Raw genomic sequence first — 134,494 nt, 5'->3', positions numbered from 1 at the left:
TCTCCGTTTTTGACGACAACTACGCAGTTGGCAGCACCAACAATCTGCAACAAGGGCATCAGGGTCAATATCCCGACACGGCCTACTACGGTCAAGCGGGTGTTGCCGGAGCATCTCATGCGCGGGGTGATATCCCGCTGCAAAACCGGGCTGGCAAGAATGACGATGTGAATGATCATATTTACGATGCGTCTGACGCTGCAACGTCGGGGGGAGGGCGAAAGAAGAAGAAGATTCGTGTTGGCGAACTGGGCATGTTTGGATCCGACAAGAACAGGATACCCTGGGTGTGCTACGTCTTCACGGTTGTGCAGGTGGCCGTGTTTATTGGCGAGATCATCAAGAATGGTACGACTGACACTACAGACTCCCCCGCCCTTCTGCCTCGTCGAGTGAAAACGCTGACGTTTCTAGGACTTCTGACTGGCTCTCCAATCATGATCAAGCCGCAATTCAACCCCATGATCGGCCCATCAACCCAAGTGCTCATCAACATGGGTGCACGATACGTCCCGTGCATGCACAACGTCAAGGAGATTCAGGGCTCCAACATTCCCGTCCTGTTCCTGTGCCCCAACGCAACCAAGAGCGACGAGTTCTGCCCCCTTTCCGAAGTCTGTGGCTTTGGCGGCGTGCCCAATCCAACCTTCAACAACGCCGACCAGAGTCCTCAACCGAACCAGTGGTTCCGCTTCATTGTGCCTATTTTCCTACACGCTGGTCTCATCCACATTGGCTTCAACATGCTGCTCCAGATGACGTTGGCCAAGGAGATGGAACAGGCGATTGGGTCCATCCGATTCGTCCTCGTCTACGTCAGTGCTGGCATATTTGGTTTTGTCATGGGTGGCAACTTTGCCGCGCCCGGGATAGCGTCCACGGGAGCTTCCGGCTCGCTGTTTGGAGTTATTGCTCTGACCCTGCTGGACCTCCTCTATTCATGGAGCGAGCGAAGAAACCCCGTCAAGGATTTGATGTTCATAATTCTGGACATTGTCATTTCCTTTGTGCTGGGACTGCTGCCCGGACTGGACAACTTTTCCCACATTGGCGGGTTCCTGATGGGCCTTGGACTCGGCGTCTGTCTGTTGCACTCGCCCAATTCGCTTCGAAGAAAGATTGGCGGCAGCGACAACACGTCCTACTCGGTCGTCAACGCGGACGGCGACGGAACCGGCCCGGGATTCCTGAAGAGCCCAATCGGCTTCTTCAAGGGCAGGAAGCCCCTGTGGTGGGCTTGGTGGCTTGTCCGAGCCGGCTTCCTCATTGCCGTCATCGTCGTATTCATTGTCTTGCTCAACAACTTCTACAACGGTAGTCACACTTGTTCTTGGTGCAAATATCTCAGCTGTCTGGTAAGTCTGCATCTGCATCCGTCTCCCCCTCGGCTCAACGACGTCTCGCTAAGTCTTGCCACTCAGCCCGTCAGCAACTGGTGTGACATTGGAACGATTCAAAAGACGACTCCGTAAAGGCCCGCGGTCTGCGTCTGCGACGAAAAGGACGCGAAATATACCGTACATCATGTTCCAACTGTCCCGCTTCTTCTTCTTCTTTCTCGTCGTTGACCGGTATCCAGGTTTTGAGTGGTAGCCCGAGTTTTTCTTTTGCTGTTCTCTTTTGGACAAGAGCTCTTCTCACAGGTGGTTTTTTTTTTTTTTTTTTTTTTCGTCTGGGCCCGATTGTCCGGGGAGACGGGGACGGGGACGACGTCATGCTGGGGTAGGGACAAATTTGGTATAGCACTAGGTACTGCATAGATAATGATATCTATTAACGACTGCCTGTGCGCCCTCTGCAGCACGACTTGACTGTTGCCTGCGTCCAACCTCGCCTGGCTGGCTTGCCAGGGAGCCAGGGAGCCAGGGAGCCAGGGAGCCAGGGAGCCAGAGAACCGGTCCCGTGTTCAAGAGGAAGTGCGTGATTTGAAATCCGGGACGATTGCCTATCGTCACCAGTTTCCGGCGGGAGACTTGGAGCATCTTGCTTGCTGCTCCTGCCGCCGGCGTGGACGGACGCCTGCTCCGGCGCGGGCGCTTGTCAGACGGCGCTTACTTGCTCGCGCTCGTTTACAAGTTGACGGTTCCTTGTCGGGCGAGGCCAGGACAGGCCAGGCAAGGCCAGGCAAGGCGAGGCATCGCACTTGCGTGGCACTGCGCGCGTCGTCGGGCCGGGATCACCGGGATTTGAAAATGGGGGCCGGGACTCAGAAGCACATACGTATACGTATCATGATCCATCCATGGGGGAGGTCTGTCTTGCAGATTCCGGTTCGGACGGGGCTGGTTTCTTGTCGGAAGCTCCCCAGGGCCGCTTGCGCGACGGGGACGGGGGTGGCTGCTTCGTTTGGAAGGCTGCTCCTTGCTCCGGAGCCCAGGGTGTGTGCTCGACCTGCGCCTCGGGTGCGTTGGGGTACGTTGCACCTTGGACACCTGGGGCACATGGGGCACCTTGGGCTGGTGCCTGAGTTGGTCTGGTCGTCTTGGGGGGCCGATTACGACTGCTCGTCGTGTGCTCGCGAGCTCGTTTACGTCGTTCGGGAGACCGGGTGTTTTGGATGCCGAGAAGGGGGAAGGGGGGGGACGATGGACAACGACGGCGCGAGGTTCGGCGAGAGGTTGAGCATTTCCTTGAGCGTGGGATAGGACTGGTGGTTCTGGATTGGGTTGGCGGATGCAGGGAGGGAGATGGCATACGACGTGCTGCAGCCATGGTTCCGGGGGTCGATGATTGTTGCTACGGCGCACAAACTTGTATGGAAAAATATTGAGTCCCGGCAGGCTGGTGGAGCATGCTCAGCCCGTGATGCTCTTGGTGAGGGAGGGTCTTACGGATCAAAGAGGCTGCGTGTTATTTCTATGGCGAGCAGAAGTAGCCCTGGAGGAGACTTTGGGCTGGGAGTCGTGGGCGCAGGCGGCAGACTTGATCACGTTTGAGTTGGTGTACTGTATCATCTGTATTCTACTCCTTTTTAGACTTGCTCCAGTCGAGAACCCGGGAAACATCCCGAAACCCAACAAGACTCCAGCAATGCATGCAGTCGTGTCTCGTAGCATCGTAATATGATGAGTTGCCAAGGCTTGGTCGACACCTACCACCCCAATCTCCTACTCATGGCAAGGTAGTCAAGCTCAATACCATGCAGCCAAAGGTGCATCGTCAATTCAGCTGTCCGAGTCAACTCGTCGGCAGACGGGTCTGGGTCGCCAAACATGTTGTTGGCATCGTGTTCGTAGACGATGCCGTGGGTGCCATCTTGTCTTTGCTGGGGGAAGAATCTTTGTCTGATGAACCGTTGTATGTCCAGCAAGGACGGCGACTTCTCCATTGAGGATCCAGCGTCTTGGTCCGTGTCCTGCCGCGGTGGCAATTTCGGGATGCGAACAGTGGTGCTGATGTGAGGACGCTTGGAGAGCGGGAGCAAATGTCTGAGTATGGTGGCTTCATCGACCAAAGTCCACGATGCTTCAGAATCATGGTCAAGATAGACGTCGAGTGAACGTAGGTGTTTGAGCCCAGCTATTGCTGGCCAGATGCCCTTCCACATGGTGGGGAGCAGCTGGTTGGGTGGATGAGTCGACACATTCGACTGCTTGTCTTGCAGCTCAATCATCTTGTAGACCTGCAGCGGAAGACGGAATGCGAGATGGAGGCTTCTCACGCCGGCGAATGAGCTCAAAAACATGCTGTCGGTGAACAGCCATGTGTTGTCGTGGTCTCGTTGTAGTAGCTGGTCAAGCGTAGAAAGTTCGGTGACGTGTAAGACGGACACCTCGGCTACCAAGTCTGCCATCTCCGTATATCTATGAAGCGGTTAGTGGATGACCAACAACAGCACGACCATCCTCTTGCAGCACGATTTACATTCTCTTGCATGACTGCATCAACGCCCTTGTTGAGTCGCGGCCAGTGGTAAGATTGATTCGGTCCACGTCCAAGCCAAGGGCGACTTCTTCGCATCTCCAGTGCGAGGCCCAGGACGATCCCAGTCGACGAGCCCAAACGTCACTGGGAGCATCTCCCGATGACTGACGGTCGAAGCAGAAGTAGTCATTGCTGGGCTGGGGAGTGACGCATGTCGAAATGCAGATGTGGCCATCACGGAGGTACACGTGAACGCCCTCGTCAACGATGAGGGCATACGTATGCCGACGTATTTCGACAGGTAAACCGAAAAGGCTGCTTTGCGTCTGGGAATCCATCTCCTTGTTGAGAGCTCCTCCAGAGGGCATGTCTCGGAGAGACCAGAATCATTTTATAGGTAGGATCCGGCAGCATTGGAGGGGAAACGCAATATGGCTATAACACGTTCACCAAGGGAGTTTGGCACTCGCGGGAGTCGGCAGCTTGGGGCGCGTTTTATCGGACTCTAGTTAATTATTGGTATGAGAATGGGGCATCGGGCTGAGTTTGTGACTCGCCGTTGGCCGGGACCACCATATGGGGAAGAGAGCTGATCATGGACGAGGGCGCATGAATGCGGACCGAGCTGGATTGCGAGTTGAAGAGCCGTGGGAGAGCGACAATTATCGGGACTGGGCAAGAGTTCGACAGACGCTTCCAAAACTCCGAGGGCACTCCGGCCAACGTGATTGGCGCACCCGAGGTCCGTGGTTGCTGTCTGCCGTCGAGCCATGCAAATGCTGCATACCCGTGACATGGACTCCAAGCAAAAGGCGGTGCGTGGCTGCATGGCCTCGGGCCTTGGAGGTTTTCATCAGCTTTCCATGGGCAGGAGTAGCCGCGGCAGATCTCTGCAGGGAAGGAGCAGGCAACTACCAGGTTGGCACCTCTTGCCGCCCAGGTCAACTCTTTACACGCAACTTTTTTATTCTTGAACTCACAACTGCACTAGCCGTACACCGCTTGCATCCGGGGGTCGCAGCAACCTGAGTGGAGACTGACGTCTTTGTTTCGGACTAGTGCAGTTGTGGTTCTAGGATTGACAGTGCGTGTTTAAGGGTTTCTTAGCGGGAGTAGCTACGCCATATCACGGAGAACCAGCGGCCATGTCGCGCCAAATCACGTGCCCGCCTATTAAACTCGACGTGGGTCCGTCACGTCACGGTCTTCAAGCGCGTCGCCCAGAATGTCGGGTTTGCCCTTCGTCCTCGAATATACATCTCATCCACAATTCAGCCAGATGCGACTGATCGTGTAGCCGCAGACCTTATCAGAGTATGACTCTGGACAGTCAACTCGATTCAAACCAGCTTCATACCATTTGAAGCATCCGTTGTATTCGTCATGACTTCAGTCCTCCCCCAGAAACGGGTGCTGGGCGAGGCAGGCACCCGCCAAAATATTCCGCCATCAACGCCAGGCTCGGCCAAGAAGCGTAGGACCGATATCTTTTCATCGTCGCCCGCTGCCAGATTCACAGGTTCCCAAAGAGACCCCAAGGCTACGCTCGGATCTAGTCAGCCAAAGAGTACCTTTGAGACCGAGGTCTTGGAGAAGCTCAGTCAAGAAATCTCCGATCTGAAGCGCAGCAATGCCGAGAAGGACCAGACATGGGACCGCCCGCCGGTTGTCGACTTCGAACCTCAGCAGAACAACCTATGTTTTCAGTCTATCGAGGCCGAGGAAGGAACCCTGGATGGCGGCAAGGCGACGGTCAAGTTATTCGGTGTTACAGAAGAAGGCTACTCGGTGATGCTACATGTCACAGACTTCAAGCATTACCTCTATCTCCGTGCACCCGTCTTGTTCCAACCGCAAGATGTCAGCGCTTACAAGACTTTCCTCGAGTCACAGGTCGCTCAATACCAGCCCGCTATTCATAAAGTCGACTTGGTTTTCAGGGAAGATATTTACGGCTTCTCGGGCAACGAGCAGCACGCCTATCTTAAAGTCACAGTCACAGACCCCAAATTTATAAACAAAGTGCGTTCTACGATAGAAGGCGGCAATGCGAACTGGAAAGGCATGTGGGGTGTCACAGAGGGCATTAGGACATATGACAATATTCAGTATGTCCTCAGATTCATGGTGGACTGCAAGGTGAGAGTTGATGCGATTCTTCACCAGCTTGCCCACAACTGACCGAGTGACATAAGGTTCAAGGCATGTCATGGGTCGAAGCGCCAGCGAACAAATACAGGATGGTTCCTGAAAGTCTCAGGCAGTCCAACTGCCAGATCGAAGCCCAGGTCCCATATCTCGACTTGATTGCTCATAAGCCAGAAGGTAAATGGGCCAAGATGGCTCCACTCCGCATCTTGTCTTTCGATATTGAGTGCGCCGGCAGGAAGGGTATCTTCCCTGAAGCCAATCAAGATCCGGTCATTCAAATCGCCAACGTGGTCACAAAATACGGAGAGAAGAAGCCCTTTATTCGTAATGTCTTTTGCCTGGATACAACAAGTTCAATTGTGGCCACGCAGATCCTGGAGTACGAACAGGAGGACAGGATGTTGAGCGAATGGCAGCAGTTCTTGATCCGAGCCGATCCAGACATTATCATCGGATACAATATTGCCAACTTTGACTTTCCTTACTTGCTCGAGCGAGCAAAGCATTTGAAAGTCAATCGATTCGAATACTGGACGCGTCTCCCCAGCGTTCCGTCTAGGGTCAAGGAGACAAATTTTTCCAGCAAGCAAATTGGCAATCGTGACACCAAGGCCACCAATACCAATGGGAGACTGCAACTCGATTTACTTCAATTAGTTCAACGAGACCATCAACTTCGAAGCTATACGCTCAACTCTGTGTGCGCGCATTTTTTAGGCGAACAAAAGGAAGATGTGCACCACACCATGATTACAGAACTTTTCAACGGTACGCCAGAGTCGAGACGACGTTTAGCTCTCTATTGCTTAAAGGATGCATATCTTCCGCAGCGACTTATGGATAAGCTTTCGTGTCTGGAAAACTACACTGAAATGGCGAGAGTCACAGGTGTGCCGTTTAACTTTTTACTGTCCCGCGGCCAACAGATTAAATTCGTGAGCCAGTTGTTCCGTAAAGCTCTGGAACAAAAGCTGGTGATTCCAAATATCAAGTCCGATGCCTCGGATGAGCAGTACGAAGGAGCCACCGTCATCGAGCCTGTCCGAGGCTACTACGACGTGCCAATTGCCACACTGGATTTTGCGTCCCTATACCCCAGTATCATTCAAGCGCACAACCTGTGCTATACCACACTTATAAAAGACAAGAAGCTGATCGAAAAATTTGGCTTGGTCAAGGACGAAGATTACATCGTGACCCCCAACGGAGACGTTTTTGTAACTACCAAACAACGAAAGGGGCTACTGGCGCAGATCCTTGAAGAGTTGTTAACCGCCCGTAAACAGGCCAAGCGAGAGTTGGCCCGGGAAACGGATCCGTTCAAGAAGGCTGTCTTAAACGGTCGACAGCTGGCGTTGAAGATTAGTGCCAATTCTGTCTATGGATTAACAGGCGCCACGACGGGAAAACTTCCGTGCCTTGAGATTGCAAGCAGCACGACCAGCTTTGGCCGACAGATGATTGAGAAGACGAAGGATGAGGTGGAGAAGAAGTACAATATCGCCAACGGATACACGCACGATGCACAAGTCATTTACGGTGACACGGATTCCGTCATGGTCAAGTTTGGCACCAAGGACTTGGCCGAGGCCATGAGACTGGGTGAGGAAGCGTCGCAGTACGTGTCGGCCAAGTTTGTTAAACCAATCAAGCTTGAATTCGAAAAGGTGTACTTTCCCTATCTGCTGATCAACAAGAAGCGTTACGCCGGGCTGTACTGGACGAAGCCAGAGAAGCATGACAAGATGGACACGAAGGGCATTGAGACGGTTCGACGAGATAACTGCCTGCTGGTGCAAACTGTCATTGAAAAAGTTCTCCGAATGATTCTAATTGACCGGGATGTCGCTGGTGCGCAAGAGTGAGTAGTGCTCCAGCAGCTGTTCGAGCTACGCTGACAACTGAATAATCGAATAGATACGTCAAGGAGACAATCGCCAATTTGCTGCAGAACAAAGTCGACATGTCAAAGCTTGTCATCACCAAGGCTCTGACAAAAGACGACTACGCTGCCAAACAAGCACATGTGGAACTGGCTCACCGAATGAAGAAGCGTGACGCGGGTTCGGCTCCTGCTCTTGGAGATCGCGTTGCCTATGTCATGGTTCGTGGAGCTGCCGGTGCCAAGAACTTTGAGAAGTCCGAGGACCCCTTGTACGTCCTCGAGAACAACGTGCCCATTGACACCAAGTACTACCTGGATAATCAGCTGGCGAAACCATTGGGCCGAATTTTCGAGCCCATTCTGGGCGAAACCAAGGCGAGGACGCTGCTGACGGGAGATCACACGAGAACAATCTCTGTGGCGGCACCGACGGTGGGTGGGCTGATGAAGTTTGCAAAGAAGACACAGACGTGCATGGGCTGCAAGAAGCCGCTTACGGGCAAGCAAGAGAGCGACGGGGCAGTGTGTTCCGACTGCGCGCCAAGGGTGGGCGAATTGTACAAGCGGACTCTGGACAAGGTTTCGGATCTTGAGATTCGGTTCGGCCGGCTGTGGACGCAGTGCCAGCGATGTCAGGGCAGCATGCACTGCGAGGTCATCTGCAGCAGTAAGGATTGTCCAATATTCTACATGAGAATGAAGGCGAAGAAGGATCTGGAAGATGCGGGTAAAGAGCTGTTGCGGTTCGACATGGATCCGGCCGCCATGTGGTGAAGGCGAAAAAAGCGACTTTTTGGTCTGGCCTGGTCTGGCCGGTTGGACATGGCGGTGTTGGGGAGCAAGGAACATATGTCGGGGATAGGGGCATTCGACATGTCGTGACAGGTACATTATTGAAAGCTGTGGCAGGTCGGCAAACCGTAGCGGTGTTGCAGGAGGCGAGTAATGACAGTCAGATGTTCGGAGTAGTCTGCACGACAAGCTGGTGGTTGCTGGTGACGCAAGTGTGGTGAGGACACCCAACGATGATATGATTCACGATGGGCGGGGGAGGAGATGCTGGACGCGACCACGAGCGACGGGCAATTTATGCAATTCCAAGGAGCACGAAAGCAGGCTGTGATGACGACTGCCCGTCTTTGTCCGTGAATCCAATCCAATGCAATGGCCGGTGTAGGCCAAAGTCCGTCGTCTCGGGCATACGAGGCATGGTCCGGCACGCACACTCGGTGGTTTGGGCCTTGGCGCCAAGTCTTGGACCCTGGGTGGGGGCGCAGGCGCATGGGTGTCAGCATGTTGAGCGTGCCAGTCTGGAACGCACGTTAAATGCTGCATGTGCATGTAGACATGGTCGGTTGAATTGGGGGCAGGGAGGGGCCGAGGCCGTTGTCGGCGCAGCTGCCTCACTGCCTCAGGAAATGCTTCCACGGTGCGGTGGGGCTGGGACGACAACTTCCCATCGAGGGACAAATCTGTTGCGCACGCTCATTGGCCGCCACCCAGGACGGAGACTGGAGACGCAATCGAATCTGTCAACAGGAACCAGGAAGGCGACCAATGCGGCTTGCAGGAGACGCCAATCAGCCGATGCAGGGGTGCGTCCTACACCAAGACGGCCTCCATGGGCATCCATCGACACGATAACGACGAGACGGAGACGGCCTTGGCCCCTGGACGCGGCGACATGGCGACGCGGTTGCCGGCGGCGGCGGCGTCCGGCTGCGCTGCACGGCGCGTTGCCACCACCAACGAACGTCCGGCGAGGGCGACGCAGAGTGAAGGTTGTTCTGCACCATGGATGGGCATGGGCCATGGCGGCGGAACGTATGTTGTGCCCAAGGCGAGGCAAGGAAGGCGAGGCAGCCGTCCACTGGTTGTCGGGTTGTCGAGATTTGCGCGCCCGCCGCTGCCGGCCTGGCCACACACAGACTCCCGCGACCCGTCGTCCATCGAGTCGAGTGCCGAAGGAGGCGTATATACGTCACTGTCGCTGATAAGGGATGCGGAGCTACTGCCGCGGGGTATCTATCCATCCATCTACGGGGTCGTGCGCCACGCACGCAAGAAGAAGCTTGTTGCTTTCGGGAGACACGCCATCCCCCTTGCCACGGCTAAATCTCGCCTCGACCATGTTGGATTCTTTGGCCCGGGGGAAACGAAGGCAAAGGAAGGAAAGACGAGGAAGAGATAAGAAAAGCAGCGTCCGTTGTCGGCCACCAGCAACTCTTCGCCATTCCGGAAACCTTGGCGGGCCCTTCGCTGATCATGCCTTGACCATGTGGCCCGACAGTCGACACGCGCCAGACTCCAGGGACGCAACGGCGGCGGCTGCTTGCTCCGATTCACCGAGAAGGGGAGGCATGGCAAACATATAAGGTTTGGCTGTGTCCCCCTCGAGGATGTAACTCTTCGTCCTCCTTCTCTTTCCCTCCTCTGCCACCTTTGCATTCGTGACCTCCACCCAAGCATCACCTATAGGTTCTCTTGATCATCACCCAGTTCTGGAGAATAAGCATCTAGCTACACAGACACAATGCCCCATCTCGACAGCAATGGCAATGAAAGGAACAGCACTCATGTTCTCGTCGCCCCGGCGAGCCACCTGCCGTCCGAGCCTGAGTTTGAGCAGGCCTACAGAGGTATTTGCCTACGTGTCCTGGCCCCATTTGGGATGGCAGCTTGTGAGCTTGTAGGAACGAGTTGCTGACGTCTTGACTAGAGCTCGCCAGCACCCTCGAGGACAGCACCCTCTTCCGGGACCACCCCGAGTATCGCACTGCGTTGGCCGTCTCCGCCATCCCAGAGCGCGTGATCCAGTTCCGTGTCGTGTGGGAGGATGACAATGGCCAGTTGCAGGTGAACCGGGGTTTCAGAGTACAGTTCAACTCGGCCTTGGGTCCCTACAAGGGCGGTTTGCGATTCCACCCCTCCGTCAACCTGTCCATGTATGTCGGCGTCGGTGCAGAGCGAGTCGTGAGACGTGGGGGAGAGGCTGGCTGACTGACCGCTTGGCAGTCTCAAGTTCCTTGGCTTCGAGCAGATTTTCAAGAATGCCCTCACTGGATGTGTGTGATTTGCCGCAACACATGGACGTCCAAGCCGGGCCGGGATTTGCTGACGCGCTGTGCAGTGAACATGGGCGGCGGCAAGGGCGGTGCCGACTTTGACCCCAAGGGAAAGTCTGACGGCGAAATCCGTCGTTTCTGCCAGGCTTTCATGCGGGAGCTGTCCAAGCACATCGGCGCGGACACCGACGTGCCCGCTGGCGACATTGGTGTTTCCGGCCGGGAGATTGGCTACCTGTACGGCGCATATCGACAGGCCAGGAATCGCTGGGAGGGTGTCTTGACCGGCAAGGGATTGAGCTGGGGTGGCTCTCTTATCCGCCCTGGTAAAATACGGTTCTCCCCCGACACCGTTGCTGCCGCCCCCGGTCCAGTCGGTTGCTGACAATGTGAATAGAGGCCACCGGCTACGGCGTCATCTACTATGTGCAACACATGCTCGAGTACGCCGGCCGTGGCACGTTTGCCGGCAAGAAGGTAGCCATCTCGGGCTCCGGCAACGTCGCGCAGTATGCCGCCCTGAAGTGCATCCAACTCGGCGCCGCTGTCGTCTCGCTCTCCGACTCCAAGGGCTCGCTGGTCGCTACGGCTGACAAGCCCTTCACCGCCGAAGACGTCGACAAGATTGCCAGCATCAAGGCCCAGCGAGGCGCGCTGTCCGGCTTCGACCATGCCGATCGCTACAAGTACGTTGACGGTGCCCGACCCTGGATGCACGTGGGCGCCGTGGACGTTGCGCTGCCCTGCGCTACTCAGAACGAGGTCAGCAAGGAAGAGGCCGAGGCCCTGATTGCGAACGGCGTCGTCGCCGTTGCCGAGGGCTCCAACATGGGCTGCACGCAGGAGGCAATCGACCTATTTGAGGCTGAGCGACGCAAGAAGGGCGGCGCGGCCACTTGGTACGCGCCCGGCAAGGCCGCCAACTGCGGTGGCGTTGCCGTCTCTGGACTGGAAATGGCCCAGAACAGTCAGGTATGCTCACGTGTTGATGCCGAAAACTCTTGTTCTGGCGCCGCGACCGGGCAAAGAGGTTGCTGACGTGTTTGGCAGCGACTCAACTGGACCACGAAAGAAGTCGACGACAAGCTCAAGGCCATCATGAAGAGGGCCTTCATGAATGGAATCGAAATGGCAAACAAGCATGTCGAGGCCAAAGACGGCGAGCTGCCTTCTCTCGTGGCCGGCAGCAACATTGCTGGGTTTGTCAAGGTTGCGCAGGCGATGCATGACCAGGGCGACTGGTGGGCCTAAGTGCTCGGGGTGACCGACTTGTGCGACGACTTTTCATCATGAACCATGGCCCTTTGTTTTGGCATACTTCATCTGGATTGGGATATGTGGGAGTTGGTTTTTTTGTTTTGGTGGCGGCCGTCACGATAATCTACGGTTGGGGGGGTGGGATCCCCGACGGCATTGCACTGCTGGCTGGCCGTTTGATGGTTGCCATGGAACAGTACGACGCGTGTTTTCCGGTGCTGTGTGGTTGCTTGTGAGTTTGGCAAAGACAAGTGCGCAACGCTTGCGAAGAAGAGTGCTGCAGGGTCGTTTGCTGGTGAGCAGGGCACATTTCTGTCGGATGACGAGCTGGATGCCTCCCCTGCCGACACAATAAAGTTGAACTGGGACAACAAGGAGCATGGACCGTTGGGGGCCATGCGGCATTGGAAATGTATGCTCAATGAGTTGTGTTCGACTGTCCCTCCAATTCTGGTTGGGGGAGTGACATGGACTGAGGCAAGACTGACAACTGACTTGTTAGTTCAGTTGGTTCCTTGCCTGTCGTTCTCATCTCATCACTCAGCACTCTTATCAGCAATAAGTACGCCGTCTTTTTCATGCTGCACGTGACGAGTAGACGTACAGGGTGCCAAATCGTCGACATGCTGCAGCCACCGTCGATGCGGCTACTGCGATCGATCCCGCGCCGCCGCCGCCGCCATTCCGCATGATCCCCGCTGCCTCTGCCGGCTGTTTCCAGCGCATCCTCTGGCCTGCAGCGTCCCAGCTGAAGATTGCCTTGTTCTGTGTCCCGGCTGTTCCCGGAGGAGGCTCGTTCGTGATTTGCAGGTTCAACCTCGCCTCGGCGCAGATGTACCGGTCACGGCGGCCACTGTCGTGGCTGAAAGGGGAGTCGGTACGCTTTGCTACGAGTTGCGGGCTTTGAGTCTTTCCCTTTCCAAGGGGCAAGTGACTATCGAGCAGGTTCCTCGGGTCCTTGTTACCGACGAGCACATTTATGCGTTATGCGTGGCACGTGTCCGCGCAGGTCGACAGGTCCAGGTTGCGGACGCAGATCCGAGCCAGGGGCACAGTAGGGCTTGCAGCAGTGTGTTCTGTTGATGAAGAGGTCTCGTGTAAGATTTGCCCGAGGGCCCGGGTGGTCCGTCCAAGTCTCTACAACAGCACAGTAGGGCTTGCAGCAGTGTGTTCCGTTGATGAAGAGGTCTCTTGTAGGATTTGCCCGAGGGCCCGGATGGTCCGCCTAAGTCTCTATAATAGTTATCGACACTATGGGCTGGTCCTTGCATGTGACTACAACTGACCCTTAGTATATTGCCTTTCCTCCCCCTCGATGCTCATAGTCTCTGTCTCTATAACAGTCATCGACACTATGGGCTGGTCCCTCGATGCTCATAGTCTAAGTCTCTATAATAGTTATCAACACTATGGGCTGGTCCTCGCATGCGACTACGACTGACCCTCGGTACATTGCCTTTCCTCCCCCTCGATGCTCATAGTCTCTGGGAAAACACGGTCCCCGTCCTCCTTGGAGCCCGAAGCTGGGCAGTCGTCTTCTGGGGCTTGTCCGTTTGATTCCTCCCGCACTTGTCCATCTGCTTCAAAGTCCTCCGGAACCCGATAAGCCTCGACTGCCGGACAGTCCGGGTCGGATGCGGCGACGCATTCGGCAGTCACGGCCAGAGGCTCAGCTGGAACTTGGGGTTCCTCCGCTGCTGTGCTGCCGGACGTCTGTGCTGGGTGGGCGGCACCTGCGGCCAGCGATTCGACCGCGCTCTCCAAGAGTATCTCGGCGATGGACATGCTGCCGCCGACGCCGGGTCGGAAACCGACCTTTTCAAAGGCCGCTCTGTCTGTGAGCAACGCCCTCGATCGCTTCTTCAGAAAGCGGATGAACCATGTGTCGTTTATGCTCGGGTTCGGATACGCGTCCCTGGCTGCTCTGAAGATGGTAGGCACCGGCACCTGCTTTCCTAGCCTTTTCATCTCGTCTTGGGCTTGCTGGACGAGGGTGTGGAGTCCGTATTTCCGAGCGGCGACGTAGACTTTGATACTGGTCGTCAGCTCCTCGACACGCCTGTCGTGGGCAGACGGTCCGGTCGGCTTGAGACATTGATAGGTGCCTGTGAAGAGGTGGTGGACAAAGACGTGGCCGAGCTCGTGGGGGACGTCGGCGAGGTCGAGGCTGGAGGCGGAAATGCCCCATGCATCTCTGGCGGGCGACAGCTTTGAACGTTGGCCGAGTATAGCTTCGGGGACTGTGAACGCGTCGGCATTCTGGCCGAAATATACGCGGACGGATTTGCTCAGATAGGGGCTATGGATGCGTCAGCGAGAACGCGGCAGGGCGGGTTGGATACCTACTCACGAGGAGGATGGCCGAGAATCACTGTCGTCGACGCCTTCGTCGACTCCGTCTGCGGCCTCTGCCACCAGTTCTGGCAGCTTTACGGACTTCTTCTTCCTCTTCTTGGCCTTGGCCTTGGGCAACTCGAGTGCCCACGACCTTGTGTCATCGGCTTCGGCCACCTCCATGTCGTCGGTGTAACAGGGGCTTGGAGGGCACCGATGGCAGTCGACTGTGTGTTGTCAAAAAGGTCCTTGGCAGAGTCCAAGGCCCCTCGGTCCAAAGGCGTCCTATTTGTACGAGGAGGCGACAAGATGGGATGCCCAAGGCCGCTGCCCGACTCGGGGACTCGCGATGCCCTCTTTGCGTGACCGTCGTTGGCCCAACACGTTGTTGCGGCCCAACCTCATGACAGGCATCAGTGTCCACGGGCCGAGACCGTCTGCAGTCTAGACGTTCAACGGCGTTGGCTGGAGCCAGATACATGCGCCTGTTTGAAATTGCGTCGTCGGGCAGCAATGCACGGGTGCGGATGTACCGCTGCATGACCTCTGGCTGCAATCAGTCTTGCTGTGCGGATTGCTTGTGGTCCTTTCTTGGGCGTCGGCATTCTCGTGAACCAAATTCCTCCCCCGGCAACTGCATCAAGACTGCTCACAGCGCTCCCGCCAGAAGCGGCTGGAATCACCACTGCACCACGAGGAAGCCGAATGCTCCGGGCGCTGACAGGAAGCTAGTCGGTAACGAGCTGGAACTATTGAACACGGTATTGCTGGTGGCCCCAACCACTTGGGCGCCAGAAACTACACAAGACGCAAGTATCTCTGGCAAGATGGGCAGTGCAGAAAGAACAAGAAGCGAGCGACGGAAAAAAAAACGCCATTGGCACCGCCATCGTGGCACGTGTCGTCATAGGAACTCGCATCCATCATAGAAACGTCATGTCTTGGAAATGTGCGGGACGGCCGCGACACGTTTAAAAAGCTGGCCGTTGCATTTGCAGCGCCCGTCTCGGACAAACTCCAACGTCTTGCTGAAACATTCGCCCGCAAGCCAAGCACGATGGCGACATCACAGGCGGCGTATGCCGCAGAAAAGGCCGTCGGCCACGACGACAATGCCATCACGACCCAAGACGTGTCCTCGTACCCGGATGGAGGGCAGGACGACTTGATGAACGCCCTGGTGTGGATGGGCAAGAACAAGGTCGAAATCGGTATGCACAAGAAGACGGCCCGGCCGGGTCCGAGCAAAGGCGTGGCTTCAAAAACGTGTGATTGACGACGTGTGATGCCAGCGCGGGTGCCCAAGCCCAAGATCATCGAGGACGGGGACGTCATCATCAGAGTCACGGGCACGACGGTGTGCGGCTCCGACCTGCATCTCCTGCACGGCGCCGTCATGCAGCTCTCCAAGGGAGACATCCTGGGCCACGAATTCTGCGGCGTGGCCGAGATTGTCGGACGCCAGGTCCGCAAGGTCACGGTCGGCAAGCGGTACGTGGCCTCGTTCCAGATTGCCTGCGGCGACTGCTTCTACTGCGACAAGAAGCTGTCGTCGCAGTGCGAGAAGACGAACGCGAACGCGGCCATGAAGGCCATGTACGGCGGCAGGACGGCGGGCATCTTTGGATACTCGCACCTCACGGGCGGGTTCGCCGGCGGCCAGGCCGAGTATGTGCGCGTGCCGCTGGGAGACGTGAATCTGCTGGAACTCCCCGACGACGTCCCCGACGAGAAGGGTACGCCGGGCCTCCCCCTGCCGCCGCCGAGTCGGAGCTGACCGTGCAAGACAGGCCTCTATCTGTCCGACGTGCTCGCGACGTCGTACCACTGCGTCAAGGACACTGGCGTCGACGAGGGAGACAGCGTCGCCATCTTTGGCGCGGGCCCAGTCGGGCACATGGCCGGCGTCTTTGCCGCGGGCCAGGGCGCAGGCAAGATCATCTTCGTCGACACGGAGCCTCGCCTGTCGTACATCAAGAGGCGCTTCCCGCGGGAGCACATGGCCAAGGTGTCGCTGGTCGACTTCAAAGCCCTGCCGGGCGGCATCACCGGCTCCAAGACAGTCGTCAGCGAGCTCAAGGACGAGTGCAACGGCCGCGGCCCCGACGTGGCGCTCGAGTGCGCGGCCGGCGAGTACGCCAAGGGCTGGATGCACTGGTTGGAGATGGCGGCCGGCGCCGAGACGGACACGAGCGAGATTGTGAACGAGATGATTGAGAGCGTGCATTCGTTTGGGCGCTGCGGCATCACGGGCGTCTACGTCGGATACGTATGCCTCCTCCCCCCCTTGCGCTCTGCTTCAAGACCAGACGTCGGCGGCTGACTACGGCGCGACCACCAGACAAACCACTTCAACATCGGATCGCTGATGCAGCGAGGCGTGCGATTCATCGGCAACGGCCAGGCGCCCGTCCACATGTACTGGGAGCATCTGCTGGCCGCGATCCGCAACAAGAGCCTCGATCCGCTGCAGATGGTGTCTCACCGGGTCCGGCTCGAGCATCTCGACAAGGTCTACCACATGTTTGACAACAAGGAGGACAGCATGCAGAAGGTCTTTGTGGAGACCAGGTTTTCGGCTCCGCCAGCCCCGGGCTGTCCGCCGCTGTCGAACTTTTAAAGCGCGGTCATGTGTGATGCTGTGCGCGGTGTCGACGAGCGTCCCGAGCACACGCCTGGGAGGTTGCGGGGAGTGTGTGCGAGGTAGTAGTAGTTTGTTTGTTTGGCTGCGATTTGAGTCGCGCACCGCTTTCATTCCTTTCCTTTCTTCAACAAGTCCGACACTGGCGGGGTTGAATCGGGACACGGTGTTCACCGTCAGGGAGGTCTCTCACCACCTTTATTCCTTCTTTAATACATCAAAAAGTACCAGCAAGCTCGGGTCGTGACATGTGCCGGGGAGTCCTACACCAGGGCCCAGATTCGGCTCGTACCGTGTGTCCGAGGGTCCGCACCAGGCTGAGCGTAGAACGGAACAAGCCCGAGGTGGATGGTAGATGCCTGCCGGGTGTGGTGGTGTGGTGGTGGACCGTGCACACCAGACTCCGCAACAACCCTAACCCTGTGCGCCACGCGACCAGGGACGATTTGTCGGCTTCACGTCCCCGTTCCGATCCAAAAGCTGCCACTGCAGACTTTTCGCGATAGCTCGCCTCGCTCGCATCAATGGCGACGGCAGAGTCGGCTCTCGAGACCCTCTTCTACCTTTACCCGTTGCTGCTCACCCTCACCTTGATCGGGGCGCAATGTCTTTTGTTCCGCCGCAGTCGGCGTCGAGAGGCGGCGCGCGTCGCCTCTCCCGCCCCGTCCGAGCATGAGCCCGAGCCGCAGCTTGAGCGCGCTCGACGCACCTGCGCGTGGCTGATATGGACACTCCAGCTTTTCCACTCCGCCTTGTCGCTCGCCAGCATCACTTTGACGGTGAAGCAGGCGCTCGCTGACCCGGACCCGGGCGGCGACGCCCCCGGAACGACTGCGTTCCCCTTCAGTGCATACCTGGTGGGTGCTCCGGCTCCGGCTCGGGCTCGGGCTCCCATGTCCGATGTGACATTGACCCGAATCACAGGCCTCCTACGTTGCTGTTCTGCTTTACTTCCTGGCCGGAATGCTTCCCGACCCCGAAGGTCCCTGGAACCCAACCGCGGCGCATTGCTCGGCCTGGATCGCCGGCGCCCTGGTCGAAGCCGTCGTGGCTGCCGTCTTGTCCTCCGCAAAGGCGCATCTGGCTGTGCCGGCGGCCTTTGTTGATGCGCTGACCGCGCTGGGGGCATCCAGGGTCGCAATCCTGGTCCTCATGGCCGCCGTTCTCCTCGCCAGGGAGCGCAAGCTGACGCGGTCCGCGCCCAAATCTCTGCCAGAGGAACGCCGGCCCCTGCTGGGAAACGGCAACGCGCCGCCCGGCAGCTATGCCGCGGTTCAGAACGCCAGGCCCGGGGCAGACGCGGCCGAGAAGTCGCCGCCGCCGCCGGCGGGCATGAGCTGGCTCACCTACGTCGCCAGTTTCCGAGTCCTGTTTCCCTATCTCTGGTGCGCCCCCGTCCCGTCGCCGAGTCGTGCCGACACCTCGGGCTAACTCCAACTCTTCCCCCAGGCCCAAGGACTCCCCGCTCCACCAGGCCGTCGTCGTCGTGTGCGTGGCCTTGCTCATGTGCCAGCGCGTCGTCTACGTCCTGGCCCCGTTGCAGCTGGGGGCTCTCGTCGACGCCCTCGGCAGAGGCCGCATCCCGTACAAGGACATGGTCCTCTTCGTCGCCTACCGCTACCTGCAGGGCAACCAGGGGGCCATCGGCGCCCTGCGGTCCGTCCTCTGGATCCCCGTGTCCCAGTCCCTCTTCCGCAGGCTGTCGGCCGCCGCGTTCGAGCACGTCCTCGGGCTGTCCCTCGAGTTCCACCTCGGCAAGAAGGTCGGCGAGGTCACCAGCGCGCTCAGCCGTGGCGCCGCGACCAACACCTTCCTCGAGCTCTTCTGCTTCCAGGTGCTCCCCATGATCTTCGACATCTTCTTCGCAGGCGTCGTCTTCTTCGCCAAGTACGACGCCTTCTACACCGTCATCGTCTTCTTCATCATGTGGTCCTACATCTTTCTCACCCTCTACCTGGTCAAGTATCGCGGCAGGCAGAGGAGAGACATGACGGCCAAGACGCGCGACATGGAGGCCATCAGGACCGACGCCATCATCGCCTACGAGACGGTGCAGCACAACTGCGCCATCCCCCGCGAGACCCAGAGGTTCAAGGACCACGTGCTCGTCTTCCAACGCGCCGAGCGCCTGGTCCAGTGGTCGCTCAACGGCCTCAACATCGTCCAGAGCTCCATCTTCACCCTCGGCACCGCCCTGCTCGTCGCCGTGTCGGCGTACAAGATCTCCATCGGCGAGCAGACGGTCGGTGAGTTCGTCACCCTGATCAACTATTTCGTCCAGCTCCAGGGGCCGCTCAGCTTCTTCGGCACCTACTACACCATGCTCCAGAACAATCTCATCGAGGCCGAGCGCCTCCTGGACCTGGTGAGCTGGCCCTCTGCCCCCAAGTAACTGCCGCGCGGGCAACTCGACTCCCGGCTGCTGACGTGCCCTAGTTTAAAGAGACGTCGGGCATCGTGGAAAAGCCAGACGCCGTCTCTCTACCCTCCGCAAGAGGAGAGGTTTCCTTTAGAAATGTCACGTTTTCGTATCCGGTCAAGAACCGCGAGCCCGTGCTCGACGGCGTCAGCTTCACCGTTGCACCGGGCACCAAGACCGCCCTCGTTGGAGCGTCTGGTGGTGGCAAGTCAACCTGTCTGAAGCTCCTGTTCCGATTCTACGACGTCACCGGCGGCTCCATCACCGTCGACGGCCACGACCTCCGAGATGTAAAGATTGACTCTCTCCGCAGGAACATTGGTGTCGTGCCGCAGGATACCGTCTTGTTCAACGCGACAATCATGTACAACCTGTTGTACGCCTCTCCCAACGCCACCGAGGCCCATGTCTACGAGGCGTGCAAGGCGGCCAATATCCACGACAGCATCCTCAACTTCCCGGATGGATACGAGACCAAGGTTGGAGAGCGCGGTCTCAAACTGTCTGGCGGAGAGCGGCAGCGCGTGAGATGCCCCTTCCCTGCTCCCCATTTGCACCGCCCGCCTTGTTTCTCGTCGGCTGACGAAGAGAAAAAAATCAAAATCAAAATCACGGCCTTTAGATTGCCATTGCGCGCGCGATCCTCAAAGACGCGCCGATCCTGCTCCTAGACGAGGCCACTGCGTCGCTCGACTCCAATACCGAGAGAGAGATCCAGGATGCTCTCGAGCGCGTCACGTCCGGGCGGACCACAATCACCATTGCGTAAGTCACCTGCGACGCGACTCGTCTGAGACGGCGCTGACTCTTTGCCCTCGGCATCGCAGACATCGCCTTTCCACCATAACCACCTCTGATCAGGTTGTTGTCATCCATGAGGGCAAGGTCGTCGAGCGCGGCACCCACGAGGAGTTGCTGGCGCTCCGGGGAAAGTATCACGCCATGTGGGAGAAGCAGACGACTATAGAAAGGAGGGAGAGGGAGAAGATGGAGCGGCAAGGCGATGCGTCCGACGCAGCGTCCCGCGAATCAAGAAGCTAGTCATGGACCAGCCGTTCCTGTGGGCTGACACGGCTACATGCGACGCCTGTGAGCGCCGTCTCCGATCGACAGGAGGCGACAGTCGTGTACAAACGACTGTCACTGTGCGACGGAAGCCGCCTCGAGTCCAACCAGGGATGACAGCCTCTGTGCGTGTCGGTCGGTCGGTGTAGCGTAGGACCCAGACGCGACGAGGCTTTTGTCGTGAGCAGCAAGGCTGGCGCTCAACGACCCTCCCTCTGTCTTTGGTCATTTGTAGGGTCGCGAGACGGCGCAAAAAGTAAACAAAAAAAAAGAAAGAAATCTCGGCAGCCTTGCACTTTGAACGGCCGTCTTGATGTGCCTGCCGCCCGTCCGTCGTCCGAGTTGTGGTGACAGCTCTCGACGCCTCAGGCACAAAAAGCATCGCGTCACGTGGGGCCTGGCATTGCCGGCCGAAAGCTCCGCCCCCGCCCCCGCCCCCACCTCCGTCTCCGCGTCTCGGCTCCCGCTTCGATCGCAGCCTCGGCTCAACCCGCAGCCTGTGCTCCCGACGTCATTTGAAGTGCACGCAGGGCGTCACCAAGGCCGGCAAGTAGACCAAAATGCCTCGTGAAACCACCACGGCGACCTAGAACACCTACCGCTGGGTCTCTTTCTCTTCCTCCTCTCTTAAACTCCCCCTTTCCCCCGGCCCGCGTCCAATCGACAACATCTCACCATGGCAGAGATAGGACCTCCCCCCCTGGCAGGCATCACGGTCCTCGAGTTCGCCGGCCTGGCGCCCGGCCCCTTCGCGGGCATGCTCCTCGCCGACGCAGGCGCCTCCGTGATCCGCGTCGACCGCGCCTCCCCCGGCCGCTCGCTCCCCGCCCCCGACGCGCTCACCCGCCGCAAGGCCTCGGTCGCGGTCGACCTCAAGTCGCCCCGCGGCACGTCCTTCGTCAAGGAGCTGGTCTCGCGGGGCGCCGACGTCCTCATCGACCCCTTCCGCCCCGGGGTCCTCGAGAGGCTCGGCCTCGGGCCCTCCGTCCTCCTCGGCATCAACCCGCGCCTCGTGTACGCCCGGCTCACGGGGTTCCGCCGCGACGGCCGCTACGCCGCCATGGCCGGCCACGACATCAACTACCTCGCCGTCTCGGGCGCCCTCAGCCTCCTCGGCCGCGCGGCCGACACGCCCCTCCCGCCGACCAACATGCTCGCCGACTTCGCCGGCGGCGGCGCCACCCTCTTCCAGGGCATCCTGCTGGCCCTGCTCGCGCGCCACGCCTCGGGCAGGGGCCAGGTCGTCGAGGCCAACATGGTCGACGGGTCCGCCTACCTCGCCACGTTCCCGCGCCTCGGGCTCACGTCGGGCCTCGGCGCCCGCGGCCGCGGCAGGAACCTCCTCGACGGCGGGTGCCCGTTCTACGACACGTACGAGACCCGCGACGGGAGGCACTACGCCGTCGGCGCCCTCGAGCCGCACTTCTTCCGCCAGCTCCTCGACGGCATGGGGCTCCGCGGCCGGGGGCTCGAGGACAGGCAGCTCGACGTGGACGAGTGGCCGGCCATGCGGGCCCTCTTCGAGCGCACCTTTAGGCAGAAGACGCGCGCGGAGTGGGAGGCCGTCTTCGACGGGACCGACGCCTGCGCCGCCCCCGTCCTCGACTACCACGAGCTGGAGCGCGACCCGGCCAGGGAAGGGGACCAGCGCCCGGCCGTGACGTTGCGCGGCACGCCGTGCCTGGCCATCAAGCAGCGCCCCCCCGGGGGACACTCGGACCCCGTCGTGCACGGCCGCGGCGCCGGCGTCCCCGGGGACGGCTACCACGGCGAGCCGCTGGCCCCGGGCGACGGAGGCGAGCGTGCTCTGGAATCGTGGCTGGGGTGGAAGAAGGGCAGAGAGTACGATGTGCGCGACGGCGCATATGTCCTGACCGTGTCCACCAAAGAGTCGTCCAAGCTGTAGACCTTGGCCAACAGGCGCGCCAAACGCTCCGGCCTGATGAATCCACGTCGATACGGCCGCTTCACTTGATGCCCGCACCGCATCCGCCGGCGTGACGACGGAGCGATTGCGCCCTTGTGCTCAGGGTCCGGGTCGCGCCGCCATGTCCAACACGTGGAATTTGCTATTAATATAGTGGTGGAAATGCTTCGTCTAGTAAATACATCCCTTACACACAGATGCGACGCAAAGCGCCGCGCACAGCATGTACTGACCAAAAACAAACATCTACCTTGTGCGTCCCATCTGCAATGATCAAATTAAACCCCAACAACAACAACATCAAAGAATCATTTTCAGAGACAGAGGGTGGCGGGGACCATGTTCTGCTTCTAGCTCTCAACTGAGGATCCGCGCATCCGCTCCCTGATCTACTCTAAGCCTTGTAAAACCACCTGGTATCGAAAAAAGAGATGGTGACCGTCGAATCGAGGGTTGTCCCTGACATCGAGAAGTAGTCACAATGATTTCTGTTTCGTCACGGTTTCCATGGGCGCCAAGCAATTGCAGTCAACACCAGTATCTGGTCTTTCTGCGGCTGGTGGGCTTTACTGGACCTGGCTGACGATTTCACTGGCCTTGCCTAGAGATTCAACCATCTGCTGGCATTCTTTCCGTCGGCGGATAGTAAAGTCGCTTTCTTTCAGCAAATCATCGAGCGTATCGGTTCGGTACATGTTCTCGAGAAGTTCACGTTGCATTTCATCCTTGGTAAACCTGTGCATTGCTAGTTAGCACCCGTAGCAAGACGGCATGAAATCATCGTGTACATACTGCACTAGGTTGAGCATAATGGCCTTCGGGACCATGTCGATCATGGTGCGCTTGACAATGTTGTAATACGAGGAAATGAGCAGCTCTATTGAGTGACGTTAGTGCATGTCCGGCGTAAAAAAGTACCGAAAGAGCCTTACTGATGACTTCTACTTCGATGTTCTCTCGCTCGGAAAGATTGCCAGAAGCCTTCAATGTCGGCGGAGGCGCTTCCATGGCCGCAGCCTTCTTCTTGTTCTTGGCAGCAAAGAAGCTTCCAAAGAAGCCGGCATTGCCGGGACCGTCTATTTCGGGGATTGTGGGACTGGCAGCCCGGGCAGGTGTGCCAGACTGTAGCAGAGGCTTGCCTGTCTTGGGGTCAACTTGGACGGGTTTGGCGGGGTTGTATCGTTCGTTGACAATCGCCATGGCCTGGAGTTTGTGGTCAGAGACGTGGGCTCTTGCAAAATAACGGGGCTGGTAGACTTACACGGTGGCCGTTCAGGAAATCGGGGTGACCAGTGTTGATGTAGCACGATTCCATGGCAACAAGGTCGCGCACCAGCTTGTTGGTGGGCTCCATGGCCTTCTTGAAGAAGGCAATGACAACACCATGCATCTTCTCCTTGAGCTGAGGATATCGGCGGTACAACTGCTTGCCCAGGAGCTGGGACAAGATTCGAACCAGTTCGTCATAGGCGAGCGAGACACACTTTAAGCTGGGATCTTCGAGGCGCTTGATCTGCTGCTTGACAATGAGCTCAAAGGCAGTTGTCCCGACGAAGAGCGCCGGTGATGAGCCAGAAGAGTTGTACAGAATAGTCCGGATATCGACATCTTTGACGACGTCGAACGGATCCACAGCCTTGACACCGTTCGCGTACAGCTCGTGGAAAACGAAGCTGATACGAGCACCGCCCGAAAGCTCTGTGCTGGAAAGCTCAGTGTTGTTGCCGTCCAAAACTGTCCGCCACTCGTTTGTGAATTCGGTAATGATGTTGAGGACGACGTTGGCACTGTTTCCAAGCATAGAAGGCCCCAGGCTCTCGAGCTCGTTGCTGTACTTTTGTAGTGAGCTCGAAATCCGTGCTTTGATATCGGGCAAAGTTTGTTTGATGTGCATCATGAGAATCATGTTGAGTTTGCGTGCCAGGTAGGGAGTTCCGCAGTAGGAGCTTTTGTTGCGGTAAGCCTTGTGGTTTTCGAAGAATGCTTTTTCGGCGTCAAGAGCAACGTTGATGGCCTTCTTATTGTCGATGTCTCGTTGGCCTCGGTTAACCACGGGGACGTAACCCAGACGCAATGGGATGACACGATTCGAGAGAATATCGATGACGTCGGTTCCGTCGTCCATCAAATCGACCTTGGTCAAGACACCAATGGTACGCTGACCCTCGGGGTCAACTTCGCGGCCAAGCTTGAGACCGTCCGAGTTGGCCAGATCAATGTTGGCCGCGGTGACGGCCAAAATAATAGCATTCGACTTGCCGATATATTTCAAAACCATCTCTCGGATCTGTCGCTCGATATCGCGGGGTTGGTCTCCCACGGGCACCTTGGTCAGACCCGGCAAGTCGACCAGCGTCAGGGTGAGAACGTTGGGAGAGTAGATTCGGAGGTTGATGGGGGCGGGCGAGATGCCAGAGTTCTTCCCAACCTTGGCCTCCGTCTCACGAGCGATCTCCTCTCTGATCTTTCCGAAATCGTGATACTTTTGGCCAGGAATGTGCAGAAACTCTCCCCACTCGTCGGCATTGGCGGCCTTGTCGTTGGCCGTGGACACTTCGTCTCGCTTGACACCGTTCGTTTGGGCGGGTCGGTTGATAAGCTGCAAGACTAATGGACGCCGTGTGACGATGCCAGAGCCTCGGGGCAAGCTGTGATGGAAATGGTTAGTCACTTCTTCACCGGCAGCAAGTCCACGTCGCAAAAGGGGCGACATACAAGTCTCTGCCCACGATATTCTCCAAGACGGAGCTCTTGCCGCTAGACTGACTGCCCACTACGACAATCTGGGGCAAGTCAATGGGATTGTTGACGCCGACAGTGGCGAAGACATCTTGAAGTTTATTGACGAGTCTAGGAACTCAAAGATTAGCAGCCGCATCGTATTGCCTGGGCGGTGAGGGCTCACTGGATGAGGGCGGGATCCGAGATGCCACCCGGGGTCGCGAGATTGCCAGTCATGATGACTACGCTTGCGTCGCCTCACTGCGGCTTGTGACTTCGCGGTATCAGGCTCGAGCGTGTCGCAAGGCGGTGGTGTTGGACGGTGGCAGAAACTGAGGCCGTTGTTGAGGTGGCGGTCCGACGATGGGGGCGGAGGGGGGACGTCACCGCGATGACTCGCACGAGGACGGGAACCAGACGCAATACGATGCCGCTCAGCGTTTCGGTGCCGCAGTACGGGATGCTCGACCAACAGGGCAGGCGGCGCACGAGGCTGGAGGATGACGGCGTGCGAGAAGATCGACGGTGGTTACGACGTTTGATAAGGAGGACTGACTGGCAGGACGATCTGCTTCTCGAGTCGACGGGAGCCTAACAAGAACAAGGGCAGGGGAGAGAACTAGAAAAGCCAAAGTGGTGTGTCGCTGCCCTGGACCGACCCAGCCAAGCCACATGTGGCGGGGCAACGGAACCGCCGCGTTCACAGGAGACGAGTGCCACGTGACAAAAACGCCAAAAGGACGACCCAATCTGTTTGGCAACACGTTTTCCGAAAGTGTCACGGATGGCTGGATGAGGCCGTCTCGTGGTAGATGGCAATTGTGTTGGTGATGCTTGTCCCCCTCCGAGCTCAAGGTACTGACGGGACTAATATATCAGCATTCTGAATGTTCCGAGGCCGTCCGGTCCGGTTTTGCTTCCATTTTGCAACCAGCACTCTTCCAGAAAAAAAGGTCAGACAGATGACCGCGGGAATACGCTTTGACAGAAACGTTTTTATTATTCACCAGCAAGAAGGGATGCCATGGAAACCACGGAGCGAGGCTAGGCAAGGAAAACCTGTGTGCACTGTTCTATCTCGGAGGTGCGACTCCTGCCGTCATGTCGCAGCAAGTGCACCAGTACACAAAACTGGTACGCACACAGCTGCCTCATGCACGACGTGTCGCAGCTCAACGAAGAGATCGAGACGTTGGGCATGTTGTATCGTGGGTACTTGGTGGGCCATGTGCAGAGTGCGATGCGAAGCAACAGAACAGCACGACTTGGAGGCCCGACGTGATCCTTTGCCTCCCAAGTTCCAACTCACAAAAAGAAAGCTCTGCATCATCGTGCCATTCTTTGTTGCCTAACCTTTCATGGCGTGTGTTGCATTTCTTGGCATCCCCTTTCCGCTCGTGGCCGCCGAGGCGTCAGTGAAGCCTTCGTTCACTCGACAAGGCCCTAGGAGCAACCTGGTGAGACTCTGCAAGTCATTGGTCTGTGGATATTTCTACTCTACAAGAGGATTTGAGTTGATCAATGCATTGATCAGTAGAAACTGCCCATCGGCCCCATATCCTCGAAAGATGCCATGCTGGACCTGGTGCGACATCGAGGGGCTTCCGTATATCTGACGGGCCGGGCTGCGGCGATCACGGAAACCAGACGCACAATCGCGTCATGTGAAATGTTGATTGGGCGCCGTTACGATCCCGCGGCCCGTCGCGTTGCGTTGGCGGGAGAGAAGCTCCTAGCGGCAGGAAATCACCGTTGCGCCAGACCAGACTCGACTCCATGTCTAGATGTCAGTCCTCAGTCTGGCCCTCACCGACCTGGACAGGCCTTGGAGAGGACACCTCAAGTGCTGAGGTACTCTCCGCCAGCAGTGACCCGCGTGGGCCCGTGTTGTTGAAGTCGACTTGTCTTATGCTACCAGTTGAAGCTTCCCCAGCTCATCGTTGAAGACTTCCCAGGCGCAGCCATGGGCCAAGATTACGCACTTTCGTTGCTAGCTCACCCGCCTCAATCGATTGCACCGGAGGACATGCGAGAAGCACTGTATCCAAGTCTGACTGCTTGTGTCGAGCGGCTTCTCGGACGCGCAGCATCGAACAAGCCTCTGCTTGACGTTGCCGTTCGCCTGACACGCCTGGTGGATGAGTGTGAAGCACAGGCGGAACTCTTCGCCCGTACCAAGGAGATGGTGGCTGGCGTCTATGGACTGTTGGCTTCCGTCTTGGAGGAGGCCAGGCCCGTCATGGGTCGACATGATGCTCGGGGTCTCGAGGCTCGCGTCACCCTCATTCACGAGGCCAACATTGCCGCAAGCAGATTCCCATTGCCACCCGCAGTGCGCGAATTCCGTGCTTTTGCAGCAAGTGGCAGGCCACGGACTCGTGTGTCCCATGTAGGCAGTCCGCAGGGCGACGACATGTACCGGAAGTTCCGGCTCTTGGCCAAGAACTCGGTTCCGACAGCAACACTTGACCACGCCGATCGCCTTCCCGGAGGCATGCAAATGTTCAACCCCATGGCGGTGGGAAGAGAGCGCATGCCGACTACTATCGGCAACTACAGCCCGCGCGTAATCGTCGGGCTTGAAGGCGGGAGGCTTGGCTTGTCCGACAAGTCGAGACTCACCATGGAACTGATGGCGCTTTCTCCGTCAAACGTGGACGAGCTCACGGACGGGAGAGCCATGCCCAGCTCGTTGCATGTTGTTGTGCGCAGTGGTGAACATGTCCCAGTAGCCGACACGAGGAACTTTCTCCCGGCGGCACCGGAGGACGGGCAATTGTTGAGGCAAAAGCAGGGTGGTTTGCAGCCGGGGCCGAAGACAACGTCTGGGAGAGCGTGCTTTGCGGTGATGTTCGTGTCGTAATGTCAGCCTTGAAACAGGTCCAACTGGAGGACAGGCAAATACCAACGATTGCCATGGTGTCGCCGGATACGATGTGGCTTCTTTCACTGATGCGGAAAATATGCAAGGGCCAGGTTTTTGTTACAGAAATATGCTGCATTCGTCACCATGGTGGAAGTACCAATGGCAGCATGCATGTGTCCAAGACTTGGTCGTCTCGGCGGGTCTTGCTACGCATCGCCGCGCCTTTACCCTTGCACGGCTGAAGCCGCCGGGATCACGTCACCATTTGAGGCTATTCATCATGGCGACGATGCCCCCGTGCAACACCGCAGCACTACAGCGCAGCGCAGCAATAGCAAGTACCGGGTTCTTCGTTGCGACGGCGACTGGGCTTTGGCGCGTCGTCGTCCATCCGCGACGCAGACATCAGCAACGTTTCGAATCCCCCCTGTGCTTGGCATCTGCGGCACACAACCCACGCAACCCTGGCAGGCACCAAAGGGAAATGGGACGTGTGCGGATTGAATGCCATGACGGTGGAACTAATAATTACGTACGCTGTGGGGATAAATGTGGTGCAAACATGCTTTTCCTTAATCTCTACGCAAAACGTACGTATTACCACACTACGTAGTAAGGAGTGCTTATGCAATGATCCGCAGTCGTGCGATACTTGAAAGCTTCCCGGTCTTTGCTGCTTCTTGTCAATGCGAGCCTAGCCAAGCCACGGCATGCCAAACGCGGCGACATGTTCTGGCAACGTGTGTGGAGGAGCCCCTTTCACGATAACTTATAACTCTACTCCGTATATGTTTGAATTGACACCCACTGCGGATGGAATTAATTTAATTTGATGGTAAGAAGAAGAAGAGGAGGAGGAAAACGGCCCTCAAGGTACTGCCTAGGACACGGCAAGAAAAGCAGAACAGTCCATCAGGAATGTACCGTCGACATGACTTTGTAGTTGCGAGGGCCAGAGTGCGCCACGTAGTCGTTGATGCTGCCCGGCGCCATTGCTTCAACAAGTTACAAGACCCGGCCGACGTAAATGCCCCCAGGAAGGGCGGCGCGTTTACACAAGCATAGCTTTGCCTGCGCGAGCATCAGACACCGCTCGAAGACGGGCAGACCAGATGGAGTCTGTAGGCCAGGGACGGCCGTGGCCGTATGCGGACTGGTCACACGAGAGCAGAGGGCATTGAAGCTGGACAGCACGTAGATGGTATGAAAAGCCTCATGTTGAGCTACAAGGAGAGAATTGTGTGCGTTCCTTGAAAAGGAGCGCTCAGCATGCGCTTTGAAATAGGGTTTGGGCTGTTAGTCAGCAGAGCGGACCGCCTCACGGTGTCCCCACTTTAATCATTCTCGGAGGCCGGGCAGGGGGCAACTGTATGTACGTAGGCCTTACGGAGTACGGAGTACGCCACCAGCAAACACTGTGGGCCTCTGGTCTCGAGAGCACCAGCCTCAATCCTGAACCTCCGTCCACGTCAAGTGCTAGTGCTGGTGCTGCTTCTCCAGATGCTCGGACCCTCTTTTGACTTCACTCCTCCACGACCGTCTTCTCATGCCACAATTCGACAAAGCTGGCGCCATCAACCTCGTCCAGCGTTGCTCAGCTCGCCCTCTCGCACGGCGACCCGGCTCCACCGATATTCCACCTTTCACTTGACCATCATCGACGCCAGCCCCATGTCGTAAACCGCTGCCCTCCAGTGCCCGATACGCCTCGTCACATGCCCGGCGACGATTGAGGTGTTGCTGTCCTTCGCGGCGTCCCAGCAAAACGACAAGACAACACGCTTGGACAGTCATCGTCGATCGACCACCCGAATAATCCTGCGGTCCTCCAAACCTCCAGTCGGCTCGACTGTGCTGGAGCTGACTCCCTTCCCAAAAAAATTAAATTAAAAATTAAAAAAACACAACAAACAGAAACGTCCACGTCCATCGCATACCAGCCTTCATCACCTCACGATACGCATACGAACCTGGTCTGGTCCCAGATCCAGCTTGGCCGGTTCGCCATTGCTTCTTCGCCCTCTCGTCTCGACTGTTTCGGCTTAAAACAAAATCGACTGCAACGGTCACCGCGGCTTTGCCCGCGGAACGGTCGACGTGGACCAACCCTCCGACTCTCGTTCCCTCCACCCTATCGTCCCCTCCGACGACCCATCATCCACTCCGCTTCCCTCTCGACATTCTGCCAGCGCCGTCCTCTCGGCACCCAACCCCCTCTCGCCGCTTGATCTCCCTGTTCCGTTTCCCCAACCAGCTCCGGCTTCGACTGTGAACATAGAATCTTCCACTCCAAGACCGGATCTGCCTTCCGGCTCGGCATCGCAGGTCCTGGGTAGGCGACGACGCCTGTCCCTCTCTTCCCCAACACAAGATTCCACCGACTCTTCTTCTGCTGACGACGGGGTTCCTCTGGCCGCCACATCCTCATTACCTAGTCGGCGTCGTCCTAAAAGAAGGCGGCGATTGGGCATAGACATGGCCTCAGATGGCGACTCCGTCTCACAGTACAATGGAGGTGGCGTCGCTCGCTCGAATGGATCTACTGATGTCGTTTCGCAGAGCGCTGTCTTGCCTAGTGGCGTGACGAACGGGACGCACAAGACAGCATCTTTAGCCGACAACGGCTCAGCGAATGGAGATAAAGCCCCGGCGTCGTCCATCCAGCCGCCGTCATATTTCGGACACGACAGAGAGGAGGTGACTCGCATTTTAATCCAAGCATTATCAGACATGGGTTATCAAGCGGCGGCCGAGAGTGTGAGCGAGGAGAGCGGGTTCAAACTGGAAAATCCTACCGTGGCAGCCTTCCGGTCAGCCGTGCTGGATGGCTCGTGGGCTGAAGCGGAGGAGCTGCTGACAGGAGCTACCACGGCAGGGCAGGGTGGCGAGGATGGGAATGGACTTGTGCTCGCTCCAGGCTCAGACAGAAATGTTATGCGATTCGGCATGCGCCAGCAAAAGTTTCTGGAGCTCCTAGAAACCAGAGACACAACTCGTGCACTTCAGGTTCTGCGGACGGAGTTGACGCCGCTGGAACACGATACATCCAAAGTGCATTTTCTTTCCAGCCTCTTAATGTGTCTTTCAGCAGACGACCTGATGGCCAAGGCGAATTGGGATGGAGCACGGGGTCAGTCCCGCAAGAGGCTGCTGTCCGATCTATCGAGTGAGTAGCGAAATCTCGCAAGCCTTGCCGAATTTTTGATGTGTTGGAGTTAACCAGCCTTGCTAGGGTGCATCTCGCCATCTGTCATGCTCCCCGAGAATCGTCTAGCCGTCCTCCTTCATCAGGTCAAGCAAAGCCAGATCAACTCGTGCCTCTTCCACACTGCAGCTTCGTCTCCTTCGCTGTACTCGGATCATCTCTGTGACAGGCGATTCTTTCCCAGGGATATCGTCCTAGAGCTCCCTGAAATGAGAGGAGAGGTGTGGGAAGTGCAGTTCTCTCACGACGGATCGCACCTTGCTGCCTGCGGATCTGGCGATAGCGTGTTCATATGGGAAACGAGGTCATTCACAGTTGTGCATGCCCTGAGCATACAGGTTCACAAAGATCACCACTCTGGCGTGGCAAGCATTGCATGGAGTCCGGATGACTCCATGCTGGTGACCTGCTCACAGGACAATTTTGCCCGATTATGGGATACCAAGGCAAGAACCTGCTCCCCAATGCCCATTCTAAACAGCAAACTAACCAGACGCATAGAGCGGCTTATTGATAAAGAAACTGAAGAGGTTCGACGAACCTGTCAGTGGGTGTGTCTGGGCAAGTGACAGCGCGACGTTTGTCCTCGGCACTCTAGACAACAAGCGTAGCATTTGTACGTTCAACAACGAGGGCGAAGAGGTGGTCCAGTGGAACAAGAAGCATCGTGTGCAAGCCCTGGCCGGCTCCCGGGACGGACGTTGGCTGGTAGCGGCGGATAACTTTACCAACATGTACGTCTACAACGGGGCAACACGAGAGCTGGAGTATGAACTAGATTTGGGCGCCCGGCCGATATCCCTGTCCATCAGCCTGGACTCTCGGCAGCTGCTTGTCAATAAGGAGGACAGCGAAGCACAGCTCGTCGACTTGATCACGAGAACTACAGTGCAGAAGTTTCTGGGCCACATGACGGACAACTGCGTCATCCGGGCCTCTTTTGGCGGGGCCAACGAAAGCTTTGCCATGAGCGGCAGCGAGGACGGCAAGGTGGTCATTTGGCACAAGAACATAGGAGCTGCCGTGGAGAGGCTGTCCAGCTTCTCCGGCAAGCGATGCAACTGTGTGGTTTGGAACCCGGTCGATCCGTACATGCTCGCGTCGTGTAATGATGACGGAAAAGTGCGAATGTAAGTTGTCAAAGTCCTACCTCGCCACGTACATGGCGCGAGGAAAGCTGACGCCAAGTCGTAGATGGGCCAACCGCAAAAGAGGGCTGGAAATCAGGTCCAGGATACCCGGACTGACCGGGTGGAAACACTATCAGAACGAATCGGCGCCGTACGCCTAGGCGGGACGCTGCAGACGGCGCTCCTTGACATGACCCTTTCCAACGGCCCCCCCACCGCGATACGCTACGAGTTGTGCTTCGGTCATATATTTCTCTTACACTGTTGCTCCACGTTCTTCTTGGTTTAGATGCAACGCCAATGACGGCAATAGAACAATGCACACGGGACGGCAGGGGGTCACCCATTGTTCACCCCCATTTTTGGTCGGTTTATTGAAACTGTGGTTATCGTGGCCCAGCCTGGATCAGTGTATTAATTTTTTTTTATTGGCCATTTGATATCCGATGAAGGGACTGGTTTTCATGGGCCCTTTGTTTCTTCATCGCCGTCGTCGTCGTTATCATCATCATCATCATCATTACCGTCATCATCATCGTCATCGTCATCGCCATCCGTCATCGCCATCCGTCATCATCATCATCATCATCATTGTCATGTTTGTGACTATTCACTCGTTTAGTCTTTGTTGGCTTTGGTTCGCTTCCATCTTTCCAGCGTTGTAGCGTTGGCGAGGCCTGCGGAGGAAGAGCAGAGCCGTCCGGTGCGTCTGATGGGCCGGAGCGAGTAGGAGCGCAGTACTGAAGGACCGGATTGCCGGGATGTCGGGATGCCGGCACGGGGTTGTTGATTTGTGCAATGTTACATGTAGACTGGGACAGGAGGCCCTCGACTTGATAGTACATACTGCTGCCTGTCCGCTTCTGCAACAAGGAAAGCAGATGAATAAATAAATAAGCGTTTCTACATATGGCGAGGCGCACAGAGCGCTTGTGATGCTTGCGAAGGGCGGGGTCAGGTGCCATTGGTGATGTGATGTGGGAGTGACGGAAGATACTCCGTATATATAACACTAGGTGGCCTGCACAATCTGAATCAGACTTGTTCCCAGGTGGCGTCGGTGAAGAAGCGAGGCGAGGTGCTGTTCCTGACGGGCAGCGAGTCTTGCCCGTCGAGCTGCGGTGAGGCTCGTCCGCCAAACCTGCCCTGCTGGCCAAGGGCGGCCGTTCATGGTTGTGGTACCTGCGTGGAAGCGAAGCAACCGCGACGTCTCGAATCATCATCTGACCAATAAAGCTGCCAAGCTGCGTGCGCTCCCACGCAGCCGGTCAATTCCTGTCGCCGGACGTCTTGTCCCCATCGACGCTCCAACTAGGAGGCGGTGATGGCAGCGGCCGGAAAATAAAAGCCTCCACCTCGCCGTCAACTTGCTTCGAGGTGCCCATCAGATACGGAGTAAGTGACTACTTCGTACACACAAGGCTGCTGGCTTGGCGCGTCAACCTAGCTGCCTAGATACTACGTACTTGAGTAAGTAGCGAGCCATCAGGTCCCCTGTACGGAATACAGATGGTCAGATGGTCCAGAGAGTGTGCGTGCAGCAGACCGCCGACCCTTGCCTTGCTTTCAGCCTCAGGAACTAGACGGGTTTCGACCATCGAGGAAAGCCAAGCCAAGCCCAGTTGAGCTTGACAGCAAAGTGCGGTCTGGGCAGTTGTACACAGAGCACCATACTACTCCGTGCTCCGTACGGAGTACAGGCATTTTAATTGCGAGCTGTGGGCTCCAGCCCCCCGTGGTTCGTGTAACGACGCCCCAGTTCGCGAGTTCCATACATGCCAAGAGGCTCCTCCATCCTGTTTTTGTCCGAGTGAGGCCAAGAAGAACCGTCTGGGGCAAGTCTGGGAAGAGACATGGGGGTGTTGTCGCTTGTCTGCTGTACTAGTAGTTACTACGTACGTATTCCGTACGAGTACGTACTCCGTAACAACTAACATCTCCACCAAGTCTCGCCATGTATCCCGGCGCGCACTCAACACGGAGCACTCACCGCCCAGTTGGAAATGCAGGCGATTATGAATGACGTGACTAGCGGACACGTGCTCCCTGTTCTTCCAGAACCCCCTGGGTGGCCTCTACAGTGCACCGGGGGACAGGGAGGCGGCGTAGGGAGCAGCACGCGCTTCCAGACCAGCAGCGCGGCTCGTCAATCGCCACAGCTCTAGCAAAAGGAGTCCAAGCTGAATCCAAGGTTGAAATATCGACAATGCTCTGTCAATGAAAAGTTTGCAGCTTCAGAGCATATTGGTATACGTGCATGTGCGATAAGTCGTGGGTCGTACTAGCAGTGTGAGTAGCAGTCGTTGTTGTTGTTGAAGGGTCTATTAATAGCCCCAGTGGCCGCAATGGTTAGGAATGCCGTGATAGAGTTCCGCCGGCGACGACTGCATTCGGGCAAGGCGTTGTGTGTTCCTAGCCGTTTGGGTTCCATAGACGGTTTGACAGCATCCTCGTTCTGACCGCTGGCGACGTTCGGTAACCCTGGCGTTGTCACATAGTTTCTGCAGTAGAGAGTTCATTGCCGGGATATTCCTGTTAAAGTAAAGGCATCAATCATGTCGTCTGCCAGTAGTCGCCACCTTTCCATAGTGCTGCTCATCTCTGCCAGCCGGTTTGGACTAAATATCAACTGCGCTGCTAACACGAGCACAGCGTCCAGGCCTTTGCAGCAGCCGACCAGCCCGGTCCCTGCCCCGGATCCGAAGCCACCCATACTGTCGAACAAGGGACTGCATGCAAGAATGGGAGGGCCGAGGCAGAAGCTCGTGGGTCGCATGAACTCGGAGTATATGCCCAGTCGAAAAGGAGAACTGAGCTAGCTAACCATACACATCCCCGAGACCTTCTCGCTATCCACTGATGTGCGCGCGGTCGTGGTCATGTCCTTGTAGCAAAGAAAGTAGTACATGGTTAGCATTCGAAGCTGACAGGGAGTTTCCATCCAGCTTTGACCCCTAGCGATTCAGGTGCCAGAAATACAATAGAGCCGCGAAATCTTCAGGATTCAACAATATGACTCGGTACCGCAGATGGAGAGTTGTGCATTGGCTTGTCAACATGTGAACGGCCATCCATCCCATCGTACTCCCTCTGTCTCGCTCGCAGAGACGCTGCTCGAGTACTTGGAGCAGTGCTAAAATGGCGGGCATGACGGCGCCATGTCTCAGGATACGCTCGCGTTCCGCACTGGGTCCACCGAGTATTGCCAGTTCTTCGCTGCTCAGCGCTTGCAACAACACACAACCCAACGCCAGACATATTAAGCCCTGGCTTGAGCCACAGTTGTCGGCTGCGTTGTCACCATCAGGCGAGGTAGATGCCATTCCAACGACTTGCTCGACAGGAGAAGTCCGGAATAAGAAGACGGGCGTATCCGGTCAGGTGGGCGGCAGTCTGACGAGCGCAGAGTATAGTAAGTAGTTAGTATTGGCATTACCCAACTGATGCAGGAATGACGATTTGGAAATCGAGACAAAAACTCGAACAGACATACGGAAGCCAGTGGATTTGGCACCAACATTCCAGAACATTGAGCAAGACGCCATGCAGTAAATGCCGTAACCCGACAATGTGTGTTGCACCACTGCTTGAGGCTTGATGGTTCTGGCCATTGCCCTACCTTGTCGCGAGACACTAAAGGAAGAACATCGAGGGCATTGTCCAGCTTGTGACCAACTCCCTGGTAGGTAGTCGGTACGGAGTACAATGATGCGACTTGAACCTGAGCAAGGCGGTCTGTGTGTCACCTTGACGGGTCTGTTGCCTTGAAGAGCCATATCAGGCGAGTTACTCCGTATCATTGAGTTGATTAGGATCCGCACAACGATGAAGAGTATTGGGCCAGTGACTCAGCGACAGCACCTCAACCGGTTATACTGAGATAAAGTTCACACTGTCCCTAGCGTAAAAATGTGGTGTGTCCAGTACAACCTACTTAAGCCAACTGCAGGGATCTTTGTTGTTGGCAGTTGCAATCCTAAGGCTGATGCCCCGTGCTGTGGACCCTGGCCATGGACGGCCCTCTACTTGACAACACAGACTCCGTCTGCTTTACAACTAAATGCATCTTCGAAACTTCAGAGTATCGGGCTTGACAAGCTGGTTGTTGGCTAGCACAAGCTTGCACATCGGCGCCCGTAAGACGGCACCCACGGCTCGACAGATATGCTGGTTACTTGTTAGTATGCCCGCTGTCCGGCGCCATTAGTGTGAGCATTACGACAGCAGGAGACTCTAGACGGGCTCGTCAAAAGGGGAAGCACGGTGTCATCAGATCACGCCCTGAGTCGTCGTCCTCATTTGTTGATTCTGTGACCAAGGACAGATGAACTTCGTTAGCAAGAAAGGCCAGTTGTTGTAAGGGGATGTATAGATCTCGCCCGTCCTTACGACCGACGTCGTCCGCCAATAACAAAGAATAACGTTTAGACGACAACACACTTGACGGGTTCCGCTGAAAAGTGCAGCGTCGCTTTGGCTGTTCCTTTTATGGATATCGAAGTGACTTTGCTGGCCAGTCGCCATGGTCAGTGCAGGGGCCACAGCAATAAATGCCGGGCAGTCCAGCTTAGATGAGGATCGTGGACTGACTTGTTCTCTGCTAATCATAGGGAGCATCAACATAGCATTACGCGAAGGCGGAAGTGGCTATCGTTGCATTTCGGGCGAGAACTCGATTTCTCCTAGTCTTGTACGACAATGCCCACGGGGAACGGATACACGTGCATGGCAGTTGCCATGTTGGTAGACATGCAGGCGGTTCCAAATGAATATGCCGTCCGTGCATTCATATGCCGCTTATCAAGAGCCGAGAGTTGTCCTGTTTCGATTCTCTTCCCACGCGGCTTGACGGCCTCGCAACCTGTATCACGATCCGAAACATGCGGCCAGAGGCAAGTGCCTTGGCGATTACATGTCTGAGACCTTGAATCCTCGACTTGACTTCAATACGACAGGGTGGCGGATTGGACAATTAGCTGCAGATGCGATGCAGCTTTAGATGGTGCGTATTCTAACCTGTTGAGGTCTGGTGCATGTGCAGAGTTGTGTCAAGAAAATTGAGGCTGGCGTCGATATATTTTGACCTTGCTCTTAGGAGATTGAATCCCCGCAGCCAGGTTGAGTTTGCTCGGCAGTTACGACAGCTTGACGCGGAGCAAGCCACAACTTTAGTCGCGCCTTCCTCCCGTAGACCCAGATTCAACATTCAACACGTACCTGGTCAGAAGTGCCTGCATCGGTCACGGAACGCAAGCTGCAAATTGCGAGGTCCCTCGACCAGACATGTCCCACACAACCTGGGGTTGGTGGGATGCAACATCGAACCTCGAATCTCGGACGGACGGACGGGCGCGCAGAATAATAAACCCAGCCAGGATACTCATTCCCCCGGGCTGCATGGTGGGACTGGGGCTGCACGACACAAACACTGGATGGCGACAGCACTGTGCGGACGACTCGGAGGGCTGATGTAGATCGCTGGCATTGAAACGGGCTGGCGGATGCAATGACAAGGATGTGAGGCCTTTGCCACGCTTGAACACCATTGTGTTCCTGTCTGGTTTGATGTTTAATTTGGCCTGGGCATTCCAAGGTATGTACCTTTCTCTACCGGGACGTGGACCACAGACGACGGCCCATTCCCCTCAACTCCCCAACCCGGAGCGGAGGCGCAACGGGGCATGGGGCATGGCCCTTGAGATTGCTGGGACCGGGCGTGGACCTGGGCATCTGGGCATCTGGCACTAACCCATGCCACATCCCGGTTTCGCCCACGTCAAGTCCCATCAAAAAGTTGCTTCCAAGTGCAAAATCATGTTCCACACCTCATCATCCGTCACCCACCGGCCGGAAAGCCCAATGCGGGATCGCCCTTGGTCCAAGGCGATGTTTACTGCCGTTACAAGGCCAAGCAAAAGTGATGAGTGACTAGCGACAAGCCGTCGACTTGGTTAAACACACAATCATACTCCGTGCCAGACTTCAGGACCCATAATAGGCCATGGGATCCGTTTACCTGCTTCTCTGGTTTCCGCTGTTCCTTTACTTATTCCTTTTTTGTCCACCTTTGCGCAGTCTCGGCGGCGAACTAGTGTGTTGCGCGTAAACAATACCTGTTCCCCTTTATTTTCATGTCCCTTCTAGCATCTCCGGGCACCTCTCTCTTCTTCAGTTTGGGTCCTTTATCCAGTCAAGTATGTTATAGCTGAGTGAGATTCCTCTTGTTGCCCGTCGGATACTCGGCAAGGAGCAAGTACTCAACCATTGCCCAGCAAAGGAGTCAACATCACTTGATTACGTTCAGAAAGGACGGCGCAGAGCAAACAGTCGTGTGAGGAGGCTCTCTATCTGCCGCGGTCCCAACATCCACGCTTTCAGGATGCCATCTTGACCTGCAATCAACCATCGGCAACTGTTTTTACATGTCTGTTTCTGGCCGGCAACTTTGTATCTCGCCGGCCATGGATAGCCTCGCCGGCCACCTCCAGGTGCCTCCGGACCGGAGCCAGATCCTAGGCAGGCAATCATGGAAGGTGAGCAATATGAGACAATGGCGCTCGAGTCTGTACTTGAATTGGTCCCATTCGATTTGGGAGCAGCACTCTTTTCTCTCCCAGCCCTTCTCGCCCGGCACAGCCAATTAATGCTCTGTTATGTAGCCGAGATATGTTGCTGTTGGCTCTCGCCAGTCTACTGGCAGAAATCGGCAAGACAGTTGTGGCTCCAGGCAAAATGGCGCCGTAGGCCGCGTCAACGACGTTGTTCCGATGTCCGTGCAACAGAATCCTGGCGACGAACCGTGTATTTTCGTCTATAAGACAAAGGTAAAGCTCCATGTTCCTCAGAATAGCCGCGACCATGTCGTAAAGCATGCCGCTGACAGCGTCCGCGTTGAGGGGGATTCGGAGCCGATCCAGCAATGGCGGCTTAGCTGCGTCTCCGATTGTCAAGTTCAACTCGTCTCCCATCGCAAGCAGGCACCGGCGTTACCAACACTGGTGGTTACGGTTTCTGACAAGCAACGAAAGAGGCGATCAAGTCGAGCTGCAAGTTTAATTTCCTCGAGTAAAGATACGGCACCGACGACCTTGTGGTTTCGCGCACCTCCCGACGACGACCATCCCAGTCTTCACGAATGGTGTCGATTCATCATGTCCCAGAAGAGCTCACTCAGCACGACGGAAAGCCCTCTGTCACCGGTTTTTACATCGCCATTCCAAGCACGACCCCACAATAACTCGGATTGCTTCCCCCGATCAGGCAGTGGCAACCGCGGTCTTCAACACAAAAGCTCTACAGCCACCTATTCCACCGGGCCTTTGGATCGTCCGACTACCTTCAGCTCCGATTCGCCCAGCCTACGATCGAAACGAAGCGATATTTCATCGCCTTCGAGTAACAACCACCCATCTCCGAGGGTGCAGTATACCATTCCTGAACAACATTATACGACCATCAGGCCCGGCGACATTGTCACATGCGGTCCACACGGAGAGTACAGGGGTCAGTTCGTTGAAGGACGGACATGTTCCCAGGGAAGATCATCTGTCATGAGCTCTCCCTCCCGAGGCAGGCATAGCCTGAGCTCACAAAGCCAACAGCCCTCCATACTCGACGAAGCGTCGCCGCCTTGCCCTGGAGAGACCATCCTGGACAGAGCCTTCCAGCTAGGACACATTCCTGGAGCCGAATCCTACGTTCCCGGACAGGAAAAGCTCAGCTCCATTGCGAGGTTCGATGCCCTGATGCGCCATGCCGAAGAGAAGCGACGCAAGCGCGACAATGTCCAGCAGGCTACGCAAACCATGACAAGTGGCCTTGGCCAGGACGACACCTCGGATGACAACGGCACAGATGCCGCCTCGAACGATTCCGACTCCGACGCTAACAGCCACGCTCGCGGTCAGAACCTGGGCGAGCAACCCGGCCCACCTCTCATGTCGCCCGCCGCTCAGCGGGCCCTGGCGTACATCTCGGGCCGTCACGATGGCGAGAGTCAGAGCCCAACGTCTCTTCGGCCTGGTGTGTCGAGAAACCACGTCAGCTTTCACGCAGACTGCGCGCGCACGTCCACCATCAGCCTTCCGCCCTCACGTCCACACACGGCCCACGCCAAGAGTAGGCCCAAAGCCTCCCGAGCACAATCCACAGCCCAAACCATGCCCACAGCCACGACGGCACCGGCGCCGCCCTCGTCCGGGAAGGGCCACGACAGCGGACAACCTCGTTGTAGCACCAAGGCAGAGAAGCGACACTCCAACTCGAGTGTCAAGAGGTTGAGTTTCACCGAGCTTGCCAAGAGGCTTTCCAGCACCAGCAGCCTGCTGCTAGTCCAGACGAACGCGAGTGGAGGGAGCAGCCATATCAGCAGCGACGTCGACAGCCAGCCATGCTCGTCCGCACCGCGCGCAAACCTGGCTCTCCGCGGGACCGCACCACCGCCAACGCGACCCAGGGACCGCGAGGACCATGACAGAGACGGCAGACGGCGAGGCAGCGTTGGTGTGGTAGGTCCCGAAGAGGGCTCAAGCTTTCTCTCCAGCCCGATGCCAGGCCCGGCCACGCGCCTCGTACTCCAGGCCACCAACTACCCGCCATCTTCTTCTGCGTAACCACTTCAGTGCTGGGCACCTTACCCGGGCACCTCCCTCCTCTACTTAGCGGGTACCTAGGCACCTACCCTGTAGCCAGGCATCTGTCCTCGGCAGCAACAGCAAGTACACGACACTCTGCATGCCGAACCAGCATTCGCACTCATCACGCACGACCCCGACGACGGCAATGATTCACGTCCATCCATGCAACGACCAGGCATCATCCCTATTGCGCACCTCGTTTCAGCGCCAGGCATATATATTAAAAACCCCACCAAACCCCGGCCTCGACTCAAGCGCACCCGTTGTTCCTCTCCCTCCCCCCCGAACGAAACCGGCGCCCCCTCCGACAGCGCGGCACGAATGATTTAGCGAAACTTGACGATACCATGTGCATTTATTTACTCTTCATCCTGGGCTGTGTCATTTTCTTTCTTTTCTGTCTTTGTGGTTCCTGTACATAAATTTGTCACGCGTAACGGCAGAGGTACAAAAACGATAGACGTGCACCCTTTATCCTTATTGTTGGTCGGCCAGTAGTTACGGAGTAATTTGCCTGTGAACACCGCGCTTGCTACCATCCCAGGGACAGTTGAACCGTCTTGTTGACGACGTCAATGCAGCGCCTCGCTTGCACTTGCGGCGCTGCAACTCCCTGCCACTCACTGATTTGCACGACGCTCTGCGCACAAAGCGAACTGGCACTCCGTACTTGCGACACCGTCATTTCCGAGAGTGCAGCGCATGGGGATTGCGTGCTCGCGCACTGGGCGCAAGCGGCACGGTCAAACGTAACGATGTGAGATGCAATGTCCAGCATCTGATGTGCGCGCCGACTCGGCCATGTTTTTTTTTTTTTTTTTGTTATATTGCTCATTTCTACCTGACCGTGTCCCTGGGCTCGTTTTGGTCAAAGTTGCCTCCACCCATCCATCCCACAGGATATGCATACTACTTGCGTCATGAGCGCATCCCTTGAATGCTCATTGCTCGAGTACCCGAGCTCGGTCGACGTACCACCCTTTTTCTGACCACTCTTACTCTGTACTGTTTCATCTATATTCCTCTCTTCTCCTGGGGCCTCATCCAACAAGTCGTCGCCTCCCCCCCATGGACCACTCAGCGAATGTACCGGGCAATGGCCTCCTGCTGCTCTGGGGGGAGTCTGCCGGCAATGAAACCTTGGACAGCCCCACCGTGTCGCTGGTCGGCCCCAGCCATGTACTGCTTGACCCATGTCGTCACATCCTGAACATCCGGAAAGTCGTCACGAGCCAGGGGCCGACACGTGTTGAGAGCAGTGTAGGTCATGCCGAAACCAATGTCGTCGACTGAAGTTTCGGTGATCATCTCGTCGCCCTGGCCAGCGGCGACGGTGGGCGGATTTGCAAGCAGCGACAACAGAATGCGACAGCTGTTGGCCCAGCCCTTCATAAACTTCTGCGCAAACACTTGCGAGTCGCAGAGCGTCTTGGTCAGTGACACAACCGCTATTTTGCGGTCGACAGGCCTGGCGAGCTTCTCCGTCTCAGCAAGCACAAACGGCGGATATACTTGGGCGAATACACGCTCATCCAACTGATTCGATTGCTTGATGAAGAAGTCCGCGCCATAGCCGGCTTCGAGCCTGGCACTGACCAAATGATAGAACCGGGCGAACCGGATCTTGAACGAGTCTGCAGGAGATCCCTGCAGCTTGGTGTATAGGAGCTGCAGGATCGTACCAAAGTACTTGTCTAGGGCAGAGCTATGATGCCGAGTTAGCTACTACCTCGCACTCGACCGCACGATCTTCTGGGACAGCACTTACGGCTCAAACGAGTTGACAATGGCGTCCAGGATGTCAAAGGCTTGGACTTCGGACTTCTTGGATGCAAGCAGTTTTTGAAAAATCCCGAGGACAGCTTCCAGCTGATTGTTCTGAATAATCAAGCTCGCTGCCTTGGGAATGACGGCCGATAAAAGTCGAACGCAGGCGGGAACGTTACCGCGGGTCTCCCACAAGGGTGCAGCCAAAAGAGGTCCCAGAATATTCTTGAAGTTCTCGGAAACCGCGTCCGCGGGACTTGACTCAAGGAGCTGAGCAAGTATTTGGAAAATATAAGGAATAAACTCTGTGACATCTTCGCTCAGAATCAGATTAAAAGGCTCCCATAGCTTCTGGTTGAAAACTGCGGTATTGGTTCCAGCGCAGTATCGCACCAAGGCCCCCATGGCCTCAAAATGGTAATAGTAGAACCTGGGGTTGCTGGGATTGTGCTTCATGACATTTGTTATGAGAACAAGATGCGTCAAGACGCTATCTAGTATTGGCGCGGCGCCATCCTTGATGACAATGAGAATTCTCATGACGCAGCGCATCAGGAATTCGTTTTCTTGCAATTTCGCGGCATTGGTCTCGCGCTCAATCAACTTGAACAAGTGGTTGAGGAGGTCCTTTGCAAATGGCTCGATATCCGCTCGAGGGAACATTTGATTGCCTGTGTCATCGGCCAGGTACAAGACGCGTTCAACGGCAATTGCGGCGTATGTGTATACAACGTAGTTGGATGAGTTCATGTTTTGGATCAACGGCGGTAAAGCGAGCTTCCACTGTTCCTTGGACAGCTGACTGCGGAATGTGTAGAGGTACTTAATGGCATCGACCTTTGAGATGGGCTCAACTCCCTCGCTTGCCATGAGATCTGACGCGATATGCTGTTCAAAGAACTCAACAACATTGACCAGTGGGTTCACAGTCTTGACGCCCTGGGCAGCCGTGACGGCGCCCTTGGAGGCAACAGACAAAAACAAGTAGACGGCCGTGTCCTTGGCCTTCCAGTTTGTCTTGCCCTGCTCCAGATAGTGGGTAATATACTTGGACACTGCGGTAGTGACGGAAATCTCAAACTTCTCTTGCAATTTTCGCAAGAAATCCGTCGAGGACCGGCGTCTTGAGTCCGTATCGGAGCCCTCCAGATCTCGTCGAATAAACTCGATGGGTTCGTCCTCGAACATCTCAACATCTGATTCTCTGAGCGCCACATTTGGCAAAATGACTTTTTCGACAATCTGAGACAGGACGTTCTCGTCATTGAATACGTTGGCGTGCTCGGCTGTTCCGGCGACCGCGGTCAAGAAGTGCAAGCTCTTGCTCACCAGGTTGTCATACTTGGTTTGAGGTCCAACTGTCGACAGTAGATTCCACGCACTAGTAATAAACGGGGAGCAGTATTTGGAGAAGTCCTCGTCGTACTTGATAGTGTAAAGCTCCAGCAGCTCACAGATTCCAGACTTGACCGTATCGACTATGCTCGCCTCATCATCGTCGGCGGTCTCGAGCAGTGGGTTGTTGTAGGTCAGGTACTTGTGTAGGAGCTCAGAGATGCTTGCGAGGTTTTCTTCGAAAATCGGGGGAAGATCGTGGCATGACATATCATACAAGATCTTGATCTGCACGTCGAGGGTCTCAAACCAGCCCTTGAGGGCATCTTTGTTGTTGGCATTGGCAGCAATTTTGCTGTCGGTAGTCTAGGCAAGGTGTCAGCATTTCCCGGCTCAAAGACCGTGCTACTCGAACCACTTACGACAAGCAAGTGAACAAAAGGCTGACCAAACGTGGTTATGACGTGGTTGATTTCAATGTACAGCTCGTTGGATTGGTTCAGAGGACGCCATCGGTTAAAAATCGAATGAGCGACTTCGAGGACGCCGACATTGATCTTGGGATCCGTGGAAGAAAACCGACTAACCAGTTCCTAATACCCAGCTCAGCAAAAGCCCCCAGGAGATGGCGGCACGGACGGGGAACCTACTTGGGTCAGCGTGTCCCACCGCCTCCAAAAATCGGAGTCGGCGATGACGCTGATAGCTTCTCCCAGCTGCTTCTGGACATTAGGCGGGCTTGAAATCATCAAACCAATGAGTCGCTCCTTTATTACTTGGACTTCATCCTGCGGGATTTTGTAGTTGCCTTCCTCGTCCTAGAAATATGTATGGCTTTAGTATTCGGATCGACGTCGAACGCGGGGCCGTACGGGCACGCACCACGTAGTTGGAACGAATGAAGTTCTTGAAGGCCAAGGAAGCAGCGAGCCGGGTATTGAGAGGAAGCGTGTCGGAATTGACAATGTTGAGCAATGTGAGCGAGTATTGCAGCTTGGTGGCCTCTTGCTTGAGGGCTTGCTCGGCTGCAGACTCATTATGTTTATCAGAACGAAGGGGCGGGCGACAGCAAAAAAGAGGTGAGGACGAGAGGGAAGTCTGGCGTACCTTTACGGTGCTGAGAGGGATCAAGGGTCGCATTCAGCAGCTGAGAAATTTGGCCAATATCGGCGGCCATGGTGACACCTCGTGGAAGGGAGCTGCACCGTGGTGTGGTTATGATGCTTGGAGGTGGAGTGAGATGGTGGCGTTTGTTCGTGGTCGAAATTTGATGTGGAGGTTTGTTGACGCTCGCGCAGCTGCTCGCCTTTCAGCTACTTGGTAGGGTCAACCAGATGGATTATGTGGGGAGCTCGAACAAGGTCAAACTGGCTGGTACGAGCTTGGGTGTGCCGAAAGGAAGCTTCTCCTGGCGCTGGCGGTGCCTGTGCCGTCTCTCAAATGGAAATCCGTCATCGGATAGCTTCTCTAGAGAGCTTGTGGCAGCATTTTGTTTCCAAAGCTCGTACGAGAAGTTCAGTCTTGAGATGGTGCAAATGAGCCTCTTACAAGTCTCGGCGACTATGCCAAGACAAGACACATGATGAACAGAGAACAACTGACAACCGACCACAACATCAAACAGTCAGCTGCCTCGCAAGATGAACACGAGCTCGGAAACAGGACCTCAACGCTGGTCGGTGCCGCCACAGGCAGAGAGAACATCTCGGTGCTAAAGGGCTTGAAACTTCCAACCGCTGGCTCGCTCCATACTCTACGTTATATAAGTTACTTAGGTAACTAGTTACCTAGGTACTTACTTCAGTACTTGGATACTTTAAGTAGTTTACAAGTTGACGGCATGGGGCTGCAGGACCAACACCCCAAGCTCAATACCCCCTGACTGGCACCTACATTCAGCGGCGCGGCTTTCAATTTCGATCCTGCAGACCCTTTGCTACTGTCCGAGACGTCAACTGGCCAAGTTTGATGCCTCAAGTGCTACCTTTAGGCGCGCGGCCCCTGTTTCCAAGGACAGCAGAACCATCAAAAAAAATCATGACATGGTTGAAAATCTGATGAGCTGTCTGCGAGCGATTACCAGATGCGGCGCATTGACAGCATAGCGGCATTCGACTCAGGCACAGAAATCTCTGCTAAACTTCAGCGCAGCAGCCACCCTACGGCTCCGATTCTAGCACCTGTCCTCATCTTCGTCGGGCATGCATGCACGACAGCTAATCACAATCTTCCACCAGCACATAAATAATTTTTTACCTGTCTAAAGTTGTGATGAGTGCCAGTCCCCTCCTCGGGAACAAGGGCGCCGGGCGTAGGTACCTACCTACCTAGGTAGGTACTTAACTTACCTAAGTACTTAAGTACTGAGTACCTTGTACCCAGCAATTTGCCCACCCAATGTCCCCTGCCTGCCTGCCCAAGCCACAGCAGGTACCGTTCCTGCCGGTCCACCCGTCCACCGTTCACAATCGTAGGTATCGGTACCTCGCTACATACAACCTGCCAACCGGAGTGCCGAGCTCCTCGCTTCAAACTGGGTGGAGCTCTACCTGCACTCCAAAAAACAACCGCATCAAATCATCACCACTTCCGGAATCCGGACTCATCGGCAGTACCTGGCCTCCATGTTGTTCTGTTCCTCGTGCATCCTCGCCAATCCTTGTCTCGGAATCGAAAAATTTCTTCTTCGGCTAGAGGCGGGTTTCCTGTCCCTCGCGAAACAGCTCTCGTCAACCTAGGCGGCTTCATCTTCCTCCTGGTCCAGCCCTCAGCCTGCCGCAGTTCCTGCTGCCTCCTTCTGTGCTCCTTACGGCTCGCGGCTCGCGGCTCGCTACGCCGCTGTCAATCGCCCCTTAAGTTGCGAGTCAAGTTTTATGTTGAAAAACAATCTGGACTGATTTTCAGGTGTGTGATACCCTCTCCCGGTGGACTCTGCCCCTGCCGGCCGCATTTAGTTTTCTGCCCCAGCTTGTTGAAGCATGAACTTGTCTGAACTTGTCGCAACTTCCAACTTGTCTGCCTATCACAAAAGTAACAAAGACAAAAAGCGCCATGCGGGGCATTTGTGTATACCTTGCTAACCTGTGATACAGTCCCCAATTTTCGGCCACCTTTTACTCTCGGCAGACGAGCACATGTCCCCGCAGCCAGAAGATGATCCTACTTCTTCAGACTCGACTCGCCAGGGCAGCCTGGTCACCGTATTTCGCAGCTTGACAAGCCCCAAGTCAATCAAAGCCCCGACTCCGCCTTCCAATCCGTCGGCTGCCTTGCCTCGAGCCGACCTCATCAACCCCGTCTCAACAAGCTCCGGGGGGCTGTCTACCAACCACATGGATGCATTCGAGCAGCTCAAGAACGGCAGCCCCAGCGAGCGAGTATCTGCTGCGAATACCTTGAAGTACGCGATTACTGAATACCCGCTCAACCCGATCCTGGATATCTGGTATGCCGCAAAGGACCTCATCGACCCAAGCAACCCAGCTTCCACGAGAGCTGCCGGCTGGGAGTTATTGACGGAATGTGCGAAGCATGCATCTTCGACCGACTTGGAGAGGAAAGAGTACTTTCAAACTCTGTCTGCCGCTGCCAACCCCGAAGATTTTCATCTGCAACTGGCAGCTCTGGTAGACCTGACAAGCCATGGCCGTGTGCTCGCTGGTTTTGACTACGATCTACTCCCCCTTCTGACAATTTGGCTTCAAGAGGCGTATAGGGAAGCGCGCATCGCCAGGAAAAACTCGCATCCAGGCCGAGGTGCCAGCAGTTCTGCCAGGGGCAAGACTGCTGCATCGGGCGAAGACAAGAATTTTGCACAGTTGTTCTTGTTTCTCCTCGATGTCATCAAGTTTAGCTTCAACAATGCGGACGAACCGGCCGTTGTCGATTTGATCGAGACCATCCTCACTATCTGCATGAACACTAGCCAGGAGGATGATTTGCGCTCTTGTATCAACGTTCTAGATGCTATCGTGACCTTTGGCTCTATCCCGCAGAGCAAGCTGAAGGATTGTGTTCAAGTTCTCAGCTCAATCTACTGCTTGGTCCCTAACTTGCAAAAGAACTCGTGGCACACCATTGCTAATTTGTGCAAGTCACATAACGGCCAAGCCACGATTCGAATTATGCTTGACATACTAAGAAACCTGCAACCTGGCGTCACTGACAAAGACTGGAGCAGAGAAATTCGGGGGAGCTTGGCAGTACTCCAGAAGCTGCTGTCCAAGACGACGGAAAAGGGCTACCCACAAGTTCCGTACGCATTATTAATCGACGGACTGTCGAATACGCTCAAGGCCACGAAATCTTTCCGAGTCTATGCTGCGACTCTGCAACTCATCAACTCCCTTTTCGACGACGGACTCGGCAACATCCACCGTCTCATTGTGGATGAAGATTGGTCGATATCCCTTGACGTTGCGGCTGAATGTTACCGACGTGTTCATGAAGGTGCTGACAGACGGCAGGGCATTCAGGCCAATGACGAATCCCCAGAAGCTATGGTTGACCGCGAACTCCTGACACTCATCCGACGCCTGGACACTGTTGTCAAGGGGAAAACTGGCGACTTTGTGCCCCGACAAACGATTGTGAAATTTTTCGCAGACGTTCATAACCTACTCCCAGACGAGACAGCCAAGACGGTCCTTGATTACTTCCAGGAATTTCGATGCTGTTCTCCATCAGATTTGAGGTGGGAAGAAAATCTGAATCTGGTATTGGAAGCCTTCTTCAGCAACCGCAGCCGAAGCTCCGACACGCGACTGAGGGCTCTGCAGGCCATGATGGACGCATACGAGATTGTCGACCTCGTGGGTGATGGCGCCGAGCAGAACTTCATTCCAAGGCTGGCCAAGAGCCTTCTGCAGAACATTGCCGAAGAAGGTGACGTTCTGGTGTTGGATGCCGCCATGTCACTTATGGTTTCTGTTGTCGTGTCGTGCGACATGGAGCTCTTTGACTTTATTATCGACGCATTGAGAGCTATAGTCGTTGGCGATCGACTCAACTTTCCTGCCTCGCCTCCTGATCTGTCATCTACGATTTCTCCAACAACGATGGACACACCTGCAGCCGGGCTCGGACAACCACAGTCTCCTTCAAATGTTGTTACAAGGGGGTACGTCAGAATGTTTCTGCGAACCATGAATTCCCATCCCAACAAGAGTGTCAAGTTGTACACTACTCTGATTGGGATTGTGAAAACGAATCAATGCGAAACTGATGCCAGGCTCACGGCGATGAAGCTTTTGTTTCGGCTGCGCGCTGATTGGGCCAACAGAGTCTTTGTTACTGACGATCTTGACAATGCGTCTCTGGCAACTGCCATGTATCGTACAGATGAATCATTCGCAAAGAAGCAGGCAGAAGAAGCAGCTCAGTCTTTTCGCCTGTCAAGAAGCGACCACGGCAACCAGTCCCGATCGTCGCGAGGTGTCTCTCTAAGCCAGTCACAGCATCAAGAGCGAAGTCATCCAGTACGAACTCCTAGTGGCGCCAAGAGCATTGCTGCTAGGTACCACCCGCTTTGGAAATGCCCAGATCCTGATGCCCAGACTGAACAAATCCCTAGCCTCATCAGTCCCGTGCTCGTGTCCCACTCGACGGCGACTGAGTCTGCAGACGAGAGTGAAGATTCAGATGGGCCCACGTCGAGTGTCGAGCAACGCAAACCATCAGTGCTTAACATGACATATTGGCTTGACGCTGTTCTCGATATATTACAAGACAGTGAATGGGAGATTTATAGTTTCGCCCTCGTCCATCTGCCATCACAGCTCAGCAACCATGCCATATTCAGGGATGCAATTGAGCAGATTCAAGAACTGCGTCGAGTCATTTGCGATCAAATTCGAACAAATGGCTTCCAGGAGCCCCCGTTCGTATCTGGTTTGCGACGGGCCGATGTCGCCATATGCCTCTACCACAGCCTTACAATGATTCTCAGCTACCACGAACACTTTGGCAAAGGCGACGAGGATGAGATTGTCATGACATTTGTTCTTGGCATCGGTACCTGGGAACGCGCCGCAAAATACTGCATTCACGCCTTGTCCATATGCTGCCATGAGCTTCCCCTCTCCACTGGCAGGTCTCTTGTTCAAATGCTTAACCATATGGCGGCGAGCATCACGCAGCCTCATGTTTCAGTCCATATTCTGGAATTCCTGGCATGTCTCAGCCGGCTACACGATGTATACGTCAACTTTAGAGACGCAGAGTACAAAATGATTTTCGGAATCTGCCTCCGCTATCTGGAGTATGCAAGGGAGAAACGACAGTCCCATCGCAGTAGCCACAGCGTTGAGCCTAATACATCTGGTATGTCTGGTGCGGCTACGGTAGAGCCTGCGCAGACCGGTCCCCCCTCCGAGGAGCTTCCCCAATACGTTCATGCTTTGGCGTACCATGTGATTTTATTCTGGTTTCTGGCCCTGAAACTTCCAGATCGTGCTACGCATGTCGCATTGATCATAAAGAAGCTATTTTCTGATCCCGAAAGCTCTGGACCGAATGCTGATGAACAAGCTCTTACGTCGATCGACTTCATGCAGAGAGTCACATACGCCGATGTGGATGAGTCATGCGAAGACCCATACTTTACCGAGGATCGATTCGGGCCCATTTTAAAAAAACAATGGCTTATTGGAAACAGTATTGTGACAGTGAAGCAGGCGACAATATCCGGGTGGGCACAAATCATCAAGCGACAACCTTCTGGGACGTCGGCGTATACGATCCGAGAGACTTACACGGCACCACCCCCACACCAGGTCGAGAACCAAGTTGACGTGAGCCGAGAAGGTCAGGCAACGAGTAACTCCATCCTCCCCAGTCATGTACTGGTTCAGCTTATGTCGCCAGTGCCTCAGAGCTTTGAGTCCGCACGTCCTATTCCTTTGCCGGATGATGATGCCGTTGACCGTGCAATCAGGGTGTTTGACCGAAGCTCCAGCGTGGACAGCCACAAGGTCGGCGTAATATACATTGGGGAGGGGCAGAAGAGGGAGGCAGATATTCTTGCCAACGTCTCTGGCAGCAGCGACTACACGGACTTCTTGAACAACCTCGGAACTCTCACTAGGCTGAAAGGAGCAACTTTTAACACGCAGGGATTGGATCGGGAATATGACTCGGATGGCCAGTACACGTTTTGCTGGCGTGACAGGGTGACGGAAATTGTTTTCCACGTTACAACTCAAATGCCTACAGACCTAGAACGTGACCCAAGTGCACTCTCAAGAAACGACATATCGGGAACGACTTTGTCAGTATCATATTCAACGATTCAGGCGCACCATTCATGTTTGATACATTCCCGAGCCAATTCAATTATGTCAACATCGTTATAACACCGGCGTCGCGGGCGTCTTTTATTGCAACTCGAACGGCGGACAGGCGTGGGGCCACGTCTGGACAACCATTCTACAGAGTTCAGGTTCTGAGCAAGCCTGGCTTTCCGGAAATATCGCCGGCATCGGAGACAAAGATGGTATCTTTAAATGCGCTGCCCGGTTTCATCCGCCTTCTTGCCCTCAACGCTTCGGTGTTCTCCCATGTCTGGAACGCCAGAGAGGGCGGCGAGCACATCAGCTCTTGGAGTGGTCGGCTCAGAGAGATTAAGCGTCTTCGAGAGAGATATGGACCAAAAACAACGGCGACCTTGGTCGCGTCATCACCGCCGATCTCGACGTCACAGACTCAAGCTTCTGAGTCCTCACGCCCAAGCAGTGGCGTACGAGATAGTTTCAGCAGCTTGCGGCGTACCAGCGTGGCCACTTTCTTCACCAGCACCAGCGAACAAACATCCCACCGGTCCTCCATGCTCTCTACCGCCCCTACACATGACACCGAAGTAGGGAATACAAATGGAGTGAACCCATTAGTAGAGTCTCTTGATTTTTCTAAATGGGCTTGATTGAATGACATTTGCCTTTGAACGTGAAACGACTGTCAGAGGCAAATGATGTATGTATGATGAACTATTTTTAATCTTCTTTGTTTCTTAGGCGTCGATCATAGGGAAGGCAGGACTTTTGGGATGCAAAGTTTCGACATTTGTCATTCGCCTAACGAGCTATCAAGTTTTCTTCTTTTTGGCATACCCATTTGAGTATAATTATTTCCCGGGTTCACGAGGGAAGCGGACGAAAAGAGAGGAGGAGCGTTGAACATATGCGAGATAAAAGGGCGGTGGGGATCACCCATATCTTTTCCGAATCGTAGGAATAATCAAACCATTAAGAATTTGACGGACTTGGGTAGTTCTCACGATTGTGGTAGCTTTGGTGAGCATCAATGTATCGATTGAGCTTGGCTTGTTTGCTCCAAAAAGTTGGTTTCTGCTGCGCCACACGTCACGCGCCACAACAGACGCCACCGACCGGGAATTCTTAGAAAAGTGGAGCTGCCCTCGTGCTTGCACCTGGACCTCTTCTCGCGTTATATCCACGACCTCTCCCACCACTGGCTTTATGTGACTACCCAAGTAATCTCATGTCAACTCGCGCAACATAAATGAACTTGGCTCTGCAAAAAGGCGGAAAAGCTGAATCGACTTCTGCGGCGGCTATGTTTAACCATTCTTGGCCTGGAGCATCCTCTCGGTGACGTTACAATGGCAGACGATAACATTGATAATCTCATTGAGGACATCATCAATGGTACGGCAGTTTACCAAATCTTTCACTCCGTCTTGCATAATCTGACCCGAATCTCATGAGTGACCAGCTTCAAAACTTCCCGCAAAAGCTCGTGTCATAAATATCAAGTCCACTGTCGCGTCCTTCTCCTCCCTTGCGTATGAAGAAGGACTTGTTCCTGCAGCCCTCGACCGGCTTATCAACCTGGTCACCATTCCCAATTATCTCGACCAAGCCAGTCTGGCATCCGTGGTTCGGAACCTGTACCCTGCTGAGCGGGTGTCCGCAAATGCCGTGCTCCATGTTGTATCGGCACTGGGACACGGCGCGCTCAAGGCACCGCTTACTCTGCAGGCTGCGCTGCTGAAATGGCTAATCATGGTGTATCATGTGCTGGAGTCGCCGGCGGTGCTGGCGCAAGCGTATTCCGTCTTGTTCAATCTGCTTGATACCGCTGCTATTCGGTGCGTATACTCTGATCCGTCTGATTGTCAGACCGGTAAACTGACTTTACTGACTTTGTCCGTTTGCCTCCCAGCCCGCAGCTTGCACATTTATTGGCCTTGATTACGAGGAGAAAGCACGTGAGACCATTCAGGATCCAAGCTTTGTGAGTAACTGCGGCATATGTGGACGTGTAACGCATGGTTAACACGGCCTAGGTTAAACTTGTCGAGGCAGACCGGCAATGACCCGCCATTGGTCGGGTTATTGAGGGTGTTTAAGGATTATTATCCAGAGATCATTGTGGGCCAGGCCGTTCGAGGCAAGGCCTCTGCTTTCAAGGTATGTTTTTGGATGGGCGAGGAGACGTATGTGCTGATGGCCGCAGCACCCCGATCTACTATGGCGCTCCAGGCTGGGCGAGATTCAAGATGCGCACCGGCAACGCGCTGCAGAGCAGAGACCGACGGGACCCCAGAGCGGATTCAGGGTCAACAGACCTGTGAACCGGGCCCTGAGAAACAAGGCTGTGCCTATCGTGTTAACCTCTCACGCAACCGAGGTAAGACGCCCTGCTCAAACCCTGCGGAACGAACTGCTGTTGACGTGGGCTAGGATTCTGTCACTCTCGAGGAAGTGGAAGACGTTTCCAGCTTCGTCGCTAAAATGGACAAGTTGGAGCTCCCGAACCAACTTGTTGCCGTCCTGGCCGACCCCCTCTTACAAAAACTGCTTATCTTGAGGCCGGACCCCGAATCCTACCAGCGGATTTCGAATTGGCTCGGCGCCGTATTCCAAGAAGTCATGGCAGGAGATGCGGATGAGGCAACGTTGTGGGAGGTGCTCGAGGTAGTGAGGGAGTTTGTTATTCAGACCAAGACGATCCCATCCCTGCTTCTGAGCTTTTTCAGCCAGTTTTTCAATATTTGGGGTGGCGAGGGCAAACGAGACGTATTGTATGACATTCTTAGCTTTACGCCGTTTCACGACTTTGGAGGTATTGTGCCGGCCCTTTGACCCGGCCTCCCTTGAGCTGCACGACTGACGTTGTACAGAACTACATGAACTCATACTTCGGCCTCTCGAGACAGCCGTGCAGTACTTTGCGCCCGATTCGCAGCAGGGTCTTTTGCAAATGTACACAAAGATTCTGAGGCACTGGACGGCCGTCCTGCAGGCAAGCGACACCATACCCGAGCACGCCAGCGCAACCGTAGCCTCCCTCATCCTGCACACCAACACACTTGCTCTCACGCTGCTGCAAACGTCGCCGTCCGTTACAACCGATGCCTCCATTCTCGACTTCTACGAGCAAACTGCGCGCGTCTTCACCGACGCAAAGCTCAAGCGCTACATGCGCATCGAGCTGCCGCCGCCGCCCCTAATATACACCTTCCTCTTCAGCAACTCCCTCGCCACCGTCTCCCGTATCTGCTTCATCCTCGCCTGCTACAAGAAAGGCATCGAAACGGCCGTGGCCACTCGGCCCAGGGCCCTGCCCACGGACACGGACGCGGCGGCCCGGATCGACTCGCACACATACGACCGGCCCTACGTCAACCTCTTCAACGGCTACATCATGGACATATGCAACCTGTTCTGGAGGAACCGGGCCTTCAACGACAGCGATACCAATGCGCGGGCGTGCACTCTCTCCGTCGCCACGGTCAACGCTCTGGCGGCGTACGCCCTGTCCGTGGACCGCACGCTGCCGCTGAATGCCTTGTTTTCGCTGTCGCACTCGCCCGTGCTGTGTTACCAGAGCATAGAACGCCTCAGGGACCTGGAGGACGACGCGATGGAGCACGACAGCGGAATACGAGTGCGGCACGGCGGGCCTGTAACGCAGGGCAGCTTGACGAGGCTGGCCAACGCGGGCGGCATGAAGCTCAGCTGGCAGGACTACAGGATCGAGGTCCTCAAGAACTTGGCGGACAGTGGATTCCCAGGCATCGCGGAGCTATTAAAGAATGCCATGACGGTGCTTAAGAGGTCCATCGATGGCAGGCTGAGCATTCAGGGGACGCCTATACCGTCGTGACATTTTCGTTAGAGGACAAGACGCACTGAACGACCCCCCGGCCTTTGGTATAGCATCTGCGGGGGAAAAAAGGGTGCTTGTGTACTAGCCTCCTGATGGGGCTGGACACGACGTACATGCTTGGTTTTGGCAAAATTTGGGTATCGATACGTGATGTGTCAACTACGAAAAGATGTAAGACGTTGTGCGTCCCGCAGAGTTGTTGACTCGTGCCATCCCCCCCGGGGTCTCCCATCCAAACGCCGCTCGCTGTTGAAAATGCGTGAGACTATATTCACCACGGGTAGTTTTAGTCGATGCGCCAATGACGATGCAGCTGAGTGCTTTCCTGTCCTCCTTTTTTTCCATCTTGGAATCCCTTCTCAAAATGCGCGTTTCCTGCGGAACCGTGTAAAAACAGCTGCTGACGGTTCAAGTGTTGCGCGCTTTGCGGGCACCGCATGCGCCGTCTGGTCGAGTAGATCTCACTTCTTCGAGAGAATAATACAGAAAAAAAAAACGACAGACATAGGAGAGCCTACGTCTCCTTCTGCTTGGACTCGTCGCCGTAGCCGCCAATTTTGACGCCGCCGAATCCGTACGTCTTGCCCTCTGACCCGAGGTGGAGGTCGCTCCGCGGCCCTCTGGCCTCGAGATCGTCCTTGAGCCAGCGGAGGACCAGCTCGCCAAGGCGGCTGTTGCCGGAGCGGGCGACGGTGGCGCCGATGCCGTCGAGGATGCGGTCGGCGTCGTCGCACTGCTTGACGGCGCCGAGGTGCATGTGCACCAGGTGGGTGGGCCAGCCGGCGAGGTTGTCGAGGATGTGGGTGGCGTAGACGATGGTGCACTCGCGCTGGGCGGTTTCGCGCTTCAGCCAGGCGAGGAAGTCGGCGCGGCTGAGGACGTCGAGGTCGACGGTGATCTCATCGAGCAGGAGGACGGTCCAGGGCCGCACGAGGCCCATGGCGAGCTGGACGCGGCGGCGCTCGCCGTCCGACACGGCATGCATGCGCCAGTGGGTGTCGATGTCGAGCAGGGAGACGAGCTCGTCCCGGCGCTGGGGGTAGGCGTCGCCGCCGACGGAGCGCAGGAGCTCGACGACGCCAATGTCGTTGCGGACAATGGGGTTGAGGACCCATTCGAGGCCGAGGTACGTCACGCCCTCGAGGGACTCCTTGAAGGGGTCGACGCCGCAGATGGCGATGGTGTTGGAGGGCGAGAGGCGCTTGCCGGCGAGGAGGCGGAGGAGCGTCGTCTTGCCCGCGCCGTTGGCCCCGATGAGGAGCGTGCGGGAGCGCGGCGGCAGGTCGAGCGTGATGTCGCGCACACCGGTTGAGTAGTCGGGGAATGTGTAGGAGAGGTTGTTGACTTGGATGCGCGGCGGGTTGGGCATTTCGGCGGCCATGCGTGGTGGTGAGTTTGGATGTATGGGATGTGCGGCGGTGAGGAGAGGAGGGGCGCTGGGCTGGGAGTTGGTCGTGGTTGACGTCGATGCATGTGGCCTATTGCTATTGCGTTGGACTCGACTGGTCTCTGGCGGCAATCTTGCGTCTGGTCGGCGCGTCGATGCATACGTCTGCGATGCGGCGGAGAGGTTGCGTGCATCCCGGACATGACAGACAGGTCACATGACGGGCAGCCGCGATTGGTTGGTGCAAGTTCGCCAAAACATAACCATCACACGTCGGCATTTGCGCATGATGCTGGGTGATTTTTCACATGTTTCTCCGTCATGCCACCACTGCTACTGGACCGCTGGATGTGAGCCTGAGAAGACGGCCGTGATCACACTTGCATTCCATCACGATGCGCTTCAATCATGGGCCCGTCGACAATGGATGCTGACCAACTCCAGTTGTGGATGTCGGCGGCAGGCATGATATCAGGGAGCTTTGCGCCAGGACTTTGACCGAACAAGGCTGTCAATCGCATGCGAAATCGCGCAGAGTTCAAGTCTCGAACACTTGGAACAGGAAAATCAAGACCCATCAAGACCCGCCTCCCCGGAGTCGAGACGCCAGCGCCCAATTTCGACAAGGCGTTTGAAGGGTGAACTCTAACCTCTGTAGCTCCCTCTCAACCTCGCGATGGGCTAGGGTGTGGCGGTTTCGTACGTTAGCAATCTGGTGGCTTTTGGATACGGCTTGTGTCTTTGTTTGACAATGGTGCTGCTGCGTCTCTTGCAGCTGGAGGAATTGTTGGAACCAGTGATTCCGTCTCGGACGGGCTGCTGAACATCAATCTCGCATGCCGTTGTCGACGGCGTTCGCCTTGATCTCTGGACGAGAGCCATTTACGCTCCGAGGTGGCCTGGGTATCTACAGTGGCTGCTATTCAGCCATCAACGTCGTGCTGTACAGGCACATGCATCTCCCACCGGAATCCAGCCTACCACCAGTTCGTTGGGTGCCGAAGAACTGCATCTCCTTCTCCGCTATTCGAGACAATATGATCAAGGGCAAGCTCGTCGTTTGAGCCATTCATCTCGGTTCGGCAGTAGGCTCGGAGGGGCCGTTCCGGGAACTGGTCAAGGTTGTCAGGACTCAGGACTCAGAGCACGGCGGCTGTTTCATTCCACCTCCAACGGCTCAAATTGAAACGTCAAAGCCCAGCAGGGCGTCCAGCAAGTTGGCGTGTACCCGACTTGGCCTCACATCTCGGCGCTCTGTTGTGAGTGACCATCGTTTTTAAAGGAAGCAGACCACCCCAAACCTTTTGCCTTCCATCAGCATCTATCTCACCATGGACGGTATCCGACCACCTGAGACGTACCTGTCAGCCGTCCTTTCTGACCGATGTAAACATATATATTTCATCATAAAGTCTTTTGAATTCTATGCAAGCGTCTCCATCCTTGAAGTAACTAGCAAACGGAGCTGGTTCTCCCTCGTCTTATCAAAATGAATGCCATTACGCCCCCTGGCACGATTCTGTTGACAGGTACGAAGAAGAAAAATGAAGATGAAAAAAAAAATAATAAACACGAACAAAAACGATTTGCGCTGCTAACAACCGCCAGGTCCGGACGGGAAAATTATCCTGCACCCAAAACCGACCAACGACCACGATGATCCCTTGGTGTGTTATTCTGCGCCCGAGAGTCGAGACATGGCAAGGCAGCGTCATCTAGAACTGACATTCCAAACCAGAACTGGTCGACACGTCGCAAAGCTCTACACTTTGGCATCGTCATCTGGTACACCTCTGTCACGTTTCTCCTGCTCGAAGCATCCCATGTCAGCTACCCCGGTCTCCAGGACCACCTCGACATGACTGACGATGAAATCTATTTCGAGCGGTCTCTCAACTTCGGCGGCCTCGGCCTGGCTGGCATCGTCCTGATTCCCTTGGCCTACCGGTATGGCCGGCGCCCACTGTATCTCATGAGCTCTCTGGGGCAGGTTCTGGCGGCCCTGTGGATTGCAAACGCAAGCACCAAGTACGAATACTTCCTGAGCAGTATACTCTCCGGCGCCACCGCGTCGGTCAGCCAGACGCTCGTGCCCATGACCGTCAGCGACTTGTTCTTCGTCCACCAGTTCGCCACTATGAACGGCCTGTTCCTCTTCGCCCAGGGCGCCGGTGCTTTCCTGGCGCCGGTCGCGGTTGGCTTCATAGTCGACTCGCAAGGGTGGCGACAGTCGTTTCAGTGGACGGCCGCGGTTCTCGCCTTCACGTTCCTCCTCATTCTCGTGCTTCTGGAGGAGTCGACCTTTGTCCCCGCGCCCCCCCGTGAGCAGGAGGACCCCAGCGAAGACAACTTGGGCCCCAGCGAAGACTACTTTTTCAACAGACCCGTCTCTTGGGGAAGCACCGCCGATCCCGTGGACCTCGTTGATTTGAACCGCACCATGACGGTGCCCACTCCCAACGTCGAATGGCTTCCCCCGCCGCCAAAGACGTGGAGGAAGCGGTTGGCGCTGATTACAAGAACGGGCAGACCGATCAAGGCGCGTTTCGTCTCCCCATTTGTCATTGTCGCCAGCTTCCCTGCCATCACCTTTGCCGCCGTTACGTACGGCGCCGTCATGGCCTGGCTGATGGTATACCAACATATCACGGCCATCAAGCTGTTCGAGAAACCGTACAACTTTGATTCCTTTGACATAGGGCTGTTTGGGCTGGCCCCTTTTGCCGGCCATACCATTGGCAGCGTCGTCGTGGCGGCACTCAGCGATCGTTGGATGGTTCATCTGGCGCGCAGAAACGGCGGAACCTACCACCCCGAGATGCGCCTGTGGCTCGCGATACCCGGGGCCATTCTGACTTGTGCTGGAATTCTCGTCTTTGGAATTGCCATTGCCAAGGTAAGTGGGGGACTTGTGTGTGTGTGTGTGTGTGTGTGTGTGTGTTTTGTCTTTCTTTCTGCCATTGTTTCTTCTCCATCCTTTTTTTTTTCTACGACAACACATGCTGACAATGCCTTGTTGCAGGTCGGTTCTCTTTTCACCATCGGACTTGGTTCCGCGCTATTCGGCCTCGGTTTCAGCATCAGTCTAGACGTGGCTCTCGCGTACATTACTGACTGCTACCACAACGTACGTCCGTCCCCGGCTGTGCCATGTCCCGAGAAAAAAATGGCCTAACCAAGCACACAGATGATTGGCGATGCCCTCGTCGGGATCGTGCTTGTCCGCAACTTGCTTGCTCTCGTGGTTGGAATGACACTTGTCATGGTCCCCTGGATCCGCGACATGGGCATTCTCAAGACCTTTATCGGGATTGCGGCCAGCGTTGTGGTTGTGTCCATGCTTCCCGTGTCCATGATGATCTGGGGAAAGAAGGCCAGGGCGAGGACGGCCGTCAAGTACAAGCACTACTCGCTGGCTGCCATACCCCCGGCCTCGCTCAAGAAGTTGATGAAGGCGGGGCTATAGGCGGCAGAGAGAGAGAGAGTGCTTGCAGGGGGGAGTGGGGGAGGATTCAGGACTGCCGTTTGCGCCACGACACTTTCTTGTCACGGCAGCTTGGCGAGTCTGTGCGGATGGTTGGAAGCAAACGTGTCAGGTGGTGCTCGATGTCACCGTGGAGGCAGAGATCAAGGGCTGCTCTGCTCCGTACCAGCATTCGATACGATAATCCTTGAAAGTAGATGGAAAAAACTTGGAAATACTACATGGCAGACACAAAAAAGAACAGTACTTATTACATTGCCACGACGGGAGCGCGGACCGGATGACACGTCATCCCTTTTGAATCCCGCAACAGGAGAAACAGCAACATGTACTTTGTTCTAGCCCCCTCGCGTCCCCACTACGACCGTGTATTCGGAGACGGTCGAGATGACAAACTCGGTGCTCACTGTTCACGGGTGCCCGATGCCAGGGACTGGCGCGCGATAATGCAGGGTTAGGGTTCAAAGTGAACTGCCCGAGGCAGCGAAAAGGGACATGTTTCCACTCACTTGCGCTGGTTTGGACTCAGTCTCAAGGTTGCATGGTTGCAAACACGTTTGTTATTCATGTGACTTGTTTCTGTTAAAGCGGAGAAGGTATAGTTTTAATCCACAACCCTCAGATGGGGGATATCATCAGTATAAATGCATTTTCGGCCCTTGTGTAGTTCTCCCCAACGCTATCCACTCGTAACGTTAATTACTCGCTTGTTCCAACAGTTTCCCCCGTACATGGGCTCAATGTGCGTTGACGTGCCGCAGCCCTGAAACGAAAAAGGGGCCAAGCGCACAGGTACGTCTGAAACGTCAGAGCAATGCACAGACGAGGTTATTTTCAGCACGCAACGGCCGGGTGAGGACCCAGGCGAGCACGGCATCCGTCTCCGTTTCCTGGCACGCCTCGTGTGCTCGGGATATCGGATTGGCGAGAGCCAAGGGCGGGAGACGGGGCTGGCAGCGAAAGAGGGACTTGAGGGTATCGAGAGCTGACGCTGGATGACACTAAGCCGTGGCCATGCATTACAGAACCCTCCAAGGGCATTGTCGTTGTTCCAAGATTCTGCCCTGCGCGGTGCCTGTATTTACTTCCAAACGGTCGTGGTGCTCGGTTGAGAAGAGGAGTCTTTGTAACCACGTGCTCTGCCAGAACACATGATTCCCAACGCTTTTAATTACTGGTTGCCTTGATAACGTCTGTGGTTTTCGCCATTGTTCAAATTTGGGAATCAGCATTCAAACTTCAGTCAGATTTCCAGTCGACGTCGACGTCCATCAGAACCCCGATTGGGAATTGGTTCGGCACCCGCCAATGCGACCAAAATCCCCGCATCGCGGCATCGCGTCGGTCCGACGGGCGCAGACAGAACCCCTCAGTTTGGGTCAGACAAAGAACTTCATCTCCTGCTCCCCCCACGCTGCCACACGGCCTACTTGGAAACATCAAGAACAGAGAACAGTACACGCCACGGCACAGGTGTGCATCACCCGCCATGACGCTCCTCACCGTGCCCGCCGAGGCGCCAAAGCCCCAAGATGACCTCAAGACCGTCGTGGGGACTCGGACCAGGGAGTGGCACTTTCATATCTACTTCCTGCTGCAGTCTGCGACCGAAACGGCCGCAGCGCTCGCGCTTCGTGATGCCGTTCTCAGGCTGCGTCGCGACGGTGAGTGAGAACTGAAACGCGGCGCCGTCTCCACTCTTGGCCAACCGTCACGATAGGCGCCTTTGTGGCCGTTCCGCTGCGCACCGTCAACAAATCTCCCGTGGGACCGCATCCTGCTGGGTCGTACGAGAGTAGGTGCGGACGATGCGCAACTTGTTTTTGAGCCGTCGAGGCTGACCCTTGGTCCAAGTCTGGGTTCCGGACTCTTCCTTCTCCCAAGTCTTCTTCTACCTGGCTACGAACCGAGGAAACCTGAGGCAAGTCTCTCTCTGCCTTCACCATGGGAAGGCCTTGGATGCCTCTGGCTCACGTCGCTCGTTCAACGTACACACAAGGGAACAAAACGCACCATGCCTGTATGCTGATCAATCTCGCAGCGTGCTCGTACATCCGCTGACGTCGCAACAACGGCGGGATCACGAGAGTCGCAACGGATGGCTGGGCAAACCGTGGCCCATCTACCTGGACGGCCTGCCGCGCGATGGCGACGAGCCTCCGCTCCAGTATCCCGAACTCCGTCTAGGTTGGTCTGCCCCGCCTGAAGAGGACATGTCCCTGGACGAGAGGCGCAGGAGAGGGGCGAAGCTTGAGGAATTGCTGGCCAACGATCCCGAAGCGGCTCCTGCTCCCGTCGACTGATGAGAGACTTGTGCTTTATCAGCCCTGGGGTCCCCCGTGACAGCTGAAACAACCGAAGGATCGACAGTACGACGACGGTATAGCGATTCGCGGGCCCGCTGACGAGAGAATGATTGTGGTGGAAATAAATGGGACCACGGCAAGGAAGTCGAGTAACACCGGGCCTTGGCTCAATGGCCCTGACATCCGTCTTGCAAGTTGCACCTTGTTGGCTCTCGAGGTCGCGAGTCGTGACGGAAGGTAGGAGCAGGAAGATGATTGACACTGCACGTAGTAAACGTTCACGCAGCAGAGACACAGGATTAGCCACGGCAGCGCCACAGCAAGTAGAACTATGGGAAACGCATAGCTTTGAGCGATGACGGCCGGAACTAAAAAGAGACTAACGAGAAAATCGAAAAAAGCAAAAGAGAACCCGGACTGCCAAGACTGGGGTTCGAACCCAGGAATCTCTCGATAATGGAAATCAAGCACGTGACTTAAGCCCATCGCCATAACCACTCGGCCATCTTGGCGGGTAAATTTTTCCCCAGAGTCGCATACTATCAAGAGATTTGTTACACCAAGGAAAATTTCACTGCCTGTCTTTACTGTCTGAATCTTCCCAAGCCAATATTGGCGTCGAACAAGGCACGACAAGACGAGTGTACCCATCTCGTCTGCCGGCCACGACGTACTGCGACCCGGCGCTGTATGTACTCCTTCGCTACCCGGGCCATGATGTCGTGCCAATCTTGACCTTGCCACAACTAGTCTCACGCCCATGCACATAGAGCTGGAGGGCAGCGGATGCTTGTTCCGACGAGGTTTCCATCGAATTTTACATACGCAGGTGCCTAGATTCTGCGCGGCTTCTTGTCTGCGAATACATTGTCGCCCGGCGTGATGAGATCGTGGATCCGACTCGTCGGGGCAAAGACATGCCGCGCAGTGACAATGCTTCGAGATGACAGCTTCAAGCGTCAGCGTCACCATGTTGTTTGCTCCCAAACAGCTGTACAGCACGCGAGGAAAGTCAGGCTCGTGTGATGGCAAGTTGACTTGCACGTGAGTTGCTCGGTCCGCGCTTGCGCTACGATGGGCGCCTAGCCAGCCGGGCTCAATAGCGGTGGCTTCATCCCCTTTATGTAAGACTAGCAAGTTACCAGAATGAACCATTTGCTAATGTCGAGTGCCATCTGCATCTAGCAACACCGCTGGCTGCTCGTGATGATTCATTGCTCCAACTCGAATGCGCCGTCAGACGTGCCATGCTCGGAGCAAAGCTACGTCAGACGTGTTCGATTGCAAATCTACTTTGCAACACGTGGTGCGAATTATTTGACGCCTTTTCTTTCCCCTCGGATGCATGTCCGTTGGGAAAGCAGAATCATCTGCTGTCCGCCCCTCATCACGCTTCTTTCACCAACAGCACCAGCTACTCTGTTCCGCCAAGTCTCGAAGCACTGTTCAGGATGAGGTCAAGAATTCTCGCCACGCTTTGCTTGCTTGTTCTGCTCGCCCCTGCCGCTGCAGTAAGTACGCTCTCACGTGCGAATGTCCTGCCCAGACTGACGTTTTGCCCAAGGCCAGAGCCCTCGACTCGCCCCCGCCCGCCTTCAGGGTGAAAGACAAGGAACGGGAGACGGGAATCAAGCCCGGCGGACCAACTGCCCATGTCAAAGGGACCACCGAGGAGGCAGTCTCACAGCTGCGCACCATCATCCCGGCCTTTGGTCACGGCCGCAACCTGACTGGCGTGGCTACTGGCGGAGATGCGCCCGGCGACGACATCAAAGTCGGCCCCGACCCACGACCGGATGACCTTGCTCTGCATTGCTTCGGACCCTCGTGGCCCACCTCGAACTGGGCGGTCCACATCAACTATGAATACGTGAAGCAACTCCGGGGTCGACCGAAGAGCCCCCTTGGGCCCGCAGAGTGCCGCCGAGTGAGCTGCCTCTGGGACACGGCCGTCTTCTGGTGCAACGAGGTGAGCCCGCGCCTCGTCGGACGAACCCTTGCCTGGGAGTCCACTGTGTGTTTCCTAACAGTCCTTGGCCTGCAGACGACCGAGCTCAAACGGATATACTCGTACAACAGTATCACCGCCGCGCTTCTTAGAATCATGAGGGGCTGCATCAAACCGACGGATGATTTTCGCTTCTACGCCAACTGGGGGAAAGCCTCACACCCCGACGGCTGGCACGTCAAGGTCGGAGCGGGCTGGTGCTAGAGGTGGACGTGGATGGATGGGAAGAGCCGCAGCGGTCGAGCATCTCGCGCCCGTCGTCGACAAGCGCGCCCGGCATGGGCATGGGCATGGGCATGGGCATGGGCCGGCGTACGCAGCTTGAGAACGGGGATGCACTTTGCGCGTATGTACACTGGTCGGCTGCGGCGTGAAGTTGACAATCGAAGGACTTTATCACTTTATCACCTTGCCCCGTCTCCTGGCGTGGCGTCGGGATTGCCAATTTCAAAACCGTAGCCAGAGTAAGATGATGCCACGCCCTTCCGGATCGCGCTCCTGCCATCCCATCCGCCACGGCTGCAGTAGTTGGGCAGATGATTGCTGTCGTTGGCGAGGCTGCGGAACTGCCGTGGCAAAAAGACGCTGGCAGAAGACGCTGAAATCGCTTCCAAAAGTGATGGATTGCTCCTCCGACACAAGTTACGCGTCAAGTCCAACAGTTGGATTTTGTTGCACTAATCTCGCGCCATATTTGTCCAACTTCCATCACGACGGGGAGCAACTACAGATGCTGGCCCGTGCAAAACGCGCCAGGTATGATGGAGGCGTCTAGTAGCTTCTGATGAGATGCGGACCTCGTCCTGCACGCAAAGCTCAAATCTTCAGCCAGCAGGTCTGGCAGGATCTGCGCCCTCGTCCGCGCCCTCCTCTGCCCGGATCGGATACGTCCTCGAAAAGAACGGCGCGTTTCGGCAGATGTGACCGCTCACAGTGGTCTCCTGATATGAACGTGGCAGCAGTGGATTCTTCGCCTTTACCCGCTGACCGTGGTTTTCGTCGTCCTCGACGCGTGGCGGCATCCCCTCCGAGCCTACAGGTTCATGATGAAGTCTGCGGCCTCGACCGCGGGACTGAAAAGCGTCGCGTCGTCTCTGTCCAGGGCTGAGATCCGCGAGGGCGGCCGGCATCTGTACCACATCACGGACGACGGGACCTCTGTCTACGTCGGCTTCGACGACCCCCTTCACGAAGCTGCCGGTCTGGTGGTTTCCCAAGATTGCCCTGGGCTCCGTTGTCCTCGCCGTGGTCATCGTGACGACGGTCTGTGATTCGCACGCCTCGTTGAGCGTCCATTCCGGGCCACCGGGCGGGTTTCCACCCGGACGATTCCCCTCGTTCCCTGTATTCACTTACGTGATATGCAAAGCTTGGCAGACGTGGCTGGAATGGGTTGGAAAAAAGGTTGAAAAATTCAAGCAGCCATCGTGAAGTCGGTGGGCAGTTGTGCCGCTTGTGTCTTTCCTGATTGAGACTAGCTCAATGGCCTTTGCCGCAAGTTGCGTTGTACGTTGCTCCATCGCCATTGGACAGGACAAGGACAGGCCCAGGGTTCGAAGCCGCGGCCGGAGCCAACCGCCGACGCCGCGTCCGGCTCGGACCCGGTCGAGGCACGACCGGGCGGCGGATGGGCAAAGACATCGCAGCGCGACAGACGATCTTGAGAGGCCAGAGCCCTTTCGGCGCCGCTCTGTTTCCGGTCCCACTTGGACAAGCCAACGGGGGCTACGGAGTACATGCGCAAGAAGATGCCTGTGTGTAACCTCGGGACCTTGACGGCCGGGTCACCGGGGCATCTTGCGCTTCCTCGGCAAGTCATATTCACTTGAGGCTTTTGCTGACCGCCCGGATCCCTGCATGTTCCCTGGCGTTTGCGCAACAGGCGGTGAGTTGGCATATTTTTCCGGTCTACCACCTACAGGCTTGCTCATGCATTTCATAGGGTTGCCAAGCAGTGAGTGGTGCTGCCGTGCCTCAGAAGGGGGATACAGCTGCTTACTTGACGTAGAATAAGAGCATTGGTGGCCCCGGCCGTCCTCGTGAATGCAGAGACATGGCGGATCGACGCCCGGCAAGGTAGAGCCACTTCGCCGTATTTCTAGGTTGAATATTCGCCGATACTTGACGGAACAAAGCGGAACAGGCGTACTTTATCGTACAATGCCTCGGCGCATCGCCCAGTTTGAAGGCTCTGGCGGAGGCAGGCTGAAGAAACAACGAGAAAGCCGGGTGTACTCGTCCGATCACGGCCCGTGGACGGGCGGGTATCGAGCGCGGTGGCTGTTCCTGTACTGCTGCCCAGCAAGCAGCAGTTACTGTGCAAGTATTTTATGTACTGTTCCACTCGTTTGCGTGGCACATATATCAGGGCCGTCGAGTTGATTTATTCACTCGCGCACCATCGGACGAGCCCCGGCCCAGCAGTGAAGCATCTTGTGACGTTGCCAGAGCACGCCGCGACGACTTGCGAAGATGCCTGCGTGTGTAATCCAACTCGGGCACCTGCTTTGAAGACAATCGTGGCTTGGAAAGGGTCTCTTTTGTGCGTCGAAGCTGATACTACATGAGAATTGCATCAAACCCCGACAGTACATTATCCCAGCCCATGGCCTTCAAATCGAAATCCGCATCGAGCATCTGCCACCGCTGGGCCATGTCCATCATCTCAGTGCCCATCTCTCCGCCCCGTCCCGCGGGATACGCCTGCTCAAAATCCTGTGGCGGCCCGGGAACACGCCGTGTCGTGTCCAAGTGCGTGGGCCGCCGGGCCGCCAGATCCGCCACAATCGCCTTGGAGACACCGTACTTGCTGAACATCTGGCTCGCAAACTCGAAAAATTGCTCGTTGTGATTGGAGTCCTCCTGCTGGTCGCTCATCAGCTCCCACGCGTCGAGCATATCCGACCTTTCGCTCTTAAAGTCCCGAATCTCGGTGCCCGAGCAAACGTCCAGCAGGAACACTGCGCTTGCCATGACGAGGCATTTTAGAAAATTGGTCGCTTTAAGGCGTGGTATGATCCACGAGTACTGGGACTTGATCTGCCGGTGCAAACGGACAATGTCGCTGGCGCAGGCGAGACACGCTGTGCGAGACGGCGTGTACCTGGCACCAATGCTGGAGAGGGGTAGGTATTGCAGGTGGAGGAAGCAGCGCAGGATATAGACTACGCAGTGTAAATGGATGCGGTGGATGACAATCGTTGGATCCTCGTGCGACGGAGGGGTAGAGAACCTGTCGATGGAGAAGAATGGCGGCAGTTCTCGCTGGTATTGCTTGAGGCGGGCGTCGTGCCGTACCACTTCCTGGTAATAGTCGGCCTTGGTCTTGGTCTTGGAGAGAGGGCAGACATCGACATGCTGACGGCTTATCTCCGCAAGGCGAATACGCTCCAGGAAACAGGACAGGTCACTTTGCTCATCCCGTTCTTCAGGGGAAGCTGCGCCGTGGTTGTCGCCTCTGACGATTCTGGGTTTGTTGACGGCCATGTGTTGAGGGTGGATGGCATACATGCCCGCGTGCGAGCCTGGGAGAAAGGCGAGTAACCTGCATATATTGCCCGTGTGTTAGTTCCTGGCTGTGAAGGCGTCAAGGGTTGCGGGATCCGACTTACCAATCTATGGAAGCAAGATCCCACCATAGCCGCCGCCCAATCTCAATGTCCATTTCCAAGTCCAAGCCAAGACTGCTCGGTTTCTTGCCAGGGCCATCTATGCGATGGAGCCCCAGGTCGCGGGCCATGGCTATGGACGTGGAGATCAAGCTCCGGGTTCGTATGGAACTTGCCTCCATGTAGGCTGAGACTTTGTACAGAATGTTTTGCCCTTGGAGACAAATCATGCTTGCCTGGCCACGCTCCTTGATCTCGTCGGATAGCGCATACGAGGCTGCTACCCAGGATGCGCATTGGGCATTTGCTTCCAAGTGACTTGCGAAAAATTGGCAGACGTCACTTTCGGACGAAGAGGCGTATGTTACCGAAGCGATGATGGCCAGGAATAGGAGTAGATGCGACGTGTCTGCGGGCATTCGTTGCCGTGCGCTGGTGTATACGCTTTGCATAGACTGAAGTGCATAGGGGACATGGAACATGGGGCACAATATGGCACGCTCGTCGATAAAGGTGCGCAAGATGATGCAGGCTTCTCGGTACAAAGGCAGCGTGAGACAGATCACCCGACCACTCGTTGCAAGCGATCCAAGTGCCGAGGTGGCATCGTGTATAACGGAGTATGGTTTCTTGATGAGTCTGATGGGCGAAAGCTGATATGTTACACATGCATCTAACAAACTTGTTTCCTAGGATTTTCTCAGCTCAAAGTCTATGAATAATTGTCGTGACAAGAAGAGAGGGAGAGTGGGGGGAAAGGTCGTGTTCTTACAGGTGGAATGCACGTGGCCGTCTTGTAGAGAAAGTTGCCACCAAACCACAAGGCATCCGCGGACAAATGCTGTACGGTAGAGGAAGACGGCGGGGAGAGCAGTTCGGCATGCGGCGAGAACGATGCTGATGCTGATGCTGATGCTGATGAGTGGGGAGCATCATCGGGCTTCGCCACGGAGGGCGTCAGGCGCAGATCGGGATTATGGATACCGGTAATCCAAGTCTCCAACCTGTCCAGCCGAGCCCGAATGTCGGCATCGGTGGCATTGGGGGGCTTTGGCTCGTTATTTGCCTTGACCTCTGGCACCAGACCAAGAGGCTCGTAGAACTGCAAGCACTGTACCCCCCTAGAGGTGCAGTTGGAGCATGGAAACTGGCGAGAGCATCGAATCTTGCGGCGGCGGCACGACCGACATGCAATCGGGCGCTGGCGCCACTGCCGTCCCATGTCTCGTGTTTTCACGACGCCACTCTGTGGAACAGAAGAAGATGATGCACATAACGTTCGGATGCAAGCGTATGCAAGATTGGATGGAGATGGGAATACCCTGCGGTGAATGAGATGACGGACTCTGAGGTTGCCGAGTCCGCGCACTTTTGACCGGAAACGGGGCCGACAGGTCCGAGGCCCCGTCGGGTGCTCCATGCCGATTGCGTCATAAGTACGGAGTACAGAGTACATGTACTTGTATGTATTATGTAATGCCGAGGGCCCGGATCGCAGGGCTGCGTGCCTGGGAGACCAAGTTGGCAAAAGTGTCTAGGTGGGCAAGCACGGTGCCCTAGGCAGAATTAATTAATTGCATGCGTGTGATGGACGGAGCTCGACCGCCAAGAAGGTTGGCAACGATTCTCGGTGCATTGACGGGCATGTTGACTCGTGGGCGAGAAGGACCGTGATACCGTATACGTAACTGCTCCTCTGTCAAACGATTCGGTATTTTCTTCCAGACCACTGGGAAGAACTGCTCGTCCGTGGCGTTGCGTTTTGGGGTTGGGGTTGGGGTTGGGGTTGCTCAAACGGCGTGTTGGAGAATGTGAGCGGCTCAGGCCCGGAAGCATCTTGGCAGGCAAGGAGAAGACACCGGCTGGTTGATATCTAGAAACAGTCCTCAATTTAGCAGCAACTCTCAAGGAGTACAGAGTGTCTGTTGCAGGGATCCAGACCTGACTAGGGTGACGATTGGCCGCGACAAGGCGCACAGGTGCAGGCGCAGGGCAGGCATTGGAGCACAGCACACGCCGAGGCCTGTTGCTTGCTTGTTGTGTCTGATGTTGACAGGCTACAGCAAACTCTGCCTCTGCCTCCGCCTCTGCGCTTCATGCAACGTCAAGTCGAAACTTAGATTGCCTGGTGGTCCTTGGTCCTTGACTCCTTGGCTGGTCAGGCTGCCGAGTTTTCTTTCTGGGAGAGCCTGGTTGCCTTGCCCTTGCCTTGTCGTACGCGCCTTCCGCCTTCCCAACAGTCAGTCAGTCGTTGCTCCCCGCCCATTGGCCACCAAGCTCCACGTGCCCTGCCTTGCACCTTGCACCTTGCACGCACCACGCACCCTTCTCCATCTCTCCTTCACTCTTCACTCCACCAAGTCGTTGTCGACGCAGGAGAGCACGGTAACGTGTCTCTTTTCTCCATGCCGTCTTGAATTCGTTGTCGATGCCCACCCGGCCGTTCTTTGTGCTTCTACCACTGCACCGACTCGTCAACTCATGACGGCACCTTCGAGCTCCAGGGAGCCGCAGTGTATCCCGTCGTAAATCACCATCACCGCCGCCGTCTCCGTCTCTGTCTACGTCTCGAGACGTCTCCCTCACCAGAGTCACCACCCTGACCGCCTGACCGCCGACCCGCCCAGTACGGTCCGTGGTGCAGGAGAAACCTTGAGAGGACATCTGTCGACAATGGCCTCGCCATATGCTTTGCCCTCCTCCGCGCTCCCTCACGCGCATCAGCAGCATATTCATTCCCACGCGCACACTCAGGCGCATCCCCAGTCCCAATCGTCCCTACATGCCTGGCGATCATCAATGTCGACCGGATCCCTCCACCCGTCCCTCGCCGACCACGACAACGAACACGACCGGCCACATTCCACCTCGAAGCAGCCATCGCATGCTTGTCGAGAATCCCACGCCTCCAACATGAGTGCATCGTTGCATCGAGACAAGCGCCCGCCGGCCTGCCCGCCGGCCTCATTGGATCCCCTGGGCGGTTGGACAGAGGAGACGACAGCCGGCGGCAAGAGTATTCTGACTCTCGGGCCTGGCGCAGCAACTGCACCATACTCGCCTCCAATTAGCCACGATCACAGTCATAGAAATCACTCGCTCGACCACGGCCACGACCACGAACACAACCATGGCCTCATGTACAACAACGCCCATGACGACGGACATAGACATCACCACCATGCTCACGCTGACGGGCATCGAACCGACGCTGGCAAGGCGCCGAGGTCTCTATTCACGAGGACATTGCTAACATATACCGCTCGGGTCCCGGTTCTGCATGCGATTCTTGTTGAGAAGGACTCGCGACGAATCTTTTACTTCATGGTGTGAGTGATTGTCCTCGTACCAGTACGCAAGAGGTCACGCTAACACCCTAGCCCAGCTTGAATTTTGGCTTCATGACTGTTCAGGCTTTTTACGGCTACGTCACCGATTCGCTGGGACTTTTGAGCGACAGCATACACATGTTCTTCGACTGCGTGGCACTCTTGGTAGGGTTGCTAGCAGCCGTCATGAGCAAATGGCCTCCGAGTCAAAAATTTCCATATGGGTTTGGCAAGATGGAGACTCTGTCAGGTTTTGCCAACGGTATTCTTTTGATGTAAACAAGGCTTGTTGGCCCTTTTGCTCGGTTGCGGATTACTGACATGCGTACTCAGGCTTTTGAGCGTCGAGATTGCTTTCGAGGCGTTTGAACGATTATGGGATGGCACCAAGACCAAGCGACTTGGTGAATTATTTATTGTGAGCACCCTGGGTCTTGCAGTAAACTTGATCGGAATGATGGCTTTCGGTCACCATCATCACGGCCACAGTCACGGTCACGGTCACTCCCACGATCACAGCCACTCCCACGATCACAGTCACTCCCACGATCTCAGTCACTCCCACGATCACGATAGCCACAAACACAACCACTCGCATGGCTGCGACGGCAACCATGGTCATGGCCATTCGCATGACAATGAAAACATGCATGGCATCTACCTACATATTCTGGCCGACACACTGGGCAGCGTCTCGGTCATTGTCTCGACAGCACTGACGAGCGTATGGGGATGGGCGGGCTGGGACCCTTTGGCCTCATGCTTCATCGCCGTTCTCATCTTCTTGTCCTCGAAGCCGCTCGTGATCTCCTCGGCCAAGCGCCTGCTTCTTAGTGTCCCCGAGGTTACTGAGTATAACCTGCGAAACACGCTCGGCGGAATCCTAGACCAGCGCGGCGTGGCGAATTACTGCGCCCCCAAGTTCTGGTTGGATGACCGAACCGGGAGCGAGGATGGCGAGAAGCTTGTCGGCGTCGTGCATATTGTTGTGGCACATGGGTACGGCATGGACGAAGTGCGAGATCGAGTCCGCGTCTATTTGAAGAGCCAGGGAGTTGAGGCAGTGGTGCAAGCGGAACGAGAAGGCGACAATGCCTGCTGGTGCACCAGGAGTCGTGGCGCCCTAGCATTGCCATCTGCTCCGAAAATGCTTTAGAGAGGGCACAGGCATAGTAGTTGGACATGTGCTGGGGCGTCTGTTGTCGACTCTAGACAGCGCGTGCCCCTGTTGGCTTCTCTACGAACTGGGCCAAGCAGGCCTCCCCTCCATCCCCTGGCAGACAATGTCTAAAGGATTCTAGCAGTGTCTGCTTTCGCGGTTGTTTTATTTTGCTCTCTCTTGCTGCGTACGATTACGGCATAGAACTGGCCTTGGTCGGTCGTGTTGGGTACGAGACGGCGGCTCGCATGGATAGAGAGCATGCATGGTACGAGTGAGGCTGGCGCCGGGGCGTTTTTGTCGATTGGTTCTTTGACAGATGGACCTCTGTATATTGTCTTTCGAGTTGGACGCGCGGTCTTGCAAAGCTGTATTAGACCTGGCATGTACATTACATATCGGCCGGCAATATATGTGAGATGGCGGCGAAGTATTTTTTCGAACCTCCAGCGGCATTTGCCGGTGAGAAAACGCACGGAGGCATGTGGCCCAGCTATTCTGACGCATGTATTGCCGCATGTTTATTCTAAGGCCGGGCGGACATGGAGTAGGTGTCTTGGGCAAGGCGTCACATGTGAACCTCTTTCCAGCGGGAGCGGTCTTTTAGAAAAGCAGAAGGTCATTGCGCCAAGGCCCAGGGGACCAAAAAAAGGGTGCAGCCACAAATGTATACTCAGTTTGCGCTCCGATTGGACGCCGACGAGAAACATGGGTAGCCCGCAGCCTGCGGAACCTTGAACGGACCACGGAGTACCCGGGACTCGAGGAGCAGTAGTAGCGAGCACGGAGTGCGGAGTAGAGTACCTCGAGTCCCCACTCGCACACAGCCGAGGCCGATCATGGCGGACGGAGATGCCGCGGGAGAAGGTGTCGTGCAACGTGCCAATGCGCCAGCAATTCGCCCCTGGTCGTGGCTTCCCTCCAAGCGGGCGATCCAAAGACTCGCCTCCCACTGTAGCATCCACTGATCCGTCAGTGTCACACACGTCTTGGCCCGGCCGCCGGTTGCGTTTGAAGTTCCCCTCCACCGAAGCGCCCAGCTTACAGCGACCCCGCCCGCTGGAACAGGTCACAGTGACCACCAGACGCCGGGCCGAAGTCGACGCAACCGCAAATCACCTTACCCAGCCAGCCAGACAGACGTCTTTCTTTTTTCCCACCCACCAGCGCACCGCTTCTCTTCTTCCCTCCCTCCTTTCTCCCTTCCACCGCTCGACGCGCCGTCCTTCCCTCCTACCCGTCAGACAGAATGCCCTCCGCCGCCGAGAACCTGCCCGCACCCGTGGCCGACAAGCTCCCGCGCCTGCCAGAGACCAAGGACGAGCTTCGAGAAACCAAGGCGGCCGCCAAGTCGGGCCTGCTGTCGCAGCTGCGCGCCCTGGCCGCCGGCGGCTTCGGCGGCATCTGCGCCGTCGTCGTCGGCCACCCCTTTGACCTGGTCAAGGTCCGGCTGCAGACCGCCGAGCGCGGCGTGTACTCGTCGGCCGTCGACGTCGTGAGGAAGAGCGTCGCGCGGGACGGCCTGCGGAGGGGGCTGTACGCCGGCGTGAGCGCGCCCCTCGTAGGCGTCACGCCCATGTGTAAGTCTCCCCGTGTCCCGCCCGTCCGTCCCGGGTCCCGAAACCCGCGGCGGCACCGAGACAGCGAGCCCGCCGACTGACCCCCCGCGTCCCCCCCCAACAGTCGCCGTCTCCTTTTGGGGCTACGACCTCGGCAAGCAAATCGTCTCGGCCGCGGGCCCCGCCGGCCCCGACGGCCTCCTGTCCATCGGCCAAGTCTCGACGGCGGGCTTCCTGTCCGCCATCCCCATGACGGCCATCACGGCGCCCTTTGAGCGCGTCAAGGTCATCCTCCAGGTCCAGGGCCAGAGGCGGCTCGCGCCCGGCCAGAAGCCCAAGTACACGGGCGGCCTCGACGTCGCGCGCCAGCTCTACCGCGACGGCGGGCTGCGCAGCGTCTTCCGCGGCAGCGCCGCCACCCTCGCCCGCGACGGCCCCGGGTCCGCCGCCTACTTCGCCGCCTACGAGTACATCAAGCGCGCGCTGAGCCCTGTCGACGCCGCGACCGGCCGGCCCACCGGCGAGCTGAGCCTCACGGCCGTCACTTGCGCCGGCGCCGCCGCCGGCGTGGCCATGTGGATTCCCGTCTTCCCCGTCGACACCGTCAAGTCCCGGCTGCAGACGGCCGAGGGCAACGTCACCCTCGGCAGCGTCGTCCGCGAGCTCCACGCCAGGGGCGGCCTGAAGGCCTTCTTCCCCGGCTTCGGCCCTGCTCTGGCCCGCGCCGTGCCCGCCAACGCCGCCACTTTTCTGGGCGTCGAGCTGGCTCACCAGGCCATGAGGAGGGCCTTCGACTAGGCGCCGCCCCCGGCGCTGACACCACGTCCTTCGCCGTCCCTTTTCCTGGCAGACGCCCCGGACGGGAGGAGGCTGCCTTCTGGCTGGCCTGGGGATCGGGTGGGGGGTTAGGGTTACGCATTTACTTGCGCTACCACGGGGCGACACGAAATCTTGCCCGCGGCGCCTTGCTGCGTATTCATGTTGCGGAGAAGAGAACCGCACCAGATACTTGCTTGCTTGCTTGCTTGCTTGCTCGTCTGCCGCACCAGTCGGTGCTTGTGTAACGGCACCCCGTTGGATCGAGGGTCATACATGTCCCGTGAGTCCTTGACGTTGGAGCATGAGCGTACTCGTAGAGCATACACCGTCGCACGGGCTGTAGGGCGCCGTGGGGACTGCGACTGTATATATAGACTGCATAGACGCGTAAATGGACTTTTTTTTAGAATAATGGACCTTGTCGCTTCTCACCCTACTTTGTCGGTGTCGCAGGCCTTGCGGCCATGGTGCTGGCATGGACAATACGTCAATCGGTGGTGCATCGCCTCTCGGGCACGTAGCAGGCCGATTTTGCCATGCTTCTTCCCGTGGTCCATTGCGACATTCTACCCCTGCCTTGCACGTCACAGCCAAATACAACGGCTCGACGCACGACACACGACAACCAGACTCATTTTAATGCCTTGATTACATGGCACGCTAGTGCCCCTTTGCGCCTACGCCATGCAAAGTTCAATGCCACAACTCCCGCTCCGTCGTCATGCCAAACCCCCTGGGCTGTGACCCTGTCCACCCTGGGGTCTAATACGTTACGCAAAGAAGAGTACATCGAGATAGCAAAATTCGTTGGGCGCCTCAGCCTAGGCTCGTTCATTAACCGTCCATCGGCGCTTAGTGTGGCTCATGTCCCGGAACCGCTCCGCCTCGTCCGGTGGAGGAGGAATACCCCAGAGACCACCGAGCCCTGCCCCAAGCTGCGTTACTTTTACCTCCTCTATAGGTTTGTCGCTTCCGAGGTTCGTATGGAGTCTGATGGGATTGGCGAACATGGTTGGTGTTGAAGCGTCTCGGACCTTGTCTGCCTCGGGTGGTGGAAACTCGGCGGTCATGGGCGCATCGTTCACGCCTGATGATGAAGTCGGCCTCGCTGCCAGATCTAGTTGCTTTTCCTCCTTTGGAGGAGGGTTTATCTTGAATCGCTTTTGGTCAAAGTCTGGCAGTATGGAGCTGAAGTCATCTGCATCGTCGTTTCCGTCGTCCATAAGTCGTAGTGACGAAGGCCCAGCTGATGGCGGGCCAGCGGACCACAGGCCGAATCCTGATGACGTTGCAGGCGGCGATCTACTACCCATGTTGGAAGACGCAACTGTGCTGCCAAATCCTACCGAGGCCAGCGCGGGACCCCTCGGCAAAGGCCGCTGAGGAGCCGAGTCCTGTCGAACTATGGGTGGTAGAGAGGCGCTGGCTGAGGTGCTGCGACTGCCGGTGGAGGAGAAGGGATCCGAATATGTAAATGGGCTCATGACTGGGCTGCCTATGCTTGACAGAGTTGAGGTCCGGCCCCGCGAGCCATTGTTTGTGTTCCAGACGTTGGTGATGAAATTTGATCTCGCGGAAGTCGGAGTTGAGGCGCTGGACCGTCGCAAGTGATCCGTGCTTGCCGACAACCGCATGTCATACATCTTGTCGACTGCTACCAGGGGCTTTTCGGAGGGATCGGATGGTGCAGGCGTCGATGCCAACAGATCCTTGTAATCAAGGTTTGGCTTCCGAGAAGCCATGGTGATGGACGCGATGCCAATGTCCATCAGCACTGGCTGGTGAGTAATTGCACCGATCAGGGCATTGCATCCAGCACCATGAGAAACCACGACTACAACCGTCCCCACCTCTTCATCGTCGAATTCGTGCTCTGCGCAGCCACCATTGTCCTTGGCGGGCTTCATGACCAGGTCCCCGGCAGAATCCGTCGAAGCATACCAATTGACCAATTTTCTAATGCCTCCCCGGAACCGTTTGTGCATGGATGCCCACTCTTCCCCAAGGCTGCCTCCATCGCCGAAGTCAAGAGGTGCCCTCATTGAATCCCACTGGTAGTCTACGGTCACGGCGGCATCTCTGGCGTGAGCAACAAACCCATCTGGAATACTTCCGGAACTTGAGGCAGCATAGATAGGCCGTGGAGGAATGTATCCTCTTTTGACATCGGATCGTGTAGGAAGAGAAGATCTGAGCGCCGACACATTCATCGACCCCTCGCTATCTGTTGAAGGCGATGTCGGGGCCTGTGCGGGACTTGACGTTGGTGATTGCCAGAGAGAGCCCGACGAAGGCCGTGGGACCTCGGGTTCAGCAACGTGGTCGTAAATGCTGTAATCTTCTCGCCTCAGCAGCTCAGCCTTTGCGCCACCTAGCATGAGAGCTGGGCCAGGCGGGGGTGTGATCATCTCAAAGTATTCTGGCGACAGCCATTCTCCCAGAAAAGAATCTAGACGCAAGAGGGCGGACTTGAACTGAAATTGCGGCTCGGCCTGTGGTACAGCTCGCGGGAGAATCAAGTCGGCCGGATTGTACGTGGAATCGGGCAAGGATTGGGCAAGACCTGAACTGATGCCAATAGAGGTTTGAACGCATCGTAGAAAGGGAGAACTGTGGATGACAACCTTGAAGCGCTTCCGCTTTTTGAAGCGGCCTGACGTAGTTTGTGTTTCATCTTCAGACTTGACTTGCCCCAGTATGTTTGCTATTTGGTTGCCAACTCGTCTGGCTTGGAGGAAACCGCCGTACGTCAGAGGGGGGTCGTATGGGGTCGGCGACGTTGAAAGCCATGACTTGTCGGCAGTGTCTAGTCGGCTTCCATGCCTGGATAGCATTCACACGTTAGCAGGAATGTACCTGCGTGTTGATGCGTTTGGGATGGAGGGTTAGGGTTGTCAGCTCACCTCACAACGAACAAGTATTCTGGAGGAGAATTGCTCATGCTGACAGGGACTGGGAATGGCATGGCCAGAAACAATGCGCCATGTGCCAACGCAGCTCCCTCCAAAAGAAAAAAAAAAGTGAAATGAAGAGCTTGCGTTTTCAATGGGTAATCTCCTTTTATTCGAGGCTTGCGGAGCTCTCGATACACTGGAGGAAAGAGCTCGTGCGCTACAATATCGTACGATCCGAACCAGCAGGTCGCACCGGTATTTATTTTCCCTTGCACGCGCAGTGCTCCCCGCAGCTACCCGCGACGGCCAAGCACAAAGGCGAAGAAGCGAGGCTGACTTTGGCTCGCCTTGGCGGAAATATTGAAATATGCGCTATGGGGCGAGATGCCTTGTAAACGGCAACAAAAGTGTGAAAAATCCCCGCGGGTGAGGAGTATGGCGGCGGGAAGACGTCGTGGTGGTCCAAGTGAGGGAAATGCTGATGAGGCACGAGGCGTTGAGCGGCCCAGGACAATCGGATCCCAGGCAGCCAGGGTAAGGATCAGTGTCGGTACATAGGAGGAGGCCACGATGCGATGTACGTTTGACACATCAGGCCGCAGCTGTGGTGGCCCTGTGGGTTAGGGCAAACGCATCAGGCAAGAGAGAGGTCTGGCCGACGGATGCGCGAAGCCACGAAGCAACGTCACAGCTCAGGAGCTGCAAAGGACCAGTCAGTGGTGAAGGCCGAGGCGAGGAGCCTGGCGAATAAACTCTGGACACTTGGTGTATCGTCGGAATGGAGGGCGGGCAGCACATGGGCACATGGCACACCCTATGCCAGCCGGGCTCTGAATCTCAATGGAGCCACGATGGCACGGTGGGCAGGATAAAGAGAGGCGGAGGAGAGGCAAGCTTGTGTGGTGTGAGCTATAAAAAGCCTGCTGCCTCTAGCGTCCGGTACCTCCCCCGTACTTCAAAGTACTTAAGAAGTACTTAGTTGACCAGACTGTAACAGGGGCCAAGGCCCCCACCAACGCTGTACGATTGATGGTGGTGCTTACTCATCAGTGCAAGACAGGGCCGATCGCACTTTCCATCCTTTCAACCGCATCAATCATCGTCTTTCATCTGTATGACCAAAGAACTGAACCGGCCGCACTCATAGAGGACTCAATCAACCCGTCACCACGCCATGTAACGCGACTCGTTTTTGTTTTTTTCGGCCCATTCCCACTCACTGTCCCACCTTACACCTGAGCTCCATAGTGGGGAACGCGGAATCCAGGGTCCAGGCCTAGCACGTCAGGCCATGACGACGACGAGCCAAATTTCTCAGTTTATTGCTCGGTTGGCGTTCACAATGCTAGAACTCTTTGCGGGTTATTAATGAATGACTCTGGCAGTCCTTCCGAAATGACTCATGAAAGAGGACCAGACCTGACGTGCTCGGTATTCCAATATTGGAGACGAACGTCGGACATTCATTCACGTAATGGTCCGGGTGCCATCTGCTGACCTTTTTCTTTCAAGGTTGAGACCTCGTGGCCGCAGCAGAATGGCCCCTTAGCAGAGACCTGAAGCGCTTGGAGCTGTCTCTCGGCCCATCAAATTATTTCAACCTTCACAGGCTGTTGATTCGAAACACCCGGCGCACGATTGGATAGCTACCTCACTCGTGGTTCTACTGCTCCCTCATCTGCGCGATGCCGTCGGCCAGGTCCTCCAACGAGACGCTTGGAGCTATTGGCAGCATGTGGAGTGCAAATCTGTCAAGTGTCATGCTTCCGGTGATCTATGGCAGCAATACGCTGCCTGTGCCCTCATCACGACCAATTGCACCATATCTCCAATATCTGCTGACGCACATGTAGGCCGAATATTCACTAGCATTAGAGCTATTGTGCAGTGCTAATAAAGTTTAGACCGAGTCCCCGCCCCACCGAGGTTCTGGGGTCGTTCCTCCACGGCCTCCACAGTTGATTGATAAGACGCAGAGCATCGCGACGACTCCAGGATCCCGAGGGAAATGGCTTGCGACTGAGAAAGGACGTCATCGGATTGATCGCCTTTGGGTTTAGTCTGTACAATGAGCTTATTCCGACATGTCTTGCAAGGATCCCGTCAATCTACTGAGCCTGGTTGTCGAAATCGGGTTTACACTTTTGCAGTGTTCATTCGCTCCCTGTTGAGTGTTTTCCTGCAACTCTGTGGGCTAATAATACGTAGTACGTCGGTTTACCCTGCTTGAGACCTGGTACCAGCTTATTGATGCCGCTTTCTCAGTATAGTTGCGCCTTTTTTTCCCCCTCGTCATTCCTTTTTTTTTTTTTTTTCCCGAGGGGGCCGCCAAACCTGGGTCCGCGATTGCTTTGCAGTACCATTGACGTTCGTGACGTATATCCCCCTTTGCTGAGCATTGCGCCGCCTTTATTAACCCAAGACAATATCGTGTGAGTCCCTGACGTCTCCGTACTATTTGTATGTGTCACGAGCGACCAATTCACAGCCACGTTGTCTCACAACATTTGATCCGACACCTCTAGGAACTTGTCAGCGTCTAAGCCCCTGGTGCGACCTCGCGGGATGCCTCAATACCGTAGCATTGCGCAGGAGGTGCATTACTCAGCTCGAGCAAGCAGTCGGACGGATTGCGACGACTATTGGCCGCCCTGATCAGCCGCGAATGAAGCTAATGCGGCTGAAGCCGCCTCTCATCGCCTCCCGTCTCACCATCCTGAGAGAGCCGGTGCTTGGGAATTGGTCCTGCAGCAAACCAACCTGAGGGGGGCTTCGCGCCGGTTTCCGCCTTGGAAGCAATCAACTCTGAATTAACCCGGTCTCGTGAACTATCCATCACCTCGCCTTTGCCGCTGTTGTAGAACCGCGCCCGCTGTGTACAACTGATGGCTCAACATAGTTGGGTGGGATGCTTTCTTCAGGACTCGTGCATGCAGACTGTGGGCTGCGTGCCGCGCGCCAATTCATGTCCTGAATCCAGCGTCATTTTCCGCTGTTCTACTTTATTATCGTGCCGTGCTCAAGCTTGAAACGGCTGGTAATCTTGCTCGAGTCTTTGGGGCCGTCACAAACACCAATTCTTGGAATTTGTCTTGCACATATCCATCGGGTCGCTGACGAATCGTAACATGGCAATCACCTGTTCTCACTCTTCCACGGTGGAAATACTGCAACTACATGAAGGTACCTTGCATCCTGACCTAAAATTGATTAAAAAAAAAAGACGCACAAGTCTAATTGAGTAGGCGACAATGAGGTAGCTAGGCTTCAAACATGCCTCGACGGCATCGAGAAATCCTCCACCACGAACTCTGGAGCGACGTATTATAGACCTGGGGAGAAGCGCGGAGTGACAATCATGTGCGTGCGCCAAGGAGGATGAGGCATTCCCTTCTCCCATCTAATCTTGATGCAGCGTCGCCAAAGCAAACATCATCCGGGATTGCGATCAGTGTCGCGCCTCGATTTCGTCATGCTTTCTGATGCCCATGGTCTGGTGGGAAGAATGCTGCAGAAACGCCAACGGCTACTTTGGCGTCGAGGAATTGGCGGAATCGCCAAACCCCGCAGCGGAAAAGCTGTCCGGCTTGAGTAAGTACAATGTTCCTGGCGATGCTCCCTGTGGCGCCATTGAAGCTGAGCATGAGAAAGCTGACAGTTCCAGATTCATGGGCTCGTTTTCAGGTCAAGGCAGTGTGGCAAGACGACGAGACGGACGGGAAATCAAAGAGCAGAGAAATCCTGTACGATTGGGACAAATTGAACGTGTTTTCCCGGTGGCACGGAGCCACCCACCACATGGCGTTGGTCATATTCGACCCGCGCAGCGATGAGTTGAAGAACAGCTTCACGTCGGCCGTCTTGGAGCCTCGACCAACGCCGGGGGAGCTCAGGGACCCATTCTGGATCTACCCGCGGCTGATCCAGAAGATGGTCGATCTGGAGGAGACGTCCATCTGGGCAACCCGCAAACTCATCCGGGACGTGGAGAAGAAGAGGGACAAGCAGGAGAAGAAGAGGCAGTCTCTGGATCCCGAGTACTCGTGGTTGCATGAAATCTCGCGCCATGCAGCCCACGTCTCAGAAACACTCCGGGTCGGTGCCGTGTCCGTGGAGAGCATCCAAAAGCACCATGAGCAGTTTCTCGAACTTCATGGCAAGTCGGACAGTGGGCAAATTTCGATGGCTTCCCGCAACATCCGCAACCGCCTGGCGTTTTGTCACCACATGTTCAAGAGCGGTGCACACCGGGCGGAGGCGAACAACGCTCGGCTGCAGAGCGAGGTCACTCTGGCGTTTAACAAGGTGTCGCAGGAGGATTCGAACGTGTCTGTTCAAATCGCCCACTACACCAGGAACGACAGCGCGGCCATGCGCACCATCGCGGCGGTAACCATGCTGTTCCTGCCCGCGACATTCATCTCAGCCATCTTCAGCACGTCATTCTTCAATAGCGACGGTGGGGTTTGGAAAGTCTCGGGCAAGTTCTGGATATTCTGGGTTGTTGCGGGCGTGGTCACTCTCCTCTCATTTGTTGTCTGGGCAATCCTTCAGCCGTACTTTCGGCCGAAGCCAATCAATCCTACTGACCGTGGTTACCGGGAGTCAACGCTGGAGTGAGAGGCCCATGGCGGCGAGAAGAGGATTGCTGGACGGTTATTGCGGCGTCGTGGCAGCCGGCCGAATGAGAACAGGAGGCAATGTGCCGTCGCGGGACGGGTTTACATGTATAGATTGGTGGACGGTAGCAAGCTGGGATTTTCCGCGGAGATGATTCGAGGCAACATGCAAAGAATGTGCTTACTGGATAGTCGCGAGATTGTTTGCCACAAGCGCAGATTGGTAACAACTTGACGTAGAACTGTGTTTGGTGATGCCTCATCTTCGTGGCAGCGGGTCAATGCAACGTGGGAGGAATCGGCGATTCCGCGGAGTAAGGGGGGTGCAGGAATACGCTAGCCTTCAAGAGATTTATGGACAGAAGATGGAATTTTCGACTCACTTGTTCTGTAAAGATTAAACAATGGTGTTCTGCGCGAGTCAAGTTTCTATGGGAATAGACATGGCGAGCCAGCTGGCACGACTCGAGGCATTGGGGAATCTGAAACGACGTCGCCGAAACGTGGCTAGAAGACGACGCCCCGACTATTTACCTGATTATTTATAGAGATGTATTCGTCGTTCATATTGAAAAATGGCAAGGATAACAGTAACAGGTCCCTGATGAATGGAGGCGCGGAAAAGATGTGACGACCCTAACCCCAGGCTTTTGCGCCGTCGGTGCCCGCGGCTGTGGTGGGCAGAAACACGACTAGTCACATGGTCGCATGACGATCAACAGCACGAAAGGGTTCCGCTGGTTGGGCGCCCCCGACACGGCATTATAGAAGAACAAAAAGAAAAAAAAGAATTGTTTGCAGGAGGCAAGCCTGCAACCTGCGGCGCGCGCGCGAGCATGTGAAGCCCGTCGGGCTCACGGTGTGCCCAATCAGGCCTAGTGCCCTCCGCACCTGCCGCCATTGACCCCTCCGCACCCGCCTGAGCTTGTTCAGCCGAGGCTCTGGAGTTTTGACTGGCGATTTGCTGCCGAAGGCGAAGAAGCATCCGCCGTTGCTTGCATCTCCACGCCGAGCTGCGCCAGTTGCAGGCTTGCCGCCATAACGTCACCCGCTCTGGTTCTCCCGGCCTCCGTTCTTCTTGGCCTCCTCTTCACTTTTATTTCCCCATCATCCCCTCCCCCATCTTCTCCCCCCAGCATCTTCATCGTCGTACGCTTTCCGTCTCTCTCCCTGTCTCCCTCTCCCTTTGCTTTGCCCGTTTGCCGTGGCTGAAGCGTCTCGACTCCGCGGTCGAACCACTCCACAAAGAGAGAGTGCCATCTCCACATCACATTACATCGTACAATGGCCGAACAATTGAGATTCGACGGCCAGGTCGTCGTCGTAACCGGCGCGGGCGGTGGTCTTGGCAAGGCCTACGCTCTCTTCTTCGCCTCGCGAGGCGCCAGCGTCGTCGTCAACGACTTGGGAGGTTCATTCCAAGGCGAGGGTAATTCAACAAAGGTGAGGTTCTGGATCCTGCGCTTCCCGCCGCGGCGGTCGGATTCGGCACCCGGGCCGCAAGCTAACCATCGCGTCCGATTCCCTGCAGGCTGCCGATGTCGTCGTCGAGGAGATCAAGAAGGCCGGCGGCAAAGCGGCCGCCAACTACAACAGTGTCGAGGATGGCGACAAGATCATCGAGACAGCCATCCAGGCCTTTGGCCGCGTCGATGTCGTCATCAACAACGCCGGTATTCTCCGAGACGTCAGCTTCAAGAATATGACGGACCAGGACTGGGATCTCATCATGAAGGTCCACGTCAAGGGCGCCTACAAGGTCTCTCGCGCCGCCTGGCCTCATTTCAGAAAACAAAAGTATGGCCGTGTCATCAACACTGCCTCTGCCGCCGGTCTTTTCGGCAACTTTGGCCAGACCAACTACTCGGCTGCCAAGCTGGCCATGGTCGGTTTCACCGAGACTCTCGCCAAGGAGGGAGCCAAGTACAACATCATGAGCAACGTCATTGCTCCTATCGGTAAGCGGCGGCGACGCTCACTTCTTGGAGAATGAAGGGGGCTGCCCGAAGCAAGCTGACGCAGGTGCCCTCCAGCTGCCAGTCGAATGACCTCCACCGTCATGCCCCCAGATGTGCTCGAGCAGCTCAAGCCTGAGTGGGTTGTTCCCCTCGTTGCCGTTCTCGTCCACTCCGGCAACACCACCGAGAACGGCGGCATCTTCGAAGTTGGCGGTGGTCACGTCGCCAAGATGAGATGGGAGAGATCCAACGGCCTGCTGCTCAAGGCCGACGGCTCCTATACTCCGAGCGCCATTCTCAAGAAGTGGGACCAGGTTGTCGACTTCTCCAACAAGCCCCAGTATCCCTCTGGCCCCAACGACTTCATGACTCTGCTTGAGGATTCCATGAAGATGGGTCCCAGCGAGCAGGGCGACAAGGTCGACTTGACTGGCAAGGTTGCTCTGGTCACTGGTGGCGGTGCCGGCATCGGCCGTGCTTACTGCTTGGCCTTTGCCAAGTACGGCGCCACCGTCGTTGTCAACGATCTCGCGAACCCTGACGACGTCGTCAGTGAGATCAAGAAGGCTGGTGGCAAGGCTGCCGGTGTGAAGGCTTCTGCCGAGGATGGCGACACCGTTGTCAAGGCCGCCATTGATAACTTTGGACGCATTGACATTATCGTCAACAACGCCGGTATCCTCCGTGACAAGGCCTTTGCCAACATGGATGATTCCCTCTGGGACCCCGTCTTCAACGTGCACCTGCGCGGTACCTACAAGGTCACCAAGGCTGCCTGGCCCTACTTCCTCAAGCAGAAGTATGGTCGTGTCATCAACACCACATCTACCAGCGGCATCTACGGCAACTTTGGCCAGGCCAATTACGCTGCTGCCGTAGGTTCCCCCGGCTTGTTCACTCTGCCTTTGTTCCGTTTTCGTTGCTAACCTAGCCTCTCAGAAATGCGGTATCCTTGGTTTCTCCCGAGCTCTTGCCATTGAAGGCCAGAAGTACAACATCTACGTCAACACCATCGCCCCCAACGCCGGTACCGCCATGACCGCTACCGTCATGCCCCCCGAGATGGTTCAGGCCTTCAAGCCTGACTACATTGCCCCCCTCGTTCTCGCTCTCTGCAGCGACAGCTGCCCTGACCCCACTGGTGGGCTGTACGAGGTCGGCAGCGGCTGGTGCGGAAAGACTCGCTGGCAGCGAACCGGCGGTCACGGATTCCCCGTCAACGTCAAGCTTGTCCCCGAGGAGGTGGCCAAGCACTGGAAGGAGATTGCCGACTTTGACGACGGCCGCGCGGATCACCCCGAGAAGACTCAGGATTCCATGATGAAGATCATGGCCAACATGGGAAACGTTGCTGAGAAGGTATGAGAGCTCTCTTTTCTTATTCGTCACGTTGACCTTTGACGATATTCCTGTGCCAAAAGAATGGGAAGGAAAGAAATTGGAAATAGATGAGACTAGGCCTGTAAAATGAGAATCAAGACAAAACAAGACGAGACAAAATTCAAAATCTACCACCAACGATCTATCTGCTGATTTGTGAATCTCTTGCGAAAAAGGTTGACGAGCCCTCGGCCAGCAACGAGTACCTCGACGCCATCAAGGCCGCCGTCGGCAAGGAGGGCCCCCCCGTCGAATTCAAGTTTGAGGAGCGAGACGCGATCCTGTACAACTTGGGTCTCGGTGCCAAGCACACCGAGCTGAAATACGTCTTGTAGGTTGCGTCTCGTCCACGCCCCAGCCGTAAAGAGCTGCCGGTATGCTGACTCGCCGACGTACAGCGAGGGCGCCGAGGACTTCCAGGTGCTCCCGACGTACGGCGTCATCCCCACCTTCAGCGCCGAGATGCCCTTCGACTTTGGCAGCATCATCCCCAACTTCTCGCCCATGATGCTCCTCCACGGCGAGCAGTACCTCGAGATCCGCAAGTTCCCCCTCCCCACGAGCGGCACCCTCGAGTCGCGCGGCAAGCTCGTCGAGGTCGTGGACAAGGGCAACGCGGCCGTCGTCAAATCCGCCCTCACCACCGTCAACAAGGAGACGGGCGAGGACGTCTTCTACAGCGAAATGACGGCCTTTGTCCGCGGCAGCGGAGGCTTCGACGGCCCCAAGAAGGGCCAGGACCGCGGCGCCGCCACCGCCGCCCACGCCGTTCCCAGACGTGCCCCTGACACCGTCGTCGAGTCCAGGACGGCCGAGAACCAGGCTGCCATTTACCGCCTCAGCGGCGACTACAAGTATGTCCTTTTCCCCTTCTCTCTCTCTCTCTCTGTCTCCCCTTCCTCTCTGGCCACGGCCTCGCCGGAAAGGCCCACTGCTGAGGCGCAGTAAACAGTCCCCTGCACATCGATCCCTCGTTTGCCAAGATGGGCGGCTTCAAGCGCCCCATCCTCCACGGTCTCTGCTCCATGGGCGTCGCCGCCAAGGCCATCTACGAGGCCTTTGGCCCCTTCAAGAGCATCAAGGTCCGCTTCGCCGGCACCGTCGAGCCCGGCCAGACCCTCGTCACCGAGATGTGGCGCGAGGGCAACAAGGTCATCTTCCAGACCAAGGTCAAGGAGACTGGCAAGCTGGCCATTGGAGGCGCGGGCGTAGAGCTGCTCGACGCCAGCGGCAGCAGCAAGATTTGACCATGACGTGTATCAACAACCGAGGAAGTCGGACGGGTGGAGACGGGCGCACCGGGTGGAAGCCATGTACTGTACAAAGAAATAAATTGTTCTGCATTGGAAACCGTCCACTCGGATCCATGGTGGCCTGTCCGCTTGACTGCGCCCTGGGATCGCATCGTGTCCGAGTATCGAATCTCGTGTGCGTCGCAGCATCGAGCACCGCTGCGGATGCCGACCTGAATACCTACCTACGTAGCTAGCGGTGTAGGCACATGTGTGTGCGTGAGATTCCGAGCTTGCCCGATCCAACCGCCGATATACATACATCCTCTGCCGGGCCCGTCGAGAAAAACGCCATCCATTGTATGCCCCGAAAGGTGATTGATTCCGCCCTGACAAAAGAAAGGGGGGGGGAAACAGAAACAGACAAGAAAAAAAGGGCCCCGGTAATGCAAGCCCAGCAGCGCCTCGTGTCAAAAGTAAATGGCCTCGACGAGAAGATCGAGAAAATCAGACAGCGTGGGCAGGGCCCCCATGGTGAGCAGCTGATCGAGCGTCGTGTTGGCGCCTCGCGATGCGACGCCCGTCTCGAGGTAGGCGACGTCGACGCCGGACAGGTCGCGCTTCTCCGAGTCCCGCCACTTCTTCTCGGCCACCTCGCGGGCTTGGCGGAGCACGGCGTCGACGTCCTCCGACTCCCAGAGGTTGCACCTGTCGCACTGCGTGCAGGCGCGCGGGTCGCCGTCCGGGCGGAAGTGGTCGCAGAAGTGCCGGTATCCCTCGTCGCCCAGGTCCGCGCGGCACACGTAGCACATCTTGTACCCGCACGGGCAGGTGAGCTTGTTGCAGCCCGCGTTCTTGACAAAGGACGTGCTGCAGCGCGGGCACACGCGCTTGACGGCCATGCTCATGGCCTGCTCGACCTGCGTTCGGAGCGCGACGAGGGACGACTCGTGGCAGACGTGGATGTCGGCCCATGCCTTGTGGCACGACAGGCACGACGCCCTGCCGCACCCCGGGTTCTGGCACGAGAATCGAAGGCCGCGGCGCCGTCGGCAGTGCCTGTGGACGGCCTTGTTCCACTCGCCGCCAATGTCTCGCCGCACGTTGAGCCCCACGCTGACGGTGAGGCATATCAGCGCTGCTGCGAGCGCGAACGGGTACGCGACCATCGAGACGCCCGTGATGACGGAGATGACTGCCAGGTTGAGGATGCTTCTTGTATTGAAGCGCGGCCGTCCTTGGCGCGAGGGCAGGTAGATGTCGTCGACCTCGGCGTAGCTGCAAAAGGGGCAGTGTATCAGCGGAACCTTGGATGCCGCGAGGCTGAGCTCCGCCAGCCGCTGGTCCAGCTTGTGGAGGATTTCTGCGCCAGTCTTTTCTTGCATGAATGCCCGGTGGATGTGGTCGGATGAGATGTGGCCCAGACACCCGCCGCCGCTGTCGACCGCCAGGCACCTCAGGGTGCCGGTGTCGGCGTTGATGTTGCTCAGCCATCCCTGGCCGAACAGAGCTTCCTTGATGGAGTTTTGGACGCAGTTGTGACAAATCATGTGCCCGTGTGTGCTGCAGCTCGTAAACTCCTCAAAGCTGTAGTCGACGAAGCAGCAGGCGCATTCATGCGTGGCGGATGCAGCTTCTGCCTCTTCCTGGTTGAGCAAGACGGCCAAGACTCGGTCCTTGACCTCTCGGTCATCCTTCATCTTTTGCTTCAGAGGCCGTACGAGTGCGTCGTACAGTTCGCGGTCCAGCTCGGCATTTTCCGTCGTCCTGATGGTGGGCGTGATGGAACCCTGCCCGGTCGATCGCCACACCACCAGTGGATGATTCTCCGCCTCCCCTCTCGCCAGGGGTTTGCGTCGCAGGAGGAGCGACTGTATCGTGAAGCGCCACGACTTCGAAGACAACGCCACCAGGGTCCGTCGGGCGTCGAGGTAGGAGTGGTTGGACTCTGCCAGCACGGCGTTGACGGTGGACCTGGACAGCCCGCGGAACTCGTGTGCGGCCAGCGTCCTTGCGGCCTGTATGTATTCCTGGCTTCGGAACATGTCGCTCTTGGGCAACGCCGCCGCGGCAGCCTGCTGCTTGTCCGCGACCTTCCATCGGCCCTTGACGCAGTCGACTCGGTTCTTGAGCAGAGCATTGGCCACCAGGGCCAGCCTCGACTCGCCGTCAAAGTTGGACAGCAACTCCCTAAAGACCTCGATTTGGATGTCCGGGAACACGGCGGCAAGCGCCTCAAGACTCGTGTTTAACTCCCGCAGGTTTGGCCGTTCTGGAGGTACGCACGGGAGCTGGGCCTCGTCAATGATGTATTCTGGCAGCAACTCGGTCTCCTGCGGCCTCGGCCGGTCGGCCGAGGCCTTGTCGGAGGAGAGGAGGCCGATAAACACCATGGCGACGTCTCATACTGGTGACGACAGCATGTTGGTATGGCGGCAGACGGCGTTCGGATAGTCTATCGCGAGGACGGGCGGCGGGCGCGATTGTGAAGGGGAGGGATTTTGCCAGTCATCACGTCGTCAGTCCGACGAAGCGACTTCGCTGATTGGCGTGGGGCCAACTGCGCGTCGGCCTGTCAGGTGTCTCGTCTCGGCAGGACAACAACCAGACTTTAGGAGCTCTCGTCGTCGGCTAGATTGAAGATTGGAGGCACACAACCACAACAACTGGGACATGTCAATATGCAAAAGATGGACCAGATTGACGCGCCGTGATTCGATTTATGAAAAGGCCGCATGCATCCCCAGGCGTCTGTCGCGGCTGTTGCGGACCAGGGGTTGGTTGGCGTTGCCACAACGAGGGAAGGAGCTCCTTCCTTTCCTGCCTTGCGCAGATTCACGCCACGCCACGCCACGCCAACCTCCAATTACAGAAAGTGGACACAAAACGTTGTTAATCGGCGTTGAGATAACCAAAATTAGCATCATGCCCATACCGATGCACTCTTAGCTCTCGCCTGACGTTGTGTTGGGTCGGTCATTCGACGGAGCATTAATACCGGCACTGTCGTAATGACGACGACCAAAAATGAGTCCTTGCGGCACTCCCACCCATCCCATTGCACAAATTTCACGAGTCAATCATAAACAGACATCTGCCGCATCAGTTTGCACAAACACCATAGTTACGATGACGACAAAAATATGGGTCTGGCCGGGGATTGAACCCGGGACCTCCTCTATACACGTTCTACGGAACGGGGGCCACATCCCGAAAGAGGAATCATACCACTAGACCACCAGACCACCAAGCCACGTTGCGCAGAGCAACGCTATTCGTCATTATAACCCAAAAAGGATATTTGCCGCCTCAGCAACTGCATCGAATGCTCGAGACAGCATCCATTTTTGGTCAAGGTGGCATGTCACGACGCAATGTTGGACGCATCGCAACGCTCGTCATTTTTGTCATGAATTCAAGCGGGCACATGTGGCGGAATAACGGATGGCTCAAACGGAATCAGCAAGCTTACCGGGGGTCGGTGAACATTGGTCAAGTTCTAATCCAGGCCTTGAACCCCTTGAACGCAAAGTTTTACAAAGCAGCGTGGGCATACTCATTCGCGTCTAGCAATGTACAAGTGCGTATCGACTGTCTTCTGTAAGTCATTACCGCTGCGTGCTGGTTTCTTCCAAGAGCCCATTCTGGTAGGGAAGTTCCATCAATTTAGCCACATGCAGCATGGTGTTTGAAAGCCGGTGTGTTGTGTGTGGATAACAAGGCGTCGTGAAGTATGCGAATCACGGGAATACCGGGCTTCGGCCTCATATACCAGCTAGTACAAGACAAAACACGGATGGTAATGGGGGCATTTTGCACCTTATTGTTGCAGCGTTGGCGGAAGTCAGGCGAGCAGAGAAGCTGTATGGCCCAGCAGCCTCGTGCCGGCTCGACCGAGATACCCGACGGCCGGTGGTGCTATATTGTCACAGGATGTAAAGAGTATCAGTGGTCCGTTGTATATAAACCGAGGGGTGCTCCGCACTCCGCTTTCGGGAGCCAAGAAACGCCTCCAACCGTCTAGCCGCTCCCGTTTACGGCCCCACTTATCCGGACTTGTGGGCGGCGGAAAAGCGGGGGCCGGATGACGACGAGTCGCCCTACAGGACTAACTATTACTACCCCTAATGAGAGATGGCGGGTATACAGTACAGTATATACATAAAGGGCATTTAATTGTGGCGCGGCGTAATTAGACTGAGCACCTTTTTTCTCTCGAGATGTGAATGCTTCCTCGTAATTCTACACAAGCTCCGCTACAGGGTGGCTACGCTGTTACATGTTCTGTCCACCGAGAATAGCCACGGGGGAATTTACTCGCAGCGGCTTCCCCGGCGTCGCCTCCTCAGCCATTGGTAACACACGGCCTCATTATTCAGTTGTTTGAGCGACTCGGGAGTCAGGACCATGCCAGCCCTGCCCCAAGCTCCAGAAGGCCCCGTAAATACAGGGCTTGCAGAATAGCTTGGCGCTTCTCCTCCTCTTCCTGCTCTACCCGAAGCTGGAGCGCTTGTATCCGGGTATCGCGCTGCTGGGCGTCGTGGACCTCTTGTCTTATCTTCACTAGGGCCGCAATGCAGTCCTCCACCGAAAGCTCTTCACTCTCCTCGCCACGAGTGCTCGCAGTGGCGGACGGGGCAGCTCGGGCGGTCGGCGAGTGCTCGGAGGCTCTCATCGGCCGGTCGGGGTCCAGAGCACGCACGAGAGGCTCGCTAAAGTCGAGCAAGTTGTCCATTCTGTCCGCGGGCCGGGGAGGCCTTGCTGGGTCCTGATCCCTGATACTTACCTGATGTGTTGTACTGCAATCCGGACCAGTGCGTCGTTGCTCTTTTCAAAACACCGAACATGTGACCACTGCAGGATCAATCCGCAGTCCACGTCCGTGGCTTGGTGTCCTGGGATACTGACAATCGCATCAGAGGCAATTCGCAGGGTCTGCACGGCAGTGGGGATGCGCACGACGTCGTACCAGTACTCCTTGAGGAGCTTCTGGGGCAGAGAGTCGTGCTCGAGACTTCGCGAGTCGAATGTATCTTCTCGGTGTCGAGCGTGGAAAAACTCCTTCTTGTTGCGCAGCGTGCCGAAGGAAATCCGGAGCCACCCGAGTCCCTCCCTTTGGAGCGTCTGTAGGTCGTCCTTGCTGACGGAGGGAGAGATGTACAGACAAAGGAAGACGAGTATGGCAAAATGCCCCGGCGCAGCGCTGGCTAGGAATCTGGCGTGCGAGTCGTGTCCGTGGAGGTGAGTCACTCGCCAGTCGCTCGTGCCCTGCGATCCGTCGTTGGAATTCTTTGGTACCGTGTGGACGCTCCAGTTTCTTCTTGACCCGTCGGGGGTGTGCTCGGGATTGACGGCATCATTGGGCGGGTTCAGGTCCTCTGGAGAAATAATGTGCGAGTTGAGAATGTGAGTGACTCGGTGGTTGTTCTTGTGCTGCTTGGAGATGCGGTCGAGCTGCCAGCAGTTTATGCACAGGTCGTAGTCGAAGCATTCGCTGCATTCCACGTGAGGCTGAGAGCACCGTACGGAATTCCCACAGGCATCGCATTGAACCACGACTTCTTTCGTGACGTCGTCGTTGGAGGTGTCGGACTGCCCGGCGTCCGCGGCTTGGCCTTCACTTCCAGAGGGTGTGCTAGTGTCTGGACTCGGGACGGCCTTTACGCCTGAGATTGGCGGTTCGCTGCTTGTTTTGCTCCTCTCTGGCAAGAAGGCACGATTCATGGAAAAGTCTTCTCTTGAATGAGCAGAGCTGGCTACAGGATAGGGCCGCCGCCCAGGAGGCCCAGATGAAGCAGACGAAGAGGCGGTACGCTGAGCCACGTCCCGTCGTGGCTCGCTTTGAGGACTAGTTTTCTGCTGCGTATATGTTGCAGAAGATGCTACCGGTGGGAGAGGCGCTAGTGCTTCTACTCGTGCCGTTTTCGACGGTCGTGGTTGGTAAGGCGGATACTGCGGGTTCGGTTGGATGTTTCCGCCATAAGACGTCGTTCCGTCTATCTGCCGAAAGCCGTAAACCCTACGGCGGGCATTTTCATCGTACTCATCGTCAGGATATGGAAGCGTTGACGCCTGCGGCGTGTAATGTGGCCTGGGACGAAACGCATTGCCATCGTCACGCTGAGGTGGCCGAGCCGGGCCGTGAACCGGGAGCTCAGCCACATATGAATGAACATATGACGTGTCTGGCAGATACGACTGGCCGCCCGCGTGGTAGCCTGTTAGAATTGCCCGTTAGATCGCTCGTATTCACGGCGCAGAATCCATGTCTCCATCATACCTGTCGCTCCCTGTCCAGGAGTTTTCACGGCGACAAGATCGAGAATACTGGTAAGGACAGGAAGCCAATTTTGGTCGTCGGCATCTCTGTACTTGCAAAGATCCCTGTGATTTGCCCACAATCCATACACTACTTCTTCGTTCGACATGCTAAGGATAGCGGAATTCTGTTCAACGATCTAGAGGCTACGCGTTAGCCCCTAGAAGGAGCGAGCAGACGAGAAGACAGATATGCCGTACCACCCGGGGCCCCAGCGGCATGGTTTCGTAAAACGAGTGAATGCGCATGTCTGTGCATATATTTGCGAATCGATTACAAGTCTGGAAGAGGGCGTCATTGTCCTTCTCCAGGCCCTTTAACAGGCCGCGATTGAAGACGCGCCATCCGGGCACAGCGGCTCCAGCAACTAAAGCCGCAACCTGCCCCAAGGTGGCGGCTCCGGATCCGCGGTGGGGAGTTCCCAAGAAGATGATGCCTTCGGTCGCCGAATGTATCGTGTTGTAGCGAGACTGGATCGAGGCTTCGACCAGGGCCTGTGCTGGTGAGAACGGCTTGTTTCCAGAACCAGCTGCGCCGTCTGTGAGTGACTCACCGATTTCACCACTATGCCCCCGAGAGAATGGCATATCCATATTATTTTGCGTCCCTGCAGGCTGTTATCATCTTCTCGCTCGTGAAGCTACTGGGAGCCCCGAGAAGCGTCGGTACCTCATAGCCCTTCCTGATACCCTTGACACGGTTCAGCAGAGTCAGAGCATGACCATATATAGTCTCCGTGCTGAAAGAGAAGCTCGCGTTATACCCGTATGTCCATATTCGGGCGTTGCACGGGGTCTCCTGGCTTCTCAGCCGCTGAGGCAGAAGGTCACGAAACCAGATGCAGTTGGTGTCGGGGTGCTGCCATGTCCTTGTTGGTCCGCCATTAAGACCATGAACGATGAAGATGCTAGATAAAAATGTATCAGCCACACGTACCGAAGCCACGGATCGATTTCCAAATATACTCGTGCGTGCAGAGTTCATTGGGATTTCTGGGAGAAACAAGATAGAGCCCAGGCTCAGCTTGCTCTCTGAAGAGGACTTGGGGGTTGGACTTTGAAGTCTTAGCGTCATCTGGATGATTGTCGATCATCGGAAGGAGAATGGGCTTACCGTTGGGTCCATTGCAACGCAGTCCCAGGACCTGATATTGAGAAGTTCCTGCGGATTATGTCGACGCTCTGGTGGGTGAGGAGAGATGTTGTCCGTGGACCCGTTAGAGTAGGGGACACGAGCGACAGCGCTACGGGAGAGAGCGGCATATTCCATTTCTGGCCTCGTCTCATCTGCTCCTATGTTATTGCAGTGCGTGTATGCAGGCTAATTAGTAATAAGCCTCGTACTTGGATGCCCAGCTTATGAAACGGGCTTTCAGATTCCATTGCAGGGGATGCGACTGGCATGCAAAGTCACGCTCGCATGCATCAGGGCCCAATGCGTTTCGCCGCTTATTGTACAAGCTCTCAATATAGCAAACAGTACTCATTTGGGGGCCAATTTATCGTTGTATATTCTCATCCTTTCTGCTAGACGGCTAATCTACGTCGACGTTGGGACGCAGGCACGGGGTTCGGCTTGCTCTTTCTCGACCGCTTTATGATGTATGGAACGGGCGACCTTTGGTCCGAGGTGTTTGGCTTTTCGTGCAAGATTGACTCGACGTTCGTCCATGTTCGTGGCACGACCAAGTATGCAACCTCCTCACATGTATGCCACAGGGGCTTCGCCAGGATCCCCGAGGTCAGCTGCGGGCTTCGGCCTCAGCTCCTGGTTCAGCTCCTAGTTGATCAAGGCCTCGGCTGTACAACCCGTACCGGCCAACGGACGACAAAATTCGCCCCGTATCATCGGACCTGCGGATGAGCTGTGATGACGCGAAGATCCAAGAAGGATGCCAGCAAACGGCGGCTTTCTGGTTTTTGATGCCAAGAGTACTTCGTAGTGCAATTTGGTCCACTTACTGTTGACTCATGGCAAGTTCTGTTGTTTTGTTTGCCAATCATCTCGATGTCGTGGCGTGTACTTCACAGCTCGAGTCCCCAGCTTCCGGCGAATACAACGAGACGCAACATAGACCACGCATCATTGACAGTTCCAAGAGATTGTGGCGGCCATGGCCCCTCACATGCGGCGGGCTTCGCAGGGCTGCAGCCAGGCTGAGCCTGCTCGTAAGGATTGCTGTCGTGTGTTGATGAGGACGAGACACCGTTTCTTTGCAGGTTCCGCGTCCATGTCTGGGTCCCCGCCAAAAGGAAACCGCCACTCCGACTCCGCCGTCTCCAACCTCGAGCCCACCACAGCTCGGCTCGACCCCGTCAACCCAGCACTCGGCTTCATCTCAATATCCGCACCGCGCCGCAACGCAACGCACCGCACCGCACCGCACTCATCCTCCACAACACCGTCCCAGGCTCCGTCCAGTCCTCCAGCCATGGCATCAAGCACCTCCCCAGCCGCTTCCCTCCTCAAGCGCCAGCTCAAGGACATCCAAACGGGCAAAGACCTGCCCGGCATCTCGTGCGGTCTCGCCAACGACTGCAACATGTTCGAGTGGGAGGTGATGCTCATGATCAACGACGACTGCAAGTACTACGGCGGTGCGCCTCTCCTCCCGCCCCTCTGATGACGCCCTCGTGCTGCCTCTGCCCGAATGCCCGCAGCACCCCTCGACCCCCTCGACACCCTCGACATTCTGGCTAACGCCCTCGTTTCTGCAGGAGGCAACTTCCGAGCCCGCATGGTCTTCCCTCTAACATACCCGCACATGCCGCCGTCTCTGACGTTCCAGGCCCCCATCCCCTTCCACCCCAACATCTACGAGAACGGCAACCTCTGCATTTCCATCCTCCATCCTCCCGAGGACGACGAATACGGCTACGAAACCGCCGCCGAGCGATGGAGTCCTGTCCAGTCCCCGGAAACCATCCTCCTCAGCACCATCAGCCTGTTTCATAGCCCCAACGACGAGAGCCCCGCGAACGTGGAGGCCGCGAGGCTGCTGCGCGAGGAGAGGGAAGGGAAGCACAAGGACTTCAGGAAGAGGTGCCGAAAGTGTGTCCGCGAGAGCTTGGGGGAAGATTGAAAAGTGACGAAACGGGTACGATACGGGAGACTTGGGGCGTTTCTTTGTTCGTTTTCTGTTTTCATAGCAGCGGCGTTTTCCATCCGACTCCAGGAGTTGGTTGGTCGGTCGGTATTTGGTGGCTGCCACTTCCCACGAGGGGCGTCGAGTTTCACGGGCGGTGCAAACGGCATGTAGTTATAGTGAGACAACTAGTAAAGCTTGCTCATATTGGGGCGCTGCTTCGCGGCATGTCTCTAGTGCTTGACTTGCTGCGCAGCTGGTGTTTTGCTACCAAAGCCCAGGACGGGGGCCACGACACGGTCCCATTCCTCGTCCCATCGCAGAGAACCCTCCTCGATGGCTGCCTTCCTGAACCGGGCCAGCTCGTCCTGGCCCTGGGCGCTCAACAGCCTCCCCAGGATGTCCGTCAGTTGCGCTGGGGTCTCGAAGCCGCACCCGTTTTGTCCCTCCTTGACGAGCTCGCTGAAGCTTTCAAATGCACTGTAAGCTGCTACGGGCAGACCGGCACCAAACATGTCGACCACCTTCATGGGCAGGTCAACGCCGGAGCTGGACTTGTGCAAAGAAATCCCGAGGTCGGCGCAGCCGAGGAGCGAGGCGTAGTCGCGGTTGGATAGCCAGGCTGTCAGAATTTTGATGCCAGGGAGCCGCCCGTTGTCCTGGATCTGCTTGATCATCTCGAGGTACTTTTCCCTCTCGGGGCCTTTGCCGGTGATGATGGCCAGAATGGGCGAAGGCGGCTCTCTGGAGGCGTCGTCTTCGCTGGGGTTCGCATACAGCACAAGGGCTTCGAGAAGAATGTTAAAGTCCTCGTCTGGAGTCCACGACGTGCTGCTGACAATGAGCCGCATCGTCCCGTCTAGGATGTCCTTGGCGTGTGGTTTCGTCTCGGGCAGCCGCGACAGGAACTCCCGTCTCGCTTTGGCAGAAGTGATTGGTTGGAAGAGGTCAAGAGGGCGGTCATGCAGAGTGTAGACCGGCTTCTTCAAGTTGAATCTCGGTCCTCGAAGCTCACGGGCCATGGCATCCGAGACGGCGAGGTTGGCGTTTCCGAGGACCTTGCCAAGCGCCATCTCGTACCACTTGTAGAATGGGACGAAGATGGAGTACAGGGGTTTCTGGGCAAGAATGGTGTGTCCATAGTTGTGCCAGTCAACGACCACTTTGCTCCCACGGACGAGAGATACGACGAGGGCGACGTGGAAAGTGGGAATCGAGGGGGGGTTCTGGGAGCGTCAACGCCATGCGGTCTTCTTTGCAAGCTCGGATTGCTCATCGTACCTGAATGATGATCCATTTTGCGGCCGGAGTCGCCCACATCATGGTGTGAAACAGAGTCCAGAACTGCTGAATGACCTTGCATGGTATGTTCAGGAAGAAGGGCAGCGTTCCCCATGCAATCCACTCTGGTTGCGGCGCGAGAGCATACATGGACACTCTTTCATTGCCAATGAGGTCTGGGTGTCTGGCTGTTTCTGCGAGGCATCGACGTCAGCGGCATCCCGGTAGAGAACAGAGGAGGAAGACTGTGCCGCGTGCTCACCCTTGTAGGCCACAATGTCAACCTTTCTGCCGTGCTTGGCAACGCTGATCGCGTGATACTGCATGCGCGGACTTCTCCCAATGTCGCCCAGGACTAGAATCTGAACGTGGTCATCGTCGGGTTTCTGTGAAGCTCTATAACGGGTTGGGATGAAGTGGTAAACCGCTGAAGCTAGCCATCCGAGTGCCCGGAGGCCATGTTTCATCAGGAACACAGAGACAACGCCAGCGGCAAGGGACAAGAAAAACGCTGCATCCATGGCCGTGAAGCTGAAAGCTCAGACAACTAGAACCTGAACCGTCTACTTGACTCCGGGCCACTCTTGCTGGCCCGCGTATCCAGGCAGGTTTGAGACGACAGCGCAGTTTGCGGTGTCCTTGACATTGGCTTGCAGCGTTGGCAGGACAATGCAAAGCTGACAAGGCCCAGCTCAGCGTGTAGCGTGTAGCGTGTTGCGTGTTGCGTGTCGGATGTTGGATGTTGGATGCTGGATGTTGGATGTTGGGTGAGGGATGGCTTCGCTCAAACGCAGACGTGGGATTGCTGAAGCCTTGGTGGTCGAGACTGGGCAACGCCGCCGCTTTTTCCCCTCAATGACGCCGCCTAGCCTTGTGTCGTCCTACAGTATGAGACAGCGCCGTCTTGTCTAGGATTCTAGTTGTTGGTGAAGCCAAGGGACGATACTTGTACGCGCTTGATTCGGGGATGGACACGGTGGTGCGTTGGTGTTGGCGTTGGTGGTGTCGAGCGCGTGGGGCAAAATCTGGCGCAGCTTCTTGGTGACATGGCTATGAGTCTATGACTGTCAACGTTCGGCCGAGCCTCACCAAGCTGCGTCTTACAACAGGTCGGTCGAGCAGTATGCGAGAAACATTGAGAGTCCCTTTGGGGGTTTGCAATGGGGTCAGATATAGTACGCTCCTCGTGTGCCTCTTCTTCACTCACGAGCCGCCATCTCCACACGGGTAAAGTCTTGGTCCGACAGTTGCGTCGCCATGGGGTATCAAATGTTTTCATTACGCCTGTCATCTCTGGGAGGGAGAAAAGACTACTACTTCTTGGATGACCCAAATCCAGTAAAGCCCATCTGAGCCATCATGTCATCTTCGTCGTGCTCTCCTTCGACGCGCACATCCTCCCCGTATTCCGTCTTCACCTTGGCGGCGTCCTCCCTTTCTTTCCGCTTCCTCTCCGCTTCCTCTCTTCTCCGGCGCCTTCTTTCCTCGAGTTCCTTTTCCCTCTCCTCCTCTCGCATTTGCAGCCTCTCGTGTAGGCTGGTGGCCTTTTCTTTCTCCAGTTCTTCCTTCTTTCGGATGTAGTAGGAAATGCGCTCGTGAACCTCCTCCACAGTAGCACGTTTGACCTCGGTCGTTTGGCCGGTATTCAGCAGATGCTGCGTGGTGTTCAAATGCTCGACGAATTGCTTATTGTCCTTGAACGTGAGGTCGCACGGCTCGCAGTAGAAGCCGGCGCTTCGACCCCGTTTTCCGACGCCGGCGCCGGCGGGCACGAGCTGCGTCTTGCCGACTTGTGCCGTGAGGTCAATGACATTTCGTCTGGCTGTCGTGTACTTCTCATCGCCGGTCAGTGGCTTGTGGTATTTTTTGCCGGCGAGTTTTGCTTCGTAGCGCGCCTTGGCCTCCTCCTTCTCTTTGGCCTCGCGTTCCCTGGCTTTGGCTGCGTATTCGTCTAGGTCCCACGTCTTTCGAAAATCGGTGTCGCTGGCCGGGGCACCATATGCGCTGCTTTTTTTGGAGTCGGCCATGGTGGCGGCGACGCGGCCGCTTGCTGTTGTATGCGCTGCGTGATGCGTCGTTGAACCCAGTCTGGGCTGATGTTGCTCTCGCGCTCGCGCTGGCGGAAATGTTTCCACTGGGAGCAGGCTGGCTGGGGTGACTGCTAGCGACTAAAGTACTTAAGGTACATGCGCAGGTACTTTGCCCAACAGGTACCCGTACTGGTCTGGTGGCTGAAAGATCACTCGGGACCTGTCTGATAGAGAGCTGTGCCGTGGAGGGGTATTTTTTTTTTTTTTGGTACCTCACAAACGTCAACCACTCTTGGTTCGCTCGTTTTTGTCTTGGGTTCTGTGGCTTTCTTCAGGATGCTGTACCTCGTGGGACTTGGTCTCTCCGACGAGACCGACATCACGGTCAAAGGTCTAGAGGTCGTCAGGAAGGCGTCCAGGGTGTATTTGGAAGCCTACACCAGCATCTTGCTTGTAGACCAATCTGTGCTTGTAAGCCCTCGTCGTGGCTCACGTTGGCATCTTGACTAATGTTCTTTCGCAGGAGGACTACTATGGCCGGTCAATAACAATCGCCGACCGTGAAATGGTCGAATCAAACAGCGACGAGATGCTGCGCAGCGCCCAAAACGAAGACGTCGCCTTCCTTGTCGTCGGCGATCCATTTGGGTGAGCACAGGATGCTAGCGACTGCGCGCAAACGAGGCTGATTAGGACGCAGCGCGACGACACACACCGACCTAGTTATTCGAGCTCGCGAATTGTCTGTCCCTGTGCGGACTGTACCTAACGCGTCCATCTTGTCCGGCATCGGCGCTTGCGGCCTTCAGCTATATAATTTTGGACAAACAGTTTCCATGGTATTCTTTACCGAGTCGTGGAAGCCTGCCTCGTTTTACGACCGCATCAAAGAGAATCGTGCCATTGGTTTACATACGTTGGTCTTGCTGGATATCAAAGTCAAAGAGCAGAGTCTGGAGAACATGGCTAGGGGGAGATTGGTCTATGAACCCCCGAGATACATGACGGTTGGACAATGCGCGAAACAGATGATTGAGATCGAGGACGAGAAGAGGGAGGCTGCATATACCCGCGATAGTTTGGCCGTTGGGGCGGCACGAGTGGGCGGGAAGACAGAACAGTTCGTTGCTGGGACGTTGGAGGAGCTCTGTTCGACTGACGATCTGCTTGGTCCTCCTCTGCATAGTTTGGTTTTGCTGGGAAGGCGAACGCACCATCTGGAACTCGACTACGTCCGTGAATTCGCTGTAGATAAGGAGAAGTGGGATAGGATTTGGAAGGAGGACTACGGAAAACAACTCTGAATGCAGGCCATGACACACCGAAGAATCTATCTAGACGACGAGGGTTGAAGGATTCATTTACGAACTTTCAGGATGAGACAGTGCCTCCTCGGCGACATGACATTTTGTAACTTGTGCCCAGGCTTCCACTGATGGACCGCTCCCATTCATCTGACTATGCGATGCAGTTCTTGGCAGCACGACCAACACGGCAAAGTTTCGGTTTCGACCCCGGGTTCGAGGTTCGCAGTTTGGCAAATAAATGTCCAGGGACGTTCACGTGAACAGGTACCTAGACACGTAATAGCGCGCGGACGGGTGCTCTGAGCACTGTCCTCAGCTTCATCAGCCATTATCGCAAGGCAACTTATTAGACTTTTGACCGGTTCGTGACAATTTGCGACCCGTCTGGTGCGAGCTCCGCCGTTTTTAGAAACAGGGGGCCGCGCGCGTGGGTGCTTTGTCTAGGAGGTTCGGTTTGAAGCTCGATTCGAGCGTCTGACGGGTCGATCATGGCCTGATGCTGATGTCCCGAATCACATCGCCGAGACATGCCGTACGTGTCATGTCATGTCATTGGAAAAAACGTTGGACTATTTGCTCGCGCGCAGGATTTCAGCAACGGTGAAACGTAAAAAGCGCATTCTCGGATTGGTCAATCCCAACTCCAAATGTTGCCATCACAGGATGCGATGAAACGACACGGCTAGCCCAGTGCTTGCATCCTCTTCCGCCTCTGGTGGGTCCCGACGACCTGCTGAAGCGGCCGTGTAACGAGCACGTAGCCACATTGATCAGTCCAATTGTCGGGCAAGTGCGCCGATGACACAATTTATGTTCAACCCCCCCAATGCAAGGTCCTGGTCTCGTCACTATGTCCCAACTTGCAACTCAATCCTGCAACTTCTCCATCTGCATCACCATACTCCGTACTCCGTTCCCCTTCCCCATACAACCCAACTCGCCGGCCTTCTCTGCGGCCTCGTCAGACTGACAGTGTTGTTTGGCTTGGCCACACCCTAATTGCACCCCCACCGCAGCCAGTTGGTGCCGCCTTCCCGGCTTATCGATCCGACATTCGGATTGCTCCAGGCATCGCTCAACATCGTGTCGTGGATCCTGTGTTTTCCTGCCTCGGATTCAGGACGTGGAGTTCAGGAGCCATGTACGGAGTACTCCGTACGACTTCACTGAACTGCTAATTTCCACTCCTTTTTTTCCCCCTTTCATCTCCACAGTGTGCACTCAGAGTCAGTTCACTCATCAGCCATCAACGACCCCACAGGGTTTTGATTACTTCAGTTCTCAGTTCGTGTACGGAGTGTTCTGGGGAGACGTCTTGCGTTCCCAATACAACGGAAAGGAGGCTACCCAGGTAGTCCCCTCCACCAGCAAACCCGACGTCCTGACTTGCATTGTCTCAACCGACCAAAACCGCAGCTTTTGGTCCTGGGAAGCAACTTCCCATTATGGCTGGCCTTTCGACGGTAAGAAAAGCCTCTCCGCCATCTGACATTATTCAGGCAAGAGCGCCGGAGTTTGCTAACCTTCGCGTAGGCGGCCTTTCCTTGGGAATGCCGCGATAAGGAAGACCAAGCACAGGCATCCTTTCACCATCCCATGAGACGTGCAAACCGGATTCTTGTAGAAGAGAACATGCGGTTGAAGAGAATTCTACGGGAAAATGGTATATCCTGGTCACCTCTGGCGCAAGCACATCTGATAAAGCAAAACCCTGCTCCTCGACGACGGACTCGTGCCTCCATGTCCGCATACGAGCTTGGCCGTCCCACTTTGCCGACTGAGGTTATTCTCAGGATTTTGAAATTCGCCTTGAAGAGTCCCTATCCTGTCATCGATCCCTTGTCTAGACTGTGTCATGAGCATCTTTCCGAGAAGGAAAAGACACGCGGCAACCAAGTTGCGATACACTTCCTGGCTACTTGCAGGGTTCTCCATACAGAGGGCACTCGATATTTTTGGGAGTCGAACCGCTTCACCTTCACCACCCCTGAAGCTCTTCGCAACTTTTCTGAATTGAGCCCCCAGTATCGGAATCAGATCACGCACCTAAACTTGCGCATCATCGCCCGCTATTACGACGATCAACGCCGAAAGCACAGACTCGACCGCAGCTACCATGCTGACCTCAAGAAAGATCAACTATTGAAAGTTAGGCTACGGCCAAAGGAGCCACCGCTCATCAGAGGAGGCTTTCGATGTTATACCTGGTCCCAGATTACAGACTTTTTGATGGCGCTTCGTGCGCCGTACGATCCAAACTACAAAGACAAGAATAATAATCCTAGACCTCGACTTCTTCCGGGGCTTTTGTCGCTGCGACTGGATCTCGTCAATTTTTCGGAGACACTTCTCCCCTTTTCCGGCTCTGAACTGCATGAAATCGCGTCCCATGAGCTAGGATGTACACTCAACGAACTCCAAGTAACGGGCATGCCGTTTGACGACGCTGGAATGAAGGCTTCGGCCGAATTGAGCGGCATGCTCAAGGACGAGGGTCTGTTTTTGGATGGATCGCCATCATTCATTGCCCACGCCAAGCATTTGCAGCCATTGTCCGGGAAACGTTGGTGTGCTAGGGTTGTCAGGGCATTCAGGGGTAAAGATGACGAGTCCGATTCGGACGAGCACGACGAGGATGATGAAACGGATGGGTCTGGTATTCACGGACACGCCCACGCGAGAATCGGCACCATGCCGCCTGCTCCAGCAGAAGAAGGCCACCCAACATCATCGCGAGACCCAGAGAAGATAATATGGAAGCGAGTTCCGCTCAACCGTGATGACGACGCGCGGTATTGGGTCCAATTTTCCCGGCGCGGCGGTTATGAGATTATAGATCCTGGGTGGGAGACAGACGAGGAACGAATCTGCCCATGCTGTGGCGAGGGTCACCCCAGCGCATCATCCTTCCTAAGCTTAATGATGGAACATGATGATGATGATGATGACGACGACGACGACGACCTGATGGATCTTGAGTAAAGGAAGGATTAGGCGCTTCGCAAGTTATTGATGTCGACTTTTTTTCCTGAGAATGTTTGGTCGTTTCACCCGGCCAGAGACTAGAACCGTGATAAGATCAATGTACCTGGATGGCCCGACGGAGTGCGCTGACTTAGTTTTGATAACGTCGCTCGATAGATACCCTAGGACTGTGAGAGGGTGATTCCTGACTTGCCGTGTCGATTAGCTTTGCAAGATGGTTTTGGCCGCTAGGCCGCAGGCCGAATACTAATAGAGCAATGAATCCATGGGAGTATCCGTACGTTGTGTAACGAGTCGTTGAGCCGCAACTGAGAAGGGGGGGAACCGCGGAGGCCCCACCAGCCAGCGCTGGACCGGACGGCATTTGTAAGCGCCCCTGGTGACCAAACCACCCACCCCTCGCCTCGCCATCAGTTCATCCATCACCTTCGCGTCAGCCTACTTGTGTAGTACTCGACATCACGACCGTCGCCGGGCGCCCAGCCGTCGAGTCTTGTCGATCCTCAGTCCGCACACGTCACTGCTCTACTGTGCTCTGCGATGGACTTTACAGCTGCCCGGCTGCGGCTTTCAGCCATGGCCGTGGCCGTGGTCGTAGCCGTGGCCATGCTCGCCACCACAGGCCTGTCCGAGCACACAAGCAATTGGGCTGTCCTCGTGTGCACGTCGCGATTCTGGTTCAATTACCGCCACCTGGCAAATGTGTTGTCCATATATAGAACAGTCAAGCGATTAGGCATACCCGACTCGCAAATCATCCTCATGCTTCCGGATGACATGGCTTGCAACCCACGCAATGCATTTCCCGGCACCGTCTATAGTAATTCCGATCGAGCCGTTGACCTGTACGGCGACAATATCGAGGTCGACTATCGCGGCTACGAGGTCACTGTCGAGAACTTTATCCGACTGCTGACGGACCGTGTTGGCGACGAGATGCCTCGCAGCAAACGCTTGCTGACCGACGACCGGAGCAACATTCTGGTGTACATGACAGGGCATGGGGGAAATGAGTTCTTGAAGTTTCAGGACGCCGAGGAAATTGGTTCTTTTGATCTTGCAGATGCTTTCCAGCAAATGTGGGAGAAGAAGAGGTGCGTGACACACCGAGAACTGTACACCGCTGCTGGGTTTCGGCATCAAAGCTAACGAGGCCTTTGACAAGATACCACGAGATTCTTTTCATGATTGACACCTGTCAAGCAAACACCATGTACAGCAGGCTCTATTCGCCAAACATTATCGCCACTGGGTCATCCGAACTCGATCAATCATCATACTCGCACCACGCCGACAATGACATAGGTGTCGCCGTCATCGACCGATACACCTACTACAACCTGGAATTCCTTGAGAGCCAGGTCAAGGATCTGAACAGTCCCCGGACTGTAGGCGAACTGTTCGACAGCTACGACTACGAAAAAATTCACTCCAATGCCGGCGTTCGGTACGATCTGTTCCCTGGTGGCGCTGAAGCTGCGCGCAGCCGCCTCATTACCGACTTCTTCGGCAACATCCAAAACGTGGAGGTTGATCGCGACTCCAGCTCATCCCTCGATGAGAAGCTACTAGCCCTCAGCAAAACCATTTCTCTTCTGCGAGAGAAGGAAGCCGAGGAGATTGCAGCTCTCAGGAACGCGTCCTCTGCGCCGGCCAGTGCTCCTGCCGAGCCAGTCATCAAAGTTCAACGCGCCACAGTCTTGACAGACGATAAGTGGTGGACCAAGAAGGTTGTCGGTGCGACGGCTCTGGCCGGCTGTGGAGTATTGTGGGCAATTGGCTCCTTCTTAGAGATATAAGCGACAGAACAGGATTCTAATAGACATGAACAAGAAACTTTTAGAGAGTGAACGGCCCTGTCGAAGGGTCCTCGGAATACGAGCAAGTCCATCGTGATGCGACTCTGCAGGCGTGGACTTGGGATGGCGTCGATTGAAATGGAGGCGGGCAGGTTTGCTATGCAGAGCCGTGCATTCTTTGCACCGATCTGTACACCATTGTAAATTAGAGACATGAACAGACATCTAGAGTCTTGAGGCAAATCTATTGAGCAAGCTGCTGGCTATATCTCACGACAATTGTCGGTCCAACCTTTCGCCTTGCACTCTGCCACGGGAGGTACGTTATCAAAGACGCCTTAGTCAGCAGAAGGTTGATTGACGACTCATCGCTGGACGGCACCAAGCAAGGGTTTGTCCGAGGACAGGACTCGAATAACCTGGTTCCCGTTTCTTCTCTACGATGTGTAAGGCCGAGTTGCGCCTAGTGCGATAAAATATGCGTCATCTCTTTGGACTCACTAATCTGGGCTTCGTTGCGCTACATAAAAATGGATAGGTCAAAGGTGAGTAGAGTAGAGCAACAGGGAATGCCGTTTAGCACGTTTATCTACTGTGTCAACTCACACAACCATGATGCGTGTTCACGATCAACTCGAGAACTACGACAAGTCCTGCACGCTCGGGCTCAGGTTCACCTCAGAATTTGACATGATGGCTGATGGATAAGCAGGCCCGGCCTCTCGAGCCTCTGGAGTTGAAAGCACGTCCTCTGGCTTACCACGCCATAGCTTGGTCATGCGATGCCGAACTAGCCGTCGCAACAGATGACACAATTCACATTTTCCTGCCCGAGTACCCCAGGGCAGGCCGCAACCCCGAAGACGCCGGTGACGACGACTCCCTCCAACCCCAGTTCTCACTCACGCTCACGGCCTGCGGCATCGTCCGCCCGGACCCTGCCATCAACGGTCCGTTGTGCGGCTTTGCGGGCGTGAGCCTGCCTACGTCCGGACCCGGCGAACCCCTCGTGTTCAGGGGAGTCGGGGGTTCTGAAGCGACCAAGGCTGGTTCAGCCCTGGGGCAGACCATCCGCGTGGAATGGTCTCCCAGTGGCCTGGGGCAAAACTTGCGGCCCATCTTGACAGTCATGACCACCTCGGGAAGCCTCGTTGCGTTGGGCGAGTATATCGATCAGAAGACGGCAATCTCGTCGAGTTCTCGGGCGAGGACATTCAAAAATTGGAAATTGCTCTGGGGCTTGGGTGCGAACTTGCCCATTCCTGACGGTGAGAGCAAGCGTGGATTCAGGAACATGAATGAACGGATTGTGTCGTTTTCTTGGGCCAAGGAAATTACTCCGGGATCGGGGCTGTTGGCGTATTTGAATGACGTCCGCGAGGTCGTCATCGTTGCTGTACAATTTTTCCGCAGGTCTTCCGAGCCGGATGAGTCTTCTCCTGACGTGGCGGGATGGGGGATATTTGAGATTGATCGATTCGACGGGAGAGGTCCGCACGATGTGGGTTGCGTTTCCCGGTTCCTACTTTACAGATTGGCAGAGGCGCCGTTGCGTTTGCTGACAAGTGTAGGCTACTGAGACGGCAGATCCAGAATTCGTCCCTACCGGAGGCCCCTTTTCGTTGAGATGGAGCCCGTGGCACATCACGAGCGAGTACCGTACAGCAACCGTGGCGTACCTGGGAAAGAACCACGTCGGGTTCCGGCGCGTCACCATTCAGGGACGCTGGCACCGAGGCCAAGATCCGAGTGTTCGCGTCGAGGAACTCGACACCACATCGATATGTACCTTCTTATCTGCAGATGCGTTTGTGGAGTGGGAAGACACGGTACTCCCTCGTTTCGAAGGCTTGGCAGGAGCAGAAGCTAACGCTCGGCAGGTCTGGCAGCATAATGATGAGCGAATGGCCCGCGGCATAATAGCCACGCCGTTTGTCGTCAAGCCCTTCCAAGTTGATCTCTGCGCAAACCCAGCCGCATGTCCCGCACACCACTCACCTCGAGACTGCTCAACTTTATATCCTGGACCCGGCGAAACTTGTACAAATCCCATAACAGGTGTGTTTACTTGCATTCCGCTCTCACCTTTTCCCCCCTACTGCATCTCTTTGGTAAGCTGATTCACCAGGCCTCGTCGTCCACCACCCGAGTCCATCCGCGAAACCCCACGAGCCGCTGTACACCCTCGTCCGGCTCTCTGCAACCGCCAACAACCAAGACTGGTACCAGACCAACCTCCCGCCAACAACCCCTCTCCCCCAATGGGCCGAGCGCATCCGACGGTCCGTGGCCCGCGAGGTGTCCCGCGTCGAAGCCCTCGGCGGCATCGACTCCGAATCAGACACCGACTCCGAATTCGACGAACCAGAAGTCCACGACATGGCCCTCGCCTCGGAAGAGGACGTCGCTTCAAAGGTGCACCCTCACCGCTTCCGGCTCTGGGGGCTTGCCTCCTCGCCCGCAGACGGATCCATGGCCGCCCTGGTATCGAAGCACGCCACCCAACATGCTGAGAGACGGCCACGCTCCAGAATCATGTTCTCATGGGACACCGGCGAGCACGCAGACCCCACGGCGCGCCACGTGCCAAAGCTGACCACGGAGGGGACGATATGGGAGTCCATGTACGGGAGAATACTAGACATGCCGAGTTTCCTGCTAGGAACCACGGACCGGTCGCTGGTGCACGAGACGTCCCTGAGGAGGGCCTTCAAGGGCGTCATCCCGCGGCAAGAGTGCGTCTTTTGCGGCACGGGCCTGGTCACGCTCGGCGACGAGTCCGTGTGCGAAAGGGGCCATTCTTTCGGTGAGCCGCGCCGTCCGTCTCGCTTCCCGTCGCGGGGGCCGTTCTCGCTAACCCACACGGCTCAACAGCTACGTGTACTGCCACGGGGCTTGCCATCATGGCGCCGGCCGTGTCCAGGGTGTGCTCGGTATGCGGGCTGCGCTGTCTGAAGCTGTCCGAGCTCGTCCGCACCGCGAGGCGGCACCTGGGGGCGGACGCGGCGGTCGAGTCGGCGGGAGAGCTATGCGGTGGCTGTGGCGGCAAGTTTCTGCTTTGAGCGATGCACGCTTACGATGGTGTTGGCTGGCGAATCCCCCGCGGGAGGAGGACGGCGCAAGGCGTTGCGTCACGTCACGTCACGTCACGGCCGGTTCGACTCTGCGGTGCCCCTCCGGGCACACCAGTTTCCCGTCCCTGTTACCCATGGCCCCCGAGTTCAGAGTCGTGTCCCGCCCACGACCGACCCGTGCACTCGCCTTGAGGCATCGTCTTTCCGAGCTTGCCGGCTCCTGCGAGCCTGGCTTGCCGACTCTTTCCCTCAACGGGCTTCAGAGTCGCTGCTGCGTTGAGCGTATCTGATGAGTGCGTATCTAGGTGCGGCTCAGCTCGCAGCCGTCTGTCTCTCCATGGGTCTGCATTCTCGACTCGGTCTTTGGCATGCAAGGACAGAGTTTCTGCTGACCGTGTAACTAACAGGACCAAGGTGGTTCTGTACACTGAGACTGATAGGATAGTACAGCGTGGTACGTGAACCAGTGCAATGTATCTGCCAACCAGGGTTCTTATTGAAATGCATCAGTCACATTTCTAATCCTGATCCTACCCGCATGACATCCCGACGGTCCTGCGACTGTCAAGCCATCTACCTCAACCTGCTTCCCCAGCAGCCAACCCATCCGGCCAGAGCACGACACCGATGAGGCCATACCATACCCTGCCCGGATTCCCATCAAGCCCGACAGAGACTAAATCTAAATACAAGTCGAGCAGCCCGCGTAAAACCAATGCTCATCTCGAGAAACGAGCCCCAAATTCCGTGCTCGTCATCATACAGTCGACATCATTTGTGCAGGCTAATCTCTCCCATCATCCATTCGCCCGGTATTACCAGACTCCAGAGCTCCCTCCAAGGCACGTCAAGTCGACGCAAAAGAAAACTGAGACAGCTACAACAAGCAGTAGCTGAGAGAGCATGGTAAACCGTCTGGCATATGTGAGCGAAAATATCAACATCAAAAAGAAAGTAACAGAAGTTGAACAACTCAGGTGCCAATATCGGATCGAGAGTAAAACAAGAGAGATGGGTGGGGGAGAGAAATAAAAGTGTAAAAAGAGCAAAATACAGAAAAATCGAGGCCAAAAAAAAAAAAAATGAAAGGACATTGGGGCTTCTGGTTTAGCTCGGTTCCCGGTATTCTTTTCGCCACCGTCCCGTCCCATGTAGAAAAAAAAATGCACATTACTGGGGTAGTTTGATATCCATCCAACTGCCCAGCATCTTGAAACGCCATTCCTTTTTAGTTAATCCGTACTCCTCTTTTGACCCCCAAACCAAGCTTGCAGAATTCGCATTGTTTCAGTTGCCGAATGAGATTGTTTCAGGCTCTGTACCTCAGTAAGCCTGACCCGGCACCGGCTTTCTGCCAATTGGTCTAGTTGGGGGGCCATTGGGAGGACCCGGAGGTGGTGACTGAGCAGGTCTAGGTCCAACAGGTCCCGTCGCTCGGTTCATCCCGCCTGGACTTGCAGAGCTTCCATGACGGGGCCCAGGACTTGGGGGAAGTCCTGCCGGGCTCATAGGTCGAGGGCTCGGGATACCAGGAGCACCCTGGCCCACTCGAGGACGAGCCTGGGGAGTCGTGCCTTGGGGAGTCATCGGTCTGCTGCCCTGGGGAGTCATTGGTCGGGCTTGGGGAGTCATTGGTCGGGCTTGAGGAGTCATCGGTCGGCCATGTGGCGTCATGGGCCTTTGTCCGGGACCTTGGGGCTGGTTGGGGCCTCTTGGGTGCTGTCCGCTTGGGTTGATAGGAGGTCCGAGTCGTTGTTGGCCTTGAGGAGATCGGGGCTTGACGGGCCGCGTTGACAGACACGTTCGCGGAACGACGCCCTGCTGGGACCGATCCAAGCGGATGACAAGAGCCCATCCATCATCGTACTCGTGCAGAAGGCGAACGAGATCACCAGCTCTCAATTCCATCTCGTCGTCCAATGAAGGTTTGAAGTCGAGCTGAACCCTGTGCACATTGGAGTTAGAGGGCCCCCCGGCTGCCGCAATTGCTTCTGCGCCGCTAGACGGAGGCATTGGGGCGCCAGGAGCAACAGAAGTCATACTGAACTCGGTTCCAGCAGGACTCGGTGGCATTGATCCAAGTTTTGGGGGGAGGGTGAGGTCAATATTCCGCTGCGTTTTGTCGCGCATAGAAGCCTTTCTCGTCAGTCCAACAACCCCTGCACCAGTCGCAGCTCCGCCAGCGATTGCAGGGCCATTGGCCGTAAGAGGATCGCTTCGGGAAACAGCGCCATGTTCGTAAATACTTGGTTCCGGGACACGCTCCGCTTGGTTTCCAAAGGGGTTGGCTGGGTGAGTGCTCTGACTAGTGGATGGTCGCTCCCACATGGCATTGTTCTGACTATGCGCTCCAACCGCCGCTGAAGGGTGCCATGCCATCCCAGCATTCTTGCTAGTGCGCTTGTCCAGGCCCCAATTAGGCAGAAATTGAGTGACTGGTCGCAGACTGATGCGAGGAGCGTGAGGATCACTTCGAACAGTCATGGCGTCCAACGTATTGGCATTGGTCTTCGCGTAGGACTTCTCTTCGTGGCCACCGCCTCGTTCAGCAGCCTGTCGACGACGGCGATTGAACAAGAAGAAAGCCGCCAAGCCAACGAGAAACACGCCGCCCAACACTCCAAAGGCAATGCCTGCTTTTGCTGCTGCGCTGGTACCACTATCGCCCCCTGTAGCAACCGCTGCAGAGGTTGTAGCGGTTGGAGGTGTGCTGGAAGCAAAGTTCAACGTTGGCGTTGGCGTCGGCGTTGACGTTGACGTTGACGTTAGCTGGACGCCAGGATCGATCGTCGGTGTCGGGGTGGGAATTCCGGAGGCCTGGATGAGCTCGGTCTCGTCAGCCGAGCCAGTCGAGACAGGCTTGTAAATGACGGAAGGCAGTGAGGCCTTTTCCTTTGGCTTTGGCTCGAGTGTCGTCGATGGTGTGGGCTTGGGGTCTGGTTTGTTGGCAGGGCTCGAGGCTCGAGTTGGCGCTGGATGGGAGTCTTCGGTAATGGTCGAGTAGCCGGCAATCGGTCCTTCGAAGGTTGGCGCCATAGTCTTGTAAATAGTACGAATGAGTGTTGGTCCATTGCCTATAATTCCGTGTCAGCTCCGAAAGCACATTTTTCGCGACATGTATGCAATTGCCTCTTCGCAGCAACAGATACCGCGCCGAAGCACTGCATCAGAGATGGCATTTACCTCCGCCTGTATCTCGTTGGGCATTGCTTTTCTCGTTTTTGTTACGGTTGTCGTCCCCAAACGGGTTACGAAAAAGGTCGTCCATATTGTCCAAGAGGTCACGTCTCTCGTGATGATGCCGATGATGCGAGCAAGGCATCGTGTCAGGAGCAAGTGATGAGACTCAAAAGGTGGCAAGAGATAGTAGCGCGTCTATTCCCAGCCGGGTGCATGTATTTGCTCAGAATAGGGTGGCGGGTGGCTCACTGATGGACTGGAATGCGAGGGCTGCAGGCGTCGAGGGGGACAAAGAATGTACCAGCAAACTATCGGCCCACGAGCGCGTTGAATGCGTGAGCAAGTGGTGCAATGTCTCAGATGGGCCAGGAAAACGGGTGCGGAAACAATAAAAGGAAGGACAACCAGTTGGACCAGTTGCCGAATGATGGACGTAGAATCAATGGATGCTTAGAAGCAGATGCCGTCGCCTGTCGCGGCAAGATCCCGCCGACGTGGCTGTCTGCAGAGAGAGGGTAGATTCGGGGAGCTTTTGTAAGATATTGCGAAGCGAGTGAAAGGGAGGGCCTGGCAGGCAGTAAAGAATGGAACGAGCAGGCCGAAGCTCAACAGCAGCGGTGTTGAAGAAGGAATCGCGGACGAAGTGCAAACGAGGGCAGAGGAGATGAGGAGATGGGCAGATGGGACGAACGACCTGGGAGTACGGAGTAACGTACAGAGCACTCGAGGTCGGTCGGTCGGTCAGTAAAGTTGGTTGGTTGCCGCGGGTCAACGGGCGAACGGGCGCACAGCAGGGCCACACACAGCTGGAGACGTGCTGTCGTCGGACGCCAAGACGATGATTTGCTCGAGGGGGCAGCCCTCAGTGTGATTGATGCCTGCACCGAAGCACCAAGCACGGGTCCGTTTGTCGTGCTTTTTATTAGCGTCCGCTTTGGGTATCGAATCCGTTGCCGTCCTAGTGAGCAGTTGCAATTGCATGTGTACTAGGCTCGGGAGTGGTTTTACTTAGACTGTCCTGTCGGCCGTTTGGATTTGCACTTTGTGCCCGCACAACTCCGCACCTCGTCGAACAAACAGTGGGCCTGACCATGTTTACTGTAATTGCCCACACGTGTTCGTACGGTACGGAGGGCGGAGCACCAGGCATGACATTAATTGATTATGCTACGTACTCTTCACTTGCAAATGCCGTTCCGTGGCGACTCGGCCACAGCTGCGCGTGTCTGAAATCACGTCGAGCAACTGCTCGCAAACATTGTGCAATTTCACAACCCGTGGCCACTGGCGCCGTCAATCCACGTCCAACAAGGTTAGTTAGGGGAGGGCAAACGAGGTCATCACTCACAAGGGTGTGCAGGTACCCACCCGCCCTAATCCCGAGGCGGCCAAGGGCAAGGGGTCGTCATTCGTCATTGGCGAATGCCCCGAAGTCCCTGGCGATTGCCCCAACCGAGAGTGCTAGTCAGGAACGATAATCGCTCTTTCCCGCCCTGCGCGCCGCCAGGCCATTGCCCTGGCCCAAGGGTCCCGCATTCCGCTCTGCGTCCGCTTGCGCCCTTTTTACCGAGTACTACTCCGTACATCTTCCCCTTCTCCCCTCAATTACTGGCCGGAACGGCATGATCCCGTCATGAACCTACGAAGCTGACCAGCGTGCTTTATTTCGTCCTATTCGCGGTACCGAGCACTTCACGTGGGCCTTTGAAGTCGTGCTTCCTAATAAACCACGCGTCGCCCTTCTGTGCAAGCGTCGCTGTGAACGGGCCCTTTGCACGTCTGAGCCAGTGACGACAATAGAGACAACCCTTCCAACGAGCGCCAATTGTTTGCCCCGTCATGGACAGCCCAACACTTTTGATCCTCCCCCTGCCAAGCTCAGCTCGATACATCGTAAGCCACCACCGACTTGCATGGCTGCGACAGGTGGCTCTGCAGACCGAGTGATCACGGACTGGTGGCCAGACGCACCTGGGCCTCGCAGCCATAAGAACCTCGTATCAAGTGAGCCAGGGAAGGGGGGGGAATGGTTTGAAGCACTTCGCATAGGATTGTCGGCCCTTGAAGCGCAGCTTTGTCTGCGTGGCTAACCGCCATCGAAGAATCTCCTGGCCGAGCCAAAACAGTACCCCTCATCGGCCCAATAATCTACCCACGGGGTTGGTTTTCATGATTGAGCCAGGCCTGTCTATTAATCCCCCGACAATATAGCCATACCTCGGTATGTACGGAGTATCTGGGGTCGCTTCCATGATGGAGCATGAGGCACGCCGCTCGAATTCGCTGCGTACCCTCGGACCCCCAGCCACGCCGACGACACTCAGACATCACAGACACACGGCGAAGCTAGGCAGGCCCATGAAACGCCCGCCTTCTGACTGGCGATCATTACCTCTCATAGCTAGCGTTGCACTTACCAAAGCCGATGACCACTTTTACTCCGGGGCAAGCCAAACCAGCGAAAAGGCAAGGAGACGATTCGCCAGCTCTAAACAATTCTTAACCTCACGGAGTCTAAATGTGTCATAAGTCTGGTCGCACGGTGCTCTTTCGGAAGTCTATTACGCCCGAAGCACATTATGGCAAACATGGGCGCCAGATCGAACGGGGCCGTGGCCTGTAGAACCTGATAGACACATTCGCATCGACTGATTGTCCTGTGCAGTTATAGTACTACAACGAAGAGTCCGCTCTACTCCCTCCTTTCCAGGCCATGCTTGCCTTTTCCGGGCTTCTTCTTCAGTTCCGCAAGCGCAGTCCATCCAATGTCTAGACGAGTCCTCGCATGCAGGGCCTGGCTAAGACAAGAGGGCCGTAATTGAAGGTTCATTCGTTATTCTCTCGATTCTGCAACTACTAGCACAAAACGTGCAGCGTCAGTCATCATGTCTCAGTAGAAACGCAAGTATGTTTCTCGTTCTCCATTCATTGCTGCGCGATTTGAAACACAACCGACACTCTCTATGCGCCGAGAGATGGGTGTGCTGTGTGCACATGAATCTTTTTGAAGAGCAGTCACCCGCCAGGAACAAATCACCAAGAGTCGTTGCAACAAGGACACTGGACAACGGGTGAACAAGTCGTAAGATGCACGTCTATATATTTACCATTTACACAAACACGTGTCGATGAAAATGCCACATCTCAATAGCCATGCCAGTAAAAAAAAAAAGAAAAAAAAAAGAAGGGGGGTGGATGACCCGAATCAACCAGATCCAAGGCAATGCGCCTCCGTCTCCAGGGTATATCGAATCAAAATGTTCTCCTGCGCTGTTGCAACCACAAACAAACGCATGTAGATTCCGCCCGCTACATTGAGTCTTCCATTTGTCGACTTCTCGTCTTGGACCAGTTATCTCTGTCCCGCTTGCCTCCCTGGCTTTCCAATCCCATGCCTCGCTCTACCCATTCTTTGCTCTCCATATGCTTGAGCCGACTCAATGCTCGCATAAACGCAAACGCTTCCTCTTCGCCTGCAAAGAGACCTGAATTCTTGAGCTCATCGGCCTGGCGGTCTACGTCCTCTATTATCTCCTGCACGGCAGACGGCATTCGTTCTTCCTCACCAGTGCTCTGAGGATTGTCTCGCAGTAGGGCCTCGCCAATTTCATCTTTTGAAACGAAGAGCTCCGTCAGTGGCTTTTCCGTGGTGAGGACCAGTTTCGCGTTGCCCTCGTAGACGGCGTCGATGAACGTGATGAATCGGCGGGCGAGATCGCGCTCTCTGATTGTCATTCCCGGCACACCGGTTACAATAAAGGCGTCGTATGCGCGCACAAGTTCGAGGTAGTCGGCAGCGGATTTCGGTTGCCGTATGAGCTCGTCAAATGTGAACCAGGCGCATCTGCCACTAACCTTGGGTACGTAGATTTCTCGCCCCCAAACCTTTTGCGTCTCTGAATGTGGCGGGTCGTCCGAGGAGTCTCCGAGGAAGCGAAACCATTTCTCGGCATGAGATTTGGCATGGCCGTCGAGCGGCGTGTGATATACCCCTGACGGCGGGCGGGGGATTTTCCGGTAGTCAGTGGGCGAGTCGAGATTGATGACATGCAGTCTGTTCTTCAGGAGCTTGATGGCGGGTATGAAGGACTCTCGTTGGATGCCGTTCTTGTACAAGTCATCGGGGTGACGGTTGGACGTCGTGACCAGGACGACGCCGTGGGACATGAGGCACTCTAGTAGCCTGGCCCGCGCTGAAAGTTAACCAAGAGCTCCGTCTGGCAGGGCAGCTTGGAACAGATGGTCAATGGCGTTGCGGCATCGAGACGTACCTTCGCAGAATCATGGCATCCGCCACATCTGTGCACTGAAACTCATCGAAGCACAGTACGCTTCCGTGCTCGGCAATGTCCGCTGCGACAAACGGCACGGCGTCCACGTCAGTCCCGCGTTCCGTTTTCAACTTGTGCAGCCGCTTGTGTACATCTTGCATGAAGTTGTGGAAATGGATTCGCGTCTTTGTCTTGACGGAGCTCGGGAGCGTGTCGTAGAACAGGTCCATCAGCATCGTCTTGCCACTGCCCACGTCGCCGTACAGGTACAAGCCGCGGGGCAGATCGTCGGGGATGTCGCCCACGCTGGATTGTGCTTTGCTGCCCGAGCCGAATATTGACGAGAACACTGATTTCCTGGGCGGATGCAAAGAGTCGACGCTGGGGCGCTTGACCTCGGGGGCGTGGTAGTTGCGCAGCTCGTTGTACAGGTTTTGCAGACTTTCAATGATGCCTGGGTGACGACGATGTTAGCCGTGGCCAGAAATACGGCGGAGCTCTATTCCCATTTCTACGAGACAACTCTCGAGCCTCACCCCGCTGATGGTCGTCATTTCGTAAGAGGCCGTCCTCTACCCGTCTATCATACTCTGATAAGGGGCCCCCTTTGTGCAGCTGGTCATCCGCAATGGTTGCCGCGCTTCGAAAACCTGTGTTGTATGGCGGAAGCGCAGTTGGCAGCGGTATGGGTGTCCGGCACGTCGGGAAATGCTTGATTGCTGTTGGCCGACAGCTCATTTGCCCGATGCAAGAGTATTGCTTTGCAAATCGCACGTCGCGAGAGCGGTGTAACCGGCGGGCGGTGCCCTTTGACAACGCACCGCCGCCTCGCATCGTCGAATAACTCTGTCCTGCAAGTCACAGAGTAGCAGGGCAGGCGATTTGTCTGGAATCTGCCATGAGTCGGGAGGCCGATCTGACTTGGGGAAGTTGTTCTGCGGCGGCTGCTTCGTGATTTGAGGCAGTGTTGTCCATTGTCGGCTGCTTGGTGGTGCCGATGCGGGAAGAAATGGACCTGTCCAGCCTTCAGCCGTGGAGCCCTCTGCTTCGGACGGGCAAAACGACGTCACGAGCGGGCCAACCGTTGAAGTCCATGCTAGCCACTTGTCTTGAACTCTCGGCCAAAACAATAGCCCGTTAACGTCATGATTAGCATCGCCGCGGTTGAATATTAAGCGAGATATTAAATTGAAATTGAATTACCCTAAAGTTCCATACAGCAACCAACGCGATCGATTGCCTCCTCCCTATGGCTGTCCTCCTGTTATCAAACCATCTGTTGAGCCGGGAAATTAACTTCATGAAACTTGTTCGTCACACAGGCTCTGTCGTCGACTGTGACCCAAATACCCGCGTACCTAGCCCTGAACCCATCGAGGTCTAGTTGGGCTCTTGATAGCTTCTCCCAACATGTCTAGAGCGCCGAGCGACAACGAAGACTGCATCTAGTCATTGCTGCGTCCCTCTGGAGACATGCCGGTACTCCCTGAATATATAGACACTTCTCCATTGCTAGTTCAACGTACGCGATGTCATCTGCAAGGTTTCACGCACTCAAAAACATAGCCCCCCAAGCGGTGGCCAGTGTTAGGAGAGGAACATGCAGAACACCAGCAGCGCTCTTAGCGCTGCTTCCCTTGTCCTTGTCCTTGTCATTCTTCTTGCTGTCGCCTGATTCGGAGGACTTGCTCTCGGCCACGACTCCGCCGTAGGGAGAATTGCCAGGGGTGACACCTCTGGCCAACGTGGCAGCCCGTTTCTTGTAGTCATCGAGGGTTTCTGTGCCGTTTGCATTGATCATGCCGACCATGCCCTTGGCGCATTCGTTACTTTGGGAGGAATAAAAAGCCATGGGGTCTGTGCTGTTCACTGTCACTCGGAACACCTTGTCCTGTATAAACATGTCAGCTTCCTAGTCCGTTTACATTTAATCGTCGACACGAGATCACCTACTGCTTCGCCATTTTCTGCGGGCACGTATCCAGAGAAGAAACCACTGCCCATCGGAAGAGGTGAGCAAGGATACTTGTAGTCACCTGCTACAACACTGTGGTTCTGAGATTGGAAGTGAAACTCAAGGATATCACCCTTCTTCGCTGTGACAGAGTTTGGGTTGAATGTGTTGTCGGGTTGAGCCGTGATCTTGATAGTGTCGGCCTGCGTCACGGCTACTAAGGCGCAGACTACGAACGACTTGAATAGGGCAGGCATGACTGCTGAGTCTTCTGATGATCGAAACCGAGGTATGGGAAGTCTCAAGCTGCACTTCGTTCGTCCTCGGCGAAAGGAGAGAGAAAGAGGTTTCGGGTGAGATGGCACCGAGTCTGGCCTTTATATTTGATCGTTCGTGGCACCGACTCGGCGTACGGAACATACTCGGGGATTATATGCCGAGCAAAGAAGCTGTTGCTGTTGGGCTTTATATTTTTAGCATCAATGGCCTAGTGCTTAAAGTAAGGAGTCAAGTAGCTAGGTACCCTGGAAACACGGAAAAACAAAACAAAACATGGTCCCTGCGACCGACAAAGGGGGGGGGGAGGGACAAGGCACGCAATGCGGAGTGAATCAAGTAGAACGTGGCCACCAAAACGCTGCCATGAACAAATCGTTTTTCGACACGGCCGAGTGCGCCTGTGCAGTGTCTTTTGTGGCTCAGAGCGCGCTCCTCGGCTTTCTAAAGTTAGAAAGCTGGGCTCAAATGCATCCCGTGGGTGGTTTCTGGGTTACAGAGTGACAAAGAGTGGTGGGAAAGTTACCACTTGACGGCAGGGCGCACCAGCAGCCACCGACCCATGTGCGCTCAGTGACACGAGCCAGACGGAAGGAGCTGCCCACGTGCGTCGTGTTACCCACGGCGACACAGCTCGATGTTTCCTTCCCCTGAGTCACATATTTGATATCTGATCTGGCTCAAAATGTCCATTAATAAACTATCACTTGATTACCCTGGACTCTCGGCTCAGGCACCGTTTGAACATCCTTTAACTGGCCACCCCGTGCTTCTCCAAACCATCGCACGTACTCCGTACACACACTCAAATTGGAATAATCTCTTTTATTCATGTGAGACTGGTGAGATTGCTGTAGTTTTCAGGCTGACCGACTTTTTGTCCCCTACTTTCGGTTACTGACACCCTTGCTACGGCAAACAGGGACCCAGACAACCAGGAAAACATGATCTGCGTTTGATCCCAAACGCGGAAGATCCATAGATGTTCGGGCGGCACCTGATCAATAATTTACACTGCGTTTCTTCTATGAATCCGACGAATCAACTGACCGGGATTGGGCGAACTCTAGACCTGTGAGAAGCACATTGGTTGTCCGGGCCGCGCCGCCTGACGCATCGGGCCACCAGGCCAGAGACGTTGAGTGACGTCTATTTTCTCTTTCAATCGTGATAGTTTGTCGAGAAATCGCCACATGGCGGAGCGAATCGAGACTCTATGCAAAGATAATGCGTCCTGTCCTAAGCAGCATTTTCGATTTAAACCATCGTGAACGTATTCTCAGGACACATACCAGATGAGAAGCCCTCGTTTTCGTCATTTTTTGATGTCTTTGGAATTTGTCACTGCCTCTTCGTCTTATGTGAATCTTTGCTGAGAGAGAATACATCCCAACACTTTGAGGCGCAAGAGCCCGACTGTGCAGAAAGACTTGAAATTATAGGCTCCAGTCAAATTTCACGAGCACTGGCCCAGGATTTGCAGAACGAAGGCGCACACTCAATATCGTGCCTCCCAACTGCCTAATACACCCGTTACTAGTCAACAGTTACTAGTCAATATGGCGAACGTTCCTACAGGCTAAATGGATCACCGGACCGGATATTTGACAAGAATTGGATAGGATCCAACTGATCAGACAGGCCATTTCTGTTCAGAGTCAGCCGAAGGGAGACGGAATGATACATGAGAGGCGAACCTGGTTTGATTCGAATACGATATTTGACCATAGCCACGCATAACCAACAATCAACCGAGGGCATGGAGCAAACCAATGTTCTTGATAAAGTTACGACGTTCTAGTGTGCGTCATTCTGATTCAGAACTAGAACCCGCATAGGGAAGATGAATGCTCATTTGCTCGACTATTTCATCTCATAATGTCAGGTCCGAGCCCGACCCTTTCATCTGGTATAAACGCTTCAAGTCTACTAGAGTGGCATAGGCCTATTACAGATCTGATAGCAATCTGGTAAAGAATCCTCGAATGCATGTTGTTGTATGCAATGGTTCCACTACTAAATCTGATTTTGTGGTAGTAATTATTTCCCGCGATGGCAAATCCGATACTTCAACCTACATATACGATCCAACTCCTCCAGCTTCAGAATCGACAGCATGGTCATTCCACCCCAGACCTGTTCTGATAGGGCCACCTTAATGTGACCAAAAACAGTGGCCCTGTGACCTGTCCACCAATGTGTGGTGCGCTTACTCAAATAGAGTAGAAAAATATGAACACGAGAAGAAGTTGTGTCCATGGAGCCTCTCACCTTAAAGCCCTCAGTACGGGAGAATCAGCTATACATACTATCTAGTACACACACGCTACTTAGAATCGATATCCACACCACGGACGACTGTACCCGGGTCTGTGGGGAGGGTGTACGGTCATAATCGTCGTCGGTGTCCGTCGCTCGGAAGGTTGAGTATTACACTGAGCTTTTTTGTTTGATGGTTGTTACACGACCCACGTGGCTCAGGTGATCTTGGATATGGTTTTCAATCGTACAGCAGAGCAGCAGAGACAATCAAGCCTGCGAAGAGCCTCACTCATGGTATCGATGCTGTCTATTACGCTACTGGAATATACCTAGCTTCGCTTAAGGCAAGAGTCAACGATGCCTGGAAGCAAATCCATTACAATTCCAGCCAAGTCTACGATATATCGCCCCCAATATTCTGTTCCCCTAATAACTCCCAAAAAGTTGGGACACAACAAGGAGATCTGGCAACGTGGTGCAGACGACATACTCTTGTGAATCAAGGGGATGATGTGAAGTTCGTATGTCAACTGCTCGTTAGATCTTGATTTAAGGTTTCCCATACATGCCATATCGAATCTTACATTGCTGCAGTACGGGGAGTCTCGTCTAGCCGCGCGGTCGAAGCTGGATTCCACATTACATGAATGGGTCCGAATTGGCTATGTTAACTCAGTCGCCATGAAGTGGAAATTTTGCGCTAAAGTGTGCGCAAGACATCCACATGAACATCAACACCACACGATCTCTTCGTGAACGCCGTGATCAGCAGATGCAACCAATGCAAAGAACGGAGCCGCCAACCGCTGGGAATCTTCGGCTGATCTACATCATGCCGTGATCACATTGCGAGCCCATTTCGATCGAACGAAGGGGTTTGCTGACCTCAGTTTGCTTTCCAACTGCTTGGTGCTTGATCTAATAAATTAACTAATGCATAAGCAAGCACGTCATGCCCCTGGTTTGTGCGAGGAGATGGGCCCGAGAATGTCATCAGCCGTCCTGGGGCACCTACAACAACCGCTATATGATAACTCGTCGCTGGACGGATCGTTCTGGAGCAAAATGCGCCAAGCTACAGTAGCATGTTCCCCAGAGCACATCTTCCTGGAGTTATGATATAGTTCTATCAGTCTCGCAAAATAATGCTCCACATACACATGTGAAGATCATCAAAATTGGGACGATACGCGCCTAAACTGTAAACGGATACGTGAGCACTTACGAGCCGGATATATCACCAAGGCATTAATCGAAGGGGATGGTAACAAGAATATATATTTAGCATACCTAGCGGGTGCTAATTCGAAGCTTTCCCACCCTGTGCGCTTGGCATTATGGAGCTCGAGAGGGAGAGTCGACGATTTCGCTTTACACTACGTATCATTGAGATCCGCTTGTTACTCTTGATTCTTGATGACAAAACAAGGTATTCTATGTATGGAGAACTGGGATGCTCCCGGCCCTCGCAATTTGCATGGGTTGAAGAAAAGAGCACATGTTCGTTCATATGTACTTCCCAGGTACTCTCTCTCTACACATCCGCAAACAGCTACTCTTACAAGCTACCGTTCACTGAGCATTGCATTCGATCGATCTCGAGCCGCGCAATCACCCGAGAGAGACGGACTGGTGTATATACACAAACTCGACAACTGGCGCACAAGACTTGATGCGTGTGTAAGACAGAGTCGGAAAGTCCTATTCCTTCGCTTCGTCTTTGGGACTTCAAGCTGAACAACCGGGCAATTACTACGCGTGTTGAAATGAACGAGCTATGGAGGCAGAGATATCACAGTAAGCTGCGAATGAGTCCGGATGAATTGGATAAACCGTTTCGCCAGCTTTTACGACAAGGCTAGGCAAGGGTTTGGCTGCGGTAGACGGGGGTTGAGATGACAGACTTCAAGCTGGACATTAGTCGACATCGGAAACCACCCAACCATCCTGCCTTTTGGGTTGCATCCCGCTCCTGACCCAGAGCTTTCGGACTCGATGCTTTGCCCAGAAGAGCCAACATGCCTCGTGACGCCAGCGCCCACAATGCGAGCAGGGGGACTTCTGGAAACTCTCGAGTCAGGAGGTGCCACAGTGGCGCCATTGAAGAAAGGGAAAAATTCCGACGTGGCCCCCAGGGCGGCGGCGGTACATGTGCGTCTGCTTGATCCTGTCTGTTACAGTAAGTACCAGTACCAGACTTCCCCAGGAGTACCAACCACTACTCAAAATCATGACGATATCCTCAGGGACAAGCACATTCCGCAAGGTTGCGGTCGTGCAGGAGGCTAAAATACACTAGCTGAAAAGGTATTCTGTGAAGAAGGTCGTCCCATCGCCCTGCCGTTGTTGCCTTTGCACCGTCACGCTGGTGTAAGTTTGGGCCATCTCGATGAGCTGGATGAGTACATATGTTCAAGAAGCTGGAAATGGCCCAGGACTTTCCACGAGGCTACGCAGTCTCGTTGGATCATCCTCACCGACATGTCGATGAACCCGTCCGCCCTGCGTACGGAGTAGCTGTTCGTCTCTTCCGGTGGCGAGTCACGGCGTGGTATACAACAGCTGATGTTCTCACACCCTCCCTTCGGCACACTCCTATTTCCCAAGACATCTCGGAGACTACTCTGTGAGCCAGCACTCGAATGGACCAGTGTACGGAATATCTCACATGCAGACAACTGCAAGCCGTATGTAACTTATATCTCTTCCTTTGAGGCTTGACAACGGATGCGGATAAGCCCCGAATCACCATGCTACGCTGGCCAGCAACCAAAAGGTTCAAGTGCCAAAGCAGTGAGCAAAAAGCAACGCCGTGGCCGACGGGTACCGACACGCCGACGGCACAAGCCATACACAAAATCACCACTCACCTTGACGATGGCAAGCCCAAAACAAGATAGCGGATCAAGATCGATGCCTTTTTTTTGGGGAATGAAGAAATATATACATGTGCCATGAGTCGTCACCTCGCCGTTGCAGGTAGCTCAGAAACTTGTATCTGATCCGTCATGGACAACTACCGCCTTTGCCTTTGCCTTACTCGTTGCCAAGATCAAAAGTCGCTCCGTTTTAGTCAACCAGCATACGGCGTCTATTTTTGTCCAGGCCAGGGAACCACCAACTAACGTTATCCCGTCATTTATTTTAAATCCCGGTTTTTGAACCATAACTCTGAGCTTCACGTCTAATACGCCCAGAGCTACCCATCGGTGTGGCGTTTTCATGTATTCTCACCCCCCTCCCCGACACAAAGTCACAACACAGGCAGGTAGCCATTCTGCGAGCTTCGATCTAGGACTGGGGCGGATGTCCGTTCATGCTACCCCGGTTACTAGCGTTTTCATTGTTGAATATGGGATCCAGCAAGCGACTGGCTCCCCGCCTGTCAGCCACCAAACGACAACATTGAGCAGCCAGTGCCATTCTCGACACTACTTGGCTGTATGGCTGTAGTCTCCCGCCGAGGGTCGGTGGCGGTGCCATGAATCAAGTTCTTCTCTTGATTCTTCTTTGAGATTCGCAGATCTGGACCGATATCCTGTGTGGGCTCCCAATTTTAATACATTGGTACCCCCGTGGTCTCCGTCCATGCCCGGTTCTCTTGGCCTCTTCCTACAAATGTGTGTCTTTGGGACCCTCAGGTGACATGTTATTACCTTCGTTCAGTCTCTCGTTGCACTTGTTGTCATATATACCTCGTTGCCGCTCTCTATCCCTGGCTGGTCACAGCAACCATTCGTTCCTCCGCGCTTCTCAACTTCACAGATACCTCACATAAAGAAGGCTGTCTACTGCTTCAACGGCTGAATCTGCCTCTCTCCTTGACCTCATACTCCCAAACCCCGGCTTTGTGCGACAAAACCGTGTGCCTCTGGCATACGGAGACGCAGCCTATTGTCTACTCAATGACTACTCCAGCAGTAAGTACCAAGTCTACGGACCTCCCGAGAAGACTAATTTGGGCATGCTGCCTCGTTCCGAGAATATTTCTAACACCAGAAACCCCCTCCCTCCATGATATTAACAGCATAAAGCCAACTTGGCTCGAATTCGTGATAACCAACGGAGATCTCGCGCGCGGCGGCGCGAGTACTTGCAGGAACTCGAACAACGATTACGAGTCTGCGAACTACAAGGCATAGAAGCCTCTGCCGAAGTGCAAATGGCTGCCAGAAGGGTTGCGGATGAGAATAAACTGCTACGAGAGCTCCTAAACAGACACGGAGCTACTGATGAGTATATTGCTCATTACTTGCAGGCTTCCGCGTCGAATAGTTGCGAGTTTGGTCAATCGGCCTGTCACGGAGAGACGGGGACTGCCATACAATCATTACACCAAGCAATGCTGCCCCGAAGGGCAGCGCATCTCGAGCAGACTATTCAGTTTGCCATGCCGAGCCAGTCCAGTCGAGAGAACTCGATAGCAAGCGCCTCCACGACGAACTCGTCTGTTTGGGAGCCATCACAGTCAAGCATGTCCTATGACCATCATTTGCAACAGCTTGGTGCACCACCTACGGACCATAATCCTTACTCTCCCTCAGGTTTTCCAGCACAGACAGCTACGACGCCGTCAAATCAGTTCCAGACTTCATCTGGGCAGATGATGAGCGACCCACGGCACGTCTTGGCTCCATGTCCGCCGATGCCTATAGATGGTCGCCCAACGATGAACTACCAATTTTCATTGAGTCCGTATAACGAGCCAACGAACCGATATGGTCTTCTCGGGCCTTGCTGAGAATGAGGCGCGCTCGTCGCGTCGCCTTGTCACTTATTGTGCTTTGCTGGCAACCACAGGGCAAAGGAGCGCAGGGTGTGTGCGGTGCGAGAATGTTTCGAAAGTCATATTTGACCACCACCTTAATAAGTCCTTAATGTTCATGAGCGGAGGGCCGGGAGCTGGGATTGGGTTTCATCCTAGGCCTGCATACTGAAACAGCATTCCCTGAGTTTGTCAGACGAAACGCCCTGCAAGCAGCCGGCCCAAACTCAGAGACGGACAGAGCCAAACCCCGAGCTTGAAGCTATGAAGCACGCACCGGTGCCACGACCAACAGAAACAGAAAAGGCTTTAACTTAAGCATGAGGTTGGAGCTGCGCTCCAACGGCCCGCTGGTGGCTCGAGGCCTCTGGCTAGTACATTTACGTTAAAAGGGTCGCGACACTAGTGAAAGAGTTAGAGAATTCTGTCACTCTCCAAGGCGGGATATGCATCGAATGAGGCGGTGGAAATTTTTAAGGTTCGATGAAAGCCTTGTCCCACAGCATCATGAATCAGGCGAATCTTGGGAAGTGCTTGGCAAGCATACCCATACATGCGAAATGTGCGTGACTCCAAGAAAATTAAGGTGCATTCCGAGCTAGCGCAAAAATGGCAATGAATTTGGATCAAAAAAAAAATCAATACTACTACCAGCATTGGAGAATGGAAAAGCACGTATCTCGAAGGCCTGGCCGGCAGGTGAAGACTGGAGTAATAATACGATAATAAGCCGAACAAGCTGCATTCAGACGCCAGCATGTCCGAGATGCTGTAACCGCAAAATTCAATATAATTATTACCCTTTGTTTGAACGTCATGGCGCAGAAGTACCACAAGTTGAATATTCGAGTGTCCCCCCGTTCCTAGGGTAACAACAAAAGGCTGTCAGAGGATGATACTTCCTCTTTGCCCATTAAAAGCAACTCTCAAGGGTGCCTCTATTACGAAATGAGCGATAAGTACAGCGGCAAGTCAGCGTCGGAACAGCCTGGTAATTGAATGAGCCAAACAAGGATACAAAGTGAGGATTGGGAAACAAGTTCCGTGGTATCGGAAGATTCAAGAACACCGCAAGCCGGATCAAGCAGCAAAATGAAAACTTGAGCATTCTGCCGCCTTGCTGGCCGCTACTCACAAAGACGCATAATATTGGCGAGTCTCGCTGGACTGAGCTCGTGCAACTTGACGGACTACGAAACAGAGTTGAAGTCGGTCAATTTTCCTTGGCCAGCGAGAAGCTCTCCATCCGACCAGATCAAGAATCGACTGTTAGGGGAAAAAAGTGTAAAGTCCAAAAAGACAACTTGTCAACTGCGCTCCTCTCCTGTCCCCCCTTTATTTTACCTTTGATTGATTCAGCACATGACTTTTACTATTTCAGGCGCAGACGATTCAGGAGGAGCATCGAAGGACCGTGGACTGGATGAACAAACATGATGACAGTATGGCGCAGTAGAAGAATATTCCGGGAACCCCCTGAACGATGTAAAACACACAAGAACTGCAGGTACTGCAGATGCTCCGCATGTGCCAGACGTGGCGGAGCCGTCGATATCTCCGCGCACCGGGGCTTAAAGATGAAATCAGCGGAATGAAGAGTTTGAGCCAAATATGAGCCCGGGGCAACATGGATGGTGTGACGGCAATGAAACGCAAGCCTGTTAAGCTGAATGGGCCGAGGGGATAGGAAAGGGGGGAGAACGGATTGACCACAAAAGCTTGGAGCAATACAATTGCAGGCGTGAACTACGAGGCATACAGAGGAAAGCTCCGGCAAAAGAAGCCGACTCTTGCATGATTGAGTCAGGAAGCCGCAGGGACGGCATACAAGTCGGGTAATGGCCCTGGACAGGTGTCTAATCTCACGACCAGGGCCACAGGAACTTGACTGTGCCGTCAATGACAGAAAATGTTTCTGGCATCCGCACCGGTGCAAAGATACGAAGATGGATATGCGGGGCGGATGGAAAGCAGGACGCCATTGCGGCTTGTTTCCAAATGCCTGGACTGAGCAAGGACCCAGATGCGATAGACTATTGCTTTGGAGTCAGTTTGAGTCGCAATGAGGACGAGAGCCGTTGACACGGCTGCAACAATAACTGGACGAAGTTGCGTGGCGAAGACGCCACGGGGAGTTGGCACCGGAGTCAGCACGACATGGAGACCGGGTCAAAGCATACGAGGAGACCAAAGAGGACATCGATCAGCGAAAAGGCTGATACGGTCAAACGACGTCATGATTGTTGTTGTCTCGCATGCGAAGAAGACGAGGAGTGGCAGAGGTTACCAAGAACAGAATAAGCTTGATGACGAGGGCACCATGTCAGGTCCTCAAAGTGAAAGTCAGTCCACCTGGAAATAGATAGCTGTCGATCTGCGCCCAAACCATTGGATTCAATTTAACCTCCCCGCCAAAGCGTCGGTTCCATTGACCAACTTGGAACCTCGATGATTCGGGACAAACCCTGAAAACAAGGGGCGGCGATACTACCCGTCAGCGACTGAGTGGCCCTGCGGTATTGTGGCCAATGCGTATAAAAACAGGGACAAGCTGAATAACTATATCTTCTCCATCCAGTGTACTCCGCATATGCAGGCCAAGAGCCATGGGTCAAGGACTCAGGGCTCGACATGCTCACACAGGGCCAGGGCTTCGAGGCTAGGGGGACAGATTAAGGGCAGGCAGACAAAAGGCTGTCTCAAACTCAAAGAAAGCATACTAGGAGACATGGGTTGATGACAGCATGACAGCTGAGCAGGTCCAATTTCACCCAACATGACGGACGTCGAACATGCAGGTGCAGACGCGGATGCGGATGCAGTGCCAGCTGAGGTTCAAGCCGCAACCTCTGGTGATGCAAAGAAAACCAAGTCACGGAGAGCGGAGGGCGAAAATGCAAGTCGAGAAGAAGAAGAAGAAGAAGATGATGATGATGATGATGATGCCTCCCCCGCGGCTTTACACAATGTTGCAACGGCTTCCGTGTTTGATTCAACAGCTTTCCAAGGTGCGACCAACGCGCTTGTATTTGCCATCTGAGCGTCGTCGTGGTCTGGTTCAAGTCCCTGCGCTTCCCCAAAAGCTCACGAACAGTCGACGTTGCCAGGGGAGCATGAAGCATCCCGACTGCAACATCACCCCGTGGCTCATCCGAATCAAGGTCTGCCATCAACGGTCCCTCTTTTGCCCGTCAGCGACCAAGTGTCACAGCCACTTGCTAGTTGCTCACGGGTTTACCCATATCATATATGCGCTGAGGCAAATGATTTGTTACGCAGGGGAGATACAAAGACACAAGTCGTCTCGACGGCTGTCCTGAATCCTGATCCGCGACGTCATTCCGTTCCGGATCCGAACGCGTCGTTGCCGGCGACCCCTCCGGGCTGGCTGGTACATGCAGGTCTTGATATGCCGCCCAACAAGAGCCCACGGCGTCGCGGATGCCGAGGCAGCGAGGGCGAGGCGGGTGCACAAGCACTTTGACCGTGACCAGGCTGGCCAGGTCGGCGGACGGGCACGATGCAGGGGCGGTGACGGAGGCTCACGACCAAACAGACAGCTGGAATGGAATCTGCTGGAGATCCATGCCGCCGCCAAGGCACGGCTTTGGTAACTTATGATTTAAGCTCGTGTACGGAGTAGCACCGCCAGCTCCACCTCCGCTGGTCCCAGCACGAATCCCAGGCGTGTCCAAACTGTTCCTGTGTGTGGCCGCTGGTACGGAGTACGGATATCCACCATGGCAATCATACGAGGGTGTACTCGGTACGGAGCATGCATGTACGCATGTATGTACGTACGTACGTACTCCGACTCCGTGCTCTGCACTCCGTACTCTGTGCCAAGAAACCATGACCGTGACGGGGTCGTGCCAGCAAAGGGAAACAGGACCAGGACTAGGACCCGGCCGGACAAAGCAAGCCAAGACGCACGCCCCTCTGTCGTACATGAGAGAAAACATGACAGACGGCAGGTGGGAAATGGTTCCTCGACCAGCCCAGCCAGCCCAGCCCAGCCTAGCAGGCGATGAAAGTCAAAGGCGCTCCGTTGTGGGCAGTTCATCGAGAAGATGCGAGCATGGCGTGACAATGGCGCTTGAATGAAGCCTCATTGGGTTGGACATGACAGCAGCACCGCGGCACAGCAGGCTGGGATGTGGCCCAACCCGGAAGGGATCTTCCAGAAACCATTATTTGGAATTTGCATCATGGAGAAGCGCTGCCTACGGAGGACCTTGTCCGTTGCTGTGCCTCTGGCTCGCAGCCGCAAAGCCGTTGGTTGTACGTAATTTTCGCATCGAGGGTGTCGGCGCATCGAGGGCGCACGCACACGCCCGCAGGCGCTTGAAGTTGCCGCTCCTGCGCCGCATCCTGGTTGATCGAGCCGGCATCTGGGTTTCTGAATAGTGACACGTCGAATCGTACAGGCAAGTGCCAGGCAACAACCCTCTGCCAAGGATGTAGAAAGAGTACGGAGTACGGAGTATGCGGGACAAGAACACGACACACGACACACGACACCCGAAACACAAACACCAAGCGCCCTGCCGAGGACGAGGCCTGGGACGGGCCGCCGCCGCTGCTGCTGCTGCTGCTGCTGCTGCTGCTGCCCCTGCCCCTCCCTCACGAACTGACGCGCGACGCCATCTACGGAGGGCCGAGGACTGGTGAGACGGAATCTCGTCCGCGCTCCGGTGCGCGGAGGATTCGGACACCCCCTCGGACCAACTGCCGGCTGCTGACGGACGCCAGGCAGATCTGGCGGGCGGTACGAACTGGACTCGGCTTGACTCGACGCGTCTCGAGGCACACATTACGGATCCGAGTGCCGCCTCCGTCAAGGGCCGTCTTTGAACAGGCGCGAGTGCATTGCCGCGGGTGGCCTGTTGTCGTATATCTGTCTGTCAGTCTGTCAGTCATTCATGTTGCCAAAGGTCGTCTGCTGCTGTCAAGCTTCGACAGCCGACTCTGTCATCGCGCGCGTCTGGACAGGCGGACTTGACGTGTTGCTTGGCAGCCGTTGTTCGGAAAACAGACACAGACACATGGCAGGGGTTCCATGTACCGTTCGCTGCTCAACATGCAATGCACGGCCCTGCCCGTCCTGGGAGCAAAACGAGACCAGGCTGACGGTGGGATAGATTGCCAAAACATTTCGTGACGCCGCGACTATTCCGAGCCGTCCGGCTTAGCTGACCATCTATCCATCCTTGGTACATTTGATCCATGCGGAGCGCCCCCTGCCAAGGCGCTCAAGCACTCGCCCCGCGCAGTCTGTCTGTCTACAAGAAGTAATCTGCAACTGGTTTCTTGGCGGGCATTCCCCGTGAATCCTGCGGCGCCGCCTGGAACACCCGGTAGCGCCTTGCGGGACCGCGCTTCGCCATCCCGCCCGACTCCATCATGACCCCTCGCCCGCCATCACTCCTGTTCACGTCGCCGTTGCTGCGGGAGAAGACGCCCGTGCCGGACTCGTCCTCGGAGAGCTCCAGGACGGCGGCAACGTTGCCACAGCGGTAGCAGTAGTTAGGCGCCGACCAGACCGTCACAATGGAGGCGTCGAACATCTCCTTGAAGCCCTCCATGACGAGTTGATGCGCGCGAGCTATGAGGCTCAGGTCGTTTCGGTGGCTGAAGACTTTGACAATGTCGGCGCCAAAGAGGAATCCTGCGCCGCGCGGTGACAGTGCCCAGCCGTCGATGTCGTCTGGGTCGGACCAGAGCAGGTCGCACATGGGGCCCTCGTGGGGGACCTCTTGCTTCCGGTCGAGCAGCCGGATCTTATCCACCGACTCGACCAGCGGGCTGAGGCCGCCGTGGACGCAAAGCACGGCTCCGGCTGGGTTGCCCGCGCTGCCGCTACTGCTGCCCGAGGCGCCCGAGCCGGGAGGTCCAGTGTGCCCGGCGGCGGAACTGCCCCCGCCGCCGTTTGCGCCTTGTTCTCGGGAACTGCCGGGCCGAGAAGGCTCTTGCCGCTGGCGAGGGAACCGGCTCATGGTGGAACCGTTCTGGTCGCACACCTCGATCTCGATTTCTTCGTCTGCTGGTCCGGACGCCGGGGACAGCGTGTTGGATGCGCCGAGGACGATGGCTCCGAGGGCTAGGTAGTCAAACACATCGCAGCAATATCGCCATACATTTGCGCTGCCGTACTTCCGCAGGCATTCGTCGTAGAAGCCGTAGACGGTGGTGATTTGACGGGACTCGTGGTTGCCGCGGATGAGCGTCATGCGGTCGGGGTATCGTACTTTCAAGCATAGAAGAAGAAGAAATGATTCGAGGGAATAGAAGCCCCGGTCGACAAAGTCGCCTACACGCGGCCGCGTCAGTGCCGTGGACAAGAAGCGACGCCGAGCACCCGGGGCATGCCACGCGTGTGGCCTCTTTCTCACCCATGAATAAATAGTTGGTGTCGGGGACGTCTCCGCCAACTCGGAATAGCTCCATCAAGTCGTGGAACTGGCCGTGAATGTCGCCACAAATCTAGGCCCCTGGTCAGCCTCGGCGGCCCGTCTGGGAGGGGCGTTTGATCGTTCATACCGTGACTGGCGCAGACACTGTCACCACGTTGCCCTCCTCGATGAGAAGCTCCCGTGCGCGGTGGCACAGCTCTCGCACTTGGGGCTCTGGGATGGGTCGACAGGCGCGCAGCTGCGCGATGGCCCTGGCAAGTCCGACGTCAGCGTCAGTGGCGGTCGAGCAGAGACGGTTCGGGGACGGGGAGGCTATTCACTTGTCGAGATCGCTCATGGTGGGTGACCTTGGGCCGCGCGTGAGACGCCGCGGTCGGTTGCAGTCTCGGCAGGATCAGGATGCAAATGCAACAATCATGTTCGGTCGTGAAGCGTCCGCTGGGAGGGATGGCGTCTGCGGTATCGCCTGCTCGCTGGCGGCGTGTCGTGGGTCGTTGGAGGCGTTTGTTTGTTTGTTTGTTTGCAGGTGACGTCGGGGCCAGATGCAGGTCGTCTAATCTCGCTCGCTCGTGCGGTGGTGGCTTATGCCCGCAACTCCGTACGCCAGGTACTCGGAGGAAAGGACAGGGAAAGATGTTTAACTTGCTCCACGATGCGCGCTGCAGGGATGGAAAGAGGGTGGTCCGGAGTTCTCCGTATGTGGATGGGTGATGGATGTACGTTTTGCCGACTCCGGCTATTGGTCGAGACGATTCCAGCCAATAGGCCGTCTCGGAATCATCGAGTTCCTTACTTACCGGTAGTCGGTGCCCGTTTAGACGCCCGTTTTTTCTTCGCCCCCAAAGGCGACGCAGGACGTCTTGTCGCGCATCGCGCATCTCCGTCTACGCAATTGCTTCCGCGGCCAGAATATGCTGCACTCGTCATGTAAGTAGCCGGGCTGCTGCCATTGACTCGCAATCCGCCCGCGCTGACGTCCCGACTGAACGCGTCGATGGTCCCTTTGATCCCGAGCTCAGACGCAACCGCGAGGGACCATGCCGCCCCTTCTGCACCCCAGGTCACGCATGACCTCGTCGCTCTTCGCAACCACGCTGGCCGCCTGTTTTTTCGTCGTGGCACTGCCGCACCTGCTCCCGTGCCCGGTGCCCCGAACCAAGTACGCCGACGGCGAAGTGGTCGTGGACGACAAGGGCAGGCGGAGGAGACGGAGACGGCGGGAAACCGCCGGGTCACGGGATGGCATTGTACAATTTGATCAGGTGGCGGACGACTTGGCCGAATCTGCGCCCCAACGGACGAGGAGGGAATGTCCTGTACCGAAACCCGGGGGTTTGTTGGGCGAATGGCTGGGGTTCCATAAGGGCCGCCGTGTCAGAGTGAGCAGCGGAAGCGGACAGAACGATGACGTGTGCGGCCAGATGGCTTGGCGAAAAAAATAATCATGGTGTTTTGACAGCAGATATGGGGGGGTCTGATGCAGACCGCGGCTCGCATTGCAAGACGCCCCGGGGCCATGTAGTCCATGCTGAGCCATCAACCGATGGATGGGCTTGGAGACCAGACACCCTCGACGGATGACGGAGACTGTTTTACGACGAGCCACGGGGACGTTCAGCGAAACAGGGCGTTGGTGAGGCCGGAAAAATGGGATGAGTCTGCTCTGCCGGCCCCCGTGCCGAAAAGGAAGTCAACGACAGGTCCTGGTACATTACATCAACCGGTTGCTCCGTCACCTTCAACGAGACTACTGTCCGGGCCAGACTCGACTCCTCCACACGTTGTCAGTCTCCGAACTTTAAATGTCGGATTGCTTCTAACCCTAGAAAGGTGCCGACGCTTCCTGCCTCGCTGTATTAAAGTTCCTCGCACCGGTCTACGTTTGCGTCGGGTAACCAAGGTTCCTGGAGACCGAAAAAGAGCCTTCGTCAAGGGTCCCTCCCGCTTCCCCTGGTGGAATGTCCTCTTGGGTTCGTTACTTGTTGGACAGAGTTTTGCATGTCGAGTGCCTTGGTTGCCCTTGTAGAGCCATGTCCAGTAACACGAATAGGATCTGGCCATTGCCTGACTGCAGAGTATCGTGTGGATGCCGCAAAAGTTGATGCGCCAACTTGTCGGGGAGAACGCTGTTTGCAATTGCCATCAGGAACGGGCATGGTTCCTCGTCCAGACTGCAACGTCTTCTTTACCTTGCACACGCTCGGATAATAACGGTGGTAAACGGGAAGGAGGGTCATCTGCTAGAAACCTGGCGGGATTAGATTGCGCCCCCTCTGAGGCCCGATTTTCCTCTCGGCCGCATCCATCCGAGATGGGACCATTTTACTGATATTAGGAGTCGGGGACGGCACCA

At 55.8% G+C, this 134,494-nt stretch overlaps 37 protein-coding genes across 37 annotated transcripts in view; 22 read left to right on the top strand and 15 right to left on the bottom strand.

The window, feature by feature from the left end:
- MAM_06356 (Rhomboid family protein) overlaps positions 1-1,472 on the top strand; it is a gene marked incomplete at both ends in the record, with an annotated part of 1,668 nt that extends 196 nt beyond the window's left edge. The window contains 2 exons of the mRNA XM_040825154.1: positions 1-348; positions 415-1,472. The exon at positions 1-348 is cut by the window's left edge and continues 196 nt beyond it. Of these exons, the coding sequence (XP_040676810.1) occupies positions 1-348; positions 415-1,472 (1,406 nt within the window). The remainder of the gene's footprint in view (positions 349-414) is intronic.
- A 1,619-nt stretch (positions 1,473-3,091) lies between these two features.
- Positions 3,092-4,232, bottom strand: MAM_06355 (uncharacterized protein; the record flags this gene model as incomplete). The annotated part of the gene is made up of 2 exons (XM_040825153.1): positions 3,092-3,803; positions 3,865-4,232. The coding sequence occupies 2 exons, from the start codon at positions 4,230-4,232 to the stop codon at positions 3,092-3,094; spliced, it is 1,080 nt and encodes a 359-aa protein (XP_040676809.1).
- Positions 4,233-5,247: 1,015 nt separating this feature from the next.
- MAM_06354 (DNA polymerase delta catalytic subunit) lies at positions 5,248-8,674 on the top strand (the record flags this gene model as incomplete). The annotated part of the gene is made up of 3 exons (XM_040825152.1): positions 5,248-6,003; positions 6,060-7,876; positions 7,933-8,674. The coding sequence occupies 3 exons, from the start codon at positions 5,248-5,250 to the stop codon at positions 8,672-8,674; spliced, it is 3,315 nt and encodes a 1,104-aa protein (XP_040676808.1).
- Positions 8,675-10,433: 1,759 nt separating this feature from the next.
- On the top strand, positions 10,434-12,216 carry MAM_06353 (NADP-specific glutamate dehydrogenase; the record flags this gene model as incomplete). Its single annotated transcript, XM_040825151.1, has 6 exons — positions 10,434-10,539; positions 10,620-10,845; positions 10,916-10,965; positions 11,031-11,291; positions 11,363-11,937; positions 12,016-12,216. The coding sequence occupies 6 exons, from the start codon at positions 10,434-10,436 to the stop codon at positions 12,214-12,216; spliced, it is 1,419 nt and encodes a 472-aa protein (XP_040676807.1).
- A 1,437-nt stretch (positions 12,217-13,653) lies between these two features.
- MAM_06352 (uncharacterized protein) lies at positions 13,654-14,739 on the bottom strand (the record flags this gene model as incomplete). The annotated part of the gene is made up of 2 exons (XM_040825150.1): positions 13,654-14,521; positions 14,573-14,739. 2 exons carry the CDS (start codon positions 14,737-14,739, stop codon positions 13,654-13,656), a joined length of 1,035 nt encoding a protein of 344 aa, XP_040676806.1.
- An 874-nt stretch (positions 14,740-15,613) lies between these two features.
- MAM_06351 (S-(hydroxymethyl)glutathione dehydrogenase) lies at positions 15,614-17,176 on the top strand (the record flags this gene model as incomplete). Its single annotated transcript, XM_040825149.1, has 4 exons — positions 15,614-15,767; positions 15,849-16,292; positions 16,347-16,825; positions 16,898-17,176. 4 exons carry the CDS (start codon positions 15,614-15,616, stop codon positions 17,174-17,176), a joined length of 1,356 nt encoding a protein of 451 aa, XP_040676805.1.
- Positions 17,177-17,721: 545 nt separating this feature from the next.
- On the top strand, positions 17,722-20,657 carry MAM_06350 (ABC transporter, transmembrane domain, type 1; the record flags this gene model as incomplete). The annotated part of the gene is made up of 6 exons (XM_040825148.1): positions 17,722-18,054; positions 18,122-18,582; positions 18,647-19,562; positions 19,634-20,140; positions 20,239-20,381; positions 20,444-20,657. The coding sequence occupies 6 exons, from the start codon at positions 17,722-17,724 to the stop codon at positions 20,655-20,657; spliced, it is 2,574 nt and encodes an 857-aa protein (XP_040676804.1).
- A 700-nt stretch (positions 20,658-21,357) lies between these two features.
- Positions 21,358-22,587, top strand: MAM_06349 (alpha-methylacyl-CoA racemase; the record flags this gene model as incomplete). The annotated part of the gene is made up of 1 exon (XM_040825147.1): positions 21,358-22,587. The coding sequence occupies one exon, from the start codon at positions 21,358-21,360 to the stop codon at positions 22,585-22,587; it is 1,230 nt and encodes a 409-aa protein (XP_040676803.1).
- A 587-nt stretch (positions 22,588-23,174) lies between these two features.
- Positions 23,175-25,566, bottom strand: MAM_06348 (vacuolar sorting protein 1; the record flags this gene model as incomplete). Its single annotated transcript, XM_040825146.1, has 6 exons — positions 23,175-23,343; positions 23,401-23,485; positions 23,541-23,811; positions 23,870-25,256; positions 25,324-25,458; positions 25,514-25,566. The coding sequence occupies 6 exons, from the start codon at positions 25,564-25,566 to the stop codon at positions 23,175-23,177; spliced, it is 2,100 nt and encodes a 699-aa protein (XP_040676802.1).
- A 1,726-nt stretch (positions 25,567-27,292) lies between these two features.
- MAM_06347 (uncharacterized protein) lies at positions 27,293-28,192 on the top strand (the record flags this gene model as incomplete). Its single annotated transcript, XM_040825145.1, has 1 exon — positions 27,293-28,192. The coding sequence occupies one exon, from the start codon at positions 27,293-27,295 to the stop codon at positions 28,190-28,192; it is 900 nt and encodes a 299-aa protein (XP_040676801.1).
- A 2,478-nt stretch (positions 28,193-30,670) lies between these two features.
- On the top strand, positions 30,671-32,691 carry MAM_06346 (WD repeat protein; the record flags this gene model as incomplete). The annotated part of the gene is made up of 4 exons (XM_040825144.1): positions 30,671-31,361; positions 31,428-31,801; positions 31,902-32,530; positions 32,595-32,691. 4 exons carry the CDS (start codon positions 30,671-30,673, stop codon positions 32,689-32,691), a joined length of 1,791 nt encoding a protein of 596 aa, XP_040676800.1.
- A 6,990-nt stretch (positions 32,692-39,681) lies between these two features.
- MAM_06345 (uncharacterized protein) lies at positions 39,682-41,142 on the top strand (the record flags this gene model as incomplete). Its single annotated transcript, XM_040825143.1, has 1 exon — positions 39,682-41,142. The coding sequence occupies one exon, from the start codon at positions 39,682-39,684 to the stop codon at positions 41,140-41,142; it is 1,461 nt and encodes a 486-aa protein (XP_040676799.1).
- Positions 41,143-42,243: 1,101 nt separating this feature from the next.
- MAM_06344 (cas/cse) lies at positions 42,244-45,445 on the bottom strand (the record flags this gene model as incomplete). The annotated part of the gene is made up of 6 exons (XM_040825142.1): positions 42,244-42,871; positions 42,935-44,634; positions 44,691-44,861; positions 44,919-45,086; positions 45,151-45,293; positions 45,376-45,445. 6 exons carry the CDS (start codon positions 45,443-45,445, stop codon positions 42,244-42,246), a joined length of 2,880 nt encoding a protein of 959 aa, XP_040676798.1.
- A 1,957-nt stretch (positions 45,446-47,402) lies between these two features.
- Positions 47,403-52,186, top strand: MAM_06343 (tuberin; the record flags this gene model as incomplete). Its single annotated transcript, XM_040825141.1, has 2 exons — positions 47,403-51,458; positions 51,500-52,186. The coding sequence occupies 2 exons, from the start codon at positions 47,403-47,405 to the stop codon at positions 52,184-52,186; spliced, it is 4,743 nt and encodes a 1,580-aa protein (XP_040676797.1).
- A 699-nt stretch (positions 52,187-52,885) lies between these two features.
- MAM_06342 (Mis6 domain protein) lies at positions 52,886-55,395 on the top strand (the record flags this gene model as incomplete). Its single annotated transcript, XM_040825140.1, has 6 exons — positions 52,886-52,931; positions 52,999-53,374; positions 53,573-53,696; positions 53,743-53,916; positions 53,970-54,351; positions 54,410-55,395. The coding sequence occupies 6 exons, from the start codon at positions 52,886-52,888 to the stop codon at positions 55,393-55,395; spliced, it is 2,088 nt and encodes a 695-aa protein (XP_040676796.1).
- Positions 55,396-55,912: 517 nt separating this feature from the next.
- MAM_06341 (ATPase, AAA+ type, core) lies at positions 55,913-56,767 on the bottom strand (the record flags this gene model as incomplete). The annotated part of the gene is made up of 1 exon (XM_040825139.1): positions 55,913-56,767. The coding sequence occupies one exon, from the start codon at positions 56,765-56,767 to the stop codon at positions 55,913-55,915; it is 855 nt and encodes a 284-aa protein (XP_040676795.1).
- A 1,507-nt stretch (positions 56,768-58,274) lies between these two features.
- On the top strand, positions 58,275-60,251 carry MAM_06340 (Major facilitator superfamily domain, general substrate transporter; the record flags this gene model as incomplete). The annotated part of the gene is made up of 5 exons (XM_040825138.1): positions 58,275-58,314; positions 58,394-58,452; positions 58,524-59,681; positions 59,808-59,912; positions 59,973-60,251. 5 exons carry the CDS (start codon positions 58,275-58,277, stop codon positions 60,249-60,251), a joined length of 1,641 nt encoding a protein of 546 aa, XP_040676794.1.
- A 1,507-nt stretch (positions 60,252-61,758) lies between these two features.
- On the top strand, positions 61,759-62,572 carry MAM_06339 (DOPA-like domain protein; the record flags this gene model as incomplete). The annotated part of the gene is made up of 3 exons (XM_040825137.1): positions 61,759-61,933; positions 61,990-62,064; positions 62,124-62,572. 3 exons carry the CDS (start codon positions 61,759-61,761, stop codon positions 62,570-62,572), a joined length of 699 nt encoding a protein of 232 aa, XP_040676793.1.
- A 1,454-nt stretch (positions 62,573-64,026) lies between these two features.
- MAM_06338 (uncharacterized protein) lies at positions 64,027-64,787 on the top strand (the record flags this gene model as incomplete). Its single annotated transcript, XM_040825136.1, has 3 exons — positions 64,027-64,086; positions 64,140-64,544; positions 64,620-64,787. 3 exons carry the CDS (start codon positions 64,027-64,029, stop codon positions 64,785-64,787), a joined length of 633 nt encoding a protein of 210 aa, XP_040676792.1.
- A 620-nt stretch (positions 64,788-65,407) lies between these two features.
- On the bottom strand, positions 65,408-65,836 carry MAM_06337 (uncharacterized protein; the record flags this gene model as incomplete). The annotated part of the gene is made up of 1 exon (XM_040825135.1): positions 65,408-65,836. One exon carries the CDS (start codon positions 65,834-65,836, stop codon positions 65,408-65,410), a length of 429 nt encoding a protein of 142 aa, XP_040676791.1.
- A 1,306-nt stretch (positions 65,837-67,142) lies between these two features.
- MAM_06336 (Zn(2)-C6 fungal-type DNA-binding domain protein) lies at positions 67,143-69,413 on the bottom strand (the record flags this gene model as incomplete). The annotated part of the gene is made up of 3 exons (XM_040825134.1): positions 67,143-68,127; positions 68,195-68,844; positions 68,964-69,413. 3 exons carry the CDS (start codon positions 69,411-69,413, stop codon positions 67,143-67,145), a joined length of 2,085 nt encoding a protein of 694 aa, XP_040676790.1.
- A 1,451-nt stretch (positions 69,414-70,864) lies between these two features.
- Positions 70,865-72,676, top strand: MAM_06335 (cation efflux protein/zinc transporter; the record flags this gene model as incomplete). Its single annotated transcript, XM_040825133.1, has 3 exons — positions 70,865-71,520; positions 71,577-71,795; positions 71,854-72,676. 3 exons carry the CDS (start codon positions 70,865-70,867, stop codon positions 72,674-72,676), a joined length of 1,698 nt encoding a protein of 565 aa, XP_040676789.1.
- Positions 72,677-73,928: 1,252 nt separating this feature from the next.
- On the top strand, positions 73,929-75,036 carry MAM_06334 (Mitochondrial carrier domain protein; the record flags this gene model as incomplete). The annotated part of the gene is made up of 2 exons (XM_040825132.1): positions 73,929-74,259; positions 74,363-75,036. The coding sequence occupies 2 exons, from the start codon at positions 73,929-73,931 to the stop codon at positions 75,034-75,036; spliced, it is 1,005 nt and encodes a 334-aa protein (XP_040676788.1).
- Positions 75,037-75,878: 842 nt separating this feature from the next.
- Positions 75,879-77,998, bottom strand: MAM_06333 (phosphoglycerate mutase family protein; the record flags this gene model as incomplete). Its single annotated transcript, XM_040825131.1, has 2 exons — positions 75,879-77,880; positions 77,961-77,998. The coding sequence occupies 2 exons, from the start codon at positions 77,996-77,998 to the stop codon at positions 75,879-75,881; spliced, it is 2,040 nt and encodes a 679-aa protein (XP_040676787.1).
- Positions 77,999-81,433: 3,435 nt separating this feature from the next.
- MAM_06332 (uncharacterized protein) lies at positions 81,434-82,571 on the top strand (the record flags this gene model as incomplete). Its single annotated transcript, XM_040825130.1, has 2 exons — positions 81,434-81,542; positions 81,616-82,571. 2 exons carry the CDS (start codon positions 81,434-81,436, stop codon positions 82,569-82,571), a joined length of 1,065 nt encoding a protein of 354 aa, XP_040676786.1.
- A 1,283-nt stretch (positions 82,572-83,854) lies between these two features.
- Positions 83,855-87,155, top strand: MAM_06331 (Multifunctional beta-oxidation protein; the record flags this gene model as incomplete). The annotated part of the gene is made up of 7 exons (XM_040825129.1): positions 83,855-84,013; positions 84,102-84,528; positions 84,604-85,403; positions 85,468-85,887; positions 86,085-86,239; positions 86,307-86,762; positions 86,861-87,155. 7 exons carry the CDS (start codon positions 83,855-83,857, stop codon positions 87,153-87,155), a joined length of 2,712 nt encoding a protein of 903 aa, XP_040676785.1.
- A 455-nt stretch (positions 87,156-87,610) lies between these two features.
- Positions 87,611-89,533, bottom strand: MAM_06330 (RING finger protein (Zin); the record flags this gene model as incomplete). The annotated part of the gene is made up of 1 exon (XM_040825128.1): positions 87,611-89,533. The coding sequence occupies one exon, from the start codon at positions 89,531-89,533 to the stop codon at positions 87,611-87,613; it is 1,923 nt and encodes a 640-aa protein (XP_040676784.1).
- Positions 89,534-91,539: 2,006 nt separating this feature from the next.
- MAM_06329 (Zinc finger, ZZ-type) lies at positions 91,540-94,728 on the bottom strand (the record flags this gene model as incomplete). Its single annotated transcript, XM_040825127.1, has 7 exons — positions 91,540-91,852; positions 91,927-93,358; positions 93,421-93,598; positions 93,660-94,073; positions 94,129-94,366; positions 94,425-94,513; positions 94,573-94,728. 7 exons carry the CDS (start codon positions 94,726-94,728, stop codon positions 91,540-91,542), a joined length of 2,820 nt encoding a protein of 939 aa, XP_040676783.1.
- An 844-nt stretch (positions 94,729-95,572) lies between these two features.
- MAM_06328 (ubiquitin-conjugating enzyme E2) lies at positions 95,573-96,541 on the top strand (the record flags this gene model as incomplete). Its single annotated transcript, XM_040825126.1, has 3 exons — positions 95,573-95,627; positions 95,679-96,056; positions 96,120-96,541. The coding sequence occupies 3 exons, from the start codon at positions 95,573-95,575 to the stop codon at positions 96,539-96,541; spliced, it is 855 nt and encodes a 284-aa protein (XP_040676782.1).
- Positions 96,542-96,777: 236 nt separating this feature from the next.
- Positions 96,778-98,346, bottom strand: MAM_06327 (uncharacterized protein; the record flags this gene model as incomplete). Its single annotated transcript, XM_040825125.1, has 3 exons — positions 96,778-97,770; positions 97,826-98,013; positions 98,088-98,346. 3 exons carry the CDS (start codon positions 98,344-98,346, stop codon positions 96,778-96,780), a joined length of 1,440 nt encoding a protein of 479 aa, XP_040676781.1.
- Positions 98,347-99,138: 792 nt separating this feature from the next.
- Positions 99,139-99,852, bottom strand: MAM_06326 (Zinc finger, double-stranded RNA binding protein; the record flags this gene model as incomplete). Its single annotated transcript, XM_040825124.1, has 1 exon — positions 99,139-99,852. One exon carries the CDS (start codon positions 99,850-99,852, stop codon positions 99,139-99,141), a length of 714 nt encoding a protein of 237 aa, XP_040676780.1.
- A 339-nt stretch (positions 99,853-100,191) lies between these two features.
- On the top strand, positions 100,192-101,159 carry MAM_06325 (diphthine synthase; the record flags this gene model as incomplete). The annotated part of the gene is made up of 3 exons (XM_040825123.1): positions 100,192-100,326; positions 100,379-100,503; positions 100,556-101,159. 3 exons carry the CDS (start codon positions 100,192-100,194, stop codon positions 101,157-101,159), a joined length of 864 nt encoding a protein of 287 aa, XP_040676779.1.
- Positions 101,160-102,607: 1,448 nt separating this feature from the next.
- Positions 102,608-104,144, top strand: MAM_06324 (uncharacterized protein; the record flags this gene model as incomplete). Its single annotated transcript, XM_040825122.1, has 2 exons — positions 102,608-102,625; positions 102,696-104,144. The coding sequence occupies 2 exons, from the start codon at positions 102,608-102,610 to the stop codon at positions 104,142-104,144; spliced, it is 1,467 nt and encodes a 488-aa protein (XP_040676778.1).
- A 579-nt stretch (positions 104,145-104,723) lies between these two features.
- On the top strand, positions 104,724-109,008 carry MAM_06323 (Peptidase C13, legumain; the record flags this gene model as incomplete). The annotated part of the gene is made up of 6 exons (XM_040825121.1): positions 104,724-105,241; positions 105,367-105,910; positions 106,659-107,447; positions 107,518-108,004; positions 108,075-108,752; positions 108,821-109,008. 6 exons carry the CDS (start codon positions 104,724-104,726, stop codon positions 109,006-109,008), a joined length of 3,204 nt encoding a protein of 1,067 aa, XP_040676777.1.
- A 1,335-nt stretch (positions 109,009-110,343) lies between these two features.
- On the bottom strand, positions 110,344-112,288 carry MAM_06322 (SH3 domain protein; the record flags this gene model as incomplete). The annotated part of the gene is made up of 2 exons (XM_040825120.1): positions 110,344-112,094; positions 112,204-112,288. The coding sequence occupies 2 exons, from the start codon at positions 112,286-112,288 to the stop codon at positions 110,344-110,346; spliced, it is 1,836 nt and encodes a 611-aa protein (XP_040676776.1).
- A 3,221-nt stretch (positions 112,289-115,509) lies between these two features.
- Positions 115,510-118,682, bottom strand: MAM_06321 (ATPase, AFG1-like protein; the record flags this gene model as incomplete). Its single annotated transcript, XM_040825119.1, has 5 exons — positions 115,510-116,383; positions 116,472-116,925; positions 117,008-117,322; positions 118,026-118,362; positions 118,425-118,682. 5 exons carry the CDS (start codon positions 118,680-118,682, stop codon positions 115,510-115,512), a joined length of 2,238 nt encoding a protein of 745 aa, XP_040676775.1.
- A 12,328-nt stretch (positions 118,683-131,010) lies between these two features.
- Positions 131,011-132,478, bottom strand: MAM_06320 (Serine/threonine-specific protein phosphatase/bis(5-nucleosyl)-tetraphosphatase; the record flags this gene model as incomplete). The annotated part of the gene is made up of 4 exons (XM_040825118.1): positions 131,011-132,038; positions 132,121-132,211; positions 132,269-132,392; positions 132,462-132,478. The coding sequence occupies 4 exons, from the start codon at positions 132,476-132,478 to the stop codon at positions 131,011-131,013; spliced, it is 1,260 nt and encodes a 419-aa protein (XP_040676774.1).
- Positions 132,479-134,494: the final 2,016 nt, after the last annotated feature.

The sequence above is a fragment of the Metarhizium album genome, assembly GCF_000804445.1.
Source record: "Metarhizium album ARSEF 1941 chromosome Unknown scaffold_20, whole genome shotgun sequence".
NCBI lineage: Eukaryota > Fungi > Ascomycota > Sordariomycetes > Hypocreales > Clavicipitaceae > Metarhizium > Metarhizium album.
This window is presented reverse-complemented; position numbering and strand designations above follow the sequence as displayed.